This window comes from Phyllobates terribilis, unplaced genomic scaffold (genome assembly GCF_046119375.1).
Source record: "Phyllobates terribilis strain yellow unplaced genomic scaffold, ASM4611937v1 Scaffold_2__4_contigs__length_985480577, whole genome shotgun sequence".
Taxonomy (NCBI): domain Eukaryota; kingdom Metazoa; phylum Chordata; class Amphibia; order Anura; family Dendrobatidae; genus Phyllobates; species Phyllobates terribilis.
Genome location: NW_027362762.1, coordinates 193,357,996 through 193,502,174, shown reverse-complemented (window position 1 = coordinate 193,502,174; position 144,179 = coordinate 193,357,996). Strand labels below are relative to the sequence as shown.

The following is a 144,179-nucleotide window of genomic DNA, read 5'->3' as shown; positions in this document are numbered from 1 at the left end:
TGTTCTGCTACCAGAGCTAAGGAAAGAGAGGAGATCTGTCCCTACGATAGAACTCAGCTGAATCCCTACGATGTAACAGGGAACCTGATCCTGCGATCAGACCTGCTAAAGTCCTAAGCTAGTCTGTACGGAGACCTATAGATGTGGGGAAGGAATCCCTACAAGTACTAAGGACTGGGAGGAAAATGGGACACCTCCTAACAGAAATAGTAGCAGACAGACGAACAAACAAAATATATAGAACAAAGAGGTCCGTAGACCAAGCAAACTAACAGAGTTAGATACAGAGCACAGGCTAGCTAGAAAGTAGTTATACAATGAAGTCCAGCAAAGCCAGAAGGGCGGAGCAGGATTAAATAGGCCAACAAGGTCATGTGACCAGCAAAGGAAAAAACCTAAGAGCAAGGTTCTAACAGTACCCCCCCTTCTAAGAGGATCCTCCGGATCCCCTAGGACCAGGCTTATCAGGAAATCTCCTGTGAAACGCTCTGATAAGTCTGGACGCGGAAACATCATCTGACCTCACCCAAGAGTTATCCTCGGGTCCGAAACCTTTCCAGGCCACAAGATACTGCAAACTACCTCTATACCGTCTAGAGTTAAGGATGCGAGAAATTTCATATTCCCCGTCCTCCACCACCGGAGGAACAGAGGCAGAGGCGTCACCATCCGACACAACAGCTTTTTTTAACAGAGAGACATGAAATACCGGATTAATTCTCCAGGAGGTAGGAACCTCCAACCTAACAGCAGATTGGTTGACAACCTGAAGCACCTTAAAGGGCCCTACAAACTTGGGACCCAATTTCTTAGAAGGAATCCTCAACCGCAGATTCCTAGAGGACAACCAAACCATGTCACCAACAGCGAACAAAACCTCCTGTCGTTTCCTATCAAAGTAGTCTTTAGATTTTCTGTTGGCCTCCTGAAGATTACCACGCACATCCGTCCAAACTCTCTCCAAATCACCGGAAAAATTCTCCTCCTCAGGCACGGCAGATCCCAACTTGGAGAACGACCCAAACGACGGATGTCTCCCAGAACAACAAAAAAAAGGCGAACAACCAGCAGAAGAAGATGTATGATTGTTCAGAGCAAATTCAGCAAGTGGCAGAAACTCAGACCACCCCTCTTGATTGTCTGCCACAAAACAACGCAAGAACTGCTCAACATCCTGGTTTTTCCTTTCTGTCTGGCCATTAGATTCAGGATGATATCCGGACGAGAACGACAAATGAACTCCCAACCTGTCACAAAAGGCACGCCAAAAATGAGCCACGAACTGAGGACCCCTATCAGAAACAATGTCAGTAGGAACGCCATGAAGTCTGACAATTTCCTTGACAAAGGCCTTAGCGAGAGTTTTAGCGCAGGGCAGTTTGACGAAGGGAACCAAGTGACACATCTTGCTAAAACGGTCCACGACCACCCAGATGACAGTAAAACCCTCAGAGGGGGGAAGGTCAGTTATAAAGTCCATAGCCAAATGTGTCCAAGGAGCACTGGGAACCTCCAAAGGACAAAGCAACCCCGCAGCAGGAGTATGTGAGGACTTAGATCTAGCACATGTAGTACATTGACGCACCCACTTAATGACTTCCTTCTGCCATCCAGGCCACCAAAAACTGCGACCCACCAGTCTCTTGGTCTCAGAGATTCCGGGATGACCTGCCAACCGAGATTCGTGACACTCAACAAACAAATCTCTCCTAAAGGTCCCAGGCACAAACAACCTCCCATGAGGAGTGTTAGATGGGGCATTCTCCTGTGCTTTAAGAATCTCATCTTCCAAAACGGAGTCCAAAGCAGCTATCACAACACCTTCTTTTAAAATGTTCTCCTCTTTCTCAGCACCGACTATGGGAGAAAAACTGCGAGACAAGGCATCCGCCTTAACATTCTTAGTACCAGGGATGTAAGTAACGGAGAAATTAAACCGCGAGAAAAACAGTGCCCACCTAGCCTGACGGGCATTCAGGCGCTTGGCAGCATCAAGATATATCAGATTTTTATGATCCGTAAGAACCTGAACGGGAAATTCCGCACCTTCCAAGAAGTGGCGCCAGTGTTCAAATGCGAGTTTAATAGCCAATAATTCCCGATTACCAATATCGTAATTCAGTTCAGTCTCCGAAAATTTTTTTGAAAAAAAGGCACAGGGATGTAATCCATCCCCGTTATCCTGAGACAATACTGCGCCAACCCCCACAGAGGAAGCATCAACCTCAACCAAAAACGGCTTAGTCACATCAGGCTGCATAAGGATGGGAGCAGAGGTGAACCTCTCCTTGAGATACACAAAAGCTTCAATGGCCTCAGAAGGCCACTGAACCGCATCAGCACCTTTCCTGGTGAGATCGGTCAGAGGTTTGACAATACTAGAAAAATTTTTTATGAATTTTCTGTAATAATTGGCGAAACCTAAAAACCTCTGTATCGATTTCAAACCAATAGGCCTAGGCCATTCCTGTACAGCTTGAACTTTAACCGGGTCCATCTCAAAACCTTCGCTGGAGATAATGTAACCCAAAAAACTAATTCTCTGTACAGCGAACTCACATTTCTCCAGCTTAGCAAAAAGCGAATTGTCCATTAATAACTGTAATACCTCACGTACGCTCCGCCAATGAGACTCCAGATCCGGCGAATAAATCAAAATGTCATCCAAATAAACCACCACATTTTTGCCGATCAAAGGTCTAAGGATGTCATTAATAAGATTCTGAAAAAATGCAGGAGCATTAGTAAGACCAAAAGGCATAACCAGATTCTCAAAATGACCCACAGGAGTGTTAAAAGCAGTCTTCCATTCGTCACCCTCCTTCATGCGCAACAGATTGTATGCCCCCTTAAGGTCAATTTTAGAGAACCACTTGGCCCCCATTAACTGGTTAAACAGATCAGGAATCAATGGCAGTGGGTAAGGATTGCGTACAGTAATTTTGTTAATCTCACGAAAATCCAGACAAGGACGTAAACCGCCGTCCTTTTTTTTTACAAAAAAAAATCCAACCGCCACAGGAGACTTTGAGGGCCTAATGTGACCGGCGGCCAAACTTGTCTGTATGTATTCCTCCAAAGCCTTCCTCTCAGGAATAGTAAGGTTAAATAAACGACTTTTAGGAAGAGTCGCTCCAGGGACAAATTCAATAGAACAATCATAGTCTCTATGGGGAGGCAAAACCTGCGATTCCTTCTCAGAAAAAACTCTCCAAAAATCCTGAATAGGAACAGGCAATTCTCCCCTATCCAAAGCTGCAATATGCCCGTTACAACACTTGTCATAACATTTATGGCTCCAGGATTTAATTTCACTGGTAGACCAATCCAGTACAGGATTGTGAAATTTTAACCAGGGCAATCCCAATATTACTGGAGAAGGCAAGTTATTCAAAACTACCAAATCCAATTTCTCATGGTGAACACTATTAATAGTGAGAGGAAATTCACAGACCTTGAGAGTAATATTCTTCAAAGGGGAACCATCCACAGAAACCACAGCAATGGGGGATGATAAAGGTTCGGGTTTTAAATTGAGTCTTTCCAAGAATCCCCCATCAATTACATTCAGAGTAGACCCACAATCAACAAACACCCGAAATTCCATTAATTTTTCCTGAGCAATCGTGGAAGCAGCTAAAAATACACCCTTGGAATTTAAACAGGCAATACGGGCATGACTGACCATTTTTTTTTCTTTCTTCATACGAAGCTCACAGCCTTTAATCAAATGACCAGATTTTCCGCAATAGAAACACAAGCCTTCAGAAAATCTACGGTCTTTTTCTTGAGAGCGAGGTGCCACCGATCCAATCTCCATCGGTTCACCACTGTTAGTACACACATTCTCATAACCAGAAACTGACATAGCAGAGGATTTGCTCTCATTAACCCTTGCACGCAGTCTCCTATCCACCCGTATAGCTAATTGCATAGCCTGTTGCAAATCTTCAGGTGTAGGATAAGCAATTAGCAGGTCTTTAACCCTTTCATTGAGCCCAGCAAGAAATAGACTTTTCAGAGCAGAATCGTTCCACCCTGTTTGAGTAGACCAACGACGGAAATGAGTACAATATTTTTCCACATTACCTGATCCCTGTTTCAAGCGTCTCAACTCAGTCTCAGATGATGCGACACGGTCAGGATCATCATATAATAGTCCCAAAGCAGAAAAAAAAACTATCCACTGATCTGAAGCATGTATCACTAGGTTGCAAAGAAAAGGCCCACTCCTGAGGCTCTTTGCGCAAAAGTGACATTATGAACCCTATGCGCTGGGATTCATCCCCAGAGGACTTGGGTCTCAAATGAAAATACAATAAGCAAGCATTTTTAAATGAAAAAAATTCTCGGTGTTCACCAAAAAATAAATCCGGCAAACATACCTTAGGCTCCAAGAAATGTGCTCCAGGACAGTTACTCACGTGCTGACGGAGCTCGGCCACCTCCAGAGAGAGTCCCTGCAGGCGATGAGCCAAATCCTGAACCGACACCATGATGGAACAGAAAAATCTTTCCTTAGAGAATTTGCAGGCTGGACTTACTGTTATGTTCTGCTACCAGAGCTAAGGAAAGAGAGGAGATCTGTCCCTACGATAGAACTCAGCTGAATCCCTACGATGTAACAGGGAACCTGATCCTGCGATCAGACCTGCTAAAGTCCTAAGCTAGTCTGTACGGAGACCTATAGATGTGGGGAAGGAATCCCTACAAGTACTAAGGACTGGGAGGAAAATGGGACACCTCCTAACAGAAATAGTAGCAGACAGACGAACAAACAAAATATATAGAACAAAGAGGTCCGTAGACCAAGCAAACTAACAGAGTTAGATACAGAGCACAGGCTAGCTAGAAAGTAGTTATACAATGAAGTCCAGCAAAGCCAGAAGGGCGGAGCAGGATTAAATAGGCCAACAAGGTCATGTGACCAGCAAAGGAAAAAAACTAAGAGCAAGGTTCTAACACTCCTCCTGTTCCTCCTTGCACAAAGGCGGAGGTTGCGGTCCTGCTGCTGGGTTGTTGCCCTCCTACGGCCCCCTCCACGTCTCCTGGTGTTCTGGCCTGTCTCCTGGTAGCGCCTCCAGCCTCTGGACGCTACGCTGACAGACACAGCAAACCTTCTTGCCACAGCTCGCATTGATGTGCCATCCTGGATGAGCTGCACTACCTGAGGAACTTCTGTGGGTTGTAGAGTCCGTCTCATGCTACCACGAGTGTGAAACCACAACCAACATTCAAAAGTGACCAAAACATCAGCCAGAAAGCATTGGTACTGAGATGTGGTCTGTGGTCCCCACCTGCAGAACCACTCCTTTATTGAGGGTGTCTTGATAATTGCCAATAATTTCCATCTATTGTCTATTCCATTTGCACAACAGCATGTGAAATTGATTGTCAATCAGTGTTGCTTCCTAAGTGGACAGTTTGATTTCACAGAAGTTTGATTTACTTGGAGTTATATTCTGTTGTTTAAGTGTTCCCTTTATTTTTTTGAGCAGTGTTTATTAATATATATGTCCTCATGTACCTGACCATTTTTTTGTTGGTCCACTCCTGAATACAAGCTAAAGTTGCAAGCCCACGATCAGGAATAGTAGCATTTTGGACGCAGTGTATTTTTGTTGCGTTCAAAACGATGCATTATGCAGTACGAGCACAGTGGATGGGATTAATAGATATCCCATGCCCACTGTGCTTCTTTTTTACGCTGTGTAAACCTGTGCAGGTTTCTGAGCCGCAGCATGTCCATTTCTCTTGCAGAAACGCTTAGTCTTCTGTGCAGAATTTCCCCATAGACTTGTTAGATGTGGTAAATCCGCAGGTAAAAAAGGACATGCGTTGTAAAGTGTGTTTACGCAGTGCAAACTCACCCCAAAAAACACATCTACACACGTGGTCAGAATTGTTGGTACCCCTCGTTTAATGAAAGAAAACCCCACAATGGTCACAGAAATAACTTGAATCTGACAAAAGTAATAATAAATTAAAATTCTATGAAAGTGAACAAATGAAACTCAGACATTGCTTTTCAACCCTGCTTCCACATAATTTTAAAAAAATTAAACTCATGAAATAGGCCTGGACAGAAATGATGGTACCCCTGAAAATAATGTGACAAAATGGACATGTTAAATCAAGTTGTGTCCACTAATTAGCATCACAGGTGTCTACAATCTTGTAATCTGTCAGTGGGCCTGTATTTAGGGTTACAGATACTCACTGTGCTGTTTGGTGACATTTTGTGTACCACACTCCACATGGACCAGAGGAAGCAAAGGAAAGAGTTGTCTCAGGAGATTAGAAAGAAAATTATAGACAAGCATGTTAAAGGTAAAGGTTATAAGACCATCTCCAAGCAGCTTGATGTTCCTGTGACTACAGTTGCTCATATTATTCAGAAATTTAAGATCCATGGGACTGTAGCCAACCTCCCTGGATGTGGCCGCAGGAGGCAAATTGATGACAAATCAAAGAGACAGATAATACGAATGGTAACAAAAGAGCCCAGGAAAACTTCTAAAGAGATAAAAGGTGAACTTCAAGCTCAAGGAACATCAGTGTCAGATCGCACCATCCTTCGTTGTTTAATCCAAAGTGGACTTGATGGGAGACGACCAAGGAGAACACCATTGTTGAAAAAAAATCCTAAAAAAGCCAGACTGGAATTTGCCAAACTACATGTTAACAAGCCACAAAGAATGTCCTATGGACAGATGAGACAAAAATGGAAGTTTTTGGCAAGGCACATCAGCTCTATGTTCACAGACGGAAAAATGAAGCATATCAAGAAAAGAACACTGTCCCTACTGTGAAACATGGAGGAGGATCTGTTATGTTCTGGGGCTTCTTTGCTGCATCCGGCACAGGGTGTCTTGAATCTGTGCAGGGTACAATGAAATCTCAAGACTATCAAGGGATTCTAGAGAGAAATGTACTGCCCAGTGTCAGAAAGCTTGGGGGTATTACTAACCCAGTAATAAACTTTTTTTCCTGTGTTTTTTTTTTATTTTTATTTTTAAAATCACTCCCCCCCCACACCTTATTCACAAATTTATTAAAAAGCAAAAAAAAAAACAACAACATGAAGATCCGACATAATCCAGCGAATCAGAAGTAGTCCAAAAATTGGGAACCTGAAAAGCATAAAAATAGAGTTAAACACAAGGAACACTCTCTCATTCACCAAGTTATTAAAATCCCCGCAGCTCCGACATAAGCCATTTGGGTTCCCTTGACGTCCAGTGATTCTGTACAGCAGGGCTTCCCAACCTATAGCTTGAGAGCCACATGTGGCTCACGGGCCCGTGATGTGTGGCAAGCGGCTTTCTGCCAGCTTGGTGCATTAGCACCAGGTGTAGGAAACAGCTATTAAGAGTAGATCTCTAGATGGTGACTTTTGTGAAGCCCTGCAGAGAAGAGCAGATCCGAATGGGGGTAAGATAGGAAACCCTGGAGCTTGGCATGCTGCCTTGATGTGATTTCAGTGGAAAAGCTTTGGCTGTCATTATACCGGTAATAGGGGGCTCTGGGTGTCACTACTGTGAGTAGGGCAGGAGCTAATTGTGGCTGACCACCCTCTTTCATAGCTGAATGTGATTCTCAAGGTCAGAAAGGTTGGAGACCTCTGCTGTACAGCAACCCATGGAGCGTCATTCTAAGAACGAGGCTTCATAAGTCACTCTCGGTTATGTCTCACGCTCAATGACGTCAGTTACTGCCTTCATCGAGCCTGAGACATGACCAGGAGTCCAGTAATTCTGCTGTACAGAATCGCTGGATGTCGTGGGAGCCCCAATGGATTACGTCCGAGCTGCAGGGATTTTTATTTAAAAATAAATTTGTGAATGAGAGACTCTCTTGTTTTTATTTAACTCTCTTATGGCTTTCAGATTCCCATTTTTTGACTACTTCTGATTCGTTGGATTACGTTGGATCTTCATGGTTCTTTTTTTGCTTTTTAATAAATTGGTGAACAAGGTGTGAGGGAATGTTTTTTAAAATAAATTCTCTTTTTCTGTGTTTTTTTTTTTTTTTTGACTACTGGGTTAGTAATTGGGGTGTCTGATAGACTCCTCTCCATTACTCCTGGGCTTGATGCCAGCTGCATTACAAAGTGGTTATCAATCCCATAAACTATTACGCTGATTGCAATCACACTGAGAAGGTTGCATTACACTCTGACGGGACGGCATTATACTCTATGGAGGCGGCATTATACTCTATGGGGTGGCTGAATTATACAACCCCTGGCAAAAACTACGGAATAACCGGGCTCGGAGGATGTTCATTCAGTTGTTTAATGTTGTTGAAAAAAAGCAGATCACAGACATGGCACAAAACTAAAGTGATTTCAAATGGCAACTTTAGGGCTTTAAGAAACACTAAAAGAATTCAAGATTAAAAATGTGGTAATCAGTAAGGGTAATTTTTTTCAGACCAAGTAGAGGGAAAAAATTATGGAATCACTCAATTCTGGGGACAGATTGATCTACTATTGATAGTTATGTCCTCATTCTTCCTCATCCGGTGTAAAGAGGCCGGGAAACAAGCGTCGAACGACTTCAGTATTGTCGATCACTCTGGTTTAGTGGCCTAAACTCAGCTCGTGTAAATACAACCAAAATGTTTCTGTGTGATGGTGCAGTATGTCCGCATTTCGGGCCCCACTTTAAACTTTTTCCCAGGGCCTCACTTTGCCTAAAACCGATCCTGCCTTGAGAAATGGGCAAAAATCCCAGTGGCAAGATATGGAAATCTCAGAGACTTAGCCAAAGCGAATTGCAGCTGTAATTGCCACAAAATGAAGCTCTACAAAGTACTGACTTTAGGGGGGTGAATAGTTATGCACACTGAAGTTTTTAGCTATTTTGTCCTATTTGTTGTTTACTTCACAATAAAAAAATAACCAAATGTTCACTGTTGTCGACATGTTCTTTACATGAACTGATCCAAACCCTCAAAAAAAAAAGTGTAATTCCAGATTGTGAGGTAGCAAAACACAAAAAATGTCAAGAGGGGTGAATACTGTAAAAAGCCACTGTATCTATCTCATATCTATCTATAAACAAATGCGTCAACAACTCATGTGGTTTTCCCGCATACAAGAACATATTAAAAACGCATTAAGAAATGCAAGTGAGCTCAGGTGTGGAATGTATCCGGAAATTCACCTGCGTCAAGGCCTGAATAAACACTGATCATGTGCACATACCCTAATACTTGTCAGTGGGTCTTCACATGCAACACATGCTACAATATTTTACATCTAGAAGGCATGAAATCATGAGCGATCTCCATCTTCTTCTTTATTTTTATTTATTTTACTCGCTTATGTAGTGCCACAAATTCTGCAGTTCTTTACAGACACCATCATCACTGTCCCCATAGGGGCTCACAATCTAAATTCCCTATCAGTATGTTCTGGAGTTCAGGAGGAAATCCACACAAACACGGGGAGAACATACAAACTCTTTGCAGATGTCCTCGGTGGGATGTGAACCCAGGACCCCAGCTAACCACTGATATATATATGCTACATATTTATAGCTAGAATTTTGACTGTTCAATGGAAAAATGACTAAAGGAACACTGGAACAACAGGGAGATGAACAAATCAATACAAGCACAGTATGAAGGTATAATATTATACTTGAGTAATACACAACAATGGGAACTGATCAGGTGATATACAACCCCAGTTCCAAAAAAGTTGCGACGCTGTAAGACGTAAAGAAAACAGGAATGCAATAATTTGGAAATATCTTATAACCATATCTTTTTTGCAGCAGAACACAGATCAGAAGGTGAATGTTGGACAATTTTCCATTTCCGTTGAAAAAATTAAGTCACATCTCAAAAACGTTGGTGCAGTTGCCAAGAACCTTCTGTTCTACTCTAATTAATAGTACTCCCTATTCTGACTCCTTTTGGTGGTATAGATCGTAGATAATTGAGGAGGCAGTATATGGTGAATAGTCAGCTTCAAGTGATAGGCTCTTGTTATTGATGTTAAAGCAACCCTGTTATGTCGGGAAATGCTATATACCTGCAGGTATAGGGTTAATATAAAGGTAAATAGCATTAAAATTCTGCCCATCTGCCCTACCGGAAGCATGGCAACAGGGAGAAAATAAACTTATATCCTCCCTGTAGCCGCTCGCTTCCAGTCAACGGGATGCGCAGGGAGCTGTTAGTCACCACCCACTATACATTGAGCACGCTGTAATCATTCCCCGGCACTTTGATTCACCGTCTTTTCTGCACGCACACACATACTGCAGAGCATGCTGTCAATCATTGTGCCTGAGATTGATTACAGCGCGCTCAATGTATAGTGAGTGGTATCTGTAACCGCTCCCTGTACTCCCCAATCGATGACTACAGGGAGGCTATAACTTTATTCTCTCCCGAAAGCCATTTCAGATAGGCAGGATTTTAATGCGATTTTCCTGAAGATTAACCCTATATCTGCAGGTAAATAGCATTTCCCAAAGTGACAGGTTCCCTTTAAATGCATGACATTTGCAGAATTCATCTCATATGATATATTATTTTTGTAATGCAAAACTCTGTCTTGACCTCGGTTTGATTATTGTGTATAAAAAAAAAAGTAATCTGCCAGGGTTGATAACCATCACTCTTAATTGCTCGTTCTGTAATCCTTTGCTGACACCTATTGTTCTTTCTATTGCTACACCCTGGGATTGACAGTCCTATTTTCTGGACACCTGCTGATCTATAAGGAGCTTCCTTCATACAATAAAAAATAAACAGTTCCTGTACTGCCGGGTATGAATACATAAGAGGATGTTATTCAAAATATAATCTCTGCAACAATCTCTGTATCATGAGTGAAAGACACAGCAAATAGCTTTCCTTCAGCATGAGTAGAGCCTGTTGGGGGCTCTGTTTTTTGCTGGCATTCAGCTGTTGTCTGACACAAACCTGTTCCCTTATCAGGGGCTAGACTGCAGCCCTCTATCAAATTTCTACACTGCAGATCAGTGTGCTCAGGTTGGCTGCTGTGTCTAAACACAAGCCCACCAGGAAACCAGTACAAGGAAAGCTCTTCTATAGGCTCCCTCATTGCAGAAACACTTATGCATTTTAGGGAAAAATACTTTAAAAAGTAGCTGAGAATGAATAGACTACACTGTGTTCCAAATTACTATTACAAATGCTATTTTTTCTCAGATTTTTAAATGAGTCAGTATAATGTTCAAATTATCAACTGTTAGAGAATAGATCAAATTTTATTGGATAAACCTCAGAATGATAACAGTATTATGTTCAAAACTAAAAAAACTAAAAATCCATTGTTCCAAATTATTATTCACAACAGAGTTTCCAAACATTTTATAGGCTGGAACAGGGCTGTGGAGTCGGAGTTATGGAGTTGGAGTCTGTGTCCATTTTGGTGGAGTCAAAGTCGGTATAAAATGGACCGACTCTGACTCCTAAAATATATAATAATCTGTGTACAGTACCGATAGAAGAAGATTGTGAAACCTCCAGCACTTTGTTTTTTTGCACACAAGAAAAATTTATGAAACGGATGGTGATAAACAGGGCTGTGGAGTTGGAATAAAATGGACCAACTCCTGACTCCTAAAATATATAATAAACTGGGCACAGTAGTTCAATGCAGTTTGTGGGGAATATTTTTTCATAAGAATTTGGGAAAGTTATGAAATGTCCTATAAATGTCTATCGTATTCCTGATCTAAGGGTCTAGACTTTTAGCTGAGATGAATCTGTGCTGCAGTTTATGTAAATGATAAGTAGTGAAGCTCCTCCTTTACAGATAAGGGGAAAAAAAACAAACACACAGGGAAGGAATGCCTGCACTCATCTCAGAACTGCTGGAGTGAGCAGGAAAGCAGGATTAAGGTAAGTACTTATAAGCATATCTAAACTTTCAATAAACTGCGTAAATCAATAGTCAAGTATATATTGTCTCTGTATGCTTGATGTTTTAGATTGTTTTTCCTCTTAGCTCATAAATTTATTTTATGTTCTATCTAAATGGTTTGATTATTGTATCATAATAATGATTAAAAGCCTGATGTTACCATTTTACTACAGTAAATTTATCACTTAAACATGAGCCATGTATGAGGGAGTCATGGAGTCGGAGTCGTGGAGTCGGTGTCATGGAAATTGAGGTGTTGGAGTCGGGGGTTTGGCTTAACCGACTCCACAGCCCTGGGCTGGAAAGAACTGAAAATTGTCATTGGTTGAATTTGCAACATTAAGAGGTTACATTTACTGAAATCAAAAGCTTTTTCAATCAAAAATGTCTTAACAGGTCAAGTTACATGTTAACATAGAACCCTTCATTGATCTCACCTTCACAATTCTTGCATCCATTAAATTTGTGAGTTTTGGATAGTTTCTGCTTGAATTTCTTTGAAGGATGTCAGAATAGCCTCTCCCAGTGCTGCTGGTTTGACGTGAACTGCCTCCCACCCTCATAGATCTTTTGCTTAAGGATACTCCAAAGGTTCTCATTAAGGTTGAGGTAAGAGGAGGATGGTGGCCACTCCATGAGTTTTTTTCCTTTTATGCCCGTAGCAGCCAATAACTTGGAAGTACTCTGCAGCATGAGATGGTGCATTGTCATGCATGAAGATGATTTTGTTTTGGATTGTACAGTTCTTTTTGTACCATGAAGAAAGTGGTCAGTCAGAAACTTTATATTTGCAGAGGTAATTTTCACACCGATTCACCTTCAACCAATTCTACTTGTGAGCACTATTTAAGGGTGGCCAAATAGTAGATTTATGCACAACTGCATGCCTACACCTTGATGTTCGCGGTACTCCAGAGGCACCAGCAGCTTCAAATACCTGTTTGCTGCTTTGTATTTTAGCAGTTGCTCTATTATTCCGATAAATTTGTCTGGCAGAGACCTTCCTCATTATACCATTATCTGCATGAACCCATCTGTGCTCTGTATCAGCCACAAATCTCTTCATAGTATGATAATCACGCTTATGTTTTTGTGAAATATCTAATATTTTCATACCTTATATACTATATTTGATTCTTTTTGGCAGCAGAGAGATCCTTTTTCTTTTCCATATTGCTGGAAACCTGTGGCTGCTTAATAATGTTGAATGTTCTTCTTAAAAGGAACCTGTTAGCTGATACAAGCTGCCCAAACCGTGGGCAGTCTGTATCAACCACTGATTGTACGATCACAGTCATGTATGTCAGTCTCTAAAACGCTGCGTCCTTTCAGAGAAAAACATACTTTTATTAGCCGCCAAGGACCGAGCTGCTCTATTGACTAGGCTTACATGCAGGTCTCCAGTGGCTTCTGAATGCAATGAGGGAGTCTTTCACAGTGTTCTGTACGTGAAAAATAAAAAAATATTTGGAAATTCAAAAAATTACCGTGCGGTATGCGTAAATATTTCTAATGTACTAAAATTTCAATTTTTTTCCATTTTATTTACATATTTGTGATAATTACTACTTATCATTTGTGTATTCAGTGGAGCACATTCATACAAAGTACTGTATAATAAAGTTTTCAGTATTGTGCAACTGTGTTGCACAAAGTTTCTGAGCTTGGTGCAAATCCTGAGCTTCAGAAAACCGTTCTATGACTGGTGTGACCTGGTGTATCAAAATGAAAATTGACTTTTTGAGGCTTTGTAAGGCTGCACTCAAAGGCTGTGTGCACACAATGAGTTTTTGACGCTGCATATTTTAGCTAATGTCTTACAGTTCCAAAAAAGTGGATGGGATTTATAGGAATCTCATGCCCACTGTGTTTTTTTGTAACTCAACGTAAACTGACCTGCGGTGCATGTTTCCAATCTGCAACATGTCAATTTCTCTTGCAGGTACATTGAGTTTTATGTGCAGATTTTTACCATTAGATGCAGAAAATCCACAGGGAAAAAATACACATGCATCTTTACTGTGGTTCTGCGGTGGAAACACAAAAAAAACCCATGTAATCTGCACATGACTGTATCAATGAAGTTTTGTCAAATCCAATTACCAGGAAGTAACAAAAAAAAAACAGCTTTGTTTAACCCCTTAGTGACGGAGCCAATTTTGACCGTAATCACCCATCCAATTTTTAACAATTCTGACCACTGTCACTTTATAAGGTAAGAACTCTGGAACGCTTCAATGGATTCCCCTGATTCTGACATTTTTTGTGACATATTGTACTTCATGATAGTGGTAAAATTTGTTTGATATGACTTGCATTTATTTGCGAAAAAAAATGGAAATTTGGCAAACATTTCACAATTTTCAAACTTTTAATTTTTATGCCTTTAAATCAGAGCGATATGTCACACAAAATAGTTAATAGATAACATTTCCCACATGTCTATTTTACATCAGCACAAAGTATGAAACATAATTTTTTTTGTTAGAAAGGTTTAAAGTTGACCAGCGATTTCTCATTTTTCCAACAAAATTTACAAAACCATTTGTTTAGACTCCACATCACATTTGAAGTGACTTTGAGGGGCCTTTATGATAGAAAATACCCAAAAATTACACCATTCTAAAAACTGCACCCCTCAAGGTGCTCAAAACCACATTCAAGAAGTTTATTAACCCTTCAGGGGCTTCACATGAACTGAAGCAATGTGTAAGAAAAGAAATTAACATTTAACTTTTTTTTCACAAAAATGTTACTTTAGAGTTTAGACCCTTTTTTTTTTTTCTTCACAAGAGTAACAGAAGAAAATGGACCAAAAAATTAGTTGTGCAATGTTGATACCCCATATGTGGGGGAAATCTATGTTTGTGTGCACGACAGGGCTCTGAAGAGTAGGAGCATTGTTTTTGAATGCAAAATTGGCTGGAAAAAAGAGCGGACGCCATGTCACGTTTGGAGAGCCCCTGATGTGCCTAAACAGTGGAAACCCCTCACAATTGACCCCAGTTTGGAAACTATACCCCTCAAGGATTTTATCCAGGGGTATAGTCAGCATTTTAAAGCCACAGGTACGACACAGAATTTGATAACATTAGGACGTCATATTGAAAAAGTTCCTTTTTTTAAAAAAAAAAATCTTGCTTTAGCCACAAATTTCTCACATTTGCAAGAGGCAACTCCGCAAAGTGGACCCTACAGTTTGTTACCCACTTTCTTATGAACGCTGCGATACTCCACATGTAGTCAAAAAGTTCTGTTTGGACAAATAACAGGGCTCGGAGCGAAAGGAGCAATATTTGAATTTCGGAACACAAATTTGGCTGAAAGAGATGGTGGGCACCATATTGCATTAGGTCATCATATTGAAAAAGTTATTTTTTTCACAAAACTCATGCTTCAGCCATAAATTTTTCACTTTTTCAAGTGGAAACTCCAAAAAGTGGACCCCACAATTTGTTAACGACTTTCTTACAAGCACAGCGATACCCCACATGTAGTTAAAAAGTTCTGTTTGGACAAATGGCAGGGCTCGTAACGGAAGGATCAATATTTGAATTTTGGAACACAAATTGGCTGAAATAGATTGATAGTGACATGTCGCATTTGCAGAGCCCCTAAGGTAACTAAACAACAGGAACCCCCTACAAATGACCCCATTTTGGAAACTACACCCCTCAAGTATTTTATCTATGGGTATAGTGAGGATTTTCAACCTAAAACGGTACTGCACAGAATTTGATAAGATTAGGTCGTCATATTGAATACGTCATCATTAGTGTTGAGAGAAAGTGTTTGCTACTTGAGTTTGCATCGGGTGCTCGGGTATTCACCATATATTGCGGGTCCTTGAGTGACATGCTCAAGTACTCAGTGCATACCCACGCACCCGATGCAAACTTGGGTAGCAAGTAGAGATGAGCGGTGTTTGACTCGAACTGTTCGCCAATCTCAAATTCGAGCTGTTTTGGGCGGTGTTCGAGTCGTTCGACGAACTCGAACGATTTGCAAAAAATTCGGCTGTTCGAGGTTATGTTCGATAACTGTTCATGCACCAAAATCATAACTGGATTTTTTCACAGTAATACTGTTAATCAATGTTAATAGACAGTTTCAGTGTAGAGTGGGCGGGGGGAGGGGCAGGGGATGGATCTCTGCAGAAATAATGCCGATCTCCATTTTTTTTTCTTTCCCGCATTTACAGTGGGGAGGTGCAATCTGTCAGCCTATCAGCAGCGCACACACGCAGCGAAGTGCTTTTTTTTCACACAAGCAAGGGCATGTGTCATTGGCTGTGTATGTCACATGTCCTTGCCCTATAAGACCCAGCCATTTTCCCCGTCGCCACCATTTTCTCACTGCTGCAGCTGAGTGTTAGACAGCACCACTGCTGCTGTGGGCGCTATACAGTATAACTGTGTGAATTGCGAGCGAATTTCCAGTTACATAGAGAGATAGGTTTAGGGAGTAGGGACTAATTCTAATTGCAGCCCTTTTGAGGGCTAGGTTACAGCAGTTCATAGCACTTTTTGCCAGGCAGGTCTGTGCCAATGCTGTGCAAGTGTTTTTCACAGCATTTGGCGAAATGTAGCTCAGCCAATCCTTTTGTAGCAGTGTCTGTTAGTCATTGGAGTAGCCTATCTGTGTTGCAAGCTACACCACCTGTGTATCTAATACCAATTTTTTACTGCATCTAAGCCACCCAATCCTTTTGGGCCTGTAGCAGTGTCTGGTAGTCAGTGGAGTAGCCTATCTGAAGCAAGCTACACCACCTGTGTATCTAATAACAATTTTTTACTGCATCTAACCCAGTAAATCCTTTTAGGCATAGTAGCAGTGTCTCGTAGTCAGCGGAGTAGCCCACCTGTGAAGGAAGCTACACCACCTGTGTATCTAATTCTAATTTTTTACTGCATCTAACCCAGGAAATCTTTTTGTGCCTAGTAGCAGTGTCTGGTAGTCAGCGGAGTAGCCCACCTGTGAAGGAAGCTACACCGCCTGTGTATCTAATTCTAATTTTTTACTGCATCTAACCCAGGAAATCTTTTTGGGCCTAGTAGCAGTGTCTCGTAGTCAGCGGAGTAGCCCACCTGTGAAGGAAGCTACACCACCTGTGTATCTAATTCTAATTTTTTACTGCATCTAACCCAGGAAATCCTTTTGGGCCCAGTAGCAGGGTCTGGTAGTCAGCGGAGTAGCCCACTTGTGAAGTAAGGTACACCGCCTGTGTATGTAATTCTAATTTTTTACTGCATCTAACCCAGTAAATCCTTTTGGGCCTAGTAGCAGTGTTTCTTAGTCATTGGAGTAGCCCAGCTGTGAAGCAAGCTACTCCGCCTGTGTATCTAATAAAATTGTTTTATTTCATCTAACCCAGCCAATCCTTTTGGGATAGTACCACAGTTTGGACACTCAGCTCTGCTCGGTTTCCATCCATCGTTTTTTGTGCAAACAACTGCAGAGTTGCCAATTAGTTAATCACCAAAATGAGTGTTTAAAGGCCTGCTGCTGGTGTAAAGGGGAATAGGCGTGTTGGAAAGGGAAAAAAAGGTTGCGTCCGTGGGGTAGGTGGTAAAGCAACAGTAACATCTGCAGAAGAAAGACCATCTTCCAGCCAAACTAAGATGTCTACTTCTTTTCGTGGACAATGTGATATGATCCCTTTCTTACGGACACGCCCATCGCTACAAATTCCAGATGAGGCACAAAAACAGCAGGTGCTTCAACGGATATCAAGTGCTCCTTCAAGTGGGCTCTCCTCCACCTCAACTTCAACATCACAAATACTCCAGTCCTCAGAGGTGTCACCCCAATCGCACTTGCTTCCTCACAGCTCCCAAGTCTCCAGCTGCCCGTCTGAGTATGGGGTAACACAGATGGTTGAATCTGCAGAGCTGTTTACTCATACTATAGCCTGGGAATCAGAGGTCTGCTCCAGCGCTTCTGTGAATCCAGACGAGGAAATGATCTGCACTGATGCCCAGAATGTTTATGAGTCGGATCCAGGCCCAGATCAAGAAGGTTCTAAGCATAATGTAGACCCTCGTTCCCAAACTGTAACTCCTGTTGGTGGAGACAATGAGGAAGACGATGATGAAACTCAGATACCTGATTGGAGCGACAACTTGACTTTTCGGTCAGGGCAGGAAGAGGTTGGCTCTGAGGATGACGGGTGTGAGAACACACAGGGTGATGATGACGAGGTTAGATATCCCACTTACTGTCAACCCACAGTTAGCCAGTCGATGAGGTCAGCTGAGGAGGTGGAGGAGGATGCCAGTGATGACTAGGTTAGGTTGCGCCTCCCTGGACAGAGACGGAGTACTGGAAGCACATCAACAACTGCATCCTCAACCACAACTCTGCCTCTGACCACAAGTCGTGGTGGCTCTTCAGGTGGCATGGGCTCTAAGCCTTACATAGCCTGGGCATTTTTTGAGATCGCAAGGGATGACCCAACTCATGTTATCTGTAACATTTGTCACCAAAAGCTAAGTAGAGGCCAAAAAATCCATAGTTTGAGTACTTCATGCATGAACCGTCACATGGATATGAAGCATAAGTTGCAGTGGGAAGCTCACTGTGCTACAATGCGGCCTAGCAGGCCGGGCCAACCACCGTCTGCCCCATCTTGTGCATCCTCGGCCCCTTCATCCTCTGTGACTGGGGGGACAGCAGTCACACATGTTTTTGGACGCAGACCTGCCACCTCTTTACCCGCAACAGCCAGTGTGATTGGCAGGTCGTTCGTTCATTTGAAAGTGGAAACACCTGCTGGTGTTGAGCGCTCTCCGACATCGAGAGCACCACCTTTGGATCAAGGCAACATAACATGTCCGCCTGCATCTTCCTCACAGACCGGCAGTTTTCCGGGGACACCCTATTCAACCCCGTCTAAGCACAACAGCCAGCCCTCGGTCCCTCGGATGTGGACAAGTAAAAGACCATTTCCTCTTAGCCATGACAAAGCTAAGAGGTTGAATTTCACCATCTGCAAGCTGTTGGCTACAGAAATGCTGCCTTTCCGCCTGGTGGACACAGAGGATTTTTGAGTCCTTATGTCCGTCGCAGTGCCCCAGTACCAGATGCCCAGTCACCACTACTTCTTAAAGAAAGCTGTGCCTGCGCTACACCAGCATGTCGCACACAACATCACTGCTTCCTTGAGAAACTCTGTGTGTGACAGGGTGCATTTCACCACAGACACTTGGACGAGTAGGCATGGACAGGGGCGTTACATGTCGCTGACTGGGCACTGGGTAACTATGGTGACAGCAGGACAAGGGGCTGCTGTCCAAGTCTTGCCGTCCCCACGAGTTGTGCGTCAATCCTCTTTATCTAGAAGTTCCTCCACTGCTTCTGCCTCCTCAACCTCCTCTCGGTCCTCCACCTGCACCCAAAGCCTGTCTGGTCATGCCACAAGCTTTCTAACTGCGCAGAAGGAATCCTGCACACCTCCTTACTATGCTGGCAGCAGGGCTCAACGGCATCAGGCGGTGTTTACTTTGAAATGTCTGGGAAATGTGAGTCACACAGCTGAGGAGTTGTGGTCAGCTCTGGAGACCGAGTTTCATGAATGGTTGTCTCCACTGAACCTGCAGCCAGGGAAGGCCGTGTGCGACAATGCTGCAAACCTTGGTGCGGCCCTTCGCCGGGGCAATGTCACACACGTGCCTTGTATGGCTCACGTGTTGAACCTGGTTGTCCAGCAATTTTTAGCCCACTATCCCGGACTAGATGGCCTTCTGCAGAGGGCACGGTCGCTGTGTGCTCACTTCCGCCGTTCGCATCCCGCAGCTCAACGACTTACATCTCTACAGAAGTCGTTGGGTCTGCCAGTTCACCGGCTGAAATGCTATGTGCCGACACGATGGAATTCAACTCTGCACATGTTGCAGCAACTGTGGCAGCACCGACGAGCCCTGGTGCAATACGTTATGACGTATAGCCTGGGCCAACGAGATCTAGAGGTGGGGCAAATCACGCTGCAGGAGTGGTCTCAGATCAGGGACCTATGCACCCTTCTGCACAGTTTTGTAATGGCGACGAAGATGTTTAGTGCTGACGATGCCATTATCAGCATGACTATTCTGGTCATTTACATGCTGGAGCACACTTTAAACAGTATTCGGAGTCAGGTGGTGGGACAAGAGGAGGGGGAGGAAGTACAGGAGGAGTCGTATGCGGAAGGGATAACATCTCCAAGGTCCAGACGGTCGGCAGCACCAAACTGGTGAGGAAGGTGCAGGAGCTGAGGAAGAAGTGGAGGACGAACTAGCGATGGGCATGGAAGACTCATCAGATGAGGGAGACCTTGATCACATTTCTGTTGTGCGAGGTTGGGGGAAGAGGGCAGAGGAAGGAAGCATGATTCTTACCTCGCCCACCAACACAACAAGGACTTGGTCCTCCTGGATGCGCAAGACACATGAGTGCCTTCTTGCTGCACTACCTGCAACATGACCCTCGGATTGTCAGAATTCGAAGTAATCCCGACTACTGAGTTGCCACACTCTTAGATCCCCGGTACAAAAGTAAATTTGCCGAAATAATTCCTGCCATAGAAAGGGATTCACGCATGCAGGAGTATCAGCAGAGGCTGTTACAGAATCTTACATCTGTTTTTCCACAAAACACCAGTGGTGCACGTAGTGAATCTCACAGTTCTAACTTGCCAACCGTGGGACTGTCGAGTCTTCATCACTCAAACCGTAATAGTAACACCGTATCTGCTGGTAACAGCAATTTTGTGGAATCGTTTCACCAATTTTTTAGACCATCCTTTGCAAGGCCACAGGAGACAAGAAGTCTGACACATAGTCAACGCCTAGAGAGGATGGTACAGGAGTATCTCCAAGTGAACATCGAAGCCATGATTGTGTCACTGGACCCTTGCTCATTTTGGGCTTCCAATCTGGAAAAATGGCCTGAGCTCGCCACTCATGCCTTGGAGATCTTGTCGTGCCCCGCAGTCATCGTTCTCTCTGAACATGTGTTCAGCGCTGCTGGTTGTGTGCTGACAGATAAGCGCACTATGAATGTAGACAGACTCACGTTCATAAAGATGAATAAATCATGGATCCACAAGGCGTTTTCTACCCCTGTGTCATCCTGGGGAGACTAAAAGCTTGAGGATTTTGGAAAATCACCTCACCAACCATTTTAAGCAACTCTGGGGCAATTGATGCCACTTAAGTGGTGTCTGTGCCACAATTTTTGGAAAAAATGGAGACTCTTTTTGGAGTCCCCTTGCTGTGTTTTACATGACGTTGGCATCGTCAATTCCAGGTGGGTCGGGTCGCTACCCCCCTTTTAACCGTAAGAAACTACATACACTATGGCTTGGGGTAACACACATGGTTGAGTCTGCAGAGCTGTTTACTCATACTATAGCCTGGGAATCAGAGGTCTGCTCGAAAGCTTAAGTGTCTGCTAGTCAGCGTAGTAGCCCAGCTGTGAAGCAAGCTACACCGCCTGTTTATCTAAAAACAATTTTTTACTGCATCTAACCCAGCCGATCATTTTGGGCTAGTAGCAGTGTCTCGTAGTCAGCGGAGTAGCCCATCTGAAGCAAGCTACACCACCTGTGTATCTAATAATAATTTTTTACTTCAGCTAACCCAGGAAATCCTTTTGGGCTAGTAGCAGTGTCTCGTAGTCAGCGGAGTAGCCCATCTGAAGCAAGCTACACTGCCTTTGTATCTAATAACAATTTTTAACTGCATCTAGCCCAGGCAATACTTTGGGCCTAGTAGCAGTGTCTGCTAGTCAGCGGAGTAGCCCAGCTGTTAAGCAAGCTACACCGCCTGTAGATCTAATTACAAATTTTTAACTGCATCTAGCCCAGGCAATACTTTGGGCCTAGTAGCAGTGTCTGCTAGTCAGCTGAGTAGCCCAGCTGTTAAGCAAGCTACACCACCTGTGCTTTGAACACTTAATTTTTTCAAAGGAAACGCTTCGGGCCCCCGGGACACTCAGTCAAGAGCATCGGTGAGGCGCCCCAAGGCAAAGGGGCTGGGACTGGCGGTAGCACGCCTTGCGGCGGACCGCCAAGCTTAATCCTTATAAAAGCTTTTTAACTGCAGCAGCTTTAGTGGACGCTACAGGAGCTGGAATTACCGCGGCTGCTGGCACCAGACTTGGCCTCCAATAGATCCTTGTAAAAGGATTTAAAGTGTACTCATTCAAATTACAGAGCCAATTTAAATTACAGAGCTTAGACCTGCCTCCACCGTGGGGGGTCTCGACCCACCAGCGGACAGGCACCAGTATTGGGAGAGGGGGGCTGGCCGTCAGGGTCCACCACGGCTCTGGCACAAACCCGGCGACACGGAGGCCGCACGGGCAGGAACGGCCTGGCCGTGTCGGCTTCGCACTCCAACGTAGTCCCTCTGCCCGCTCGCTCCCGTAACCTCAAAGGGATGCGCAAGCGGATTTTCTCCCCAGGGCTGTTCCCCGCCCAGCAGGAACGTGGGGGAGCTCAGGTCAGCCTTCCACTGTACTACCTTACCTCCCTCGTCCTCTTTCCTTCTTTCGTTCTCCATCTAACCCCTCGGCTCTGTGGTGTCCGCTCTCCCTCCAGCTCTCTCCTTCTCACAGGTGGACTACCGCGTGTATTCACACTGTGGCGAATCTTTTGGGCCCAGGCATAAGAAGTCATCGAGGTAATGGATAATATGTGCCCCCTTAGAAACGTCCATGACAACCCAATCGAGGAAGCAACTAAACGCCTCAAATAGTGAGCAGGATATGGAGCACCCCATGGGCAAACAGCGATCTATATAGTATGCTCCTTCCCAGAAGCAGCCCAGTAGGTGGACACTATTCGAAGGCACAGGTAGTAAGTAACTGGAACGCCCCCTCAATGTCTGTTTTGGCCATTAGGGTGCCCCTTCCCAGCTTCTTGACCCGCCTGATTTCCTTGTCAAAGGAGGTACAGTATATACTACTGTACTTGGATGTTGTCATTTACTGACCTGCCCCTTGGATATGACAAATGGTGGATTAGTCCGAATGTATTGGGTTCTGTTTTTGGCATGACTCCCAACGGGGATACTACTACATCTTGTAAGGAAAGTGTTCTGAATGGAACCGCCATTCTACCTAAAGATATTTATTTTTTTAATTTTCTTGTCACGACGTCTGGGTGTTGGTAGGCTGATTTTAGATTTTTACTCCAGCCTTTCTAGATTTTAGAAGGGCATGACATGCCTATATCCATGTCTCCTCCTCCTTTTACTCCTCCACCTCTTTTCTTTTCGCATGACTATATGTACTTGTTACTTTTCCATGTGTTAGTGTTGTCTTCTGAGCAGTTTGTCAGCTTTTGGACACCTTTGAAGGTGTTTTCTGTGTGTTTTCTATGTGTTTCTATGTGTTTTTGTTTGCCTGCCATTGGTTTTAACCATGTTCGACGGTGTTCGACGAACCTTTCGGCGAACATGCCGGTGTTCGACGAACCGAACCCGAACACTACGGGGGTGGCTCAACACTAGTAGCAAGCGCTTGCACTCATCACTAGTCGTCATATTGTTATCATTTTTTTCTTTCTACTTTTGAAAAAACTCCAATCATAACCCCAACCCTAATACAACCCTAACCCCAACACAACCCCAACACAACTCCAACTCTAACACAACTCCAACTCTAACACAACCCCAACCCTAACGGCAAGAATGGAAAAATATATATATTTTATAATTTTTATCGAACTAAGAGGATGACAAAGCAGGATTTGATTTACTAATTGTTGGCTTTTGATCACTGTGATGGGGTCTATAGGGTCCGCATTGTTGGCGGGTACCGGCTGGCAGATCTCAGCGGGCGCATTGTGCCTGCGGCCGTAGTTTTTTCCAGAGATGAAGCAGGGGACCGGGGGACAGAGCAGGAGGGACTGGGGAATGGCAGAGGTACGGGGTGGGGGGGGTAGGTAAAAAACACAATAAAAAACGCAAGTAACCTAATTTACTTAAAGGGGTTGTCCTCTACTAGGACAACCTCTTCTTGAACTAATTGTTTGTCCCCAATGAAATGAAAAAAAACTATACTCACCTCCCGTGGTGTCAGCACTCGCAGTCCCAGGGCTCTTGCTTGTTGTGACACATGGTGCCCGGCGCCCAATTAGTTCTGGCGTTACTGTCTCCGCCTTTGGACAAATCGAACATGAAGAGGAAGCCAGGGCTGTGTAACATACCTGGCGGCGTCCTTGCATAGTGGTCCATCTCCCACTGTGCAAGAGCGCGCACTTGATCTGCAGTCCAGGGTGTCTCTCTGGCTTCCCTCCATGCTGTCTGTTTGCTTCTGTGTCTACTGCTTATGGGCGGCGCCCGATCACTTCCTGCTTTTTGTACCTGCTGCAGGCACACCCTTTGTGCGTCCTCAGCCTATTGCTGTCTGTCACCTGGTATTTAAACCAGCTGCCCCATTAACCCATGCCTGAGCATCTTGCCCTGTCAGTTGGCTTTTGTCTCTGACATGCCAGGTCCTGTCTATGTTACCTGTCTTGCAGTATCTGTTCCCATGTCTGTACTGTGTCCTATCTGTGTACCTTAACCTGCAGTCTGTACTCGTTCCTTGCCTGTTCGTTCCGCCTTCCTGGAGGCTGTATTTCCAGGCCAGTCTGAACACGCTCCTTGCCTGTTCGTCCCGCCTCTCTGGGGGCCGTATTCCCAGACCCGCTCCTGTATTCCGCTGCAGTGTCGGTCTCCTCCGTACACTCAGTTCCAGTCTGAACTCTCTCCTATCTTTTACCTGTTTTTTCTCTATGTCCGTTCCTTTCCTTTTTCTGCAGAGTCTGAACTCGTACCTACTCCTGCTCGTTGTCACTGTACTTCCGTTTGTGGTCCACTTGCTACTTCTCTGCAAGTACCCTGTGGGTATCTGGTTCTGCCTTTCCCTTCTAGTCTGTTCCGTGTGAACAGAGCCCTGTTCCTTCCGCGTCTGCGGTTTTTGCTTTGCTCAGCTCTGTCCGCCGCGTCTGCGGTTTTCGCTTTGCTCAGCTCTGTCCGCCGCGTCTGCGGTTTTCGCTTTGCTCAGCTCTGTCCGCCTCGTCTGCGGTTTTTGCTTTGCTCAGCTCTGTCCGCCGCGTCTGCGGTTTTCGCCTTGCTCAGCTCTGTCCGCCGCGTCTGCGGTTTTCGCCTTGCTCAGCTCTGTCCGCCGCGTCTGCGGTTTTCGCTTTGCTCAGCTCTGTCCACCGCGTCTGCGGTTTTCGCTTTGCTCAGCTCTGTCCACCGCGTCTGCGGTTTTCGCTTTGCTCAGCTCTGTCCACCGCGTCTGCGGTTTTCGCTTTGCTCAGCTCTGTCCACCGCGTCTGCGGTTTTCGCTTTGCTCAGCTTTGTCCACCGCGTCTGCGGTTTTCGCTTTGCTCAGCTCTGTCCACCGCGTCTGCGGTTTTCGCTTTGCTCAGCTCTGTCCACCGCGTCTGCGGTTTTCGCTTTGCTCAGCTCTGTCCACCGCGTCTGCGGTTTTCGCTTTGCTCAGCTCTGTCCACCGCGTCTGCGGTTTTCGCTTTGCTCAGCTCTGTCCACCGCGTCTGCGGTTTTCGCTTTGCTCAGCTCTGTCCACCGCGTCTGCGGTTTTCGCTTTGCTCAGCTCTGTCCACCGCGTCTGCGGTTTTCGCTTTGCTCAGCTCTGTCTACCGCGTCTGCGGTTTCGAATTTGTCTCCCAGTCTGTACTAGACCCTACCCAGCTTGTGCTCTAGTCTGCCTGTTCCTGTATTCCCCGGTGTGGGTCAACAGCCGTGTCCGGAGTCTGACCTGGAGAAGACCCTGGTTCCTCTGCTCGGTTCCTCCCTGGTGCACTGGCGTCGTATGCCGTCGTGCGACCTTGGTCGGATCGGGCAGATACTTAGTTACGCCCCTCCAGGCACTCTTCGGTTCATGGCACAGTGGAATCACTACATAAACACGCACACGCCAGTCAGTCCGGGCGTGTGCATTACAGCATGCTCAGGCCATGGTTCCCGTTGAGCCCCACGGCCTTCGCTCTCTGAGAAGTTTTCCAGCGAATACATGCATTAAAATAAATAAATAATTTTTTTTTTTTCCCTTTAGCTGAGTTCCAGGCGAATTACGCACCCGTCCAGATGGATCTATCTCCTCTCGTTCCTGCGGATCCGCTACGTTATTATGGGGATCCAAGACAAAGTCGTGCATTTGTGGAGCAATGCATGCTACACTTCAAGTTCTACCCTCTATGTTTTCCCACCGATCGGGTTAAGGTGGCATTCATTATGTCTTACCTGGCGGGTGATGCCTTGGAATGGATCAACCCCCTATATGAAACACAGGATCCGATCCTCCTGGACCTAATGGCCTTCCTGGTGGCCTTTCTAATGGTCTTTGATGATCCTAACCCGGAGGCTCCTGCTGAAGCTTCACTTCCCAATATCCCGGAGCAGCCCCAATGGGTAATGTGTGTGGGTAGCGCAATAGTCCTCCAGCCCAATGAGACTACTGCCCACCCAGAATCCTCACAGGGTGACTACGCTTTCCGGAATACTTCTCCCAACCTCAAGAGGCAGTCCAGACGTGCTAGGCGTAGAGGCAAGCCGTCACGCCAGGGTCTGTCCTCCCTGAGACCTCCTGACCCCAACCTTGAAGTCCCTACTGAAGCTTCATCTCCCTGTATCCCGGAGAAGCCCCAACGGGTAATGTGCGTGGGTAGTGCACCAGTTCTCCTGCCCGAAGAGACTTCTGCCCATCCAGACTCCACACAGGAGAACTTCCTGCACCCGGCATCAGATGCTTCACCCACTTTAACCGGTGTGCATGTCCAAGGATGCTCCAAAGCTGTGGTTACCTCAGAGTCTGTGCACCTCTACTACCTGGCGGAGGACCCCCTGTTGCCTCCTGAATCCTCCGGGATACCACTCGATGACAAATGGAGAGAGACTTCTCTACACCCAGTACTCGATACTTTGTCCGCTTCGTCCTGTGAGCCTGACAATGGGTACCCCAAAGTGGTAGTTACCTCCGAGTCTCTACACCCCTCCGACCAGGCGGAGGACCTCCAGTTGTCTCCAGAACCCTTCGGGGTGCTACCTGGTAGCGAAAGGACAGAGACTCTCCTATACTCTGTACCTGATACCTCGCTCGCTTCGTCCAGTGAGTCCAACCTAGTGTACTCCGAAGCAGAGGTTACTCCCGAGTCTCTACACCCCTCCGACCAGGCGGAGGACCTCCAGTTGTCTCCAGAACCCTTCGGGGTGCCACCTGGTGGTGAATGGATAGAGACTTTCCTATATCCTGGATCTGATACCTCGCTTGCTTCGTCCAGTGAGTCCGACCTAGTGTACTGTGAAGCAGAGGTTACCCATGAGTCTCTACACCACTCTGACCAGGCGGAGGACCTCCAGTTGTCTCCAGAACCCTTCGGGGTGCCACCTGGTGGTGAATGGACAGAGACTTTCCAATACTCGGTACCCGATACCTCACCTGCTTCGTCCAGTGAGTCCGACCTAGTGTACTCTGAAGCAGATGTTTTCCCCGAGCCTCTGCACTCTTCTGACCCGGCAGAGGACCTCCAGTTGTTTCCTGACTCCTCCGGGGTACCACCAGATAACAAAGAGACAGTGACTTTTTTTCACCCTGTACCTGATAACGTGTCTATTTCTTCCTGTGAATTTGACAAGATGTACCTCGAAGCTGAGGTTATCCCCGAGTCTCTGCACTATTCCGACCCGGCGGAGGACTCCCAGTTGTTTTCTGAATCCTCCTGGGTACCACCAGATAACAAGGTAACAGGGACTTTTCTACACCTTGTACCTGATACCTCGCCCATTTCATCCTGTGAGTTTGACAAGATGTACCCCGAAGCAGAGGTTACCCCCGAGTCTCTGCACTCCTTCAACCCGGCGGAGGACTTCCAGTTGTCTCCTGAACCCTCTGGGGTGCTACCTGATAATAAGTGGAGAGAGACTTCCCTGTGTGCTGTTCCTGGTACTCCACCTGTTTCGTCTGTTGCTGAGGATGGCTGGATAGGAGGTAGCATCCTAGCTACCCAGATGAGACCAGTTTCTCCAGTGGACAGTGGAAGTGATCTACTTGAAGTAAAGGACTGGCCCTCGAATTCCCTGCGGAACATTCTGGCAGGCCTGAAGAAGAGGGGGCGTAAGGGGGGGGGTACTGTAACATACCTGGCGGAGTCCTTGCATAGTGGTCCATCTCCCACTGTGCAAGAGTGCGCACTTGATCTCCAGTCCAGGGTGTCTCTCTGGCTTCCCTCCATGCTGTCTGTTTGCTTCTGTGTCTGCTGCTTATGGGCGGCGCCCGATCACTTCCTGCTTTTTGTACCTGCTGCAGGCACACCCTTTGTGCGTCCTCAGCCTATTGCTGTCTGTCACCTGGTATTTAAACCAGCTGCCCCATTAACCCATGCCTGAGCATCTTGCCCTGTCAGTTGGCTTTTGTCTCTGACATGCCAGGTCCTGTCTATGTTACCTGTCTTGCAGTATCTGTTCCCATGTCTGTACTGTGTCCTATCTGTGTACCTTAACCTGCAGTCTGTACTCGTTCCTTGCCTGTTTGTTCCGCCTTCCTGGAGGCTGTATTTCCAGGCCAGTCTGAACACGCTCCTTGCCTGTTCGTCCCGCCTCTCTGGGGGCCGTATTCCCAGACCCGCTCCTGTATCCCGCTGCAGTGTCGGTCTCCTCCGTACACTCAGTTCCAGTCTGAACTCTCTCCTATCTTTTACCTGTTTTTTCTCTATGTCCGTTCCTTTCCTTTTTCTGCAGAGTCTGAACTCGTACCTACTCCTGCTCGTTGTCACTGTACTTCCGTTTGTGGTCCACTCGCTACTTCTCTGCAAGTACCCTGTGGGTATCTGGTTCTGCCTTTCCCTTCTAGTCTGTTCCGTGTGAACAGAGCCCTGTTCCTTCCGCGTCTGCGCTTTTTGCTTTGCTCAGCTCTGTCCGCCGCGTCTGCGGTTTTCGCTTTGCTCAGCTCTGTCCGCCGCGTCTGCGGTTTTCGCTTTGCTCAGCTCTGTCCGCCGCATCTGCGGTTTTCGCTTTGCTCAGCTCTGTCCGCCGCGTCTGCGGTTTTCGCCTTGCTCAGCTCTGTCCGCCGCGTCTGCGGTTTTCGCCTTGCTCAGCTCTGTCCGCCGCGTCTGCGGTTTTCGCTTTGCTCAGCTCTGTCCACTGCGTCTGCGGTTTTCGCTTTGCTCAGCTCTGTCCACCGCGTCTGCGGTTTTCGCTTTGCTCAGCTCTGTCCACCGCGTCTGCGGTTTTCGCTTTGCTCAGCTCTGTCCACCGCGTCTGCGGTTTTCGCTTTGCTCAGCTCTGTCCACCGCGTCTGCGGTTTTCGCTTTGCTCAGCTCTGTCCACCGCGTCTGCGGTTTTCGCTTTGCCCAGCTCTGTCCACCGCGTCTGCGGTTTTCGCTTTGCTCAGCTCTGTCCACCGCGTCTGCGGTTTTCGCTTTGCTCAGCTCTGTCCACCGCGTCTGCGGTTTTCGCTTTGCTCAGCTCTGTCCACCGCGTCTGTGGTTTTCGCTTTGCTCAGCTCTGCCCACCGCGTCTGCGGTTTTCGCTTTGCTCAGCTCTGTCCACCGCGTCTGCGGTTTTCGCTTTGCTCAGCTCTGTCTACCGCGTCTGCGGTTTCGAATTTGTCTCCCAGTCTGTACTGGCCCTACCCAGCTTGTGCTCTAGTCTGCCTGTTCCTGTATTCCCCGGTGTGGGTCAACAGCCGTGTCCGGAGTCTGACCTGGAGTAGACCCTGGTTCCTCTGCTCGGTTCCTCCCTGGTGCACTGGCGTCGTATGCCGTCGTGCGACCTTGGTCGGATCGGGCAGATACTTAGTTACGCCCCTCCAGGCACTCTCCGGTTCATGGCACAGTGGAATCACTACATAAACACGCACACGCCAGTCAGTCCGGGCGTGTGCATTACAGGCTGCAGCTGATCTTGGACTTCCTCTTCATGTTCAATTCGACAGAAGGCGGGGACAGTGACGCCAGCGCTGATTGGGCCCCGGGCACCACATGTCATTCCCCCACATCAAAGCCCCAGGACTGCGAGTGCTGACAACGCTGGAATGGAGCCAGCACCGGAAGTGAGCTTAGGTTTTTTATTTTATTGAGGCCAAACATTTAGTTCAAGAAGGGGTTGTACAAATAGTGGACAACCCCTTTAATAGTTGCAGAAAATTTGCAACATTATGGGAACATAGTTTATGGGTTTACTTACACAAGCAAATCCCTGGAGAACTATTTTGTACATATTTTTTGTTGAGTTTGATTTTTCTGCTGATTTAGACTAAAATAACATAGTAACATAGGTTGAATAAAGACCTAGGTTCATCAAGTTCAACCTTCCTCCCAAAATTGTACTTCCTACAATAACACTACACTGACTTACTAACTGGGACTAGGCCTCACAAATGTATTATTATTATTATTACCATTTTTATTATTGCTGCACTATTACAATTAAAAATGTACCTGTTTAGAATTTAATTTTTTAAATTATTTTTACATTTTGTATTACTCTTGTGATTCTAATAATGGTATTACTAAAATCCCTATGCCTAAATCTGTTGATCCAGAAGAAGGCAAAAACCCCAGGACACCTTCAGACAATTTGTGTCATGGGGGAAAAATTCCTTCTTGACCCCGAGAAAAGGCGATCAGTCCTAGAACCCTGGATCAAACCTAATTATGATACTATTTATGTAACGTATTTTTCGGACCATAAGACGCACTTTTTTCCCCACAAATTTGGAAGGAAATGGGGGGTACGCGTCTTATGGTCCGAACCTAAGCTTACCAGATATTTGCGCTGGAGTGGGATCGCAGGGCTCTCGGTTCCCTCCCTCCCCTAAGGAACCCAGTGGCGGCAGCAGAAGAGGTGAGATGCTGTGGGGCCGGTGTCTGGCTGTCGGCAGTGAGGCAGAGCGGCGAGTGCTGCTTTCTGGAGGCCGTGGCTATCTTCCTGAAGACATGATGTACAGGAAAATGACCGCTCGAGCCAGCGCATGCGCAGACTGGGATCTTGGCAGCCATTTTCCTGTAGATCACGGCTTCAGGAAGATGGCTGCGGCCACCGGAAAGCAGCGCTCTCCCTCTTTGCCTTGCTGCGACTACGGCCAGACTCTCTGCCACCACAGCCAGACAGCCAGCGCAGCACCTCACCTCTTCTGCTGCCGCTGCTGGGTTCCTGAGGGAAGGAGGGAACGGAGGGCCCTGCAATCCTGCTCCTTCACCACCTGCTGGAGCACCGGCTTCTTGCTTCCATGGTCCGCAGCATTCCTCCACTTCCGCTGTCTTCCTGAAGGACCTGGACCCTGCCTACTGTGACCCCCGTTCCACCGCTCCCCATGTAACATACCGTACCTATTCAGACTATAAGACGAACCCCTATATTCTAAAAAAAAAAATTTCTCCTATTTTCCACACCAAAATTTGGGGTGCGTCTTATAGTCTGAAAAATACGGTAATTACTATTACCATACTAAATGTACTACTATAGTTGTAACATTTTGTCTAATTTAACTGTAACCCACAATGTTATGTGTATCGAGGAAATCAACCAGCCCTTTTTTGTAAGCGGTTATCGTGTCTGCCATTACTAAGCTAATCAAGCTCATCTTTTTCAACCTCTCATCATATGAGAGGCCTTCCTTCCCTTCAATAATTTAGTTGCCCGCCTTTGAACTGACTCTAACTTCTGAATATCCTTTTTAAAATGTGGAGCCCAAAACTGGATCCCATATTCTAGATGTGGCCTCACGGGTGATTTATAAAGGGGTAACAGTACATTGGGATCGCGGAATTTTATTTCTCTTTTTATATCCTAAAATCTTGTTTGCTTTTGCGGCTGCTCAGCTTACTTGTAACCAGAAAACCCAAGTCCTTCTCCTGTTCTGTAGTCCCGAGTATACTCCCATTTAATGTATATGCAGCAATAGGATTACTCTGTCCTAGGTGCATTACTCTGCATTTATCTACATTAAACCTCATCTGCCAAGTGTTTGTCCATTCAGTCATCGTATCCAGATCGTTCTGCAAAATCGTAATGTCAAGATCAGATTTTAATATCCTACATAGTTTGGTGTTGTCAGCAAAGACTGACACTTTACTCTCAATCCCATTGCCAAGGTCATTAATAAAGAGGTTAAAAAGAATCGGTCCTAGCACAGATCCCTGCTTTACCCCACTGCTGACTGCATCCCATTTAGAGAACGTACCATTTATGACGACTCTTTGTTTCCTATTGTAACATACCTGGCGGCGCCCTTGCATGGTGGTCCATCTCCCACTGTGCAAGAGCGCGCACTTGATCTCCAGTCCAGAATGTCTCTCTGGCTTCCCTCCATGCTGTCTGTTTGTGTCTGTTTCTGCTGCTTAAGGGCGGCGCCCGATCACTTCCTGCTTTGTGTACCTGCTGTGGGTCACACCCCTTGTGCGTCCTCAGCCTATTGCTGTCTGTCACCTGGTATATAACCCAGCTGCTCCAATCAATCCCTGCCTGAGCATTGTGTTTCATTCAGTGTGTGCTTGCACTCTGAAGGTGCCAGGTCCCGTTCTGTGTTCTCTTGTCTGCCTATCCTGGAGGCTGTGTTTCCAGGCCTGTCTGAACACGCTTCTAGCCTGTTCCTCCCGCCTTCTAGGGGCCGATTACCTAGACCCGCTCCTGTATCTTGTCTGTCCTGTCTGAACACGCTCCTTGCCTGTTCGTCCCGCCTCTCTGGGGGCCGTATTCCCAGACCCGCTCCTGTATCCCGCTGCAGTGTCGGTCTCTTCCGTACACTCAGTTCCAATCTGAACTCTCTCCTATCCTTTACCTGTTTTGCCTCTATGTCCGTTCCTTTCCTTTTTCTGCAGAGTCTGAACTCGTACCTAACTCCTGCTTGTTGTCTCTGTACTCCCGTTTGTGTGTTTGTGGTCCACTCGCTACTTCACTGCAAGTTCCTTGTGGGTATCTGGCTCTGCCTTTCCCTTCCTGTCTGTTCCGTGTGTACAGAGCCCTGTTCCCCCTGCTCAGTCTCGCTCCGCTCTGACTCCTTTGCTCACTGCTCCGGCAGTCTCGTCCTGCTCTGCTCTTGCTCACCGCTCCTGGCGGTCTCGTCCTGCTCTGCTCTTGCTCACCGCTCCAGGCGGTCTCGTCCTGCTCTGCTCTTGCTCACCGCTCCAGGCGGTCTCGTCCTGCTCTGCTCTTGCTCACCGCTCCAGGCGGTCTCGTCCTGCTCTGCTCTTGCTCACCGCTCCAGGCGGTCTCGTCCTGCTCTGCTCTTGCTCACCGCTCCAGGCGGTCTCGTCCTGCTCTGCTCTTGCTCACCGCTCCAGGCGGTCTCGTCCTGCTCTGCTCTTTCTCACCGCTCCAGGCGGTCTCGTCCTGCTCTGCTCTTGCTCACCGCTCCAGGCAGTCTCGTCCTGCTCTGCTCTTGCTTACCGCTCCAGGCGGCCTCGTCCTGCTCTGCTCTGCTCTTGCTCACCGCTCCAGACGGCCTCATCCTGCTCTGCTCTTGCTCACCGCTCCAGGCGGCCTCGTCCTGCTCTGTTCTTGCTCACCGCTCCAGGCGGTCTCGTCCTGCTCTGCTCTTGCTCACCGCTCCAGGCGGTCTCGTCCTGCTCTGCTCTTGCTCACCGCTCCAGGCGGTCTCGTCCTGCTCTGCTCTTGCTCACCGCTCCAGGCGGCCTCGTCCTGCTCTGCTCTTGCTCACCGCTCCAGGCGGCCTCGTCCTGCTCTGCTCTTGCTCACCGCTCCAGGCGGTCTCGTCCTGCTCTGTTCTTGCTCACCGCTCCAGGCGGTCTCGTCCTGCTCTGCTCTTGCTCACCGCTCCAGGCGGTCTCGTCCTACTCTGCTCTTGCTCACCGCTCCAGGCGGCCTCGTCCTGCTCTGCTCTTGCTCACCGCTCCAGGCGGTCTCGTCCTGCTCTGTTCTTGCTCACCGCTCCAGGCGGTCTTGTCCTGCTCTGCTCTTGCTCACCGCTCCAGGCGGTCTCGTCCTGCTCTGCTCTTGCTCACTGCTCCAGGCGGTCTCGTCCTGCTCTGCTCTTGCTCACCGCTCCAGGCGGTCTCGTCCTGCTCTGCTCTTGCTCACCGCTCCAGGCGGTCTCGTCCTGCTCTGCTCTTGCTCACCGCTCCAGGCGGTCTCGTCCTGCTCTGCTCTTGCTCACCGTTCCAGGCGGTCTCGTCCTGCCCTGCTCTCGCTCACCTCTCTGGGCGGCCTCACTCTGCTGTGTTTGTCTGCCACATCTGTGGTTCTGTTCCAGTCCCAGTGTGTACTGGGTCCGATCCCGCCTGTGTTCCTACCTGCTAGTGCCTTCCTGTCTGCACTCTAGTCGTGCTTGCCTGTACCCCCCTGCCTGCATACCCGCCTGCCCGCATACCAGTCGTGCCTGCCTATTCCCACCAGTCTGTGTGCCAGCCTAACCAGTCTGTTCCTGTATTCCTCTGTGTGGGTCAACAGCCGTGTCCGGGGTCTGTCCTGGAGTAGCACCTGGTCCCTCTGCTCGGTTCCTCCTGGGTGCACTGGCGTCGTATGCCGTCGTGCGACCCTGGTCGGATCGGGTGAATACCTAGTTACGCCCCTCCAGGCATTCACTCTCCGGCACGGTCCAGTGGAATCACACGCACACGCCGCTCAGCCCGGGCATGTGCATTACAGCATGCTCAGGCCATGGTTCCCGTTGAGCCCCACGGCCTTCGCTCTCTGAGACGTTCTCCAGCGAATACATGCATTAAAAATAAATAAATACAATTTTTTTTTCTCTAGCTGAGTTCCTGGCTAATTACGCACCCGTCCAGATGGATCTATCTGCTCTCGTTCCTGCGGATCCGCCACGTTACTATGGGGATCCAAGACAAAGTCGTGCATTTGTGGAGCAATGCATGCTACACTTCAAGTTCTACCCTCTATGTTTTCCCACCGATCGGGTTAAGGTGGCATTCATTATGTCAAACCTAGCGGGTGATGCCTTGGAATGGATCAACCCCCTATGGGAAACACAGGATCCTATCGTCCTGGACATAATGGCCTTCCTGGTGGCCTTTCTAATGGTCTTCGATGATCCTAACCCGGAGGCTCCTGCTGAAGCTTCACTTTCCAATATCCCAGAGCAGCCCCGATGGGTAATGAGTGTGGGTAGCGCAATAGTCCTCCAGCCCAATGAGACTACTGCCCACCCAGAATCCTCACAGGGTGACTACGCTCTCCGGAATACTTCTCCCAACCTCAAGAGTCAGTCCAGACGTGCTAGACGTAGAGGCAAGCCGTCACGCCAGGGTCTGTCCTCCCTGAGACCTCCTGACCCCAACCTTGAAGTCCCTACTGAAGCTTCATCTCCCTGTATCCCGGAGAAGCCCCAACGGGTAATGTGCGTGGGTAGTGCACCAGTTCTCCTGCCCGAAGAGACTACTGCCCATCCAGACTCCACACAGGAGAACTTCCTGCACCCGGCATCAGATGCTTCACCCACTTTAACCGGTGTGCATGTCCAAGGATGCTCCGAAGCTGTGATTACCTCAGAGTCTGTGCACCTCTACTACCTGGCGGAGGACCCCCAGTTGCCTCCTGAATCCTCCGGGATACCACTCGATGACAAATGGAGAGAGACTTCTCTACACCTGGTACTCGATACTTTGTCCGCTCCGTCCTGTGAGCCTGACAATGGGTACCCCAAAGTGGTAATTACCCCCGAGTCTCTACACCCCTCCGACCAGGCGGAGGACCTCCAGTTGTCTCCAGAACCCTTCGGGGTGCTACCTGGTAGCGAAAGGACAGAGACTCTCCTATACTCTGTACCTGATACCTCGCTCGCTTCGTCCAGTGAGTCCAACCTAGTGTACTCTGAAGCAGAGGTTACCCATGAGTCTCTAAACCCCTCCGACCAGGCGGAGGACCTCCAGTTGTCTCCAGAACCCTTCGGGGTGCTACCTGGTAGCGAAAGGACAGAGACTCTCCTATACTCTGTACCTGATACCTCGCTCGCTTCGTCCAGTGAGTCCAACCTAGTGTACTCTGAAGCAGGGGTTACCCATGAGTCTCTACACCCCTCCGACCAGGCGGAGGACCTCCAGTTGTCTCCGGAACCCTTCGGGGTGCTACCTGGTAGCGAAAGGACAGAGACTCTCCTATACTCTGTACCTGATACCTCGCTCGCTTCGTCCAGTGAGTCCAACCTAGGGTACTCTGAAGCAGAGGTTACCCATGAGTCTCTACACCCCTCTGACCAGGCGGAGGACCTCCAGTTGTCTCCAGAACCCTTCGGGGTGCTACCTGGTAGCGAAAGGACAGAGACTCTCCTATACTCTGTACCTGATACCTCGCTCGCTTCGTCCAGTAAGTCCGACCTAGTGTACTCTGAAGCAGATGTTTTCTCCGAGCCTCTGCACTCTTCTGACCCGGCGGAGGACCTCCAGTTGTTTCCTGAATCCTCCGGGGTACCACCAGATAACAAAGAGACAGTGATTTTTCCTCATCCTGTACCTGATAACCCGTCTATTTCTTCCTGTGAGCTTGACAAGATGTACCTCGAAGCAGAGTTTACCCCCAAGTCTCTGCTCCCCTCCAACCTGGTGGAGGACTTCCAGTTGTCTCCTGTACCCTCTGGGGTGCCACCTGAAAATATGTGGAGAGAGACTTCCTTGTGTGCTGTTCCTGGTACTCCATCCGTTTCGTCTGTTGCTGAGGATGGCTGGATAGGAGGTAGCATCCTAGCTAACCAGATGAGACCAGTTTTTCCTGTGGACAGTGGGAGTGATCTCCTTAAAGTGAAGGATTGGCCCTCGAATTCCCTGCGGAAGATTCTGGCAGGCCTGAAGAAGAGGGGGCGTAAGGGGGGGGTACTGTAACATACCTGGCGGCTCCCTTGCATGGTGGTCCATCTCCCACTGTGCAAGAGCGCGCACTTGATCTCCAGTCCAGAATGTCTCTCTGGCTTCCCTCCATGCTGTCTGTTTGTGTCTGTTTCTGCTGCTTAAGGGCGGCGCCCGATCACTTCCTGCTTTTTGTACCTGCTGTGGGTCACACCCCTTGTGCGTCCTCAGCCTATTGCTGTCTGTCACCTGGTATATAACCCAGCTGCTCCAATCAATCCCTGCCTGAGCATTGTGTTTCATTCAGTGTGTGCTTGCACTCTGAAGGTGCCAGGTCCCGTTCTGTGTTCTCTTGTCTGCCTATCCTGGAGGCTGTATTTCCAGGCCTGTCTGAACACGCTTCTAGCCTGTTCCTCCCGCCTTCTAGGGGCCGATTACCTAGACCCGCTCCTGTATCTTGTCTGTCCTGTCTGAACACGCTCCTTGCCTGTTCGTCCCGCCTCTCTGGGGGCCGTATTCCCAGACCCGCTCCTGTATCCCGCTGCAGTGTCGGTCTCTTCCGTACACTCAGTTCCAGTCTGAACTCTCTCCTATCCTTTACCTGTTTTGCCTCTATGTCCGTTCCTCTCCTTTTTCTGCAGAGTCTGAACTCGTACCTAACTCCTGCTTGTTGTCTCTGTACTCCCGTTTGTGTGTTTGTGGTCCACTCGCTACTTCACTGCAAGTTCCTTGTGGGTATCTGGCTCTGCCTTTCCCTTCCTGTCTGTTCCGTGTGTACAGAGCCCTGTTCCCCCTGCTCAGTCTCGCTCCGCTCTGACTCCTTTGCTCACTGCTCCGGCAGTCTCGCTCCGCTCTGACTCCTTTGCTCACTGCTCCGACAGTCTCGTCCTGCTCTGCTCTTGCTCACTGCTCCTGGCGGTCTCGTCCTGCTCTGCTCTTGCTCACCGCTCCAGGCGGTCTCGTCCTGCTCTGCTCTTGCTCACCGCTCCAGGCGGTCTCGTCCTGCTCTGCTCTTGCTCACCGCTCCAGGCGGTCTCGTCCTGCTCTGCTCTTGCTCACCGCTCCAGGCGGTCTCGTCCTGCTCTGCTCTTGCTCACCGCTCCAGGCGGTCTCGTCCTGCTCTGCTCTTGCTCACCGCTCCAGGCAGTCTCGTCCTGCTCTGCTCTTGCTCACCGCTCCAGGCGGTCTCGTCCTGCTCTGCTCTTGCTCACCGCTCCAGGCGGCCTCGTCCTGCTCTGCTCTTGCTCACCGCTCCAGGCGGTCTCGTCCTGCTCTGCTCTTGCTCACCACTCCAGGCGGTCTCGTCCTGCCCTGCTCTCGCTCACCTCTCTGGGCGGCATCACTCTGCTGTGTTTGTCTGCCACATCTGTGGTTCTGTTCCAGAGTCCTAGTGTGTACTGGGTCCGATCCCGCCTGTGTTCCTACCTGCTAGTGCCTTCCTGTCTGCACTCTAGCCGTGCTTGCCTGTACCCCCCTGCCTGCATACCCGCCTGCCCGCATACCAGTCGTGCCTGCCTATTCCCACCAGTCTGTGTGCCAGCCTAACCAGTCTGTTCCTGTATTCCCCTGTGTGGGTCAACAGCCGTGTCCGGGGTCTGTCCTGGAGTAGCACCTGGTCCCTCTGCTCGGTTCCTCCTTGGTGCACTGGCATCGTATGCCGTCGTGCGACCCTGGTCGGATCGGGTGAATACCTAGTTACGCCCCTCCAGGCATTCACTCTCCGGCACGGTCCAGTGGAATCACACGCACACGCTGCTCAGCCCGGGCGTGTGCATTACACCTATCAATTAGCCACTTCCTTACCCATCTGCATATAGTCCTCTCAACTATAAAATATGCATCTTAATGCAATTACCTTAGGCTGGATCGAGGGTAGCACTAGTGCTCTGCTATTGGCCGAGAGCAAACTGCCATCGAGTGAGAAGGTGTGGAGGACAACCTTGGCGACCAGCAACAGGTTGTTATTTGTCTACGGTTATTCAGTTACACGTAAGACAGTGTGCTGAGAGGTTGTGTGCCGCTCTATATAGTGAAATTTATTCCGAAAGTCTGTATACAAGGGGTTAGCAGAATTTATTTTTTATATATGCACTTATTTCCTTTCTTTCAGATCCTCCTTCTCTGCTATTTCTCGTTGTAAGTCCTTAAACAGCCCTGATCCATTTTGGTATGTCTGTGGCAGTTTCACCATTCCCAGTCAAAGGACGAACATCAGCACATTCGTCAAGCAAGCCTATTTTACATATTTCAAACTAAAACTTGGTGATTAAGATAAGTCTTGCACCCCATACAAGGTCTGCAAGCAGTGTGTCAAAAGTTTACAGATGTGGAAGCAGGGAACACCTGATAAGATGACATTTTGTATAGCTATGTGTCATAGAGAAAAATTAAAATCTGTAAGACATCTCCAGAAGGGAGAAGAGCTGACACTCCAACCTCCTTGAAGCAGGACTACACATTGAAGATGTGCAACTAATTAGGGATAGGGAGAGAGAAACTAATTAAAACGGGAAATAGAGAGATGATGCTTCAACCTCCTTTGAAACAGAGACCTACTGACGTGACCAAGTAATTGCAGCAGGGAGATTTGCTAGGTAAGAACAGTAAGCCTGAGATTTGTTTATGCAGAGACAGGGAAATACCCTTTCCCAAGGATAGTGCTTCCTGATCAAAGACTCTCTTTAATTTTTTGTCTCTGGTTTCAATTTGAATATTGGGGTTTGCATGGATTTAATATTTATGGGACATAGATTTTTGGCATCATAGCGAAGGGACGAACAGAACACATTTACTCACATCACCATAAGCCCAGCAAAACCCCTCCAACCTACTAACGAACCAACAGATAATGCTATACATGTCATATGTCATATCTATGGAAAGGAAAAACGCAATAGGAAACACGATGACGATGTCTACCACCTGTAACTTCCTGGGGCGAAGATATCCAGTAAGTTGGGGATCTCATAAAATTCTGAAGGGCCGACAAATGGCCCCCACATGAGCTCATATATGGGGAGGTATGTGGGCGTAACTTTCTGAGTCCAGTGGATATTTCTCACTCACTAAAGGCCACTCTGTGCAGGCTCAAAATGACCCCCCACAAGGTCCAAAGCTGCATCAAAATCCAAGAAAATCCGAGGCATCAGAAATTTCTTATAGGGATAAAATATAACTTTTATTCTATCTTTAAAAACATATGGCAGAGGTTACAAATGAGTTAGGCCTAAATCTTGCTTATTTTATCTAACTCATTTGTAATCACTGCCATATGCTTTTAAAGATATGGATAAAATATAACTTTTATTCTATGAGAAGTTTCTGGTGCCTTGGACTTTGTGGGCATAACTTTTATCTAATAAAAATCCGAAATTGGGTTTGGGTCCTTTGTCAGTCTTTGGAAGGTATAGCTTGCTGTGGTTCTGTCCATTTTTTCCTATGGAGTTCCTCCCTCTGCTAAGCACTGAGCCATTTCCGTGACATCAGGTTTAGTAATTTTCTTTTGTTATTCCTTTTTATGTCATGTAATTGTATATAACGTTTTGTTTTGTTCTCATGTTGTATCATTTTTGTATATTTTTTATAAACACTGCCTACTATTTTGGATAAAATATATAAAATGTAATAGCCCTGTTTCCCTTGCTCTATAAACCGCACCCCTGAAGCCATACGTTACCTGTAACAAGTGTTCAATCGGCTTTTAGAAATGATTGGTGGTGGCAGCTTGTAGTTCTTTTGTTATTGTTGAGTTGGCAATTAAAATAACGGGGTATATATTGTGGCTTGCGAAAGTTTTCACCCCCTTTGGCATTTTCCATGTTTTGCTACCTCACAACCTTGAATTTCACAGCTTTATTTTGAGGATTTGTATCAGTTCATGTAAAGAACATTTGGTGAACATTGAACATTTAGTTTTCTTTTTTTTGTGAAGCAAACAACAAATAGGACAAAATAAATTAAAATTTCAGTGTGCTTAACTATTCACCCCCCTAAAGTCAGTACTTTGTGGCAATTACAGCTGCAAGTTGCTTTGGATAAGTCTCTATGAGCTTTCACATCTTGCCACTGGGATTTTTGCCCATTGTTCAAGGCAAAACTGCTCCAGCTCCTTCAAGTTAGATGGTTTATTGTGGCACAAAAGTCCAATTTTGGTCTCGTCTGACCACAGTGATACGTAAGAAAACTTGGCACTCAGAGTAGATGAAATTAACTGAATGATGTAATATGCAATCCAACAATAAAGGATCACAAACGTTTCGGTCTACATTAGACCTTCCTCAGTGTGCCTATTGTCCAATTGAAAAGGTATTCGATTGCGATTTATCCCCTGGGTCACTAGGAAGCGCTGAATGTGGTGTCCATCGCTGGTTCAAACAGAGCGTCTTCGGCAGTTCATCAAAGATAAACATTTCATCGGGACAATGTCAGAACTCGAAAAGAATGCTTGGTTATTATTCAAGGACCTAATCAAGGACTTAATGGAAATACACATGCAAACAATTACACCAAAATTGTCCAGAAAGTCTTGGAGAGCTACAAAATGCTTGATTGCAACATGAGCATTGTCACTTACACACTGCATTGTGGGCACATACCCTAAAGTGAACATATATCACACCCACCCCGACACAGTTCACACACCCTGGCTACACAATACATTGCCACCACTCATCGAACACACAGGGTGATGAGTCCCTGGAATATGATACTGTCTGACAATCAAAAGAGGTCACACACTCTCTGAAAGACTATGGATTCTTTAGAGCATACAAGGATCAAACTTATTAAAGGTTTAAGCTTTAATATAAAAAATACAGTGCTTACAAGAAAAGATATAAAAAGATAAAAATTGAATTACACAGAAATATGCAAAATAGTTGTAAAATAAAAAGGGAAAAATAACAGAAAATACCGGTGGTCACAGCAAGTGACGGCAGAGCCTCCAGGTAGGCTAGCAGGCAGGTAGCAGAGGAGCGCTCCCAGGTGAGCGGACAAGAGTCTCTGGACAGGCAGGTGGTCACGGCACGTGACGGCAGAGCCTCCAGGTAGGCTAGCAGGCAGGTAGCAGGTGAGCGCTCCCAGGTGAGCGGGCAAGAGTCTCTGGACAGGCAGATGGTCACGGCAGGTGACGGCAGAGCCTCCAGGTAGGCTAACAGGCAGGTAGCAGGTGAGCACTCCCAGGTGAGCGGGCAAGAGTCTCTGGACGGGCAGGTGGTCACAGCACGTGACGGCGGAGCCTCCAGGTAGGCTAACAGGCAGGTAGCAGGTGAGCGCTCCCAGGTTATTGGGCAAGAGTCTCTGGACAGGCAGGTGGTCACAGCACGTGACGGCGGAGCCTCCAGGTAGGCTAGCAGACAGGTACTAGGCGAGCGCTCCCAGGTGAGCGGGCAGACTGATCCATAGACAGACTAGCAGGGCTGGTAGGCAGACTGTCGGACCGCAGATAGATAAGTAACAGGCAGGAATCTGGCAGGTGACTGGCAGGTAACTGGTAACGGGACCTGAGGGCTGAAGCTGAGTTGAAAGGCTTTGCAGCAACATTGCTCGGGCACCTCCATTTTGGAGGAGGTGCCTTATATATGGTGAGGTCCTCCGGCCATTGGCCGGGGACTCCTTAGGACGGCGCGCGCGGCCCCTTTAAGAGAGGGGGAGCGCGCGCACCCTAAGCACAGAGGCCGGGAAGCAGCGCGCGCTGCCAGCAGAGCGGGAGGAAGCCGCCGGGCACGGAGCGGAGAGGTGAGGGGAACGGCGTTCCTGCCTAGCAGGAGGCAGGGACGCCGACGCTACAAATAGTTTGTGTCTCCAACCACCCACCTCAACATAGTAACTGTAATGCTATTGCCGGCACCCCTGCATGGTTCCCCTTCCCCTTCCATGCAGGGATGCTGGCATACTCACCACCCGGCCGTGCGGCGTGATTCCCAAAATGCTCCCTGCCTCCTGGTGTTGTGCACGTCGCAGTTTCCAGCGGCGCCTCTAATGTGCGAGCGCTCCCCTGCTGTTAAAGGGGCAGCGCGCACATAGTTAAATGCCCCCAGCTAATAGCTGGGAGTCCTTTAGTATAAGAGTACAACTGCCAGATGGCTCCCAGCCAATAGCTGGGAGGCATCTTGTTTAAAAGGCATCCTCCCCAATAGGGAGGTGCCAAGCACCCAAGTATTGTTAAGTAGTGTGGTAGTCTACTAACGAGTTGTGAGGTCCCCTGTCCTGGTGTGGCCAGTGTCCTGAACCCGTAGTCCCTGGTCCTTGTGCGGCCAGTCCTGAACCCAAAGTCCCTGGTCCTTGTGCGGCCAGTCCTGAACCCAAAGTCCCTGGTTCTTGTGTGGCCAGTCCTGAACCCGAAGACCCCGTTCCTTGTGCGGCCAGTCCTGAACTCGAAGTCCATGGTCCTTGTGCAGCCAGTCCTGAACCTAATTTCTTATCAGGTGCAAGATTCAATCAATACGATAATACTTGAATTTGTTCATCTGAAAGAATGTGTTTAGAAAGATTAAGGACATTACACTTGGACTGTGAATAATGCGCTACTTCCTGTAACGGGTGGACATTCTTGGTGTGCTTTCGTCCACCTCGTTTATTGCGTTTCTTCTGCGTCTTTTTGTTTTTTGATGAAGGGAAAAATCCTCATGCAAATGACTGGAATCTGAATCATTCGTATTACTGTCAGACATATCGGGATCTGATGAACTGAAGCTCACATGTAAATTAAGAGGAGTTTTTTTTATGTGTTGATGCACGTTTCAGTATAGATCTGGGTGTAAGGACTTTCTCCCATCTTCCCACCTCATATACTTGATCCAGCTGATAATCATTACTATCCCTGATGAATTTGGTTTTCTTTCTGGTAGTAATGACTGCCTCTAATTTGGAAACAGTTGTATATATGTGCAGCATTGTATTATCATAAGTACTTTTATCAAATTGTTCCTTTAGTGAGGTTTTTAAAGATTCAATTTCTTTATTCACTTTGACAAGCTTAGTTTCTTCTTCTGAAATTATACATTTTATTAACATCATGGAACAATCTGAAAGTGCTTGATTCCATTTGTTAACAAAATTAGGGGAATAAATTGTGGTGGGTATTTTCTTTAGTCGAAGTCCCCTGGGTATCATATTCTTAGTGACATAATTTTCAAGAGTTTTGTGATCCCACCATATTTTAGTCTCACTTAGGCTGTGTGCCCACTATGCGTTTTTCAAGCGTTTTTGATGTGGAATTTCCGCAGCAGAAACGCTTTGAAAATGCTTGGTAATCCGTGCCCCATGATCCCCAATGAAAATCTGCATGTTCTGTGCCCATGCTGCGGAATTTTCCGCAGCGGATTTTCCTTGCGGAAAAATCCGCAGCATGTCCATTATTTGTACATTTCTGCATGCAGATTTGAGGTCCCAATGCACTTGAAAAACAAGTCAAATCCGCATGTAAAAACGCTGCAAAAACGCGTCTAACATCCAAAAGCGTTTTTGACTGCCAAGAACATTCAGAAACGCTGCAGAAATTTTCTGCTTCATTTCTGCATCGTGGGCTCATAGCCTTATGATTAATTTCTCTAGGACATTAAATTCACCTAGAGATTTAATAGCGTAAGTGACGCACCCCTGGGCCTGTGTCGCGCAGCGTTGCGCACGCGGGAGCTTACCCGGAGCCGGATCTGTTGAGGGTTGTAGTCTCGTGGCGGTGACCCGGTCCGTGCCCAGGGAGTCAGACTAAGTGGCGCTGTATTAGCGGTAGATGTTGGACGACTACGCCACCCGTTGAATGCAGCGAAGGAGCTGCCGCTGCAGGGCAGACCGCTGAGGCCGGTGGTAGGATTGTGCAGCGTGATAGTATCACCCCCAACGGGAGGGGTATGGCCTCAGGGCAGCCGACGTGGATGATGGGGTAGCAGGAATCACTCAGAGACGATGCGGTGTAATTCAGGGTCTTTACTGGTGATAAAGATAGACCCTCCCGGAGTACTGGCTAGCGATCGGGGCCTGGTCAGTCCTTGAGCAGATGGGATCTCCCCTGGCCAGGCGGAGTTGTAGGCCTCCCAAACTGACTGTACTCTTCTGGCTACCTTGCTAGAGGCGGGTATAAGTAGCCCACGTCCCTGAGTGTACCGTGTGGTGCTCACCCGTATGGCCGGTGACTCGGGGCCTTCTAGTGGCGTCCGCTCCACGACGGCGGTGCTGGTCCCACGCGTGTGACCGTGCCTTCGGGTTTCTTGGCCAGAGGACCTGAAATCCCCTGCCGGGCGGTTTCTGCTGCTGGGTAAAGATTAGTCCCCACAGCCTCGGACTCCGGGTCCGGTGATAGCTTCTCAGTCAGGGCGAGCTCTGCAGCTGCCAGCCCCTGACTCCTTATAGCACTGCTCCCACAGAGCTCCTGATGTTCTTTTCCTATATCTGCTTCTCTTCTCTGTCTCTACTTCTTCTCTACTCACTAACCCTGCCTCAGCCCTAGGTTTATATAGGGGAAGTCCTTCCCCTCCCAGGACTGGGCAGGAGGTGGGGCATGCATAGGATTCCTGACCAAGAGACCTCCCACCTGCTCTCAGACATAACATTGCTGTTACTGTGGAAACCAGACCCCTGGGGTGCCACATTCCCCCCTAGTGAAATTTAGTACTCCGGGACTAAACATATTTTTAAACATAACAAGGTATAAACAATAATAGTACAATAAGAAAAACATATAAAGATGGTCACGGCGTGTCCGCAACCGGGTGCAGTTTTTGAAGAAAAGCAAGGTGTCCATTTCACCAAAACAGGGAGACGTAACCAGGTAGGGGTCTGTCCTGCCCCGAGTCCTTAACAGTCTTTAGTCCATTCCTAGATTACGCTCCAACCATGTACAAGGATTCCCGGTAAATCCACCAAGGACTCCTATAAATAACTAGAAACACATAATTATACACAAGCAACAAGAAAAACAGGTAACCACAAATAAAACAGTTTATACACTTCAAATCCTCCAACGTGCGGGTAACTGGCCTCTAGTGGCCCTAGTGGACCTACGGAGCTGACTGTCTAGCCCTGAACTACAGGGTGTAGGAGCTGTCAAGGGTAAACTGGGCAGCTGTCTACCGGCTCTTTGGCTCACTAGGGGTACGGCAGGCTCACTATAAGCAGAGGGTTGATCCTCCTGTTCTGCTTGTGTGGAGTCTTCTGCCTCCTGGACCGGCTGCTCTTCCAGCTCTACCTGTTGCTCCGTAGGCACTTGGGATGCTGGTTGGAGGAACGTGAGGACGGGTACCACAACTGCACCATTGACTTGAGTCCAGGACCGAGGGAAGTCTCCGAGCACAGTACTAACCATATCTTCCCTTTCCTCTACGGGTCGATGGTCTTCTTGTTCCTCTTCAGGGTTCCGTAGCTGTTCAGGACACTTCTTCAGGTGATCCCGGGATACAATGGCTATGGTCTCCCCTCCGTCTTTACTGATGGTACAGACTTTCGGGTTCTCGTGGCTTAAGGGCAGTACGGTGTACGGGTCCTTCTCCCACTGGTCGTCCAACTTGTGGAGCCATCTTTTCCTCTTCAAGACCTGCTCTCCGGGTACCAGGGGAACAGCGGGAGCATACTGGTTGTAAGTTTTCTCTTGTCTTTCCCTAGCCTGACAGAGACTTCGCTCCACGCTCTCCTGTACTTTCCGGTACTGCTGCTGCCTCTCTGTGTCCCAGTCTGCCTCTGGTGAAGTGTCCTCGGGTGTCAGGACTCCCATTTCCAGGTCAACAGGTAACTTACCAGGTCTCGCCCTCATTAGGTAAGCCGGGGTACAGTTGGTGGAACCTACCGGGATGTGGTTGTATAGGTCCACCAGATCGGGCAGCTTCTCAGGCCACAGACTGCGTTCTTCCAGGGGCAACGTTTTCAGGAGATCCATTACCACCTGGTTCATTTTCTCACAAAGTCCATTAGTTTGCAGATGATAGGGTGTCGTCCTTATCTTCCGGCAGCCATACAGATTGCAGAATTCCTGGAAGACCTCCGCTTCAAAAGCAGGTCCCTGGTCCGTCAGCACTTGGTCCGGGTACCCGTGTGGGCGGCAGAAGTGCTGCTGGAAGGCTCTAGCTGCTGTTTGAGCCGTTAAGTCCTTAACGGGGACGACAACCAAGAACCGGGAGTAATGATCCACAATGGTTAACGCGTAGACGTAGCCACTTCTGCTTGGGGTCAGTTTTACATGATCCAAGGCTACCAGTTCCAACGGCTGCCGGGTGACGATGGACTGCAGGGGAGTCTTCTGGCTGGCACGGTCCTTCCTTCTTAGGTTGCACGGGCCACCAGGATGCTCACTTTTTGCTCCTCTGTGAGGGGATACACCTGGAAGAGGCTATCCAGCTTTTCTCTAAAGTCATGCAGGGTATGTGACTCCCCTGAGTACTGGGGTAGCCAGGCTGCCCCCGGGATATAGGGCATGGTGAAAGGCATGACCGCAACAGCGGTGGCGCTGGCGGGGGTTGAAGCGGTGAAGCTCTCCTCCGTATCCGACATCCTTCTCCCCCCTAGTGGACCGTGGCCTACCTTGCGATGATCCTCTTCCGTAGGCCGCGGCTCCGCAGTGGATCGTCATGGTTGAGGACCTTCCGTCGCGCTCCTGTGACGTCGGCGTCTGCTGGGCTCCTTCCAGGACCTTACGCAACGTCCGGACGTGAGGCGGGGCTTCAGTTCTCGCGCGCTTTCGGAGTCCACGCCCCTCTTCTTCCCGCGCGGCGTTTTCAAGATGGCGTCCAACGGCGGGAAAACTCCACGGATGGCGGGAAGAAGGCAGAAGATGGCGCCGGATGGCGGGAAAACTTCGCGGATGGCGGGAAGAAGACAGAAGATGGCGCCGGATGGCGGGAATCTTCACCACTGGTAAGTTTGAACAGTCTTTTTCAGGCACGCAGTACCCGGTGGTTGCGGGCACGAGATCCTGCCGACTACGCCAAAAGTTGACGCACCCCTGGGCCTGTGTCGCGCAGCGTTGCGCACGCGGGAGCTTACCCGGAGCCGGATCTGTTGAGGGTTGTAGTCTCGTGGCGGTGACCCGGTCCGTGCCCAGGGAGTCAGACTAAGTGGCGCTGTATTAGCGGTAGATGTTGGACGACTACGCCACCCGTTGAATGCAGCGAAGAAGGTGCCGCTGCAGGGCAGACCGCTGAGGCCGGTGGTAGGATTGTGCAGCGTGATAGTATCACCCCCCAACGGGAGGGGTATGGCCTCAGGGCAGCCGACGTGGATGATGGGGTAGCAGGAATCACTCAGAGACGATGCGGTGTAATTCAGGGTCTTTACTGGTGATAAAGATAGACCCTCCCGGAGTACTGGCTAGCGATCGGGGCCTGGTCAGTCCTTGAGCAGATGGGATCTCCCCTGGCCAGGCGGAGTTGTAGGCCTCCCAAACTGACTGTACTCTTCTGGCTACCTTGCTAGAGGCGGGTATAAGTAGCCCACGTCCCTGAGTGTACCGTGTGGTGCTCACCCGTATGGCCGGTGACTCGGGGCCTTCTAGTGGCGTCCGCTCCACGATGGCGGTGCTGGTCCCACGCGTGTGACCGTGCCTTCGGGTTTCTTGGCCAGAGGACCTGAAATCCCCTGCCGGGCGGTTTCTGCTGCTGGGTAAAGATTAGTCCCCACAGCCTCGGACTCCGGGTCCGGTGATAGCTTCTCAGTCAGGGCGAGCTCTGCAGCTGCCAGCCCCTGACTCCTTATAGCACTGCTCCCACAGAGCTCCTGATGTTCTTTTCCTATATCTGCTTCTCTTCTCTGTCTCTACTTCTTCTCTACTCACTAACCCTGCCTCAGCCCTAGGTTTATATAGGGGAAGTCCTTCCCCTCCCAGGACTGGGCAGGAGGTGGGGCATGCATAGGATTCCTGACCAAGAGACCTCCCACCTGCTTTCAGACATAACATTGCTGTTACTGTGGAAACCAGACCCCTGGGGTGCCACATTCCCCCCTAGTGAAATTTAGTACTCCGGGACTAAACATATTTTTAAACATAACAAGGTATAAACAATAATAGTACAATAAGAAAAACATATAAAGATGGTCACGGCGTGTCCGCAACCGGGTGCAGTTTTTGAAGAAAAGCAAGGTGTCCATTTCACCAAAACAGGGAGACGTAACCAGGTAGGGGTCTGTCCTGCCCCGAGTCCTTAACAGTCTTTAGTCCATTCCTAGGTTACGCTCCAACCATGTACAAGGATTCCCGGTAAATCCACCAAGGACTCCTATAAATAACTAGAAACACATAATTATACACAAGCAACAAGAAAAACAGGTAACCACAAATAAAACAGTTTATACACTTCAAATCCTCCAACGTGCGGGTAACTGGCCTCTAGTGGCCCTAGTGGACCTACGGAGCTGACTGTCTAGCCCTGAACTACAGGGTGTAGGAGCTGTCAAGGGTAAACTGGGCAGCTGTCTACCGGCTCTTTGGCTCACTAGGGGTACGGCAGGCTCACTATAAGCAGAGGGTTGATCCTCCTGTTCTGCTTGTGTGGAGTCTTCTGCCTCCTGGACCGGCTGCTCTTCCAGCTCTACCTGTTGCTCCGTAGGCACTTGGGATGCTGGTTGGAGGAACGTGAGGACGGGTACCACAACTGCACCATTGACTTGAGTCCAGGACCGAGGGAAGTCTCCGAGCACAGTACTAACCATATCTTCCCTTTCCTCTACGGGTCGATGGTCTTCTTGTTCCTCTTCAGGGTTCCGTAGCTGTTCAGGACACTTCTTCAGGTGATCCCGGGATACAATGGCTATGGTCTCCCCTCCGTCTTTACTGATGGTACAGACTTTCGGGTTCTCGTGGCTTGAGGGCAGTACGGTGTACGGGTCCTTCTCCCACTGGTCGTCCAACTTGTGGAGCCGTCTTTTCCTCTTCAAGACCTGCTCTCCGGGTACCAGGGGAACAGCGGGAGCATACTGGTTGTAAGTTTTCTCTTGTCTTTCCCTAGCCTGACAGAGACTTCGCTCCACGCTCTCCTGTACTTTCCGGTACTGCTGCTGCCTCTCTGTGTCCCAGTCTGCCTCTGGTGAAGTGTCCTCGGGTGTCAGGACTCCCATTTCCAGGTCAACAGGTAACTTACCAGGTCTCGCCCTCATTAGGTAAGCCGGGGTACAGTTGGTGGAACCTACCGGGATGTGGTTGTATAGGTCCACCAGATCGGGCAGCTTCTCAGGCCACAGACTGCGTTCTTCCAGGGGCAACGTTTTCAGGAGATCCATTACCACCTGGTTCATTTTCTCACAAAGTCCATTAGTTTGCGGATGATAGGGTGTCGTCCTTATCTTCCGGCAGCCATACAGATTGCAGAATTCCTGGAAGACCTCCGCTTCAAAGGCAGGTCCCTGGTCCGTCAGCACTTGGTCCGGGTACCCGTGTGGGCGGCAGAAGTGCTGCTGGAAGGCTCTAGCTGCTGTTTGAGCCGTTAAGTCCTTAACGGGGACGACAACCAAGAACCGGGAGTAATGATCCACAATGGTTAACGCGTAGACGTAGCCACTTCTGCTTGGGGTCAGTTTTACATGATCCAAGGCTACCAGTTCCAACGGCTGCCGGGTGACGATGGACTGCAGGGGAGTCTTCTGGCTGGCACGGTCCTTCCTTCTTAGGTTGCACGGGCCACCAGGATGCTCACTTTTTGCTCCTCTGTGAGGGGATACACCTGGAAGAGGCTATCCAGCTTTTCTCTAAAGTCATGCAGGGTATGTGACTCCCCTGAGTACTGGGGTAGCCAGGCTGCCCCCGGGATATAGGGCATGGTGAAAGGCATGACCGCAACAGCGGTGGCGCTGGCGGGGGTTGAAGCGGTGAAGCTCTCCTCCGTATCCGACATCCTTCTCCCCCCTAGTGGACCGTGGCCTACCTTGCGATGATCCTCTTCCGTAGGCCGCGGCTCCGCAGTGGATCGTCATGGTTGAGGACCTTCCGTCGCGCTCCTGTGACGTCGGCGTCTGCTGGGCTCCTTCCAGGACCTTACGCAACGTCCGGACGTGAGGCGGGGCTTCAGTTCTCGCGCGCTTTCGGAGTCCACGCCCCTCTTCTTCCCGCGCGGCGTTTTCAAGATGGCGTCCAACGGCGGGAAAACTCCACGGATGGTGGGAAGAAGGCAGAAGATGGCGCCGGATGGCGGGAAAACTTCGCGGATGGCGGGAAGAAGACAGAAGATGGCGCCGGATGGCGGGAATCTTCACCACTGGTAAGTTTGAACAGTCTTTTTCAGGCACGCAGTACCCGGTGGTTGCGGGCACGAGATCCTTCCGACTACGCCAAAAGTTGACGCACCCCTGGGCCTGTGTCGCGCAGCGTTGCGCACGCGGGAGCTTACCCGGAGCCGGATCTGTTGAGGGTTGTAGTCTCGTGGCGGTGACCCGGTCCGTGCCCAGGGAGTCAGACTAAGTGGCGCTGTATTAGCGGTAGATGTTGGACGACTACGCCACCCGTTGAATGCAGCGAAGAAGCTGCCGCTGCAGGGCAGACCGCTGAGGCCGGTGGTAGGATTGTGCAGCGTGATAGTATCACCCCCCAACGGGAGGGGTATGGCCTCAGGGCAGCCGACGTGGATGATGGGGTAGCAGGAATCACTCAGAGACGATGCGGTGTAATTCAGGGTCTTTACTGGTGATAAAGATAGACCCTCCCGGAGTACTGGCTAGCGATCGGGGCCTGGTCAGTCCTTGAGCAGATGGGATCTCCCCTGGCCAGGCGGAGTTGTAGGCCTCCCAAACTGACTGTACTCTTCTGGCTACCTTGCTAGAGGCGGGTATAAGTAGCCCACGTCCCTGAGTGTACCGTGTGGTGCTCACCCGTATGGCCGGTGACTCGGGGCCTTCTAGTGGCGTCCGCTCCACGACGGCGGTGCTGGTCCCACGCGTGTGACCGTGCCTTCGGGTTTCTTGGCCAGAGGACCTGAAATCCCCTGCCGGGCGGTTTCTGCTGCTGGGTAAAGATTAGTCCCCACAGCCTCGGACTCCGGGTCCGGTGATAGCTTCTCAGTCAGGGCGAGCTCTGCAGCTGCCAGCCCCTGACTCCTTATAGCACTGCTCCCACAGAGCTCCTGATGTTCTTTTCCTATATCTGCTTCTCTTCTCTGTCTCTACTTCTTCTCTACTCACTAACCCTGCCTCAGCCCTAGGTTTATATAGGGGAAGTCCTTCCCCTCCCAGGTCTGGGCAGGAGGTGGGGCATGCATAGGATTCCTGACCAAGAGACCTCCCACCTGCTCTCAGACATAACATTGCTGTTACTGTGGAAACCAGACCCCTGGGGTGCCACATAAGCAGAGCTGGAAATGTTTTCTAAGGAAAAAACTTCTGCGGCTTTGCGCGTTCTATATTCAATCAGATCCGTCATGCTGGAACTATATAGATCGCCTTACTAGAGCAAACAGCGGAATTACTCTTTCATTATACCGAGTAAATGATTCTCAGTATTTGTGCGTTTCTTTTGTCAAGCTATTTGTATGTGTTTTTATCTTTTTCTTGTCATTTCATTTTATTATGCGCACACATGTGTAACCGTTTGTCATATAACATTTTTATGTGTTCCTATTGGCGGATATCCATATACTGTATATACCATGTGTGTACCATTTGAGAGCCAGTCTTGACAAAGAACGCAAGTCCCGCGTTCGAAACGCGTTGCTTTGGCTATGAAATATGACTTTGGAATCTGTTTTTAACTACTGCTGTCAATACATTTTTGGACTATTTAATGAAGCTGGGATCTTTCCTTCTTACCTCTTGGACACATTACGAGCGGTTCCTCATTTCCGTGCTTCAAGACGCCTGAACTCAGGTGAGCTGGTGAATCTTTCCATATATGCATTATACTACGGACTGCCTATGGGGTGCATTATACTACGGACTGCCTATGGGGTGCATTATACTACAGACTGCCTATGGGGTACATTATACTACAGACAGCCTATGGGAAACCTACAAAAGACAAAAAATATCTCATACCCTACCATCATTATATAAAATGTAAAGCAAAGTTGCATATGAAATATAGGGTACTTAGTGAACTATTTTTGATCAAAAAAAGTATACAAGCCGTCCCACCAGCGACAAGGTGACCCTAAATTGGGACGGTCCTACACTGTCTATATTAAAAACCTTACTGTATATCAAAGTTGAAGTAATGCATATAAAAGGGTAGACAAATAGAACCGGGTCCCAATATCAGACCACCTAAGCCCGTGGTAAGCTACATCTATACTAACCAGCTCAATAAGGGGGATGCCACACCCCTAATTTGCACAGAATGCAAACAAGACAAAAAAACAAGCAATGTGAACTGAGGTCTAAGATGGTACACATGCAAGAAATAGGAGCATGTTCACACTAGCAAAAAGATGCAAAACCTACAAAAGACAAAAAATATCTCATACCCTACCATCATTATATAAAATGTAAAGCAAAGTTGCATATGAAATATAGGGTACTTAGTGAACTATTTTTGATCAAAAAAAGTATACAAGCCATCCCACCAGCTTTGAGAGCCAGTCTTGACAAAGAACGTAAGTCCCGCGTTCGACACGCGTTGCTTTGGCTATGAAATATGACTTTGGAATCTGTTTTTAACTACTGCTGTCAATACATTTTTGGACTATTTAATGAAGCTGGGATCTTTCCTTCTTACCTCTTGGACACATTACGAGCGGTTCCTCGTTTCCGTGCTTCAAGACGTCTGAACTCAGGTGAGCTGGTGAATCTTTCCATATATGCATTATACTACAGAATTCCTATGGGGTGCATTATACTACAGACTGCCTATGGGGTGCATTATACTACAGACTGCCTATGGGGTGCATTATACTACAGACTGCCTATGGGGTGCATTATACTACAGACTGCCTATGGGGTACATTATACTACAGACTGCCTATGGGGTGGATTATACTACAGACTGCCTATGGGGTGCATTATACTACAGACTGCCTATGGAGTACATTATACTACAGACTGCCTATGGGGTGGATTATACTACAGACTGCCTATGGGGTGCATTATACTACAGACTGCCTATGGGGTGCATTATACTACAGACTGCCTATGGAGTACATTATACTACAGACTGCCTATGGAGTACATTATACTACAGACTGTCTATGGGGTGCATTATGCTACAGACTGCCTATGGGGTGCATTATACTACAGACTGCCTAAGGGGGTGCGTTAAACTACAGTCTGCCTATGGGGGTGCGTTATACTAAAGTCTGCCTATGGGGTGCATTATGCTACAGACTGCCTATGGGGTGCATTATACTACAGACTGCCTATGGGGTACATTATACTACAGACTGCCTATGGGGTACATTATACTACAGACTGCCTATGGGGTACATTATACTACAGACTGTCTATGGGGTGCATTATACTACAGACTGCGTATGGGGAGCATTATACTACAGACTGCGTATGGGGAGCATTATACTACAGACTGCCTATGGGGGTGCGTTATACTACAGTCTGCCTATGGGGTGCATTATACTATAGAGGACTATGGGGTTCATTATACTATATGGAGGCCTATGGGGAGTGCATTATACTATATTGAGGACTATCTGGTGCATTATACTATATGTAGGCTATTTATACAGTGTGGGGATTACAGTTAGGGTCATACAGTGTGGGAAATAATGTGGGGTCTTTGCACAGTGTGGGGGTCATCATACAGTGTGGTAGATAATGTGGGGTCTTTGCACAGTGTGGGGGCCATCATACAATGTGGGAAATTGCACAGTGTGGGGGCCATCATACAGTGTAGGAGATAATGTGGGGTCTTTGCACAGTGTGGGGGCCATCATAAAGTGTGGGAGATAATGTGGGGTCTTTGCACAGTGTGGGGGCCATCATACAGTGTGTAGGAGATAATGTGGGGTCTTTGCACAGTGTGGGGGCCATCATACAGTGTGTAGGAGATAATGTGGGGTCTTTGTATAGTGTGGGGTCCATCATACAGTGAGGGAGATAATGCTGTGTCTTTGCACAGTGTGGGGGCCATCATACAGTGTGGGAGATAATGTGGGGTCTTTGCACAGTGTGGGGGCCATCATACAATGTGGAAGATAATGTGGAGTCTTTGCATGCTGTGGGGGCCATCATACAGTGTGGGAGAAAATGCGGGGTCTTTGTACAGTGTGGTGGCCATCATACAGTGTGGGAGATAATGTGGGGTCTTTGCACAGTGTGGAGGTCATAATACAGTGTGGGTGATAATGTGGGGTATTTGCACAGTGTGGGGGTCATCATACAGTGTGGGTGATAATGTGGGGTCTTGGCACAGTGTGGGGGCCATCATACAGTGTTGGAGCCATCAGTTTGGAGGCTACTAAGGGATCAGTATACTGTGTGTTGGGTACTATACAGTGAGGGGGCATTATACTGTGTATAGGAGAGCATCATACTGTGTATAGAGGAGCTGTACATGGGGGGAGACTCAGGACATTATTAAATGCTAAGTGGGCACTTATCGTTATAGGGGAACTCAGGTTATTATGATTGTCAGAGGGGTACACAGAGGGCACTATTACTTTTTTGGGGGGCAAAATGTGGTCACTGTTTTCTAGGGCACTTGCACACGGCATTACTATATTCTAGAGGGTTGTTTTACCATCTTGAGAGCACACAGAAGGTGCAGTACTAGGGACACATACAGCAACAGAGGCTCAGTATTGGGGTATCAGCAGGAAGAGGTGTTTGCGCAGGTTGGGAATAGATGGGGACGGGGCCTGAAATGTAAGGAGTCAAATGTGTCTTTGTTGTGATCTCTGCAAACCTGAGACTCTGATTCCTGGCTGGAGAAGTTGTCGTGACGGTCTGGGACAGATGGAAAAGACATGAAAAGTGAACAATTTAATCAGAAAGAACGTCAGCTGTAAGGTACTATATATAAAACTGTGCTGTGATCTCTTATATGTTCTGCAGGACTGGTATCTATCAATATATGTCACCATATGACGGTAGTATCAGTGCTGGTCTTTGAATAGAGATTATTTTCAGTAACAGCGCTGTCATCTGCTGAGGTTCTCCTACATCCACTATTAGGGTGCACCACCATAGTTGTAATCAGGGTTACCTGGTTAGGGGCCCACTCAGAAGTTTAGCCCCCCTGAACCAAAATCCTAGCTACGCCTCTGACACAGACTCAAAAACATGCAGATCATGAATGCTGAGTCTGTTGGTTTTCTTAGAATCTACTGCACCAACTGGTAAATAGTTTGACATGTGGTAATAGAATTTATAACAAAAACAATGATTAATCTGGTTAGTCATAGTGGACAGCTATTATTTTGAACACTACTGTACGTCATATGTTGTGAAGGCGTTAAAGAGAATCTGTCACCATCTTTTTGCTACCCTATTTGAGAGCATCATGATGTAGGGGGCAGAGACCCTGATTCCAGTGATATATCATTTACTGGGCTGCTTGATGTAATTTTGATAAAATCACTGTTTTCTCTGCTACATATCTACCAGTTGTCTGCATACAGAGTCACTTCAAAGCTTTTGAATTCCGAAAAATACATCATGTGTACATACCCAAAAAAGAGGTTTTACAGTGGAAATGAATAGGAAGAATGTTTCAAGATTTTTTAAGTGGACCTGTTACAAAAAATCTCTTCAAAAATCTCTGTGTGCACATAGCATTTAGGATATGTTCACACTGTATATTTTTCCAGTGTTCCTTTTGAGCAGCTCTGCTATTAAAAATACAGGAAAAAGTGCTCACAAAACGCTCAAGAATCTGCCTATTACGGTAATTTCTATGGGAAAACGGCATGCTGTTCATATATTCAGGCTTAGAGCATATTTTAAACACTTCAGACTTTCAGAAATGGCAAGTTGGAGAAAAGAATGTGGAGGTCACATCTTTGAAGTAGCTGGAGATGGAAAACACTACTATTTAGGCTCTGTACAATCAGAAGGTTACAAAAAAATACCTAAGGAAAGAAACTGCTAAATGGCTTGAAGAACTTTTAAGGACTGCTGCAGAAAATGCAAAACTATTCCGTAAACTCCCAAAAAAGGAGGGTTTCCTGAAGCAATTTCCACTAGAAAATTAGTTTTTGATTTCCGGAATAAACTTTGTGTGAACATACCCCAAGGCTATCTGCACACTAAACTAAGTTATTTTGCTACATTTTTGGAGTGGAAACTGAGTGTAAGCAGTGCGTACCGCCAATGGTGGCAGGCCACGCCACTGCTATGGGGCCTGTGAGCCGGGGAGCCCGGTGTCCCCTCTCCACCCATCAGCACTCGCACTGCCCTCCCGGAACAATGGGGGTGATGGTGTCTGCTAACTCTCCCTCTTGCATCATCATTGCTCGCACTGACAGCTCCATCCCCATCATTCTTCCTCAGCATCTGACGTGTCAGAGCAGCGGGCGCGATTACGTCATTACAGGGCGCCCGCTACTCTGACATGTGCGGCGCTTCACACCACAGGCTCAGCCGACTGGAGCATTGGGTGGAACCAGGAGAGGTGAGTATTGTATTGATTTAAAGCAGTGATTGTTGGCCATAATGGCATATGGAGGACCATGGCGGGTGGGGGAGAGGGGTGCATTTTATTGTATGTGTAGCGTCGGCGTCCCTGCCTCCTGCTAGGCAGGGACGCTGTTCCCCTCACCTCTCCGCTCCGTGCCCGGCGTCTTCCTCCCGCTCTGCTGCTTCCCGGCCACTGTGCTTAGGGCACGCGCGCTCCCCCTCTCTTAAAGGGGCCGCGCGCGCCGTCCTAAGGAGTCCCCGGCCAATGACCGGAGGACCTCACCATATATAAGGCACCTCCTCCAAAATGGAGGTGCCCGAGCAATGTTGTTGCATAGCCTATCACTCTGCTTCAGCCCTCTGGTCCCGTTACCAGATACCTGCCAGTTACCTGCCAGATTCCTGCTTGATACCTGAATGATACTTGTCTATCTGCTTACATTCCTGCGGTCCGACAGTCTGCCTACCAGCCCTGCCAGTCTGTCTATGGATCTGATTGCCCGCTCACCTGGGAGCTTTCATCTGCTACCTGCCTGCTAGCCTACATGGAGGCTCTGCCGTCACGTGCTGTGACCACCTGCCTGTCCAGAGACTCTTACCCGCTCACCAGGGAGCGTCCGCCTGCTACCTGCCTGCTAGCCTACGTGGAGGCTCTGCCGTCACGTGCTGTGACCACCTGCCTGTCCAGAGACTCTTACCCGCTCACCTGGGAACCTGGGAGCGTCTGCCTGCTACCTGCCTGCTAGCCTACCTGGAGGCTCTGCCGTCACCTGCTGTGACCACCTGCCTGTCCAGAGACTCTTGCCCGCTCACCTGGGAGCGTCCACCTGCTACCTGCCTGCTAGTCTACCTGGAGGCTCAGCCGTCACTTGCTGTGACCACCTGCCTGTCCAGAGACTCTTGCCCGCTAACCTGGGAGCGTCCACCTGCTACCTGCCTGCTAGCCTATCTGGAGGCTTAGCCGTCACTTGCTGTGACCACCTGCCTGTCCAGAGACTCTTGCCCGCTCACCTGGGAGCGTCCACCTGCTACCCGCCTGCTAGCCTATCAGGAGGCTTAGCCGTCACTTGCCGTGACCATCCGCCTGTCTAGAGACTGTCCCCGTCACTTGCCGTGACCTCCTGCCCTTCTACCCAGAGACTGTCCCCGTCACTTGCCGTGACCTCCTGCCCTTCTACCCAGAGACTGTCCCCGTCACTTGCCGTGACCTCCTGCCCTTCTACCCAGAGACTGTCCCCGTCACTTGCCATGACTACCTGCCCGCCTACCCTGGGAGCCACCCGCTTCCTTACAAGGACTGCCCCTTTGTATCGTTGCTCAGAGGTTCCACCTCCCAGACCCGTTACAGTTTGCTCTGGCCATGGAACCCGGTGGCACCCAAGCTCCCTCGCTCTCGGACTTGTGTCATGAACTTTCCCGTCAGAGGTCCCAACAGGAGTCCATCCTGAGTCATCTGCGTAGTGTTAACTCCCGCCTGGACACATTGTCTACCTCTTCGGGAGCTGCCTCCACACGCACACTTACTACCCCGGCACCGCCGCAGCCCATCAACACCATGGCATCTCTTTCTGGTCCCCGCCTCTCCGCTCCTCCTCGTTTTGGCGGAGATCCCAGCCAGGCACGGGGCTTCATTAACCAGTGCACTCTGCACTTCGAACTGTTGGCACACCAGTTTTCCACCGACCGAGCCAAAGTAGCCTTCATCGTGTCCCATCTCTCGGGAGAGGCACTGGCCTGGCTAAATCCTCTATGTGAGAGAGGAGACCCCCTGGTGTCCAACCTGCCAGCCTTTCTCACGGCTTTCCGGAAAGTCTTCGACAAACCAGGACGGAAGACCTCATCCGCATCATCTCTGCTACGCCTCCGTCAAGGAAATCTCACCGTGGGCCAATATGCCATACGGTTCCGTACCCTTGCTTCGGAGATGGCCTGGGATAACGACGCCCTGGTGTCTGTCTTTTGGGAGGGTCTGTCCGGCCGTATGAACTTGCCGGTCGGGACATTCCTACCACTCTCGACGACTTAATAACTCTTGCCACCCGGATTGACATCCGGTTCCAGGAGCGCGCCAAAGAGGTCACCCGTGAGAGGAGGTTTCCACATCTAGCCCCTACCTTCCATAAACCCGTCACTTCTCCCGTTACTCCCCAGGCGCACTCACCCGAGCCTATGCAGGTCGACCAGACCAAGATGGTCAAGACCCGTCAAGAGTTACGCCGAGCCGAGGGGAGCTGCTTCTACTGTGGCAGTAAGGAGCACCGGATCCGTTCCTGCCCGGAGAGGTCGGGAAACGCCTGTGTCTAGGATCGCTCAGAGAGGTCGTCCTAGATAAGAGTAAACCCTCTCCATCTCTGTTGCTGTCGGTCTCTATCATCTGCGGGGAGAACTGTTATTTTGAACTAGCCCAACTTGACTCTGGAGCTGCCAGAAATCTCATTTCTCAGTCCCTGGTAGAGAAATACCGCATTCCCACCAAACCTCTAGCTGTACCCTTATCTGTCGCTGCCGTAGATGGGGGCCTCTTACCACATCCCATCCAACTCACCACCGAATCCATAACCCTGCAGGTGGGAATGCTGCACTCAGAGAGCATCTTCTTTCATGTTCTGCCTGGACTCTCTCACGCCCTCTTGCTAGGCCTACCTTGGCTTCAGAGACATGCACCCGTGCTTGATTGGCAGACCGGAGAAGTCCTTCGCTGGGGACAGGACTGCCATAAGACTTGTTTAGTTCCCGTCCATCCTGTCCGTCCTTCTCCTACCCCAGCCAATCTACCTGGTCTTCCGGTTCCCTATTGGTCTTATGCGGACGTCTTTAATAAAAAGGAGGCAGAGACATTACCCCCTCATAGACCATACGACTGCCCAATCGACCTGATATCCGGCGCTACTCCTCCCCGTGGTCTTATTTACCCTTTGTCCGCTGCTGAGACCCGGTCCATGTCTGAATATATTGAGGAGAATCTGGCCCGGGGATTTATCCGGAAATCGTCCTTCCCGGCGGGAGCAGGCTTCTTCTTCGTCAAAAAGAAGGACGGCTCACTCCGTCCCTGTATAGTCTATAGAGGCCTTAACCAGATCACGGTGAAGAATAAATACCCCCTTCCGCTCATTCCGGAATTATTTGACCGTCTGAGGGGGGCTAGAATCTTCACCAAGCTGGACCTCCGTGGGGCGTATAACCTGGTCCGTATCCGTCAGGGGGATGAATGGAAGACGGCATTCAACACCCGGGACGGCCACTATGAATACCTGGTAATGCCTTCGGTCTCTGTAACGCTCCCGCCGTCTTTCAAGAGTTGGTCAATGACATCTTCCGGGACCTTCTCTACTCCTGCGTAGTGATGTACCTGGACGACATCTTGGTCTTCTCTCCGGATCTTCTCACTCACCGGAGGGATGTTCGTCAGGTCCTGCTCAGGCAGAACCACCTCTACGCTAAATATGAGAAGTGCCTCTTTGCGCAGACCTCGCTTCCGTTTTTGGGCTACATAATCTCTCAGACCGGCCTACGAATGGATCCTGAGAAACTGTCTGCCATCCAGAAGTGGCCCCGACCAGAGGGGTTGAAGGCTATTCAGCGGTTCCTGGGCTTCGCCAACTACTACCGCCTCTTCATACCGCACTTCTCTTCCCGGACTGCCCCAATCTCTGCGCTCACCCGTAAGGGCACTAATCCCAGAGAATGGCCGCCCGAAGCAGAGGAAGCCTTTCTTTCCTTAAAACAGGCTTTCTCTTCCGCCCCGGTGCTGCATCGTCCAGACGGCAACAAACAATTCTTCATGGAAGTGGACGCCTCCTCCTCTGGAGCCGGAGCGGTACTTACCCGAAAGTCGTCTTCCGGAAGAATGGTAACTTGCGGCTTCTTCTCCAAACTCTTCTCCCCTTCTGAGCGCAATTATTCTATAGGAGACCGAGAGTTATTGGCCATTAAGCTGGCACTGGAGGAGTGGCGTTACCTGCTCGAGGGGGCTCTTCACCCGGTAATTATTTACACGGACCACAAGAACTTGGCTTACCTCCAGAGCGACCAGAGACTTAACCTGCGCCAAGCCCGGTGGTCCTTGTTTTTTGCCCGCTTTGATTTCGTTCTTCATTTTCGCCCGGCAGACAAAAACATCAAAGCTGACGCCTTGTCCCGATCCTTCCTGGTGTCTGATCTAGAGGAGGAGCCTAAGCACATCATTGATCCCGCCAGAGTAATGCAGGTGGCCCCCGTGAATCTAAATCGTCTCCCTCCCGGTAAGACGTTCGTAACAGTACCTGATCGGAAGAAGGTCCTACACTGGGGTCACTCGTCTAAGCTAGCTGGCCACGCCGGTCAGAAAAAGACCCTCCAGCTTATTACCCGGCATTACTGGTGGCCTACCCTGCACAAGGATGTAATAGACTTTGTTTCAGCCTGTGTGTCCTGCGCCCGCAACAAGGTTCCGACACATCTGCCAGCCGGTCGCCTCCTTCCTCTTCCAGTACCTGCTGCCCCGTGGCAGCATATAGCTATGGACTTTATAACGGATCTCCCTGTCTCTGCCGGTTGTACGGTCATTTGAGTGGTCGCTGACCGCTTTTCCAAGATGGCTCACTTCATTCCCCTGCCGGGCCTCCCGTCTGCACCCGAGCTGGCTAAAGACTTTATCCGCCACATCTTCCGTCTCCATGGCCTGCCCCTCCACATTGTGTCGGATCGTGGGGTTCAGTTCACCTCACGCTTCTGGAGAGCCACATGTAAGCTGCTTGGCGTCACCCTGGACTTCTCCTCCGCTTACCACCCACAGTCCAATGGTCAAGTGGAGCAGATCAATCAGATCCTGACCAGTTACCTCCGGCACTTCGTTAATGCCCACCATTCGGACTGGGTGGATCTCCTACCATGGGCCGAGTTCTCTTACAATAATCACGAGAGCGAATCTTCCTCCAAATCTCCGTTTTTTGTTGTCTTCGGTCAGCATCCTCGGATCCCTTTTCCCGTCTCCACCTCGGTGGACAATCCGACTGCGGAATCTCTCGTTAGCGAATTCTCCTCCATTTGGGAGAGTACCCGATCCGCACTCCTTCAGTCGTCCGAGCGGATGACAAAACACGCTGACAAAAAATGCCTGGATCCTCCACAATTCCGTCCTGGAGATAAAGTCTGGCTCTCGTCCAAGTATGTCCGGCTCAAGATTCCTTCCTACAAGTTAGGGCCTCGGTTTATTGGCCCACTGGAAGTTATCAAACAAATCAACCCGGTGGCCTATAAATTGAAACTCCCGGCCAACTTGCGGATCCCTAGCTCCTTCCATGTATCTCTCCTCAAACCTGTGGTACTTAACTCTTTTTCCAAGTCTACAGGTACGCCTCCTGCTCCGGTTTCCGCTGAAAACGAGTTTGAGGTAGAGAACATTCTGGCCACCAAAAGGGTAAGAGGAAAGACCTTTTTTCTAGTGGATTGGAAGGGGTTTGGTCCTGAGGAGAGAACGTGAGAGCCCCGGGAGAACATCCATGCCCCTCTCATACTTGATAAATTTCTGTCTGGCCTAAAAAAGGGGGGGCCTAAAGGGGGGGGGGTACTGTAGCGTCGGCGTCCCTGCCTCCTACTAGGCAGGGACGCTGTTCCCCTCACCTCTCCGCTCCGTGCCCGGCGTCTTCCTCCCGCTCTGCTGGCAGCACGCGCTGCTTCCCGGCCACTGTGCTTAGGGCGCGCGCGCGCTCCCCCTCTCTTAAAGGGGCCGCGCGCGCCGTCCTAAGGAGTCCCCGGCCAATGGCCGGAGGACCTCACCATATATAAGGCACCTCCTCCAAAATGGAGGTGCCCGAGCAATGTTGTTGCATAGCCTATCACTCTGCTTCAGCCCTCAGGTCCCGTTACCAGATACCTGCCAGTTACCTGCCAGTTACCTGCCAGATTCCTGCTTGATACCTGCCTGACACTTGTCTATCTGCTTACATTCCTGCGGTCCGACAGTCTGCCTACCAGCCCTGCCAGTCTGTCTATGGATCTGATTGCCCGCTCACCTGGGAGCGCTCATCTGCTACCTGCCTGGTAGCCTACATGGAGGCTCTGCCGTCACGTGCTGTGACCACCTGCCTGTCCAGAGACTCTTACCCGCTCACCTGGGAGCGTCCGCCTGCTACCTGCCTGCTAGCCTACCTGGAGGCTCTGCCGTCACGTGCTGTGACCACCTGCCTGTCCAGAGACTCTTACCCGCTCACCTGGGAGCGTCCGCCTGCTACGTGCCTGCTAGCCTACCTGGAGGCTCAGCCGTCACTTGCTGTGACCACCTGCCTGTCCAGAGACTCTTGCCCGCTCACCTGGGAGCGTCCACCTGCTACCTGCCTGCTAGCCTATCTGGAGGCTTAGTCGTCACTTGCTGTGACCACCTGCCTGTCCAGAGACTCTTGCCCACTCACCTGGGAGCGTCCACCTGCTACCCTATCTGGAGGCTTAGCCGTCACTTGCCATGACCACCCGCCTGTCTAGAGACTGTCCCCGTCACTTGCCGTGACCTCCTGCCCTTCTACCCAGAGACTGACCCCATCACTTGCCGTGACCTCCTGCCCTTCTACCCAGAGACTGTCCCCGTCACTTGCCGTGACCTTCTGCCCTTCTACCCAGAGACTGTCCCCGTCACTTGCCGTGACTACCTGCCCGCCTACCCTGGGAGCCACCCGCTTCCTTACAAGGACTGCCCCTTTGTATCGTTGCTCAGAGGTTCCACCTCCCAGACCCGTTACAGTATGGAGGACCATGGGAGGTACATTGTACTGTATGGAGGACCATGGAGGGTTCATTATACCATATAGATGACCATAGGGGTGCATTTTATTGTATGTAGGACCATGGGGTGTGCTTGTACTGTATGGAGGACTATGGGGAGTGCAGGGGGTGCATTTTAATCTATGGAGGACTATGACGAGTGCATTTTTAATTATATGGAGGACCATGGCGAGAGCATTTTATTGTATGGAGAACCATGGCAAGTGCATTATATTGTATGGAGGAGAGCATTATACTGTATGGAGGACCATTGGGAGTGCATAATACAGTATGGAGGATCTTGGTGAGAGCATTATACTGTATGGAGGACCATGGGGGGTGCATAATACTATATAGAGGATTATGAGGGACGAATTATACTATGTGGAAGGTTATGTGGGGCCATTATTATATTTGGAGGGCTATGTGGGGGTCATTATACTGTATGCAAGCAATTATACATTGTGAAGGTTTGTGTGGAGGGCTGTGTGGGGGCCATTATACTGTTTGAAGGGCTAGTGCTGGCCATTATACAGTGTGAACCCATTATATTGTATGGAGGGCTGTGTTGGGGTCACAGTTGGGGGATCATACTGTGTTGGGGTCACCATACTTTGCCTTGGGAGTTGAGGTGGGGTACAGTAGGGTCATTATACTGTGCATCTGGAGGCTAATGTGGAGGAATTCACCATGGGGGTATCATACTGTGTTTGGGGGGCACTTTTGTTGGCATCACACTTTTTATGGGGGCAATAAAAGAGGAATGTAGGACTTCAGCTGGAGGAAAATTACTATGTAAAGGCTGGAAAGTTGCGAGATCTGCTCTTCTGTGACCCTGACAATTATTTTCATTTTTTTGGGGGGGGGGGGGAGCAATCAGAACTTCTGCTATGGGGCCCCTTAATTTCTATGTGCTCCTCTGAGTGTAAGGTTATGCTCTCACAATGAATATTTGGTGCCTTTTCGACTTTGTTTCTTTTCGTTGCACAAAAAACTCAGCGTCCTACAGTTCCAGCAATATGGATGAGATGTGAGGCCTGAGGTATGTGCGGCCGGCATCTTTTTCAGGCACGTCCATTCCAACACCCGCCTGACAAAGCGCTTTAAAAATGCTAATAAAAATGAACATATATGTAACAACGACCTGCGGTGCAGAAGTTCACAGTCTTTTCAGTTTGTTTTAATCACTTCAGGCTTCAAATGCCACTTGGAAGCCGACACTATTTTATATATAGAATGTAGGAGAAAATAAAAAAATACCGCAGAAGACGTCACGAAAGACGATTTTGGAAAAAAAACCACCACAGGCGTTTTTCTGAAACGTCTTCGCCTTGTTAATCTCAGCGGGTATGCCGATGTCTAAGAGATGTTGTATGCACTTACCCTCAGGGTATCTTTACACTGAGTTTTTTATTTCAACTTTATGTTTATTAAACAATTTTCATAACAAAAATGACATTGTCGTTCAGTTTGCATACAAATGAAGTAGAGTCAAGGTGGGGAGACAATGATATAAAAATAAACATTAACGGTAAAAAAAAAAGGTAAATATAGAGCTCTAGAGTTCTCTCTTTGATTCTGGAGTAAAGCGTAGGGTGTAGATAAAGTTTCATATGACATGGTGAACAATCCTCATAAGAATACAATAACTACCATTGTTACAGGTTAATGAGAGTCATAGCAATAAACTGCTAAGCTTGAGAAGGTTATAAACGGAAGCGTTCCCTAAACAGGTCCCATAATCTCCAGATTTTTTCGAAACCATCCCTAGTGTTGTGTAGGTTTGCAGTCATTTTTTCCATAATGTGGATGTCGCTTATTCTAGTGTAAAGATCAGATATCGTGGGAGTGGTGGGCTCTCGCCAGAATAACGGGATCAAACATTTAGCAGCTGTCAGCAAGTGTAATAGTAGTTTACTTTTTGTTTTTTCTAGTCCTCTGGGGGGAGGCTCAGCATGTATATATGTGGGTCTAGGGGAACAAAAACCCCAAGTACATCACTAAGCAACTGCTCCACTTTTTCCCAATAGTCCAGTATCCCGGGACATGACCAGAATATGTGGAAAAGGTAAGCCCCATTGACACCACATCTCCAGCAATTATCTGGGATGGTATAATTCATTTTGTGAAGTAGTTCTGGGGTATGGTACCAGTGCATCAGGATCTTTATCTGGTCTTCTTTATAAAGGGTGTTAACAGAGGACTTGTAGGCCCGGGACCAAATCGTCTGCCATTGTTGGGTAGATAGCGTATGGCCTAGCCAGCTTTCCCATCTGGACATGTAGGAGTGTTGCACAATAGGGAATGGGGTCGGAGTTTGCAAGATAGTATATATATCTGAAATTAGTCCTTTGGTTGAAGGGACGCTGGTGCACAGCTGCTCAAATGTAGATAGAGTGTGGGATTCAGGAGGGCCCAAATTTGATCTGAAATAATGAATTGTCTGTTGGTATGAGTAAAATAAGGTACGTGGTAGATTATATTTATCAGTCAGATCAGTAAAGAGTTTAAATTTCTTGGTCAAAGGGTCCACCAGGTCCCTAAAGCAGAAAAGACCTGCATTTGCCCAAATGGTAACTATTCCTGCTGAGAAAAGATGTGATAGATGCGGATTATACAGGAATGGGGTCAGGAAGGATGTATAGGGCGCTAACTGGAATTTCATCCTCGAGGATCTCCAAATCTCCCTGGTGAATGCCATAGGACCTAAGAGTGCTTTTGTAGGTATGTCGTTAGGTGGACCCCATATCAGGGATGCCGGGTGGAAAGGGGCTAACCACAGTTTCTCAGTTTCCGTCCATTTATTGTACGCGAGAAGTTTTGAACAGGAGGGAATATGGCGCAAGTGGGCTGCGTAGTAGTATCTAACAATATCAGGGCAATTTAGTCCTCCTTGTGTTTTAGGGGCACATAATACCGATCTAGGAATACGGTGGCGGCCAGAGTGCCAAATGAATTTTAATAGCATAGATTGGATTGATTTAAGCGTATTCATCGGTATTTTAACTGGGATAGTTTCAAATAGGTATAAGAATCTGGGCAATATAGACATTTTAATTGAGTTTATCTTTCCCAAGAATGAAATCGGTAAAGAGGACCATTGTTTCAGGCGTCTCTCGGTATCTCTAATTAATGGGGGGAAGTTTGCCTTAAACATTTCTCCGTATTTAGGGGTAATGTGTTACACTGAGTTTTTTAAGTATAAGATTTCCAATGAAATCTCGCGAGTTTTGAAGAGTTCCTGCTCCGGCAGCTCAGCAGAAAGACTCAGTCTGAACATAGCTCTTCTCTCCATTCCGTAAACATACTTCATAGCCACCAGGTGGCGCTGTGCCCCACTGCTCTGCAGATATTTATGCACTCTCCTTACCAGTCGCTAGAGGGCGTCCAGTATGAGCGGAAGGTGTTTGGTGCGGGCACTGCAGCAGCAGAGGGCGCTGTGAGCGCCATCAGTAGGCGGGCCCTGGCTTCCTGCAGCAATAAGAAAAAGAATCGAGGAGAAGGCGCAGATCGGGCGCCCGCAGCCGCATTCTGTCGTCCGTTGTGCGGGAGATAGCGCCGCCACATGACGGGACTTCATGCTGACTGACCGCAGGACATGGGAGTCCTCGACATCACTGACCAGGTGAGGCGCAGTCGCGGGCATTGCGGTGCGCTGTAGGCCGGGCTGTGCTGTGCGGCCTAGCTGCGCTGCAGGCCTCGGTGTGTGCGGTGCGGCCTGCGCTGCTCGGCAGTGGCGGGAGCGGAGGGATACACGGCGGCTGCACGCTCTGCTCCGGGTGTACGCGGTGCTGGTGCCGCCGTCATGGCGCCGTGCACCGACCCCGGCGCTGTGCTGAAGTCATCAGGCGCCGCTAGCACGGCATTAACCCTTTCTCCGGGTGTGATGACGTCACCCATGTGACAATGCCCTTCATCCGCAGCGCTGTGCCCCGTGTCACCCGCGGGGCCGGTGTAAACAAGTCCTGGCGGAGGAGGGGGCTTCATCTGTCTGCGGCAGCACGGTGTCACCCAGCTGTCAGTGTCCTGCTGATCGCCGCTGACAACCCCTGTGATGGTGGTCAGCCAGTGATGAGCGTGGCGACTGACTGATGTGTTACAGTGGGGTGTGATGGCTTCTGTTGTCAGAAAAACATGGCTGCTTTCTTTCATAAACAGCGCCACCCCTGACCATAGGCTGTGTCTGGTATTACGGCTCAACCTTCTTGAAGTTGTTGTAGTTGAGCTGCAATACCGCACACAACCTGTGGTCAGTGGTGGTGCTGTTTCCAAAGGAAATTGCCCATGTCATTTTAATCTTTGTCCACTTTTTTGAAAAGGGTTATCCAGTAGTATAAAGTTGATGGCTGTGAACACTGGAATCGGAGGTTCTGACTCTTAGTGGAAGGGGCCACTTTAATGGGACAACACTGCAGTGCTGAGCACAGACAAGGACAGGCCACCCGTCCGCACCTCTGGGTAACACCCCCCCATTGGCGTTGTGTTGACTCTTGGAGCTCTAGGCACAGATGAAGCACGGTCTGTGCTTATCAGTGGTCTAAAGGCTGCTGTACAGGAGGATGCCCACAGTAGCCTGTAATAGGCGCCCCCTCCCGTCTGACCATTTGCTAGTAGATCAAAGCCGGACGCCAGGTAATTAGGAAGGCAAAGTGCCCCATAGTTTATTAGACCAGATGACTGGGCTGTTCGCTCACTGCGGAGCCTTTATTTTACCTTTAGTTATGGCTCTCGCTGTGTCCCGTATCCATATCTGTGGCCATCAGACTCCTCACCTGCCTGCACCTGCAACCTAGGCTACTCTACTGGGAAAGCAAATGCCTTCTGATGGCTCCTGGCGGATGCTGGGATGGCAGCGCAAGCAAGATGACCACTCTGTGTCGTAGAATACTTGGGCCCTCTGACTCCATAGGTAGAGGAAAGGTTTACAAGGGGCCATTCTTCATTGCGAGGCTTAGGAGTGATATACAGGATCGTAGTGGACTTGAAGTATTACACGTCTGTGTTATCTTTTTATGTACTCGGTGAGAGAGTACTAGCAGTCTGACATCTTTGGTGGCATACCTTCTGCCGGTGGTCACGTGATGCCTGTGAGCGACCAGTGATAGCACCGCTCACAGGCATCACATGATCCCCGGCGGTAGCCGGCTCTGACATCCGCTGATGTCACGTCATGGTTCCCTTATGGGCACCAGCTGAATACATTGGAGGGATAATAAAAAGTTGTGGACAACTTCTTCTTTTGTGGCCACCATTAAGATCTTTTTCAATTGGCATTAGGAAGATACGTGGTTTCATCAGGCTTGATTGTAAGAACAGTGCAGCGTGCAGATATGTTGCTATTATCAGTTGTGCTAGGTGGACACAGCGTGAGTGGCTGCTGCAGGGACGATGCTGAAGTCAGTTTCTTATTCTGCATTTTTTTTTCTGTTTTACCAACAAAAGTAAAAAATCACAATAATAAAATACAATTCAGCAAGGTGCTCTAATGTGAATACACGTTAAACAGCTACAAAAATGATAAAACTCGCATGGAAGGGCATTATTGAATTACTTTGGGCCACTGATCTCACACAACCATTACATTCATAGTGATTCCCCACATCAAATTCCGTTACTCCAGCCTGCCCCAAATGGGTTCTGGGCATAAGAATTGGCATCAAAGTGGGCAGACAGCCAATTTTCACAGATTTTAATAATTGACTATTTGTTCACTTTCATGCCCAGAACCCATTTGGGCCAGGCTGAAGTGATGCGGGCCATCACTATGAATGTAATGGTGGTGTGAGATCAGTGGCCCAAAGTCATTTAACCCTTTCATTAACTCCCTTGCTTGCTGATTTTGTGTGCCAGTTTTATCATTTTTGTAGCTGTTTTTAAGTGTATTCACATCAGGGCTCCTCGCTGCATAAGATTTTATTATTGTGATTTTTTTTTTTTTTTTTTTTTTTACTTTTGTTAAACCTGTAAAAAAAATAAATAAATAATAAATTGCCAAATAAGAAACCAGCTTCAGCCTCATATAAGAAACTGGACGAATAAGAAACCAACTTCAGCATCATGCTATCGGGTGCATCCATATGTAGTTTCAGGAAAACGTGTATTCATGAATTGATGGAAAATCAATGTATTCCGTGCGATTGGTAAAATCTCTTCTGTTTTTGAGGTGTGCTGCGCTTATTGCTGCAGAGCACAGTCCTCCCTCCTCTGCTGTTTTATGGCACTTTTTTTTCCCCAGCAATGTTTTTCTTGTAGTGCAGGTGTTCCTCGCAAGAATCAATCACAAAATGGGCCAAAAAAACTTGAAATCCTGATTATTAACTAATGTCCTTTTGTTTTAGTCTGTTTTTTTTTTTGTTTCTATTGTGTATGCTCTTCTGAATTTTGTCTGAAGGCTTGGAGATATTGTTCCCTTTTAGAAAACTTTTTCCTATATGCGTAGTTTGCTATAGAAAAAAAATATAAAACTGTGATCCTTACCCCCCTTTTCTCTGCTGTCGCCCCAGTTTCCGTTGTTTGGCTGCACGGTGCGGTACGGATAGCTGTTGAGCTCAGTGATTAGCTGCAGCCACACAGCAGAGACTCGGTACTGGACAGAGAGCAAATAAGTAAAGTGCAGGGTTGTTTTTTTTTTTGTTTTTTTTTTTGCAGTTCACTGTGCATATAGGGAACATTTTTCTGAAATAAGAGAAGCGATTTATAGGTATAGCAGGTAAAGTCACTAGTGCTACTACACTGACCGTGCGTTTCTGCCTCTTCACTCCTCTGCTTTATATTCATTTGTGTTTATTTTTTTTCTATTGATGTGATGCTATCGGATATTTACAAAACAATTGTCCTTAAACCATGGTTGCTGTGGGCAACGGCCAGGCCGCTCAGAGCCTGACAGGTGCAGAGCCTTCCCAGCCAGGGGTTCAGCTACACACAGGCCTGCTGAGCTTTCCTGCTATGCTCCTAGCAGGTTCCAACATAGAACAACACTAACCCTTAGTGCAGGGTTTTTAAAGGACCTGTGGCAAGAGCCACTGGAAAACCCCGGGTTGGAGGGAGGAGGCCGCCCCACTGCCTCCTGTGACCTCCTCCAAGAGATGAAGGCCCTGCCGGGTTTTACTTAATCTGCCTTAGCCAGGTAGTCTGACCAGGTCAATGCTCACCTTCATTCCTGCATTGCAGCTGTGTCTGTGACTGCAATGCACTCCCAACGGGTTTAATAGGTCTCTCTACACATTTGATTTCACAGAAGTTTGATAAACTTGGAGTTATATTCTGTTGTTTGAGTGTTCCCTTTATTTTTTTGAGCAGTGTATAACAGCGGTTGTGTGTTTTTTTTGTTTTTTTTTGTTTTTTTTTTGTTGTTGTTCTTATTTGTATTCCAACCACAATCCCTGGCTTGATCAGGCGTCTTGACCTGAACTGACAGCATCACAGGCACATACATGCATGATGCTGTAAATACAGGGAACGCTCAATATGGCTGCTGCGCAATATGAAGAAGTAGATGTTGGTAGTAGCATTAATAGCCATAAGGCTTAGTGCCCACGATGCAGAAATGAAGCAGAAATTTTCCTGAGCATTTCTGCATCTTTGGCAGAAAAACGCAAAATTTTTTGACGCGTATTTGCCGTGCGTTTTTCCAATGCATTGTATAGGCAAATACGCATGCAGAATTGGTCATGTCCGTATTTTTTCTGCGAGTAAAATCTGCGCAGAAAAAATCCTGACCATGTGCACAGAACTTGCAGAATGTCATAGGAAGTCGTGGGATAAGGTATGCAATGCCTTTTACAGTAACAGCAAAGTGAATGAAATTTCTGAAATCTCATGCACACGCTGCTTATTTTTTCTTTGCAGATTTATACCATCAAAGCATTTCTTTTCAAATCTGCAGCATGTTCATTCTTTCGGCATTTTTAGAATGTTTTTTTTCCCCATTCAAATTAATGAGAAAAAAGCGTGCATTTCACTCTGCGTTTTTCCTGCCTAAACTCTGGATTTTGCTGCAGAAAAATCTGCAAATATTCAGCATGTGAACAAACCCTTATGTTTATTATGGTCAGGGGTTTCTCCAGGCACAAATCTCTGAATCTAATTTCCTGGGAAAATCTGGAAGAACAAGCAAATTAAAATTTTGCCTGATTCCCTAACAGTAGCTGAAGGCCAAATGATGCTTCTATCTACTGCCTATGGGGGAGGGGGGTTAATTGTCCTTTTTACTTTTAAAGAGAACCTGTCAGCAGTATTTTGCTAAGTGAAGTACAGGCATGGTCATATTTGTGCTGTAATACTGATGATATCTGTGGTGAAGAAATCCGTTTTGTGTAATCGTTGTGTTTGAAGTTTATTCGGTCGTCCATGACAGCACCACGTGAGAGAGAGGATCCGCCCATCAAGGACAGGAAACCTACAGGTTAAAAAGGGCGGCCCTCTCTTTCCGCCTCAGTTTAGGTTTCCTGTCCATGATGGGGGACCTTGCAGGCTTACCTGCAGAAGATGGACTCCTGTCCCAGAGAGGGCCACAGCAGGTGGTTGGAGCCGGTCCGTCCCGGTCCTCTGGAGACGCCACGGCAGGGCTCATGGGGGCGCCTCCGTGAGCGTTGCGGCAGGCGCGACTTCGCCTCACGGGAGGTAGATGTCCGCTAGGTGTGGGGCCGCTAGCGGCCTCTCTCTCCCCCCCCCCCCCCTCGCTACCGCTTGCAGGAGATCCAGGTCGTGCCGGCGGCGCCCGTGACGGGCGCGACCTTCTGACGCGACTTCCGGTGCGCCGGGCAGGAAGCCCTGTGACGTCACCGGAAGGGGCGGGGCTCGTTTGAATTTTTTGGCGGTTTCGGAAGTACAAACCCTAATAAGAAAGCACGTCCTGATTGAGGTTCCGGAAGCTGAAAAGGGTCTTGGTTTCTACTCCCCGCTCTTCTTGATTCCGAAACCGGATGGAAGTTTCAGGACAATTATAAATCTGAAATCCCTGAATAATTTCCTTAAAATACACACCTTTAAAATGGAGTCTTTAAAATCCGTAATAAAGTTACTTTTTCCCCACTGCTATATGGTAGTGCTCGATCTCAAAGATGCGTATTACCATATCCCAATTCATAGTGATTACCAGAAATACTTGAGGCTGGCCATTGAAATAGACGGGGTGGTTAAACACTTCCAATACACTGCACTCCCCTTCGGTTTAGCTATAGCCCCACGGGTTTTTACTAAAGTAATGGCGGAAGTTATGGCCCATATAAGAGAAAGGGACATTCTAATTATCCCTTACCTGGATGATCTCCTGATAGTGGGGAATTCGTTGGTTCAATGCGAGACCCACCTGCAGGAGACCATGTCGGTCTTAAAGAGTTTGGGGTGGTGTCTAAATTTAGGAAAATCTAGACTATCTCCACTCAAGGTACAACAATATATGGGGGTCATATTAGATTCCAGGAAACAGCTATGTTGTCTTCCAGAAGAGAAAATTGATAGAATCCGGGAGTTGGTAGAACAATGTATACGTAAACCTTCTATGTCACTCCGTAAGGCCATGTCACTATTGGGAACCTTCACCTCCACTTTTCCTGCGGTTCGTTGGTCACAATTGCATTCAAGAGCCTTTCAGTGGGATGTGTTGTACAATAACGCAGCTTTAGAGGGGCATCTAGACCGTAAGTTTACGCTAGGTCCTCGTGCCATATGGTCCCTTCGTTGGTGGTTACGACAAGACAATCTTGCTAAAGGGGTTCCCTGGGAATGTAGTCCAACTGCAGTCTTGTCCACTGATGCAAGTGCTACAGGTTGGGGAGCTCACTTTGAAGGGAAATTAGTGCAGGGAACCTGGTCAAGCAGTGAGCAACAGTTGTCATCAAATGTTAAGGAGCTTCTGGCGGTGCAGCATGCGTTCAACGAGTTCCTTATATATTTTCAGGACCAGCATGTCCGTGTACTCTCGGACAATCAAGTCACGGCAGCTTACATAAACCACCAAGGGGGAACCCGCTCAAGAAACTTGATGAGGGTAGCGAACGCACTTCTGCTGAAAGCCGAAGATCACGGTCTCTCTCTTTCGGCTACTCATCTAAAAGGCAAGGAAAACATCACAGCGGATTTCCTCAGCCGTACTTCTGTAAAAGGAGAGTGGTCCCTAAATATACACATATTCTCCAGAATCGTAGAAATGTGGGGCCTTCCGTCTGTGGACTTATTCGCAACAAGAGCCAATCGGAAAGTGGAAAATTTTTGTTCCTTAGACCCCAGAGAAGGACCCCTGGCAGTGGACGCCTTTATGGTTCCCTGGAGGTTTCTTCTGGCATATGCCTTCCCTCCCATGATCCTGCTCCCAGCGGTGATAAAAAAGATCAGGGCAGACCGGGCCAGAGTGATACTCGTATGTCCCTTTTGGCCCAAAAGACCGTGGTTCCCTTGTCTCCGGAAGATGTCCATATCAGATCCCTGGGTTCTTCCGCAGATTCCGGACCTCCTCACTCAAGGGCCACTTTCCCATCCTCCAACCCCGAGTCTACATTTGACGGCGTGGAATTTGAGAGGGTGTTATTGACCAACAAAGGATTCCCCGCAAATGTAGTGAATACTCTCCTGGCTAGCAGAAAACCTGTTACCACCCGTATTTATGCCAGGACCTGGAGGAAGTTTCTGTCCTTTGCAGAAGTTAAGGTGGAGGAGGGGCCCCCTATTGGGAAAATTCTGGAATTTCTGCAGCGAGGCTTAGAATTAGGTCTCACTACCAGTACCTTGAAAGTACAGGTGTCGGCGTTGGGAGCTTTATTTTCTTCCAATATTGCAGATAACTATTGGATAGGCCGTTTTATAAAAGCTTCCTTTAGGTGTAGACCCATTACCAAAGCAAAGATGTCTCCCTGGGATTTGAATTATGTCTTAGATGCCTTGACCAGTCCTCCTTTTGAGCCACTAGATTTAGTCTCCCCCAAAATTATTTTCCTAAAGACGGTCCTGTTAGTAGCCCTAACTTCAGCCAGGAGAGTCAGTGACCTACAGGCCCTTTCAATATGCCCTCCATTCACGCAAATTCTGGACGATAGGATTATATTAAAACCTGATCCAGCCTTTCTTCCTAAAGTGGCCACTCGATTCCATAGAACCCAGGAAATAGTTCTCCCAACTTTTTGCTTTCTGCCCAAAAATCAAAAAGAGGAGAGACTTCACACTTTAGACCTTAGGAGGTGCGTACTAAGGTACTTAGAAGTATCACATGGCTTTAGAAAGGATAAGTCCCTATTTATTTGCTATCAGGGGGCTAGGAAGGGTTGTAAGGCCTCAAAGGCTACAATCGCTAGATGGATCAAGGAGGCCATTTCCCTCGCATACTCCTCAGGGGATAAAGAGATACCGGAGGGATTGAGGGCGCATTCTACCAGAGCGGTGTCAACCTCCTGGGCGGAGAAGACAGGGCTTTCCATTGAGGAGATTTGTAAGGCTGCCACTTGGTCTTCTCCCTCTACTTTCTATAGGCCCTATAGATTGGATCTGGGTGGCTCTGCAGATCTCACTTTCGGGAGAAGGGTGCTTCAAGCTGTGGTCCCTCCCTAATTTCCTTCGTCTCTGTAATTCTCTCACGTGGTGCTGTCATGGACGACCGAATAAAGCCTTAGTTACTTACCGGTAACGGGATTTTTCGGATCCCATGACAGCACCACGTGAGAGAGAGGATCCGCCCATCAAGGACAGGAAACCTGACAGGGCATTGATCCATCATTGACCTGCCTCCTATTTTAAATATTGCAGCGTCTACATTAGCTCCCAATAAAATTGCACCGTCACATCCGCAAATTGATTTGAGTTCTCAATCTACGCATGATTTATGGATACAACCACGCATGCACCATTTTATTGGAGACCTAATGCAAGCGCGATATTGGTGAAATAAAGGAATATATTGATAATTCACTGCTTAGTTTGTCTTTGGTTCCATTACATGCTGCAAGCACGTTTTCTCCATCGCTGCTCCAGGTGCACCAAACTGTGGAGAAAATCCAATCTAGCCAAAGATTTCATCCATTATAAGGTTATGCTTAAAGTATACAACTCCACCCTTCACCTCTCCAAACAAGCCTACCTCTACACCCTCATAAACTCACTATCCAATAATCCTAAACAACTGACATTTTTAACTCTTCAATCAAAGAATGCAGACCCTCACCACAAACCTCAGCCCTGATTATCTGGCCAATTATTTCAAAGAAAAAATTGACCATGTCCGAAACAAAATTTTCTCATAAGTCCCTAATATCATTGATGCTCTTCCCTCCTACACTTCTTCTTGCTCATTTCCTGTCTTTTAACCGGTCACGGAAGAAGTTGTTAGCAGGCTCCCTGCATTTTCTTGCCTTACTACCGGCATCTGTGACCCTATTCCCTCACATCATCTTCAATCCTTTTCCTCAGCTGTCAACACTCGACTATCAAAAATATTTAACCCCTTAAGCCCCGGAGCATTTTCCTTTTTTGCATTTTCGTTTTTGCTCCCCTTGTTCCCAGAGCCATAGCGTTTTTATTTTTTGGTCAATATGGCCATGTGAGGGCTTATTTTTTGCGGGACGAGTTGTACTTTTCAACGCCATTACTAGTTTTACCATATCCTGTACGGGAAAACGGGAAAAAAATTCCAAGTGCGGTAAAATTGCAAAAAAAGTGCAATACCACAGTTGTTTTTTATTTATTTTTTTTACCACGTTCACTGAATGCTAAAACTGACCTGCCCTTCTTATTCTACAGGTCATTACGAGTTCATAGACACCAAACATGTATAGGTTCTTTTATATTTAAGTGGTGAAAAAAAATTCCAAAATTTGGTAAAAAAAAAAATAAATAGCGCCATTTTCTAAGACCCGTAGCATCTCCATTTTTTGTGATCTGGGGCTGGTTGATGGCTTATTTTTTGCGCACCGGGCTGACGTTTTTATTGATAACATTTGGGGTAGATCCGATGTTTTGATCGCCCGTTATTGCATTTTATTGCAATTTTGCAGCGACCAAAAAACGTAATTCTGGCGTTTAGAATTTATTTCTCGTTACGCCGTTTACCGATCGGATTAATTTTTTTATATTGATAGATCGGACGATTCTGAATGCGGCGATACCAAATGTGTATGTAGGGTTTTTTTTTTATATATATATATTTTATTTTGAATGGGGCGAAAGGTGGGTGATTTTAAACTTTTATATTTTTTTATTTTTTTTTTTATATTTTTAAAAACTTTTTTTTTTTTACTTTTTGCATGCTTCAATAGTCTCCATAGGAGACTAGAAGCAGCAACTGTCCGATCGCCTCTGCTACATACAGTGGACGAGCAGGTCCCCTGCATGCAGCAGAAATGGTCCTGTGCTATGAGCGCTGCCCACTAGGTGGCGCTCATAGCGACAAGATCATGACAACCACAGGCGCGCGTTAAATGCCGCTGTCGGAGATTGACAGCGGCATTCAACATGTTAACAGCCGCGGGTGGATCGCGATTCCACCCGGGGCTGTTGCGGGCACATGTCAGCTGTAATAATCAGCTGACGTGTGCTCGGTTCAGTGAGGGCTCAGCACGCAAATATGCGTACTAATACGGCACCGGTAGTTAAGGGGTTAACCTCTCTCTCAACTGGTTTCTTTCCCTCCTCCTTCAAGCATGCAAGCATACACCCATTACTTAAAAAAACGATCCCAGAACAGGGCTGCTCACTACAAACCTGTCCCTAATCTTCCTTTTATCTCCTAACTCCTGGAGCACTTGGTCCACTTCTGTCTAATCCGCTATCTCTCAGATAACTGTCTTCTTTACCCTCTACAATCTGGTTTCCGCTCTTTACCTTCTACTGAAACTGCCCTCACTAAAGTCTCTAATGATCTGCTAACAGCTAAATCTAATGGTCGCTGCTCCCTGCTGATTCTCCTGGATCTCTCTGCAGCATTTGACACTGTGGATCACCAGCTCCTCTTCACTATGCTCCGCTCTATAGGCCTCAAGGACACTGTTCTCTCCTGGTTCTCCTCCTACCTCTCTGACCACTCCTGTGTATTTTTTGCTGGCTCCTCCTCCCCTTAGGCTATGTTCACACACGTGTTTTTTTTTCTGCTGCTAACTTATCTTTGGCAAGAAAACAGCTGCGTAAAAAAACTTGTATTTGCTGCGTATTTTGTTGCGTATTTTTGACCACCCATTACATCCTCTGGGTGAAAAAAAGCTAAATATGCAGCAAATACTCTGAAAGAAGTGACATGCTCTATTTTCCAAATACGCAAGGAAGGCAGAAAATACGCAGCGAACAAAAAGCGACATGTGTGAACAGAGAATACCGGTTTCTCATAGACTTTACTGGTACTTGTAGACGCTGCTGAAAATTTGCAGGAAAATATGCAGCAAAATACACAGCAAAACACAGTGTGTGAACATGACCTTGCTGTCAGGGTTCCTCTAGGCCCCCTCCTCTTCTTATGCACTGCCCCTATTGGGCAAACCATCCGTAGATTTGGTTTTCAGTACCATCTTTATGCTGATGACACCCACTTATACATATAGTCTCCTAACATCACCCCTGCATTACTACAAAATGTCAATGATTGCCCGCTGTCTAACGTTATGTCCTCTAGCTAAAACTTAATCTGTCAAAAACTGAACTTGTGTTTCCTCCCTCCACTAACCTACCTATGCCTGATATTGCCATTTCTGTGTGTGGTTCTACCATTACTCCCCAGTAGCACGCCCGCTGTCTTGGGGTGATATTTAACTCAGATCTTTCCTTCACTCTTCTCGCTCATGTCATCTACACCTCGAAAACATACGATACTGTAATTTCCCTCGGGATCAATAAAGTGTTTCACAGCAGCAGAACATAGACATCAATTTCGACATAACAGTAGAATTTTGCGGGTGTAATCTCATACATTCCTATTCACGACCGGTCAGTACAATATACAATTAGAACGCCAATAATACACCAGTCACTTGGAGAATTTCACACTTGGGTCGTAGTTGTACATTCCTATAGCAGTCGGCACAAGCTTTTTTCTTCTTGAACCTTAGTAGGATAATACGGTTGCTGAAGGTGCTCCTCTGCCTCATGAACAGCTCATATAATGGGTGTGCGTTATTGTTCATTATCGCCAAACACTTATGAATTCTTTCCTCCACTACCCCCTCAAGTGTCAAGATGGTGGCCAACAGCAGAGCTTGCCTTCTTGATAAGCTTATTAGCATCAGACACCCGCATGCTACTTCCCCAGCATATGATTGCGAAAAAGATGGCACTTGCCACTACGGACTGGTAGAACATTTCTAACATTTTGCTGCAAACATTGGACAACCTTAGTTTTTGTAGGAAGTACAGTTTGCTTATCCCCATCTTGTAAAATCTCTAGAATTCGTCTTTTTCTTACCTTTTGACTCTGCAAAAACGTACTATTGCTCTTATTTTTGTCTGGACTATTGCAACAGTCTACTAATGTCTCCCTCTTTCTAAACTCTCTCCAATCCATCCTGAATGCGACAGTAAAGATAATTTTCTCTAATAACCCCCCACGACAGCACACAAGAGGATGTAACCCCACCCTAGTAGGGACAAAGAGGTTTAAATAGCCCCTCCAGTGTTATTTCCTGTCCCTATCAGGGATGAAGAGGTCATCCCCGGTGTACTAGGCCGGCGACAGGCACTGGGGGAAAACTACTAGCCGGGCAGTGGAGGATCGAGCGGTCTTTACCTCTCCTCAGGGCGCTGCTCCCGTCTCCTCCGGACTCGGGACTCCCTCCTGCAGTCCACGCTCTCGGGCAAGGTCTGCAGGATCCTCTGACCGAAGGCCTCTCTGAGCTCTCCGGTCCATCTCCTCCTCCTGTCCCCCGCTGGATGCGCGGGCTATGCCGGCTCCAGGATGTGGAGCGCACGCCACGGCGCCGGAAGTGACCTCGGACGCCCGGCGGGGGATAATGTCACTTCCAGCAGTTTGCGTTCCACTGTGGACCGCATCAAAAAGCTATGGGGGAAAAAAAGTTCACCTGGACACCGGGGGAGGAGCTCTCTAAACAGAGGGAGGCGCTGGTCCGGTCGCCCATAAAAGGAGCCCTGAACAGGAAGACATCTACAGGTAGGACAAAACCATGTCTGTTGAATCCATAAAGGTGGATACCAGCGAAAAGGGATGGGGAGCCATGGTCTCCCAAGATCTATTCCAGTGTATATGGACCAAAGAGGTGAGCCAACGCTCATCAAATTTCAGAGAACTAAAAGCCGTAGAGGAAGTCCTCAGAGCAGCAGAGCCTCTGGTCCAGAAATCTCACATTCTGATATTTTCAGACAATATCACCACAGTAGCCCACCTTCGTCATTAAGGGGGCACAAGATCCGAAAGCTTAAAAGCAATCTCAACAAGAATATTCTCCTGGGCCGAAGAACATCTTCTATCCTTGTCGGCCCTTCATATCAAAGGTTCAGTCAATATCCTGTCCGACTTCTTAAGCAGAACAAAGATTCATCCAGGAGAGTGGAGCCTAAACCCAGAATTCTTCCAGATGTTAGTCGAGAGATGGGGCTATCCAGAGGTAGATCTCTTGGCGGGACAACAGAACTCGAAAGTACCTCAATATTTCTCCCTGGATCCAAACTGCCCTTGCCTGAGCGTAGACTCATTCGCTTACTAATGGGAATTCAAACTAGCGTATGCCTTTCCCCCACTACCTATCCTTTCAAAAACCTTACAGAAGATAAGGACCGAAGTGACCAGAGTAATACTAGTGGCCCCTCGCTGGCCAAAAAGAAGTTGGTTCGGAACGTTAACCAGTCTGATTGTGGAGAGCCCTCTAATCCTTCCTCCCATCAAGGATCTCCTTCTCCAGGGACCGATTCACCATCCGGATCCCGAGAGACTACACCTAACTGCCTGGCTTCTGAATTCCTGATATTAAAAACAAGAGGCCTCTCAGAGAAAGTCATCAAAACTCTTCAGAAGCGCATGAAACCTGTAACGAACACCATTTACCATAAGATCTGGAAAACCTTCTTAAGGTGGTGTGCACCCACTCGCCCAGACCCTCATAGGGCTGATGTGGCTCCGATTCTAGACTTTTTACAAGAAGGTCTGGACAAAGGTCTCAGACCTAGTACTCTTAAGGTCCAGGTAGTGACGTTAAGTTCATACTTCGATCAAAGACTAGCTGAACATCAGTGGGTGAGAAGATTTATGACAGCAGCCACCCGCATCCACCCTAGAGTAACAGACCTGGTCCCCCCCTGGGACCGTAACATTGTTCTGAAAGGGTTAACACTTCCACCCTTTGAGCCCTTATCAACCATAAGACTGGACAGGCTAACCTGGAAAACGGATTTTCTGGTGGCAATAACTACAGCCAGAAGAGTTTGTGAACTACAGGCCCTTTCGGTCAACGAACCCTACCTGAGAATCCTGGAAGATCGTCTAATTTTCCAACTTGACCCTTCATTTCTACCTAAGGTGGTCTCAAATTTCCACAGATCTCGGGAGATAATCCTTCCATCTTTTTGTGACAACCCAAAAGACAAAAAAGAGATGGAATTCCACACTCTGGACGTTCGGAGAATACTGCACTATCTTCAGGAAACAGAAGAAGGAAGGAAGGAAAGACCAGAACCTATTTGTCCATACACAAGGTCCAAACAGAGGAAAGAAAGCAAAATCCACAATAGCCAACTGGATTAAGAGGGCGATTACAGAGGCTTACCAGATCCAGGATCTACCTTCTTCAGCAAAGCTCAAGGCCCATTCTACAAGGGCGATTTCTGTCTCCTGGGCTGAAAAAGCCAGCGCATCCTTCGAACAGATTTGCAGAGTTGCCACATGGTCCTCAATTCATACTTTCTCCAAACACTACAGACTAAACCTAATGTCTGTTGGAGATTTAAGGCCCCGTCACACATAACGAGATCGCTAGCGAGATCGTTAGTGCGTCACGGTTTTGGGATCGCTGGAGAGTCGTTTCGTGATCGCTGGGGAGCTGACAAACATGCAGAACTTCCCAACGATTTCGGCCGCCCCAGCGATCTAACTAACGATCTCGGCGGTCGTTGGGACGCTTTCACACAGCAGTTATTTCAACGATCCAACGATCCACACCTTGATAGGGACTGTACTGTGTCACAAAGGCGTGCATAAAATCACTTTTCTGCGCCCCCTCATCTCCGATTGGTGGACGCTACTGCGTTCTGTTTGGGCGGCCTTGGTTTAACATCGCTACTGCGTATCCGGCCAGATGGGATCTCTACTGCGTCTCCGGTCTGAATCTGTTTACATACGAGTACACGAATGTATATGTGTGTATGTATGTGTCTATGTATCTGTATACATGTGTGTGTGTATATGTATATGTGTGTGTGTGTATATATATATATATATATATATATATATATATATATATATAGTGACTACTGCTACTACTGAAAGAATGAGAAACAAAGCTTTTGCATAGTAGAACACAGTTTATTAGACACATCAGTACAGAAATGTCAGTTGTGTAGAAACATGAGTAGTTGCCCACTATAGGTTCTGATGCTGCCAAGGAACAGCACCAGGACCGTTAAAATACTGGCAGTAGTTGGCGCGGCAGGTCTTCGCATCATGGGTGTTTCTGCCATGTCCCACTGGTTGAAGGCCTGCAATTGCAGGATCGTTTGCACGCCATTCACCGAGCTCCACTTCCCCGTTGGCTAGGTCCACAGAGTCCACGAAGCCAGGCGGACAGTACGTAATTGCATCACGTCGACGAAGAAAGTTGTGAAGCGTGCAACAGGCCAAAACAACAGAGTCTATTGATGTAAGTTTCATGTTAATTGGCGTGTGAAAAACTCTGAAGCGGTTGGCCAGGACAGCATGTCAGAAAACGTGCTGTGTGGGTGTGTGTGCGCACGAGACCTCTAAAATATCTGCCCATGCAAAAGCATATATATACACAGATAGAAGCCAAGCCCTCCCTCCCTGTAGAGCAATGATAGCAGATAATTGGTAGATATCCTATAAATGAATTAAAAATGGAAACTCATTTGAGACCCCAAACAATACCTACCTCACTAAAGATGCATGATTTCTTCAAAGTGGAGTCACAGCCGGAGAACGCTGGTGGGATCCGAAAAACAAGGACGCTGTAGCGTCCACCAATCGGGGACGAGGGGCACGGAAAAGTCCAATTTATGCACGCCTACGTGTCTCAGTTCTGAATCGCTAACGAGGTCGTTGATAAGGTGTCAAATACAGCGATGCACACTGCCCAGCAGGAGCGCAACGACCCAGGAATGGTCCAGGAAGCTTTGTAACGATCAGCGATCTCACAGCAGGGGCCTGATCGTTGCTACCTGTCAGACATAACGAGATCACTAGCGAGATCGCTATTGCGTCACGAAAAACGTGACGCATCAACGATCTCGCTAGCGATCTCGTTATGTGTGACGGGGCCTTTAGCCTCCGAAAGGAAGGTCCTTCAGGCTATTGTCCCTCCCTAGTATATCTTTGGTATACCTCCTGTGTGCTGTCGTGGGGGTGGTTATTAGAGAAAATAGAATTACAGTTACCGGTAATTCGGTTTCTAATAACCCACCACGACAGCACGGGTAATTCCCTCCCCCTCGCTTATTATTTCTACGACAGCTTGATCAGTAGAAATAAAAATTAATTTGAAGCATCTATACTCTTGTGGTCCTTTGTAATGACACTGGAGGGAGGATGTGGGAGGGGCTATTTAAACCTCTTCGTATGGGTGGGTTATTAGAAACCGAATTACCGGTAAGTCTAATTCTATTTTTATTATTTATATAGCTCCATTGATTCCATGGTGCTGTACATAAGAAGGGGGTTACATACCAAATACAGATATCACTTACAGTAAACAAACTAACAATGATAGACCGGTACAGAGGGAAGAGGACCCTGCCCTTGCGGGTTTACATTCTACAGGAATGGGGAAGGAAACAGTAGGTTGGGGGGTTGCAGTAGCTCCGGTGTTGTTGAGGTGGCAGCAGGCAAGGTCATGGCAGGCTGTAAGCTTGTTTGAAGAGATGGGTTTTCAGGTTTTGTCTGAAGGATCCAAATGTGGAGGCTAATCGGACATGTTGAGGCGCAGAATTCCATAGGATGTGGGATATTCGGGAGAAATCTTGGAGGCGATTGGGTGCAATAAGTGTGGAGGAGAGAAGAAGGTCCAGACATTGCGTAAGGGAATGTATCGGTAGATTAGTTCAGAGATGTATGGAGGAGAAAGGTTATGGATGGCTTTGTAGGTCAGTGTTAGCAGTTTGAACTGGATACGCTGGGCAATTGGGAACCAGTGAAGGGATTTGCAAAGGGGAGTAGCAAATCAAGAGATGAACCAGTCACGCAGCAGAGTTAAGGAAGGACTGGAGGGGAGATCTTATTCTTCTCCAACCGCTAAACCGATGCCTCTACCCTGTGCCAGTCGTTGCACTGGTTGCCCATCTGATAGAGTGCAATATCAACATCACTCTCACCCACAAAGCGCTACATGGTTCAGCACCACACTCACTCATCTCCCCCCATCATCACAGTCTACCATCTCTACCCGTGACCTCCATTGTTCCAATGACCTAAGACTAACCTCCTCCATAATCCAAACCTCCCACTCACGACTTCAAGACTTCTTGCATGCTGCGCCATTTCTCTGGAATGCACTACCCAAGACACTTTGATTAATTCCCAATACCCAGTTTTAAGTGTGACTTAGGCCAGTCTAAAGAAATGTGTTTTATCACCTCACCTCATTTATGCAACTATTCCCATTTTGCCCTTGCTAAATTTTCATCCAAATCTGGTCCCTTGTAGCATTGGTTTACACGACCTTCATGCGCTTAAAGGGACTCTCTCAGCACAGAATGACTGTTCAAACGAAGTCCCAACACTCAGTGCTTCACAGTGGGGCCAATCCTTTTTATACTCCTTCCCATCTGCTTGTTTTCCCTCAATCCTCCCCCACCCCACTCCTTTGACAGCTCTGGCTTCATAGGACCAGAAAAGGACAGAGATAGATGAAAACCAAGCAGGTGTGAAGGTGTATATAAAGGCTTGGCCGCGCCATGAAGCACCGAGCGCCTGTACTTGCTTTGAACAGTCATTCTGTGCTGACAGTCCCTTTAATAGCTCTCTGTGTCGGCACTTGTACACACACTGGCTGGTGACCGGTTCCTGCAGCATTATGTGCATAAACTATTTATTATATTGAGGCTGGACCGTGCAATACAAGCACTTTTCAGCAGTTACCTTTCATGTCCCCCTTACATCTGTTGAATCATGTGTTACTCTGTTTTGTCTTTTTATTGTCTGTACAAGTCCCCTCTGTAATGTAAAGTGCTGCGGAATATGTTGGTGCTATAGAAATATAAAATATTATAATACTAATATCTGTATATAAATCCTTAGTCTGAAGATCACTAATGTTGGTGGGCTGCTTAATTACTTTTCTAGTACCTGTTTTGTTTGTCACCTAAAAGCAGATTGGAAAGAAGGTGTCACAGGGCGAAAGATTTGTTTTTTCTCCTTTTGTAATGTCTCTAAGACACACGATTGCACTGGTAATTGTATTTATTGCACACTGTATTCCTGTATTATCTGCTCTGTTTTGCCGAAACAGCATGTTCATTGCATTGTAGACCTGCGTGTCAGTCCCTTTGCATCCGTTTGACACTTGATGAATCTCATAGAAATGCACAGAGCTTGTGGTCCACAAATAAGAGCCTGTTTAATTCAGAGTTAAAGTGCTGCTCTGGGGCGTGGCCTAGCTCTTGATGTGAGAGGTCGGGTGGCAGTGCCTCTCCACCACCATTAGCTTCAATTATCCTGCACAGAGCCCGAACCAGCCAAATCCCTTATCAGGAACTGCTGTCTGAGGGTCCCGGGAGTCAGAGGCGAGCTTCTGCCAGACTCAGAGAGTCCAACATGGGCCGCAAAAGGCAGAAGGATGCCGGGGCCTGCAGCAGTGCCTCAGCCCAAGATGGCACCGAGACAGAGGAAGAGGCGGGAAGGAGGAACACAGCCTATGCACGGAGGCTGGAGGCTTCAGCACGGCTGCACAGGTATGCGAGGGGCATGAAGGCAGATGAAGAAGGAAGTGAAGGCAGTGAGAAGCATGGAGATGAGGAGGAAGATGGTGAGGAGATGCCTGTGCCTGTGCTACATAATGAACAGCAGGAGGAGGGGGATGGTGACACTGTGCTGGCAGCTGAAAGTTCAGATGAGGCAGAGCAGACTCTGCGAGATGTATTCCAGGCTGTCTTATACTGCAAGACTGCTTTAACTGCTCTGACAAAGCAGGTGAATGGTCTGAAAGCCGACTTGGGAGGCATTGAGGCTTCTATGCAGAAAGTTACAGCCAGATGGGCAGAGTTGGTGTAACAGAAGATCATTTAACCTCAGTGCAAAAGACGCAGCAACAGCACACTCAGAGGATCACAGTAGTGGCTAACAAAAACGATGACCTGGAAAACCGGTCACGCAGGAACAATTTGCGTATTGTGGGCATCCCTGAAAGAGCTGAGGGTGCTGACCCCACGACCTTTGTTGAAACCTGGCTGCTGGGAAAGTTTGGGTCTAATATCCTGTCGAGGGTGTTTGCTGTGGAGCGTGCCCATCGAGTGCCCATGAGACCCCCAGTGCCTGGAGAGGGCCCTCGTACGATGTTAGCCAGAATCCTGAACTGCAGAGACCGGGACACTATCTTACGTAAGGCCAGAAAATTGACAGATCTTACCTTGGAGGGCAAACGCATTGAAATATACCCGGATTACTCGGCTGAGGTGCAAAAGCTGCGGCTACGGTATGGTTAAGTGAAGAAACAGCTCCGCTCTTTGAATGTGAAATACTCTACAATTTATCCTGCCAAATTAAGAGTGGAAGCCTTTGGAAAGGTCAATTTTTTCCCGTCACCGGTAGAGGCCGCCTCGTGGTTGGAGCGGAACCGGAGCAAATTGAGAGAAGCTGAGGACTCGGCACGGTGAATGCACGACCCTGCTATCCTGACCACTGGACAGGGTTGTGGCTCTGCATTGCTCTGCGAAACCGCAGAGGAGGGGGAGAAACCCCCGCTGGGATCTACGTTTTATAGTTAATTTGTTTGATTAATGGTTCGGGACTATGCATACTATTGATTATGTGGTGGAGAGACTGCCAATGCTGGAGGAGGACACGGCGCATGTTGATATGCGGTATACTACGATGTTGCTCAGGTTCTTTGAGCTCCCACTCTCACGTTGGGAAGAGAGTGACAAGAGAAGGGTGGAGGGAGGGGGGGAGTTGGATGGGTTGGATTTGCGGGAAAATGGGGTTGCTTATGCTGTTTGACCTGGTATGCTTGGGAACAAAATGGAAAGATGTTACTTGATGATGGTGGATTGTTTTTTCTAATGCACAATGAGTAACCGTACGGTTCGGATTTTAAGTTGGAATGTACGTGGTATATCTGACAGGATTAAGAGGGCAGCAGTTCTGAATCACATCAGATCTTGTGATCCTATGATTGCGTGCTTACAGGAGACCCATCTCACTAGAGATACTAGGCACTGGCTATCGAGAGGGTGGATGTTAAAGACATATCATTCCACTTATTCCTCGTACTCCAGGGGGGTGTCAGTCTTAATACACAAAAACGCACATTATGAAGAGCTGGCAGTGCAAGTAGACAGTGAAGGGCAGTATGTATGGATTGCGTGCAGATTGTATGGACACAAAATGATTTTAGTGGCTTTATATATCCCTCCACCTTATTCTAAAAAGGAACTTCAAGCAGTAATGGACTTGACGGCCAGATGGGGGGAGGCTCCGATGTTGATTATGGGAGATGTTAACAACACCATGAATGATTACTGGGATAAAGTACGTCCGGCAGGTATGGAAGCTGGACGGGACGGAATGACTGCATTTGGCACCTACGTGGGGGAGCTGGGGCTGGTGGATCTGTGGAGAGTACGAAATGAGGGTAAGAGGACCTTCTCGTGTCATTCGGCTACACACGCAACACTGTCAAGGATAGACCTGGCTTTTGGGGATACTGCTATGGATGGGATGGTTGGGGAGGTGGAATACCTACAGAGGACTCTATCGGATCATAGTCCTATGGTTGTCACGCTTCTAGTGGGATCTGCTCAGGGTCAGAGGGGAGGTTGGCGTCTTCACCCGACGTGGCTTAAAGTGGTGGATATGGGTGGCATAACCAAAGAACTAGAGCACTTCTTCCAAGTGAATGAAGGGAGTGCTGAGGCCACAGTGGTGTGGGAGGCTATGAAGGCATTTACGAGGGGACTCTTTATAAGTGAGATCTCACGGTGTAAGACCAAAACTAAATTGGCAGATCAACAAATAAAGGATGACTTGACAAGGGCAGAGGCAGACATGATTTTGGCGCCAACGAGTGTAGCTCACAATAGACTAAAATTGGCACAGGAGGCAGTTAAAAGCATTTGATAGCGTGGAATGGAAATATTTATGGAAAATCATGGAAATAATGGGATTTGGCCCCGCATTCATGGCCTGGGTGAAGTTATTGTACTCATCCCCAAGGGCGGTAGTTAAGGTGAATGGTGAACGTTCCAGGATGTTTGACTTACATAGGGGCACAAGGCAGGGGTGCCCTCTGTCCCCGCTATTGTTTGCGGTGGCAGTGGAGCCCCTGGCGGCCAAAATAAGTGCTGAGAGGAGTGGTCGGATTTAAATTTGGGAGGCTGGAAGAAAAAATATCACTGTATGCCGATGACATCCTGTTATTTCTGGAAAATGCAGGAGAGACATTGGGGTGCACGATGGATGTAATTAAACACTTTGGGAGCATTTCGGGACTGGAGATAAACTGGCACAAGTCTTATGTCATGGCTGTAGATAGACCAATAAAAGCGGAGGAGATAGATGAGAGGGGGAAGCAGCTCCAGCTGGTTTCACAATTTAAATACCTTGGGATATGGGTGGCGCTTCCATTGACACGATTCACGGATCTGAATTTAGTTCCTCTGCTAGAGAAATTTAAAAAGAAAATAGGCGCATGGTGCCAATTGGCTTTGACGGTGACGGGTAGAACTAACCTGATTAAGATGGTCCTTATGCCACAACTAATGTACGTTTTGCACAACTCGCCGATATGGCTACCAAAAAAACGGTTTCAGGGTATTGATTCTATCTTCAGATCCTTGATATGGGGCAAGAGGCAGGCAAGGATTAAATTGGGAACGCTGCAAAATGGGAAGGAGGAGGGAGGATTGGCCGCACCCAATCCCTGGGTCTATTTCTTGGCAGTACAGGGCCAGCATGTCAGGGGATGGAGAGAACCCGATTGTGGAGGGGCAGCTTGCCGGGTGCTGGTACATGTGTCGGGGAGACGCCCACTGGTCCAGGCGTTAGAGGATGGTACCTTTAAGAAATTGGGAGCAATATATCCTACCTTAGGCTTGACTCAGAAGGTATGGGACACTATTAAAAAGATCAGGGGGGTGGACGGGCTGACTAAGTACTCACCGGTGTTGGGCAATGAACATCTGCCGGAACTTAATAAGCTGTGTCAAATGGGCAATTGGAAGGCGCAAGGAGTGAGATATGTGTGCCAGCTGCAGAGTGGAACGGACCTGAAGACCTTTGAGAAATTGAGAGAAGAATTTGATTTGCCTTTGGTATGGGGATTTCAATACTATAGGCTTCGACATGCTTGGAGGGCACAGTGTGGATTGGGAGCCATGACGGTTCAGGGTGACATTGTACTAGACTCTGTATGTATGAAGGGAGGGACGAGGGGAGTCATATCGAGCCTATATCATGACCTACTGCACTCCTATCTGGGGGGAAATCACTTCATTGCAAAGAGTAAATGGGAAAGGGAGGTGGGTACCCTCACAACAGAACAATGGGAGGCAATTCTAGAATATGTCCCGAAGATCTCTCTAAGCGAGCAGGCACGGATCTCCCAATTATACATAATACATAGGACATACAAAACACCGCTGCGCCTGTACAAGGCGGGCTTGAGGGGAGATTCCAGTTGCCCTAGATGTGGCACGGACCAGGCCGGACTGCTACACATGCTATGGTCATGCCCACGGCTAGTGGCTTATTGGTTGGTCGTTGTTAACAAAATTGAGAGGGCTTATACATGTACAATTGACAGAAACCCGGTGCTGTGTGTTTTGGGGGAGGTGGATGGAATACCTGTCTCAGAACATTACAAAGTGGCGATAGCGCGATTGCTATATGTGGCACGCAAACTAATAGCACGAAAATGGACAGATTCGGAACCCCCCACTAGGAGGGAATTTATTGCTCAGACACGTACGGCAATGCATTTAGAGGAAAGCATTTACAGGCGGAGGCATGGAGAGAGAACTTTTGGGAAAATATGGTCCGCATGCATGGCGGTAATATGATTGTCAATGTTCCCAGGTATGCCCGGCATAAGGAGTATTGGCGGGAGGGGGGAGGGGGGAGAGGGTTTTAACTGTATTACTACACGTTATGTGAATTGTTATATGTATATTGATAACTGTTTGCTGTAAATTTTTGAAACCTAAATAAAAATAATTGGTTTAAAAAAAAAAAAGAAGTGCTGCTCTTGCGGTACAGTTTGGTAAAGGAACTGACCATTCAGAAATTCATTGGTCTGTAAGAGAATTAAAGGGAATCTTGTCGGTACAATCAGCCCCTTTACCTTCTCCCCCTACAAACTGCACATATGGGCATGCAGATCTTTGAAAGCTAAATTCCTAGACACCTTTTATATCTTCTATTTGTTGCTGCATTCCCAAGAAATCAGCGTCTTAATACTTGTGCTAATGAGACATGAAATTCCCTAGGACTTCTGCCTTCTGAGGTTGTTTCCCTTCCCTGAGCAGCCTCTGTAGCTTGATTGTCAGCTACCAATCTGTCTGACCTCAGACAAGGATATCAGGCAGAGGCTAGTTAAGTGCTCTGTCATGCCTAGAGCACTTAACGCCTCAAATATAAAACATTTTTCTGGAGAGATGCCTAAACTTGTATAAAAGTCATTATGGTGTTATTGCCGAAGAAAAATGCCAAGAATATAGGTCAGCCCATTTGCTGTAAACATTTCTGTCCGTTTTTCTTTATTGGTTGTGACTTTTCTTTCTTTCCACTATATTGACCAAAGGTCTTTCACTGTAAACTAGAAAGGGCAAAGGTTCCGGTGTAGATAATGGGGTTATGGCCATGTTACTAGTGGGTTTCTACAACTGTACAATTTATCCTGTAATGTATTTCCTTTTTCATTTTAGCATCCACTGGTCCAAGCAATATTCAATCGCAACCTAGACGAAGTACGATTACTATTGAGCCAAAAGGAAAATGTCAACGTTTTGGTAAGTGGTGATCCTCATTTTGTCAAAGCAGCACCTTTTTATTTGTGCATCACTTTTTTTTTTTCAGTATAAAAAGAAATCCTCCCAATTTTTTAAAGTTTAATCTGTGTAATGTGGTTTTAGTATTTTCTCCTTGCTAATTGTCGTCTTCACTGGTGTCCAGCGCTTCTCGTGTCCCGTCCCCTTCTCACACACGTGATTTCTGTTCTGACTTTGCCAAATCACACTGCGGTTTGTGTGTTAGCCGGAAGTAAGTATAAGCACCCATAGGCTTACCTTGCAAAAGTGACTTTTGCCTCTCGCATAGCAGTGTGAGATGGCAAATTGGAATAGAAGTTACGTGAGTGCAAAGGCGTCGGGAGACGAGCAGCGCTGGAAATCGGGCATATGGCGTGCGGTGGATATATTAAAAGGAATGTGTTAGCAGGTTTTTTTGCTATGTAATCTGACAGCAGCAAAAGGCAGGTATAGAAACCCTGAGTCCTGTGATGTATCACTTAGTTTACTGGGTGCAGCAGTTATGATGGTCACCGTTTTCTCTGCTGCAGAGCTCAGATGTTGATCTGTATAGAACTCTGCACACCATAGCTGTGTGTACATTGTGTCGTGACAGAAAGCTGCTAATCAGGGGCTGGATAGTTGTCCTGTAATGATAATCTCCCGCTGATAAAACACTGATTGTATTGAAAAAGCAAAACACTTAGTGACACATCGCTAGAATCAGGGTCTCTACTCCTACAGTATGGTGCTCTCAGATTACATAGCAAAAATCTGCCTATGGATTCCCTTTCACACACTACTTACACACACAATTACATAGGTTTCTTTATTATTAAAAAATAAGTGGAAGTTCTTCTTTAATATCCAAAAATGAAACTGAACTCTAAAATTTAAAACATAATAAAAATATATTATACCCTTGATACCTAATATATTTTCTGAAATAATAGGCTCCTGCCATATTGTGAAAATACCACCCAGTACTTTACACTCATGCATGTCTTTATGCAATTTTTGCCTAGGTGAACATGCACTTATCTTCACAGATTCATTACCACTGAAGAGACCTATACTTCTGTAATGTAGGTTAGGTTAGGTAATGTTAGTTTGGGAGGTGGTGGTGAGGATGCGACTTCAGCTCTCACTTCTTTAGACCTCATTCAAACATCAGTGATTTTTCTCATACGCAAAAAAAGATCAGATTTGTTATCAGTGGTTTGGATCTGATTTTCATCATTATTTGGTCAGTGTTTGTTTTTTTTTTTTTGTTTTTTTATATATCTTAATTTATAATTTTTTTTCCTATTTAAAAAAATTAATAAATATGAATTGCCGAGATAAGAACATAGATGGCAGTGTGTGCTGTCAGTTATTTTTCATGGACCTATATACTTGTATGAGTCTTTTTGATCCAAGGCTAGGGTCCAAAAAAGACATCTTTCACTGACTTTTTTTTATTTATTTTTTTGCGGATGCGGTTTTTAAGAAAAGAAGTTACCTTTTTTAAGTACTGGAAACAACAATTTGATGATGTAGATATCCCCGAGAAGATTAGAACGGGTTGGAGGTTATTCAGGAAACATATTATAAATGAGTCGTGGAGAGAAACTCAATTCAAAATCATGCATGGTGCGATATACGCCTTTAACCCCTTAACAACATTAGACGTACTAATACGCGTCTGTGCCCTGGGACTTAAGAGCCAGACCCGTATTAGTACGTCATTTCGATCGCCGCCGGGTGTCAGCTGATTGTCACAGCTGACACCCGGTACTATGTGCAGGGAGCAGTCCCGCACCGCTCCCCGCACATTAACCCCCGCAATGCTGCGATTAAAGTCGATAGCAGCATTGCGGTGGCAAGGGGAGGTGATCGCAGATACTCACCTCCTCTTCCGGCCTCTAGCGCTGTCTGCCGCGGCTTCCAGGATGTTGCCATGACGACCCGATGTCTTCATGACAACATCCGGGTCACCAGACAGCAGGAAGATTGTTTGGACATGCGCAGTGCATCTCCAAACTATCTTCTCCCTGTCCAGCGCTGACAGCCTGCATGGCACAGGGATGGTGCTGCATTCCTGTGCCATGCAGGCGATCAGAGAAAAAAAAGTGAAAGTCCCAGAGTGGGATAAAGTAAAAAAGTATAAAAACTGTTGAACTGAAAAATAAAAAAATTGTAAAAATATAAAAAAAAAAAATTTAAAAAAATAATCCACCAAAAATAAAAATATAATGTACCCATCAATAAATATTATTATAATAAAAAATAAAAGTACACATATTTGGTATCGCCGCGTCCGGAACAACCTGACCTATAAAACTGTCCCACTAGTTAACCCCTTCAGTGAACACGGTAAAAAAAAAAAAAACGAAGCAAAAAACAATGCTTTATCATACCGCCAAACAAAAAATGGAATAACACGCGATCAAAAAGACGAATATAAATAAAAATGGTACCGCTGAAAACGTCATCTCGTCCCGCAAAAAACAAGCTGCCATACAGCTCCATCAGCCGAAAAATAACAAAGTTATAGCTCTCAGAATAAAGCTATGATAAAAAATAATTTTTTCTATAAAATTGCTTTTATATAAAAGTGCAAAACATAGAAAAACTATATAAATGTGGTACCGCTGTAAACGTACTGACCCGAAGAATAAAGCTGCCTTATCAATTTTACCACACGCGGAACAGACCCGAAGAATAAGGTCGTCTAATCACTTATACCGCACGAGGAACGGCGTAAAAAATAAACTCTCGGGTTAGGGTTGGGCTACGGTTAGGGCTGGGTTTGCGGTTAGGGTTGTGATGGGGTTGTGATTTTTTTCAAAAGTAAGAAAAAAAGATGACGATATGGCGACTAGTGTTGAGCGCAAGTGCTCGCTACTTGAGTTTGCATCGGGTGCATGGGTATTTGAGTGACATGCTCGAGTCTCCGCCCCATATGCTTCGCGGCCAAAAAAACTTTGCAGGGATTGCCTGCCATGCACGAGCGATCCCCACATGTTTTTTTTTTGGGTGTCTAATAACCGTGAAACATGCGTGGCAGGGACTCGAGCATGTCACTCGAGCACACGCAGTACATGGTGCATACCTGAGTACCCTATGCAAACTCAAGTAGCGAGCACTTGCACTCAAGACTAATGACAACGTATTCAATATGATGACCTAATGTTATCAAATTCTGTATCGTACCTCTGGGTTCAAAATGTTCACTATACTCCTTAATAAAATCCTTGAGGGGTATAGTTTCCAAAATGGGGTCACTTGTGGGGGAGATCCAATGTTTAGACACACAGGGGCACTCCAAACGCAACATGGTGTCCGCTAACAATTTGAGCCGATTTTCCATTCAGTTTGTTAGCGGACACCATGTTGCATTTGGAGAGTCCCTGTGTGCCTAAACATTGGAGCTCCCCCACAAGTGACCCCATTTTGGAAACTAGACCTCCCAAGGCACCTATCTAGATGCATAGTGAGCACTTGGAACCCCCAGGTGCTTCACAAATTGATTCGTAAAAATGAAAAAGTGGGAAAAAAAAATACTATTTCATTTTTACGAATCAATTTGTGAAGCACCTGGGGGTTCCAAGTGCTCACTATGCATCTAGATAGGTGCCTTGGAGGGTCTAGTTTCCAAAATGGGGTCACTTGTGGGGGAGCTCCAATGTTTAGGCACATCAGGGGCTCTCCAAACGCAACATGGCGTCCGCTAATTATTCAAGCAAATTTTGCAATCAAAAAGTTAAATGGCGCTCCTTCCCTTCCGAGCCCTGCCGTGCGCCCAAACAGTGTTTTTTTCCCCACATATGGGGTATCTGCGTGCCCAGGGGAAATTGCAGAACAAATTTTGGGGTCCATTTTTTCTTGTTACCCCTGTGAAAATAAAAAAAGTTCTTGAATGTGGTTTTGAGCACCTTGAGGGGTGCAGTTTTTAGAATGGTGTCACTTTTGGGTATTTTCTGTCATAAAGACCTCTCAAAGTGACTTCAAATGTGATGTGGTCCCTAAAAAAATGGTTTTGTAAATTTTGTTGGAAAAATGAGAAATCGCTGGTCAACTTTTAACCCTTATAGATCCCTAATAAAAAAAAAAATTTTGGTTCCAAAATTGTGCTGATGTAAAGTAGACATGTGGGAAATGTTATTTATTAACTATTTTGTGTGACATATCTCTCTGATTTAAGGGCATAAAAATTCAAATTTTGGAAATTGCAAAATTTTCGCCAAATTTCCGTTTTTTTCACAAACGCAAGTGATAACGAAGAAATTTTACCAAAATCATGAAGTACAATATGTCACGAGAAAACAGTCTCAGAATCAGGGGGATCTGTTGAAGCGTTCCAGAGTAATTACCTCATAAAGTGACACTGGTCAGAATTGTAAAAATTGGCCCGGTCATTAACGTGCAAACCACCCTCGGGGGTTAAGGGGTTAATCTACCCCAAAAAAGACCCACTTTCTAATAGACTAATTGTATGTCCCAAGTGCCAATATCCACACTCTGACCTCCTACACGGCCTTTGGTCCTGTCCTGCATCGGTTTCCTATTGGGACCGGGTAGCTGACATGATTAACACCACATGGGGACCAGGATATGTCCTTTCTCCTTGTCTAGCCTTGTTACATTTTTGGACTAACATAAATAACCATAACAAATTAATAGGGAGTCCCCCCAAGTTACTACATATCTGGCTTATATTGGCAAAAAAAAGGCTCCTAGAACATTGGCTAGATCCCAATACCCCCCCCCCCCCATTACGGAACTAAGAGTACAAATGAAGCATTATATGGAGGTAGAACAACAAGATGCCCTATGTAATAAAGAGAAGCAAGCAGGCAAACTCCTTTTAAAATGGAAACAGTTTATTACAAATTGCTGTTCAATAGAGGACAAAAGAAAAATGGTAGAACCCTTTACATCTACAGCATGGTATATACTAGAAGATCTTAAAAATAACTTGGGTCCACTTCTTTTAACTGAAAATGGAGAAGAGAATGGTGAGGAGAACAATCAATTGGTCAGGACTTCTGGCATGGATATAAATGCATTAATTTTCCATGATGGCTTCAATGAGATATGAGACATACTGTCAACTAATTCATTTTGTTGGTGTGTTTTTTTTATTTTTTATTTCAATTATTAGAATAATAATTCCAAGCTTTGATTTTGATCTGTGAATAAAAATATATCTGTTATACCAATTAAATATGTGAATAGAGGCGTTATAGGCCCAGTCTGTGTACGGGCACCTTTACCTCTCTATGTACCAGATTTGATGGATTTTGTCATGAACTCAAATAAAAATGATGTTAAGGAAAGAAAAAAGAGAAATTGATAAAAAAAGAGGATTGCTCTATAGATGAAAGCAGGTATATTTTCTATCCGTGAAAAATGGACCTCTGAATGAGGCCTTAAGATTCTTGCTGCCTCGTGGAAAAACTGCTTTTTCGTACAGTGAAACGTGGTGAGACCATGCTGATCACCTAAAAGCTGTGCAACCACAATAGATGTATTACATGCTTCTATGATTTGTGTTGCTCCTTTATTTATCTTGTCTCTATCCCCATCACCACCTCCTTTTCTACTTGTTGGGTTATGCAAGCTAGTCAATCAAACACCAGTCCCTTTTAACAGAGGTCAAGTATGACATTTTAGTGAAAGGAGATTTTTTGTTCTCAAGTATTCACTAATATTATATTCTCCATTTTCACAGGACCAAGAGAGACGCACCCCGCTGCATGCTGCTGCCTACTTAGGAGACATCCCGGTTATGGAACTATTAATACAGTCAGGTAAGATGCATTAAATAAACTAATATATATATGTGTATGTGTAGTGTGAGTGTATTAATATACTCACCAACAGTTATCTTCTCAGCGATCTAGCGCCATTCTGCTCCGCTTCTCAGTGACGTCACCTCTCTGCCGACTTTCGATTACCCTGCGCTACTGGGAAGTGACTTTTTACAAGGTAAGCCTAAGGAAAGTCAGACCGAGGCTCCATAGGCTTACATTGTGCAATAGCTTTCCGGCTTACACGCAGAGCATAGAGTGAGCCGGCTAGTCGAAGTTGCGGTGACGTCACTGAGAAGCGGAACAGAAAGGCGTTGGATTGTGAAGAAAGTGACGGTAGGTGAATATATTAATACTCACTTTAAAAAAAAAAAAGTATATATGGATGGGAGTGCCTCTTTAAAAATGCACCTTTTTAATGTCTTTTGGCTACTTGTTTTCTTCTAAAGTGGAGGAGGAGGATGATGATATTTCATTGACTCTTGATGACTATCAGAATTGTATGTACATTCTTGTGACAGTTTAGACCAGAGCTTCTAACATACAACGGCATCCATCTATGTAATTTTTCGCTTCCGGCCTCTACATTTGATGGAGAACTTTTTTTTTTTTTCCCAACTGACTTTAGGTGCTAATGTTAATGCAAAAGATTCAATCTGGCTTACTCCCTTGCACCGAGCTGCAGCTGCACGAAATGAGGTACATTATCTTGTCATAAACCCCTTTTATACTTGTACTTCTGGACGTTTACATGCACAGTGTGAAATTCTCTCACTCTTTGGTACTTGGCTTAAAGGGTTATTCCCATCTCCAAGATCCTATCCCAATATGTAGTAGGTGTAATAATATTAGCAAATACCTCCAATTAGAAATGTAGTATAGTTTTTCTGATTCGATGTGTCTTTCCTCATTTGCAGGCTTTGCCGGACCTTAGGTATCCATAGTTACGACCACTGATATAGTGACAGTTAGCTAGTTGGTAGTGGTCGTATCTAAGGTCCTGCAAAGCCTGCACATGAGGAAAGAGACATAGCGAATTCGGGAAACTATACTACATTTCTAATTGGAGGTATCTGCTAATATTATTATTACTACACCTACTACATATTGGGATAGGATCTTGGACAAGGGAATACCCCTTTATGGTAATGTATCTTGGGCATTATGGATGTCATTGAGGGGTAGAGGGTGTCAGTGCTAGGCTGCCCCCTTATTAGTCAGCTTGGAGGACAGCTACATATAGTGGTAGCAGATTAATTCCCATGCTTCGGATAGGCACCAGTGTTAAATGGACTTTCATGCATTTCATATGGTTAGTGGATTGCAAGGGGTTGCAGCACGTCTGTCAGCAAGCATTGCGTCCCCTCATTCGCCAGATAGTAGTGGCTGTGCCTAAAATTGCTGCTCAGAGCAGCTTCATCCTTTGCAGCTGGGTGGCGCTGTGCTACACAAAATGTATTGGACTTTGATAAACATAGAAGGTGATACAGCACTTAATTCCTTGTTCCCCTCGGGAGTGGAGGGAACGTCATTCCATGTACCCCTCTAATACTGATGGCCTGTTCTAAGATTAGGCCATTAATTGGGTAGTACTGAAAAACCTCTTTTAATTATTGTACATGGTGCAAGTATGCATTACATACTTTCTTAGAAAATTAATCTAGTTCCATGTTGCACTACATTTGCAGGCAAAATATGTAGGTTTTTAGCAGGTTCCACATATATTCGTTTTAACAGTTGTTAACTAATTTTGCCCTTGATGTGGCACACAATGCTTTTGTCTATTACAGAGGGCAGTCTCTCTGCTTATAAAGAACTCTGCTGATGTCAGCGCTCGGGACAAGAACTGGCAAACTCCACTACATGCTGCAGCTGCTAACAGAGCTACTAAATGTGCAGAAACCTTGATTGGATCGCTGAAAAATGTCAATATTGCAGATCGGACAGGACGAACTGTACTTCACCATGCTGTGCTCAGTGGCAGTGTTGAGGTATGTCTGTACTCAGTCTTCAGTGAACACGTAATAAAGTATTTGTCCAGGTCTATCATCAAAGTCTGCCATCAGTGTATATGAATGCAGACTTTTGAATTCTCAAAGTGCTGTGAGGATTCTCCGCTGCCGGCGGTGAGACCGAGTGGTAATGCGACCGCATACTCCCGACCACATCCCAACTAGACATGCGCGGCCTTGCTCAATTCGCATATATTGAGCGAGGTCCAGCACGTCTAGTCGGAATGTGGCTGGGAGGATGTATTTTGCATACTTGCGATCACTTGAGATCTTGCTGAGAGCACCAGAAAATACTCCCAGCATGTTGTGAGGACTCACAGGTCTGCAGTCACATAGAGTAACTGCCGACTTTCATGATAAACCTGGACACCCCTTTTAAATGTACACTTAAAAGACGACTTTCAGAAGGTTTATACCTATACAGCCAACAACACAGGGTTGGGGACTCAAAAGTTAAGTTCCCACAATGAGTTCTTGGTGAGTTTTTGACACTGCGTATTTTTGTCATGCAGAAAAAGCTGCTTCTTAGTTCCTGCAAAGTGAATGGGATTTATAGAAATCTTATGCCCACTGTGCGTGTTTGAAACGTGAAACATATCAATTTTTCTTGCGGATAGACTGAGTTTTAAATGTGGATATTCCCCGTAGAATTGAATTAGATCCTGAAAATATGCATGTAGTGCGTTTCCGGTGCAGAAACGCACTTTAACCGCATGTAATTCACACATGACTGTATCAATAACATTTTGTCAAAGCCGAGGAAGTATCAGAAACAAGCCAGCATTATTTAAAACATAACAAGGAGAGAGAATATTGCAGCAGCAAAGCTTCATGCAAAGAAAAAAAAACAAAGATCAAGAATGCAATGAAAAAAATGCAAGTAGCCTAATTTACACAACGGGTGCGGAAATGCTGCAGAAAATCTAAAACCCAAACTCGCCAAATACTCATCGTGCGAACGTAGACTCATAGGTAGACATACCTCTGTGGCCATAGATTGACTCTGCAATGTGAAGGAAATATATTTGTTTGCTTATGTAGATGAGCTGCCCAAAGGGTTGTCCCAGTCCTGGCCAGTGCTCCTGCTGTCTTCACGGTACCCAACGCTACCTCCTTGGTCTTCATTGACCGCATCACTATTCCAACAGACGCTGCAGTTTTGCACTTGTGCTTCACCTTCTCAGCCTAGTGCCTGTGTGATGCTCTCCCTGCTGTAGGCAATAAGTCTTGCTGATTGTACATGTTAGTGAGGCCATCACCCACAGCAGGGAGAGTATCTGCTGGGCCGGACACGCAATGTGAATGCTCACCAGAGTGGAGGCATGGGCTACTGAGAAGAATTGGAGCACCCACCAGATCTGGTACTGCCCTCTGGACACTGTTGGCTTATGCTCGCTAGGTCCCACAACTTTTAATTTTCCCTCTAATGTGAAGTCTGTGGCCACAATAGTATATTTGCACAAGACTTAAAGCCCTCCACTCCCACCTAGCTATCATTATTAGCTTATAAAGTATAAACCTTTTGACTCCCTTTCAAACTAGCCGATCTACTACACATTTCTATAGCATAAGCGTGGGGAGATCTTCAAACAGATGAAGTAATTGCCTCAGCTCACTTTAGTTAATACTGGATGGTTACTTTTAACATTTTGGTACGAGTTAAGCCTACAAAAAACCATCATTAGAATAATATCGTGGCACTCTTGTTGTAATTACGGTCTTATTCTATAAAATTTAATTTGTAATTTTTTTGCAGATTGTTGTAATGCTGTTAAACAGAAGGGCACACCACAGCATCTGTGATAAAATGGAGCGGCACCCCATTATGTATGCATCTTACCTTGGTACGTATGGCTGCTTCTAAGTTTTGCATGCCTGAAACTGATACAAGCACTAAGGAGGCCGCAGTGCTAACTTAAGAGTCAGAAGCCCATCAATCAACTGATCGGCGAGGGATTGGACCACTTATGATCCAATGTTAATAACCTATAAATAAAATAAGGTCATCACATTTAAAATACGAGATAACCCCTTTTAAAGCTTAGACCTACAAACTGTCATTACCAAGTTTAGAGATGGGAAGATATTTTATTGTCTTTTCTTTGCTTTTCATTTATCTCAATTGTCTAATGACTGCGGAAGATACAAACATCCATAAATTATCTAACGGTGGTCAAATAGCTGCCACATTTGATATAACCATTGTTTATGGGTGGCACCTTGAGGACTTGATAGACCTTTGTCAATATAATAATAATAATTTCTTACTGTCTGTTTAGGACACCTGGAGATTACAAAGCTGCTCATATCTTGGGGCGCTGATGCAATGTCAAAGGATAAGCACGGTTATACACCCCTTCATGCGGCTGCTTCTACTGGGAGGATAGACATTGTGAAGTATTTGTTAAAACTCGGTGTGGAGGTAAGAAATGGCTTTTTATTGACAGAGCCCAAATAATCATTTTATAATTGATGTTTATGTAATACAATAAAGGAAATTACTGCCTAAAATGTTAATTTGGCATTTCTTGTTGTCAGATTGATGAACCCAATTGCTTTGGAAACACTGCCCTGCATATTGCCTGTTACATGGGACAGGATGCCGTGGCCAATGAACTTGTCAACTATGGCTCCAATGTCAACCAGCCCAATGAGAAGGGCTTCACGCCTCTGCACTTTGCTGCCGTTTCTACAAATGGGGCATTGTGCCTGGAGCTGCTCGTCAACAACGGAGCTGATGTCAATTACCAGGTACCTGCTGGAGTTGGCTTTGGGAGGTCAGAATAGATGAAAAGGGTCAAAGGGTGGAGAAAGGAATTTAAACCCTTAGCGCAAATGGATATACCAGTTGTCCTCACTGGGGCCCACATGTATGGAGACAACTTGAAAGCTGAACCCACTCTGCGCTGCAGATGCTGGCTGTGGTGTACAGCCATCATTTCCTGGAAAAAGCCCAATTTAACTATGTAGACATCACTGTCAATCACTGACTGACAGTGACACTTAAATGGAGCAATCGCGACACTTAAATGGAGCAATCGCCTTTGTGCTCTCAATGACTCGCCTCAGTTCCCCTGCGACACTATTGAAAGTCCCCATGACTGTCATATTGGTACTCTTGTGAAGAGCAGGCCATCATTTACACTATTGAAGTGCATAGAACAAGCAATGCACCCAAAGTGAATTAAAAATGTTTTAAAAATAATACTTTTTTTTTCTCACTTGTACAGAGTAAAGAAGGGAAGAGCCCCTTACACATGGCTGCCATACATGGAAGATTTACACGTTCACAGATTTTAATTCAAAATGGTATGTTCCTCTTCATCCCTATCACCATCTGCCTATTTAATATTCAATTAGCTGACATTGCTTCTGCCATGTTCTCCCCAGGTGGTGAAATTGACTGTGCTGATAAATATGGCAATACTCCTCTGCATGTTGCTGCTAGATATGGACATGAGCTGCTAATAAGTACATTGATGACAAATGGTGCTGATACTGCAAGGTGAGGTCACATAAGACGTCCGTCAGGTCGACTAGCTGGAGAATAGGAATGTTTCCTTCTTAGTGCTGTGCTGAAAGCACAACAGGAATATTCAATGGCACAGTACTTTCCGTGACATGGATGAGAATTGATTAAATGCCAAACAGCGGCATTTATGTAAACTTCTCACATCTCCTGAAGAACTGAGCGTTAATCATTGTCTTTGTTACAGGCGTGGTGTTCATGGTATGTTTCCCCTGCACTTAGCTGTTCTGTTTGGGTTCTCAGACTGTTGTCGAAAGCTCCTTTCCTCAGGTAAGTGACCTCACTTGTACATTTAAAAAAAAATAAAAATCAATGAAAATGTGCATCCTTTTTACCCATATAATGCATTTCCCTCATCTAGGTCAGTTGTACAGCATAGTGGCCTCATTGAGCAATGAACATGTGCTATCTGCCGGCTTTGATATCAACACACCTGACAACCTCGGGAGGACCTGCCTCCACGCTGCTGCTTCAGGAGGGTGAGTCTTGGAGACCATTTAAGAACAGTGGGGGGTATTTTTCTCCAGGGTGACCAGATATTTTTACTTATGATATTTTGACGTAGATTGCTATTTTTGCACAGTTGTGGCAATCTAAAAATGCATTTCTGGCACTTCGTGTTTTGTTTTTTTTCACCCTACCCCCTATACAGTTTTTACCAATAGGGTAAATAATTTTAGATTTTGATTGGACTTTTATGGACAAAGCAACACCTCGTGTACTAATACTTTTTTTTTCAGATAATTATTTTTAATGGGGAGGGGGGGGGACCGGTCAATTCGAATTTTTATGGTGGGGTTTTGTTTTTTAAATATTTAAAAATTTGTCTATTAGTCCTCTTAGGGACAGCAATACCTGTGTAGCACAAATCATGGTTTCCTACAGGAGCACAGTTTTAATGGGCATGGGGATCTTCAGCAGGTCCTGAGTTGTCATGGCAATTCATCGGTCTCCCACGATTAATTCAAACGATTGTGTTATAACGGCGTTTACCCCGGGCTGCACACTGAGAATGACAGTGACATTCTTCAGGTTAACAGCTGTGGGCGGAGGATGGCTGAATAACACAGCCATCTTCTGCCAGGGATGGTGTGCACTTGACTTCTGAGCCCGCTCTATTCATCCACTTCTTACAAGCACTTTACATGTACGGTGATCATCTTTAAGGGTTTAAAGGAAACCTGTGATGTAAAATAACGGTATAATCTACAGATTAATAGTGGTCTGACACGAGCGCCAGCACTGAAAGCCCTTCTGCCAGGAGGAAATTAACTTTATTCCTACCTGCAGCATTCGACTCAGTCATAGGGTGGCGCTGGCACTATTTCAGTTACCATTGACTGACAGCCGGCCCTAATGCTGATCCTGCTGTCAGTCACTACCAGGGGTGGGTTTACAGCCCCTGCTCTCTATGCACTGAGCAGTGACTGAACCCATGCCAGCACCACCCCTACGAACGGTAGCCAAACGCTGCCGGGTGGTTTAAAGTTAATTTCCTCATGGCAGCGGAGCTCTCTGTGCCGCATGGCATCAGAATGCTATTAACCTGTAGATTAACCCCATATCTGCAGGTTAATAGCATTGTTTTACATGACCGTCTCCCTTTAAAGGGGTTGTCCACTACAAGGACAACCCCTTCTCAATCTAAATGTTTGCTCCCATTAAAATAAAAACACCTATACTTGCCTCCGGTGCTGTTCCAGCGGTGTTGCCACTCGTGTTTCCGCGGCTCACATGAGGTTATGTCACACAAGCTCTGCACCCAATCGGCGCCAGCTTCACTTTCCCCGTCTTCAGACGAGTAAGTAATCAAGAGGAAATGAGATCTGCGACGGACGGCTCACTTCCTCTTGATTCGTCTGAAGGCGGGAGCAGTGAAGCTGGCGCTGATTGGGTGCAGGGCTTGTGTGACATAACCTCACGTGAGGCCCGGGAACGCAAGTGCCGACACCAGATGTGAGTATAGGTGTTATGTTAACGAGGGCAAGCATTCAGATTGAGAAGGGGGTTGTCCTAGAAGTGGACAACTCCTTTAAAGCATCATCCAGCCACAATTTTTTGGGGGGAAAAAGAAACCTGTGGATTCAGACTAAATTCACTTTACAATACTTTTCTGGATTATTATTATTTTTGGTCTTCTGCGTATTGTAGACATGGACATGTAGCAGAAGTGTTAACGTTTTCTGTGTAATGGTGAATATTTTTTAGTCTTCTTTTTCTAACTTTTGCAGAAATGTTGAATGTCTTAATTTGCTGGCAAGCAGCGGCGCTGAGCTGATGAGACAAGATAAATTTGGAAGGTAAACTCAAATCTGGTGCATCCGCATCACTAGGAGAGCATCTGAAAGTTTTTTTTAAATACATGTGTGTGTATATGTATGTAAAATTTGTTGTTAATTTTTATTTTTTTTTTACAGAATTAGTTTTGTCATTAAATTTGTTTTCACCTTGTAGGACACCGCTGCATTATGCTGCTGCCAATGGCAGCTACCAGTGCACAGTGACTCTAGTCACCGCTGGAGCCAGTGTTAATGTGGCAGACTCCAAAGGCTGCACTCCCCTACACTATGCTGCTGCTTCAGATACCTATAGAAGGTGAGTGCTTATTGCATATATAAATTTGATGGCTGTTTTGCTTTGTGGTTTGCACAATGTGCTTTATATGTGTAATTCTAACTAGACGAATTGTATTCACAATTCATTGTTTTATGCAGTTTTCCATAAGTGCTCCAAGTCCTTAAAGGGATATTCCCATCTACAAGATCCTATCCCAATATGTAGTAGGTATAATAATATTAGCAAATACCTCCAATTACAAATGTAGTATAGTTTTTCTGATTCGCTATGTCTTTCCTCATGTGCTGGCATTGCAGGACCTTAGGTATCCATGGTTACGACCATTAGCAACTAGATAACTCACTATATCAGTGGTCGTAACCATGGATACCTAAGGTCCTGCAATGCCTGCACATGAGGAAAGGGACATGGCAAATCAGAAAAACTATACAACATTTCTAATTAGCGGTATTTGTTATTATTATTGTTATTGCACCTACTACATATTGGGATAGGAACTTGGAGATGGGACTACTCCTTTAAATCAGACAGGACAGTCTAGACAATGCTCATCTCCTGCCCATTTTAAGCTTTTTCTTTGCTCCCTTCCTTTATTTTCACAAACTAAATACAGCTACATTGATTTAGCCATACTGGTGTGTAATACAGATTTTTTTAAAATCTCATTTTAAGTTAAATATAGTACACTGTCAAAGGAGAAGTTGTCTTGCTTAACATATTGCCATTCCTTTATAGAAGGGGTTGTGGGGATTCCTTGATGTGATCTACATTTGCTTTCACATTTTAAAGGGTTTGTCCCCTTTCAAAGATTGTTCCAAAGGCTAAGGAAAGCAAAAATTAAACAAACAGAGCTCTGTTACCCACCCGCTGTCCGCCTCTGGCTCTCGCTGCAGTGATTCAGTTATTTCAACAGCACTGCAGTCAATGACTGAGCTCAGCAGCTTGTGTTATCTACATAGGTAGAACTGCTGAGTTCAGTGATTGTCTGCAGTGCTGTCAACATTACTTCACCGCTGCAGTCGATCAACATAGAATCAGGTGGAGACACAGAGCTGGACCCGGGAAGGTGACTCAAATATAAACAGTTGAGGTGATATTCTTTGAAAGGGACAACACCATTTTGAAAGGTGTTTTTTTTTTTTTGTTTTTTTTGTTTTTTTTTTATATAAAAGTTAGAATGATCATTTTGCTATCAATGCTGCTTGTTGCTGATTGGGAACTGATAGAGCAGCTCTGGTTCATTCCCTTTTGACACTGGTTGCTGGAGACCCATCTAGTTATCGATTTATTCATTAATTTGCATAATAACTGAGCATTTGAACAGTGCTAATAATTCTCTCCCATTTAAGGGCATAGATGAATGAAGAAGGTATAACCTTTTTTTGGGGGGTGGGGGGGACGTGCTAGATCCTCATCAATTGTAGTTAAAGGGAATCGGTCAGTAGGTTTTTGCTATATAATGTGAAGATGGGATGCTGTAGGGGTTAAACCACAGATTTCAGTGATGCCTTATCAAGCTCCAAGATTTTGTCTACTTGTAATGATTGTTTTAGCACCAGGAGTTTATCTGCCACGCCCCCTCCTGTGATGTGCACCTCACTAGCTAGTTACATTGTGTATACAGAGCCTAGTGGGGGCGGGGGAAGCTTTCTCAGCTCTGCTGTATTGCTAAATCTAAAAGCTCTGATTGGTATCACAACCTCTGCACCCAGTAATTGATACATCGTTGGATTCAGGGTCTCTTTTCCTACATCATGCTGTTCTCAGATGAGGTAGCAAACACCTTCTGACAGATTCCCTTTAATATACATACGTTAAACTGGTCATCTGTTTTATTTTGCCTCCTTAGAACGATGGACTGTAGTACTGGGAAAGGCCAAGAGTCTGAGGAAGAGGATGAGAAGGCATCGCTAGAAAAAGAGGCTTTCTTGTAAGAGTTTGATAAAGAAATAACCCCTTCATACATGTGTTGCTCTTATAAGTCTTAGGCTATGTGCCCACGATGCAGAAATGTTCAGGATTTTTTCCTGAGCGTTTCTGCATCTCCCTGGCAGAAAAAAACGCATGCGGATTGTACATGTGGATTGTACATGCGTTTTCCTGCCACGGACAAGCGGAAGTGAAGCGTTCTTCACATGCATTTCCGCATTTTAGCATCACTTGGAAAGTGCTTGTCAACTTGGTCACACTGTATAAATCCATGCAAACGGCATGGATTTATATAGTGTGACCTTAAAGAATGGTAAAAAATAAATCTATACTTACCCTCTGATGGCCCGCGCTGTCTTGCTTCACCGTCCCGGCTGCCGGCAGCGGTACACTGAAGGACCTGCCGACGTCAGCGGCGCGTGACCCGTCACATGACTATAACGTCAGCGCAGGTCCTTCAGTCCATCGCTAGCTGCCGGCATGAAAGGACGAGTGCAGCGGGGGCCGTCAGAAGGTAAATATAATCTTTATTTTTTATTTTATTATTTTTTTCACAGTTCCTATGGTACCCAGGTCCGGAGGAGAGTCTCCTCTCCTCTAGACCTGGGTACCATACGCACATTGGAACGCATGGATTACTCATGTGCTTATCTAGTAAAGCGGAATGCATGCGTTCTAATGAAAGTCAATGACGGCGAAAACGCAGCACTTCCGCAAAATAATTGGTAGTGCTGCGTTTTTTTCCGCAATGATAATCCGCAGTGGAAATTTCCGCAGCATGTGCACAGCACGTGCGGATTATCATTGGGGAACATGGCAGACCTTCTACCATGCGTTTTTTAAGCGTTTCTGCAGCGTTTTTGCTGCTGCGGAAACGCTTAAACGCATCGTGGGCACACAGTCTTATACACTGTCTGCTCCTATGTGTCTTGTATAGGAAACTTCAATTAAAACCTGAAAGAGAAATTACCATTGCCTGGATTTTGATTTAAACTAAAAAAAAAACCTCTAACTTCTTTGCTCTATTTGTTTTTAAGTAACATTATTTTTTTCGCACAGTGCCTTAGAATTTCTGCTGGACAACAATGCCGACCCTTCACTTCGAGATAAACAGGGTTATGCTGCTGTTCACTATGCAGCGGCTTTTGGCAACAGACAGAACTTGGAACTAGTAAGTGGAACTAGCGCCATGAAAAGGAATCTTCACTATGTGAATTGCTCATATAGACCCACTGAAAACATATTTCTTAGTTTCTATATGCTCAATTGAAAAATATATTGCCCACACTTTCTCATGGTAGTAATGCAAGCCCATTCTTTTGTGAATATTATGGCCACAGTGCTTGCCCTCCCACGGTTCTACTGATCACAACTTAAATTGCTAGAGAGTTCTGGGGGAGGAGTTTACATGGAGCTACATGGAGTCTTGGTTGGTTCAATGGTGGTCCGATACCTATAAAGCCCCTTTATAAATACTTATCTTTAAGCCCCAAGCACTTTTGTAATTAGCGTTATTATTAAATTCCCTACTTTTTTCCTTATCATTGTATTTTTTTTATATGTATTTTTTCTTACATCCTGTGACATTTTGTTTTGAGCGGAGTCTCAAATAGGACTTCACAGGAGGTTGGGGTTGCACTCACTTCTCTGCAGAGTCTATGACCCCTCCTGAAACATGGCGGCATCAGAGTGATGCAGCAGTCACTTGCCATATCCACTGTCACAGCTATTGGCTGATAGCCTCAACAGTTCCTATAAGTTTTATGGGAGTATGCAATAGTAAAGCCGAAGAACTACTCCCCCCCCCCCCCCCCCCCCATATAAAAAACTGTAATAAAATATATTTTATTGAACATACAGTACAGACCAAAAGTTTGGACACACCTTCTCATTTAAAGATTACTCTGTCGCCTCATTGGGGGACACAGGACCTTGGGTGTTATGCTGCTGTCCACTAGGAGGCGAAACTATGCATAATCTGAAAAAGATTAACTGTGGCTTCTCCCCTGCAGTATACACCCCTAGACGGCGTCAGCCATCTTCAGTTTTTTGCTTAGTGTCGCAAGCAGGCACATCTCAGATCTTCAATCGTCCCTCGCTTCAGCACGGGATTACAGATGAAGAAAAGAGGGTCTCTTAAGAGACCCCCGGCATGGCTCCTTCCTCTGCCCCCTACTATGGGGTGCACAGTTGAAGTTGAGATGGCGTAACCACCATGCTGCTCCTTCTCCGGCCCCTCGGGTCAGGCCCGAAGTTGAGAACCCCCCCTCCTTCCCCAATTCCCTCGGTCTTGGTCGAAGTTGAGGCGAGGACAAAGCCCCCTGACGGTGACAGTGGCACACTCCCTAATCCCCCCTGGGGGTATTAGGTTGAGACACCATCAGGTAGGGCCTGGACGGCAGCATCTGCAGCTCTCACCAGCCAGCACACCTCAGCCGAGGACCAGCAGCAATACAGGAGCCCCAGTCTGTCTGTGGGATCCTGTAGGAGCCGGGGGGAGTGCAGGCAGCCATGGCACACACAGGCACAGGCCTTCACAGGCTCTGCACCTGCGGCAGCTTTCTCCCTAAAAGCGCCTAAGGGGGACTCTCTTCAGAGCCCCCTACCATTTATTCCCCCCACCGCCATTCTGCCTTTCAATCCGGGGGGTTACGGTTCTGATCCGGCCCCCCCTCACCCCGGACTACCGCGCCGGCCTGGAGCCTTTTTGGGCATAGAAAATAAATGTAGACCGCGGCTTCGGCCTAGCCGAAGCTACCGCCCATTCTCGGCCCCCCGGATGACGATTTTGACACTCTGCGGTGTCACACAGGGGGCGGATCTAGGCTGCAGGGCGCGCATCTCCAAAGAAACTGCCGCCCTTGCAGCGCTCCGCACCCCTTCTCCTTCACCTCAGGATACAGGAGAAGAGTTACGGCGGCCATTACTGCTGCAGGACATTCCCAGGCCAGCCAGGTATCCGGGGAGGCACAGGACCAGGCTTTTTCAGCGCTGCTCACAGGGGCACATTGGTGGGGTAAGTTCTCAGCTTGAGTTACCCCTCAGCTGTGAATTTTTTAATACTCTGTATCCTCCTCTGCACAGTTAGCCCCCCTGCATAGCCACTCCAGGTGCACTATGCCGGGCTCAAAGTCTAAGAAAACCAGGCAGGGCTGCTTTTCCAGAGTGGTGAGAAGCCTGCAGTAATGTTCTTCCCAACGGCATATCCGCATTGCAAGGATTGTACGCAGACTACTGTGCCAGAGTCCCAAGCAGCCCCTACTACCCTTCAGTGGAATGGGCCACTCAAATGTCACAATCTATGACAGAGTCCATAGATAACATGACCGACAATTGATTCAGGTTCTGCAAAGCCATACCTCTGCTAGACTACCCAGCAAAGGGAAAGTCTGACTCAGCCACATACTGACCCAGGCACATCCAGGTCAGGACGCAAGCGCACCCATAGGTCACGCTCATCTGCGTCATCACACAGCACACGGTCATTCCTGTCTAGGGACAGATACCGTAGTCCCAGGTCATCTAGACAGTCCCCTACCAGGGACAGAGATTATATTTCTCCGCACCATTCCCCGTCCAGAGAAATACTCCATTCTGATTCACCTAGGAGACACCTTAGTGACACACAGGAGTCAGAAGATTCTGACTCAGACAAAGAAACTGATGGATCCCTAACTCTAAGCCCACCTAGCAATACAGCACTAGTTGAGGACATAATCTCGTCCATACATCGGGTGCTGGATATCTCTGATCTGACCCCGGACGCACCACAAGATAACATTTCATTTGAAGGAGCCCTGAAGCCGCCTAAGTTTTTCTTGAATCATTCAGAATTAAAGATCTATCCTCAAAGAATGGACAGACCCACCAGCTGTGGACCCCCCCAGTCTCCAGGCTGGCAGCACAGACACTTCTTTCACTGCCAGATAGCTCAACCCTCAGGGATGCAGCAGACCGGCAGGTAGAAAGTATGGCTCGTTCAATTTGCGAAATCACAGGAGCCTCCCTAGCTCCCGCGTTCGCTTCAGTCTGGGCAGCCAAGGCCATACTGGCTTGGGCAAAAAATTTACAAACTGGCCTTCAAGCTTCTGCCCCTGGACTGTTGGAACAAGCAGTTCAAATACCAGTTGTGGCAGACTACTTGCTTCATGCAGCTCTGGATTCTGCAAGAGGTGCAGCGGGGGCAGTATCACACGCCATCACTATTCTGCTTATCCTTTGGCTGCGTGAATGGAAAGCGGACGCAGCCTCTAAGAAGTCCCTCACGCAGCTTCCATACCTCAGCGGTCGGCTTTTCGGTGAAAGGTTGGACACAATGATATCCAACGCCACCGGGGGTAAGAGTACCTCTCTTCCCCAACTGAAACCCAAATCTATATATATATATATATATATAATTGTCTGTCTGTCTGTCCAGGAAATCGCGCGTAGCTCATTGGTCCGGCAGCGGCCAATCAGCGCCATGGGATTTCTGAAAAAAAAATGGCGGCCGTTAGCGGCTCATCTGCGGGACGGAGCTCAGCGGCGATGCAGCCGGGAGATGAGTGCCGCGAGGCGCTCATCTCCCGGCGGGTACCAGCAGAAGGACCTCGACCGCCAGACCCATCTGCGGGAAGGAGATGCAGCCGGGAGATGAGCGGCGCGAGGCGCTCATCTCCCGGCCGGTAGCAGCGGAAGGACCGCCGGCGTCGCTGACCTCCATGCGGAAGAGAGGACGGGGGAGCGGCGCTGCGGGTCGGGATACTTCTGCTGCGAGCGCCCGCTCATGTCCCGGGTTCTCGCAGCGGAAGTACCCGCGCAGGCAGCGCCACTCCCCGATGCTCACCAAGACGATTCGATGATTGGTCGCGGTCTTCGGACCCGACCAATCACTGATCTTACCGCAAAAGTTAAACACCGCTGTGCTGATTGGTCGTGGACGCTGCCCGCGACCAATCACCGATTTGGGCGCCCAATTTAAATATCGGCCGCGACCAATCACCGATCTTGGCTCCACATTTAAACACCGCTGTGCTGATTGGTCGCGGACGATATTTAAATGTGGCGCCCAAATCTGTGATTGGTCGCGGTCAGTGTCCGCGACCAAATCAGCACAGCGATGTTTAAATGTGGAGCCAAGATCAGTGATTGGTCGCGGCCGATATTTAAATTTGGCGCCCAAATCGGTGATTGGTCGCGGGCAGCGCCAGCGACCAATCAGCGATTTTTAACACAAATGTCTGGACCTTAGTAACACCATGCGGATACTGTGGGGACATCAGCGGCTAGGGTGTCAAGGGAGGACCGGGGAGCGGCGTTGCGGGTCGGGATACTTCTGCTGCGAGCAGTCGCTCATGTCCCGGCTTCTCGCAGCGGAAGTAGCGGTACAGGCAGCGGCGCTCCCGGTCCTCACTAATACGATTCCGCTCCTCACCAATACGATTTGCTGATTGGTCGCGTGCGGAGAGCGCGACCAATCAGTGATCTTGGCGCTAAAGTTAAACACCGCTCTGCTGATTGGTCGCGGCCGCTGCCCGCGACCAATCACCGATTTGGGTGCCACATTTAAACACTGCTGTGCTGATTGGTCGCGGCTGGCATCCGCGACCAATCAGCGAGATGGGCGGCAAATTTAAACGCCGCTCTGCTGATTGGTCGCGACCGCTACCAATCAGCGATTTTGGCGCCAAATTTAAACAACACTCTGCTGATTGGTCGATTTTTATCGCCAAATTTAAACAAGCTCTCCGGTCCTCACTAACACCGTTCGCTGATTGGTCGCGGCCACCACCCGTGACCAATCACCGATATTGCCGCCAAATTTAAACACCGTTTTGCTGATTGCGCCCGGTCGGCCGCATACATATTCTAGAATACCCATGCATTAGAATCGGGCCACCATCTAGTGCAATTATAACAAGCGTAACCAAGATAGATTCCGATCCTTTCGGAACTCTTCCGGCTGGTCCGTCTCTCGGCCAGGACAAAATAACAGCCGCTTCACACGCAGGGAAGACTCGAGATCGACACAAAAGTCAGACAAGACCTGGCAGTCAAATGCAGGCCAATCAAAATCAAAAAGAGGGAAATCCAAAAAATTTCTTCTCATCATGACTCACGGACTCAAAAAGACACTCCACCTGTAGGCAGCCGACTTTTACTCTTTCATCAACTCTGGCTACCTATTACAGAAGACAGGTGGGTCAGGGAACTAGTATCTTCAGGATACAAAATAAAATTTACTTCCAACCCACCAAACAGATTTTTTATATCTGTTCCCCTAAAACCACCAGAAAAGCTTTTCACCAAGCGGTCTCCTCGCTCCTTCAAGCACATGTCATAATACGTGTCCCAACAGCCGAGCGCTTCCATGGGTTCTACTCCAATCTATTCGTAGTCCCCAAGAAAGGAGGTGGGGCACGGCCCATACTAGATCTAAAACAGCTCAACAAATATGTAAGAGTACGTCACTTCCGTATGGAGTCTCTTAGTTCCATCATCGCATCCATGGAAAAAGGAGAATATAGACATACAAGATGCATACCTGCATATACCGATTGCACCTACCCATCAGAGATTTCTCAGGTTCGCTATCGACCAGGATCACTACCAGTTGTGGCTTTCCCGTTCGGACTCTCCACGACCCCCAGAGTGTTTACCACGTCATGACAGCCACCATGCACGTCCTACACTCCAGAGGCATAGTGGTCATTCCATACCTAGACGATGTCCTCGTCAAGGCTCCCACCTTCAAGGACTGCGAGCTCAGTGTCTCAATCACGATCGACACTCTGAGTCGCCTGGGCTGGTTAGTCAACCTACAAAAGTCGTCACCAGCCCCAAACCAGTCTCTGACATTCTTGGGAATGCTATTCAATACCTCCAGGGGTCTAATACTCCTTCCCAAGGACAAGGCACTGCCTCTCCGTTTAGGAGTTCGCACCCTTCTCAGCAAACCCCCTCGATCTCTCCGGTTTACCATGAGAGTCCTTGGCAGGATGGTGGCAATAGAAGCGGTTCCATTTGCCCAACTTCACCTCAGACCTCTCCAATTAGACATTCTCAAGTCATGGGACAGGAACCCTTCTTCTCTCGGCAGGAAGTTCCAGCTGATGTTGTCAACCAGGAAGTCCCTTCACTGGTAGATCAACCGGACCTCTCTAACAAAAGAGAAATCTTTTCTCCAGGTCAATGGAAGGTCCTGACCACCTACGCAAGCCTGACGGGTTGGGGTGCAGTACACCTACACCACAGAGCACAGGGCAAGTGGTCCCCAGCGGAAGCAACCTTGCCCATCAGCATTCTGGAAATTCGTGCCATCCTCCTGGCGTTAAGAGCCTTCCATCACTTACTGGCAGCATCCCACATCAGGGTACAGTCGGACAATGCGACGGCCGTGGCATATGTCAATCACCAAAGGGGGACCCGCAGTGTCCGGGCGATGCGAGAAGTGACACGCATTCTTCACTGGGCGGGGGGGGGGGGGGGGGGGAACAAAAAAAAAAAAAAAACGGACTCCATTATCTCTGCGGACCCCATTCCGGGTGTAGACAACTGGGAAGCAGACTTCCTCAGCCGGCAAGGAATAGGGAGAGTGGGCTCTCCATCCCGAAATCTTTCAACAGATCTGCCATCGTTGGGGTACTCTGGACGTGGACCTAATGGCGTCTCACCTCAATGCCAAAGTCTCCAACCTCATGGCCAGATCACGCGAGCGCTAGCGGAGGACACCCTGGTTCAGCACTGGACCCAGTTCCAGCTCTTGTACATTTTTCCACCTCTCCCCCTGATTTCCAGAGTGGTGAGAAAGATCAAACAGGAGGGAGTACCAACCATCCTAATTGCACCAGACTGGCCCAGGCGTACATGGTACGCCGACATCGTACGACTCACAGCAGACGTTCCCTGGCGTCTTCCCGACCGTCCGGATCTTCTATCACAAGGCCCGTTCTACCACCAGAACTTAGAGGCCCTCAATTTGACGGCGTAGCCATTGAGACCTGGATTCTAACCCAGGCAGGTTTTTCGCCAGATGTCATTGGAACCATGATCCGAGCACGAAAACCAACCTCGGCCAAGATTTACTACCGTACCTGGAAAGCCTTCTTTACCTGGTGCGAATCTCGTAACCAAACCCCACTACCCTATTCCCTACACAGGGTACTCGGTTTTCTCCAATCGGGCCTGGAAGCCAGACTATCCCTGGCCTCCCTTAAGAGCCAGATGTCAGCTCTTTCAGTGCTTTTTCAAAAGTGCATTGCTCACAAACCGCAAGTAAGAACATTCTTCAGGGGGTTTCCCGATTCGTTCCCCCCTACAGACGACCACTAGAAACGTGGGACCTCAACCTGGTGCTGACTGCATTGCAGGAATCACCCTTTGAATCCCTTAGGGAAGTCCCACTCCGTCTTCTATCACAGAAAGTGTTTTTTTCCTCGTGGCAATCACCTCGCTACGCAGGGTGTCTGAACTCGCAGCACTCTCCTGCACACGGCCCTTCCTGATTTTTTTCCAGGACAAGGTACTTCTCCGTACGGTTCCATCCTTCCTTCCGAAGGTTGTGTCCAACTTCCATCTCAATGAAGAAATTTCGCTACCATCCCTCTGTCCGGTTCCGGTTCATAGAGTGGAAAAGGCTTTCCATACGCTTGACCTTGTCAGGGCATTGCGTATATATTTGTCTAGCACTGCGCCCTTCCGGAAATCTGATTCTCTTTTCCTCCTTCTGGAAGGTGGCCTCAAGGGTCTGCCAGCTTCTAAAGCTACCCTTGCCAGGTGGATCAGATCCACCATACAAGAGGCCTACCGCCTCAAAAATTCTCCTCTTCCAGTAGATATTACGGCACATTCGGCACGAGGCTTCGGCACAGCAAGTGTGTAAGGCAACCACCTGGACCAGCCTACACAATTCTACCAATCACTATAGCGTTCATACCCAATCCTCAGTAGATGTGAGCCTGGGCAGACGTGTTCTGCAGGCGGCAGTACCCTAATTATAGGGACCCGTCTACACAATATTCGTCCATTGCTTCCCACCCAGGGACTGCTTTGGGATGTCCCAAGGTCCTGTGTCCCCCAATAAGGCGACAGAGTAAAGGAGATTTTTGTGTACTCATCGTAAAATCTTTCTCTTAGCCTCTAATTGCGGGACACAGCTTCCACCCTGTTGCCCTTCCGGGCCGTTAAGTTGAGTTCTCATATTGGTTTTCCTTTGAGTTCTTATATAGTTGCCTTTTCATAGGCATGACTATGTTATCTATGTTACGTTCCTCCTACTGCTTTTGCACAAAACTGAAGATGGCTGACGCCGTCTAGGGGTGTATACTGCAGGGGAGAAGCCACAGTTAATCTTTTTCAGATTATGCGTAGTGTCGCCTCCTAGTGGACAGCAGCATAACACCCAAGGTCCTGTGTCCCCCAATTAGAGGCTAAGAGAAAGAGATTTTACGGTGAGTACACAAAAATCTCCTTTTTTCTGTATTTTCATGACTATGAAAATTGTACATTTACACTAAAGGAATCAAAACTATGAATTAACACATGTGGAATTATATACTTAACAAAAAAGTGTGAAACAGAAAATATGTCTTATATTCTAGGTTCTTCAAAGTAGCCACCTTTTGCTTTGATGACTGCTTTGCACACTCTTGGCATTCTCTTGATGAGCTTCAAGAGGTAGTCACCGGAAATGGTCTTCCAACAATCTTGAAGGAGTTCCCAGAGATGCTTAGCACTTGTTGGCCCTTTTGCCTTCACTCTGCAGTCCAGCTCGCCCCAAACCATCTCGATTGGGTTCAGGTCTGGTGACTGTGGAGGCCAGGTCATCTGGCGTAGCACCCCATCACTCTCCTTCTTGGTCAAATAGCCCTTACACAGCCTGGAGGTGTTTGGGGTCATTGTCCTGTTGAAAAATAAATGATGGTCCAACTAAACGCAAACCGGATGGAATAGCATGCCGCTGCAAGATTTTGGTAGCCATGCTGGTTCAGTATGCCTTCAATTTTGCATAAATCCCCAACAGTGTCACCAGCACCCCAACACCATCACACCTCCTCCTCCATGCCTCACGGTGGGAATCAGGCATGTAGAGTCCATCCGTTCACCTTTTCTGCGTCGCACAAAGACACGGTGGTTGGAACCAAAGATCTCAAATTTGGACTCATCAGAACAAAGCACAGATTTTCACTGGTCTAATGTCCATTCCTTGTGTTCTTTAGCCCAAACAAGTCTCTTCTGCTTGTTGCCTGTCCTTAGCAGTGGTTTCCTAGCAACTATTTTACCATGAAGGCCTGCTGCACAAAGTCTCCTCTTAACAGTTGTTGTAGAGATGTGTCTGCTGCTAGAACTCTGTGTGGCATTGACCTGGTCTCTAATCTGAGCTGCTGTTAACCTGCGATTTCTGAGGCTGGTGACTCGGATAAACTTATCCTCAGAAGCAGAGGTGACTCTTGGTCTTCCTTTCCTGGGGTGGTCCTCATGTGAGCCAGTTTCTTTGTAGCGCTTGATGGTTTTTGCAACTGCACTTGGGGACACTTTCAAAGTTTGCCCAATTTTTTGCACGAACTGACCTTCATTTCTTAAAGTAATGATGGCCACTCGTTTTTCTTTACTTAGCTGCTTTTTTCTTGCCATAATACAAATTCTAACAGTCTATTCAGTAGGACTATCAGCTGTGTATCCACCTGACTTCTGCACAACACAACTGATGGTCCCAACCCCATTTATAAGGCAAGAAATCCCACTTATTAAACCTGACAGGGCACATCTGTGAAGTGAAAACCATTTCCGGTGACTACCTCTTGAAGCTCATCAAGAGTGTGCAAAGCAGTCATCAAAGCAAAAGGTGGTTACTTTGAAGAACCAAGAATATAAGACATTTTCAGTTGGTTCACACTTTTTTGTTAAGTATATAATTCCACATGTGTGTTCATAATTTTGATGCCTTCAGTGTGAATGTAAAATTTTCAAAGTCATGAAAATACAGAAAAATCTTTAAATGAGAAGGTGTGTCCAAACTTTTGGTCTGTACTGGATATTAAAAAGACAAAATTTAAAAACAAAATTGATTAAAAGGGAAACCTACTGCCAATGAACAAGTACCGGGAAAGTCGTACTTCTAATTTATGCCACATGTGAAGACCCAAGTGCATAGTGCATGTATGAGAACCAAACAGAAAGTACCACATATATGTTAATAGTCATTTTACTATTTGTCTCCCCCTAGTGGGACCATATGGAATCTTATGAGGACTCCAAAGATATAGAGATTATGACCATTCAAAAATCCACCACAACTAGTTGCAGAGGTTATGCTACACAAATGCAAAATACAACTAGTGCTCTGACAGGGTAACAAGAGGTACAAAACGTATTCAAGTATATTCGTAACCCCTACAGAGCCATCGATAAGTGTTTAGCACAGTGTACACCTAGTTAATCAGTCAGCTTGTCTAAGTTAGAGCACATCAAAACATTAAAGCATAGTGTAATTACCAGAACTTGTATCCCCCTAACGCGCGTTTCACACTGTCGCTTCTTCAGAGAGGATGACGTCCTGGTTCAGTAGAGGTGATCGAGAAGTGACCACATCTTCAGTTACCGCAGTCGTTCAGTGCTTCTAACACCGCAGTCTTTCTCTGAAATAAATCGTAATCAAGGGTGCGGTGTTAGAAGCAGTGTGAGTGACACCAGCGCTGCCACCTGACAATTGGTTTGAGGCTTCCCCACAGCTTCTAATACCGGCCTTAAATGAATCCTCATCAGGGGAGGTGCTGATGTCACTCACACTGCTTCAATCACCGCCATCAAACCAATCGTCATGGGTGATAGACTCTGCAGAGAAGTGAGTGCAGCCCCAGCCTTTTGTGACATCCAGTTTGAGACACCTTGCAAACGAAACCTCACAGGAAGTTAAAAAAAAAAAAAAAAATATATAGAAAATTGCAGGATAGTGAGAAGTGTAGAAAATTTATAATCTAATAATTTTATATAGCGCCAACATTCTGCAGCACTTCACAATTAAGCTGGGACATGTACAAACAATAAATCCCTCACAATTTAATAATAAAGCTAATTACAAAAGCCTGTGCAGTGGCACTCATTGAAAATTTTAGAAACAGAAGATCATGGTGTTTGAATGGAGCTACAAATTGCATGCTTGACCACTGCTCCGTACCAACATAATATTGCTTTCTAGTCCTATGTAGGGTATACGTAATTTAAATGTATTTGTAGGGAAAGTGACCTTTTAAAATTATTTTCTTATAGCAAGGGATCTGTATGGTGTGTCTTTCTGGTGTGCATTTAACATAGTTTGTTATCCACAGCTCCTAGAGATGTCCTTTAACTGCCTGGAGGATGTGGAAAGCACTGTACCGGTTAGCCCTTTGCACTTAGCAGTAAGTATCTTTGATTTGTGTAATGTAATATAGAAATCTCTCATTATAAGTAATTATACATTTTATATGCATGTGTTTATATATTTAATATATATATCTACACTGCTCAAAAAAATAAAGGGAACACTTAGTCTGTTTAACTCCCAAGTAAATCAAACTTCTGTGAAATCAAACTGTCCACTTAGGAAGCAACACTGATTGACAATCAATTTCACATGCTGTTGTGCAAATGGAATAGACAATAGATGGAAATTATTGGCAATTATCAAGACACCCTCAATAAAGGAGTGGTTCTGCAGGTGGGGACCACAGACCACATCTCAGTACCAATGCTTTCTGGCTGATGTTTTGGTCACTTTTGAATGTTGGTTGTGCTTTCACACTCGTGGTAGCATAAGACGAACTCTACAACCCACAGAAATTGCTCAGGTAGTGCAGCTCATCCAGGATGGCACATCAATGCGAGCTGTAGCAAGAAGGTTTGCTGTGTCTGTCAGCGTAGTGTCCAGAGGCTGGAGGCGCTACCAGGAGACAGGCCAGTACACCAGGTGACGTGGAGGGGGCCGTAGGAGGGCAACAACCCACAGAACTCCAGGATTGGCAAAGTCGCCACTGGCGCTCTGTGCTCTTCACAAATGAAAGCAGGTTCACACTGAGCACATGTGACAGACTTGACACAGTCTGGAGACGCCGTGGAGAGTGATCTGCTGCCTGCAACATCCTTCAGCATGACCGGTTTGGCAGTGGGTCAGTAATGGTGTGGGGTGGAATTTCTTTGGAGGGCCGCACAGCCCTCCATGTGCTCGCCAGAGGTAGCCTGACTGCCATTAGGTACAGAGATGAGATCCTCAGACCCCATGTGAGACCATATGCTGGTGCGGTTGGCCCTGGGTTCCTCCTAATGTAGGACAATGCCAAACCTCTTGTGGCTGGAGTGTGTCAGCAGTTCCTGCAAGATGAAGGCATTGAAGCTATGGACTGGCCCTCCCGTTCCCCATGGAGGACATCATGTCTCGCTCCATCCACCAACGTCACATTGCTCCACAGACTGTCCAGGAGTTGGCGGATGCTTTAGTCCAGGTCTGGGAGGAGATCCCACAGGAGTCCATCCGCAACCTCATCAGGAGCATGCCCAGGCGTTGTAGGGAGGTCATACAGGCACGTGGAGGCTACACACAATGCTGAGCCTCATTTTGACTTGTTTTAAGGACATTATATCATGGTTGATCAGCCTGTAGTGTGTTTTTCCACTTAAATTTTGGGGGTGACTCCAAATCCAGGCCTCCATTGGTTAATAAATTTGATTTCCTTTGGTTTTTGTGTGATTTTGTTGTCAGCACTTTCAGCTTGGTACAGAACAAAGTATTCAATGAGAATATTTCATTCTTTCAGATCTAGGATGTTATTTGAGTGTTCCCATTATTTTTTTGAGCAGTGTATTATCTTTTAATATATAGATAGATCTATATTCTCATACACACACAGCTAAAGTATAAAGATAACATTAATAAACATTGGCATTGTTTCCTTTGTTCAGGAGTTGTTTGACAGTTTTGTGTAGAGCTGGTGAGATCTTATCTTGATCTGTGTGACCTGCCATCTTTTATTTTGACATGTGTTTCCTTGTGGTTAACATTAGTAATTACATTGCCTAATCTAAAACTCAAGCACATAAAATGTACTGTTTACAGGCCTACAATGGTCACTGCGATGCCCTGAAAACTCTAGCGGAGACGCTGGTGAATCTGGATGTTCGTGATCACAAAGGTCGCACTGCGCTTTACCTCGCCACCGAAAGGGGTTTTACAGAGTGTGTGGAGGTTCTAATGAGCCATGGGGCCTCCCCTCTCATTAAGGACCGCAAGAAGAAATGGACACCATTGCATGTAGCCGGTAGGTAATCATGTATGTTTCCTGACCGCCAACTGCGCTGTCAATGGGTTCAGTTTAATGTTAAATGCTTTGTGGAAAATTTCATTAAATCCCCCTATTCAAAAGCTAATTTAACTGTGACAGAAACACTATCTGGGTATCCTCACCGATTTTAATCTTTCAAAACCTTATCTAAAGCTGCCTATACACATTGGTGTTGATTTGACTCATGCCGAAGAGCCATGCACCAAAACTGCGTACAGTTTTTATCTGAATTGTACGATTTGGCTGAATACAAGGGGTTGCAATACAGACAGCTATGATTCTGACTATAATGATAACTTTTGTTTTTCACAGCCGCCTCTGGAAACACTGATGTTCTTCACCTGCTGATCGATAGCAGTGAGAAGCCAGACATTACTGATGTAATGGATGCACATGGGCAGTGAGTTCTTTCATTATATAAAGTTGTTGAAATGTATTATTGTTTCTTGTAATTTATTACTATATTTTTGTTTTATTCACATTTGAAAGATGTTTTAAAAAAATATCTTTCTCACATTTTATTTGCGTTCTGCTAGCTTCATATTAGGCCTGATCTCACATCACCCAGCAGTCTGTTATCTATGCCTGCTTGCTGTGCGGTCATTATGCTTTATGCCAACTCTACCATTCCGCTGGTGGTGATGAATTCTAAGTTACAACCTGCAGAATTTGGAACGGTATTGCTACAATTTGTAAAGTCATGAAAGATTAAATAAAATAAGTACTCCATGTACATAGCAATGCATTGAAATTGTTTGTCTTTTGGTTCTTGCCAGGAACCCCCTTATGCTTGCTGTGATGAATGGACATGTTGACTGTGTTCACCTGCTGCTGGAGAAAGGAGCCACTGTAGATTCTGGAGATAAAAGAGGAAGAACCACACTACACAGAGCGGTGAGCAAAGCATTACTTTTTTTTTTTTTTTTCTAGAAAGCTACATTTGAAGTTGACTGATTTTATTGGGATTGCTTTTCTGTTACGGAGGCATGGTTTTCACTTTTGCGTTCTCAATATGTTTTTATGTATGCTCTGCAGTCAGTAACTGGTTGTGAAGATTGTGTGGGTGCTCTGCTGGACCATGATGCCTTTGTGCTGTGTCGGGATTACAAGGGACGCACACCTATTCACTTTGCTTCAGCTTGTGGCCATGCAACACTGGTGCATGTGTATTTGCAGGCTGCACTCTCTACGGACCCGCTGGATGCAGTGGTGGATTACAACGGATACACTCCCATGCACTGGGCTGCTTACAATGGTGGGTCATGTCTTCCTTGAATGTTAAAAAAGCAAATCCATTATGTTTGCTCTCCTGTTTTATTTCAAAGGTGTTTTTTTTTTTTTGTTTTAAATCTTAAATAACTTTTAGTCTTGCGCACAAATGATATTAAACAGTTTCGGCATTTTGTTTTCCAGGGCATGAAGATTGTTTGGAATTGTTACTTGAACACAACCCATTTGCTTACCTCGAAGGAAACCCTTTCACCCCTTTGCACTGTGCAGTGTAAGTACATTTCATGTTATGTGCACCCGGCTTGTATGAAAAATGCCTTCAGATTAGTTGAGTGTTTGATTATTCGCAGAATTAACAGCCAAGACGGTACGGCTGAGATGCTTATAACAGCATTGGGTGCCAAGATTGTGAATAGCAGAGATGCCAAAGGAAGGTCAGTATAAATATATATTGTTAGTTTGGAAGCAAACCTAAACCGGAATATGGTGCAAGATTTTTTTGATTTTTGCCTGTTACGGTCAGAGACAAGAGTTTGTAATAAAAAAAGTAATTAGGTTTGTGTATTTGAAATCACATTTGTAGTAAATTAATCTTACAACCCTGTTTTTTAACTTGTTTTATTAAAAAGGTAATATTACACAGAGTAACAACATAATGCTGTTTTAAATCGGTACTAAATATTCCAAAATGGAACAAAAACATGTTGAGGATGAATCAGGCTTCATACATTACATATTTCAAGAGTTATACTTAACGGAGTGAAATTTAGATAAATCATGCAAATGATGAAGACTTACTTGACTCGGGGCCTAGTTTCATATGCAAATTGCCTCTTCAGAGAAAAAGAGGACTTGTACTCTCTAGTGCCACCTATTGGAAGTAGCAATCCTACAAGTCACAGTCAACCCTTTAACGAGTCGTGCAATATGACTTAGGATAAAAGCCAAATCAGAATCTCAATTTGCAGACACGGTGTTTCGGACTGTTGGCCCTCGTCAGTGCAAAGTATGAGAGCTGATTTGGCTAAGCCTCCTTACCTTGACGTGCCAGAGCTGGTGTGTCACTCTCCATAAGGAGAAACGCTACCCCTTAGACCTCAGTCCAGAGCCTCTCACCTAGCCAAATCAGCTCTCATACTTTGCACTGACGAGGGCCAACAGTCCGAAACACCGTGTCTGCAAATTGAGATTCTGATTTGGCTTTTATCCTAAGTCATATTGCACGACTCGTTAAAGGGTTGATTGTGACTTGTAGGATTGCTACTTCCAATAGGTGGCACTATAGAGTACAAGTCCTCTTTTTCTCTGAAGAGGCAATTTGCATATTACATTTCCCAGAGGAGCATTGCATGGCGAATAAGCCTCCTTACCTTGACGTGCCAGAGCTGGTGTGTCACTGTCCATAAGGAGAAACGCTACCCCTTAGGCCTAGTTTCAGAAATTAATATATATTAAACCTCATTGTTATAACCCTAACCCACGATTTTCACCAGGTCTTAAACGTTAGCCATAGAGGCTGGAGGGGTTCCTCCTGTTTGCCCGTGAGCTTACCATTTTATCCACATGGAACAAATTGGAGGTTGTCTATCTATCCCTCACATAGGAAAACAATAGCTATCTTAAGAATAAAGAAGAAAGCTAAGAAATATACTAGAGCGATGGGGCCTCATTTTCACATGCAAACTACAAAAATAAACATAACAAAGGTTCTATGGAAATATTAATATTCAGAATTACAGATATAAAAAATCCTAGTATTTCTCAAAAGAAACCAAATAATTGGGCACTCCCATATCATGTGCTAAACATTTGCGTTTAGGGAACCATTCTTCAGGCACATGGCATCCCTAGATCTGCCGATCTTCAATCTAACCGGTGTGGAAAAACTGATATAAGATACCGTATATAGTTGTATTAACCTATTATTCATAGCCGGGGAGACACAAGTAGGATTCAAGTAAACCCACACCTAAGTCTTCATTTACTGATGGAATCTTGGATTCCCATGTATCCAATACTGCTAGTGGAGCACTCCGCATGTATGAGTGAGGAATATAGCCTAGAAATTAATCCACCTGGACTCTGAGACTTGTCAATCCCAGAAGAAAAAAAACATCTTTACCAGAAAACTGAATGAAATGCATCTTATGGTTAGATATCTTTAAAAATGGGAGTTATGTATTTGGAATCTAGATTATAATTGTGCAGAGCAGCAAAAGGCCTTATCTTGATGTAGGTCATTAAAGAGAATCTGTCACCCCCTGGGGGATATCAGACCTCTAATATGGGCATACAGGTGATAGAAATGTAAATCTATACCTACCTGTATGCCCCATATAAGAGGTTTGGTTGCTTTGAATTATCTTTTTAGAAAATCAATTTTTCTACGCTTGGCGTCCAGGGGACACTATGAAATCCCCGCCTACTTACTTAATACACATATACACATGTATACATATATACAATATGGTTCCTAACTATCAGGATGCCTGGAGGAAGTGGGGACCAATCCTTATTGTTGTACACGCTGGAGGTCACTGGAGCGGAAGTCACAGTGACTCCCTGGCGCCTGTGCACTAGAGCACAGCAGGGAGAAATATAGCTTGGAGAAAAGAGCGCGCTTTGCGCATACGCGAGATCTGCAAAACGAGACTGCACCTCACAGGGCACTGTGACATGCAGGGGATGGGGGAAACATTGAAATTAAGTAGGTAGCCGGGCATTTCTTTGCATCCCCTGGATGCCAAGCATAGGAAAACTGATTTTGTAAAAAGACGTTTCAAAGAAACCAAGCCTCTAATATGGAGCAAACAGGTAGGTATAGATTTACATTTCTATCACCTGTATGCCCATATTAGAGGTCTCCTAAGGCCCAGGGGGTGACAGATTCCCTTTAATTGTTATTCCCTTCTTCCCTCACAACTTAAAAATTCTGGCGTATTTCAAATTGGTGTAATCCAGAATTGTGCCACAGTGGAGTCTCCAAGGGGATATCCCTGTATTTATATACTTTTTTAGCTTCTTTCCATACTCGACTGTCAAATTTATGAATGGAAAGTAGCTTGTTGTTGCTTTTTCAGTTTCGATTTTCTAATATAGGCCATTGGAGTCTAGAATCCAGAAAGTTCCCCCTTTCCAACCCTATTGTTAATGGGAAAGAATTATTCCCCTGACGTCCAGTATGCTAAAAGCATCATTATTGGCTGTCAATTATCACCACCTTTTTAGCTATCTTGGAAAATGCAAACAGTGATGGCGATGTAATGGATTGGAAACAGTGCATTAAAAATTAATACATAGAATGTAAAATTATTAAGGTTTCATTTGTGCTTCTTATGTGTTTGGTTAGGACTCCGCTTCATGCTGCAGCCTTTGCTGACAACATGAATGGTTTACAACTACTGCTGCAGCACCAAGCAGAGGTTGATGCCACTGACCAGGCAGGTCGGACACCACTGATGATGGCAGCAGAAAATGGGAGAAGTGCAGCAGTTGGTAACGTGTAATTTTTTTAAAATCTATATAAAATGCTATATAACTGTTCTGCTTTTCTGACATAATCTCCTTTTCTAGAGTTCCTGCTGTTTCACATGAAAGCAGATTTAACTGTGATGGACGCAAACAAGAACACTGCTCTCCACCTAGCCTGCAGCAAGGTGCCTGCTTTTTTCTATCATTTCACTCTTGCTAGATGCTTAGGAGAATCTTCACTTGTTATTTATTTCATAAAGTTACAGAAGTTTTTTTTTTTTTCTTTTTAATAAACTTATTTATTGAACATTTCAAATTATGTAAGTAACCAATAGTGATAAGTGTAGTGTTACAAGCCAAGATAAAATTCAGATAAAACTTTTCAATATTGGTATTTGGGACTTATAGGCTCTGAAATTCTCCCTTGTATTAAAGAACTTTTCCACTCTGTATTCTTTTGAGGTTGGACACCTTTACTAAATCCATAGGATATTATTGCTAAAAAAAAAGATATTTCTGGGGGAGCATTGGGAGATATCGAAGTGTGAAGCTGAACTTCTCTTTGTTTTAATGCAGGGCGGCTATAAGTCTTCTAGGGCACTTTTGACATTATTTTTTTTGGGTCTAACCATTTGAATAGGCAACAAAACATGTGCAAAGGTGGTCAGATGTGTTAGAACAAGGGTATCACATGTGACTTGTGGGACCATGATGTATGGCTTGCTGCTGTCTGAAACTTGGTGCATTGGCACAAGATCTAGCAACCAGCCATAAAGCGAAGGTCTCCAGATGGTGACGCTTGGGAGTTGCCTGCACAGAAGAGCAGATCTGGATGTTTGTATACTGGGGTGATAACTATGGTAAGCTGGAGATGGGATGATACTATTAGAGGGGTGTAGAAGCTAGATACAATAGTGTAGTGGGAGTGCTTAATGCGAGAATTCAGAAATTCCAGAAGAATTGCAGTTCCCCTGGTTGTAAGTATACTCCTATAAGAAAGGGGGGCACGAGGTGCTTTCTGTGGGGAAGCTTTGGCTATGGTGGAGGAGGGTGCATGTGACCATCTCTCAACTAAATGTGGTTCTCAAAATGAGAACGGTTGGAGACCATTGTGTTAGAAGGAAACGTTTAATTCTTAGCCAAAATCTCTCAATCACCACAGGCTATGTAATGTCTGAGTGAGAGATGCGTATAAACCTTGTGTCTGTTGAAAAAAATTCCCAACTGTTAGCCCCTGATTGGAGAGGGTTTTTTTTGTTTGTTTTAAAAAAAAAAACTGACATTGCTTGTCTGGTAAAACTCATAAACCGTATGGTTTTCACTTCATTGTTCACATACAGGTACATATCACAAAATTAGAATGTCATCAAAAAGTTAATTTATTTCAGGTCTTCAAAACAAAAAGTGAAACTCATATATTATATAGAGTCATTACAAACAGAGTGATCTATTTCATGTGTTTATTTCTGTTAATGTTGATTATTACAGCCAATGAAAACTCAAAAGTCATTTATCTCAGTAAATTAGAATAATAGCTTGAAAAATGTTTTTAAAATCCAAAATGTTTGCCTACTGAAATGTATGTTCAGTGTCTGCACTCAATACTTGGTCGGGACTCCTTTTGCATCAATGTGGCGTGGCATGGAGGCGATCAGCCTGTGGCACTGCTGAGGTGTTATGGAAGCCCAGGTTGCTTTGATAGTAGCCTTCAGCTCGTCTACATTGTTGGGTCTGGTGTCTCTCATCTTCCTATTGAGATTCTCTATGGGGTTAAGGTCAGGCGAGTTTGCTGGCCAATCAAGCACAGTGATATTGTTTTTAAACCAGGTATTGGTACTTTTGGCAGTGTGGACAGGTGCCAAGTCCTGCTGGAGAATGAAATTTCCATCTCAAAAAAAGCTTGTCGGCAGAGGGAAGCATGAAGTGCTCTAAAATTTCCTGGTAGACGTCGGCGCTGACTTTGGTCTTGATAGTGGACCTACACCAGCAGATGACATGGCTCCCCAAACCATCACTGATTGTGGAAACTTCACACTAGACCTCAAGCAGCTTGGATTGTGGCCTCTCCACTTTTCCTCCAGACTCTGGGACCTTGATTTCCAAATGAAAATTAAAACTATGGGACCTTGTGGAATGTGTCAATGACTGCCTTCTGGACATCTGTCAAGTCAGCAGTCTTCCCCATGATTGTGGAGCCTACTGAAACTGACTGAGGGACCTTTTTAAACGCTTAGGAAGCCTTTGCAGGTGTTTTTTGTTAATTATTTTAAGTTACTGAGATAATGACTTTTGTGTTTCCATTGGCTGTAACCTATAATCATTAACATTAACAGAAATAAACACTTGAAATAGATCACTGTTTGTAATGACTCTATATAATGAGTTTCACTTTTTGTATTGAAGTAAATTACCTTTTTGATGATATTCTAATTTAGTGAGATGCACCTGTATGACTGGTTTTAAAGTAGAACTTGATATATTGCAGTGGTCAGGTTAGGAGCAGGAAATAATTTTTTTCCACTTAAGACCAAAAATGGCTTTTGGGTCTAGTCCGTTTTAAAACGTTTACACCGTGTATTATGGTCTGGTTCTTTATAAGCCATCCTAATGAAGTACATCCTATGCGTGTACAATGGTATACAATTCACAGCATGATTGCCCTTCCTTGGATTTTCTGCTGGTACTCCATCCTCATTACAATGTAATGTGGAATAAATGTTATCACCACATTTATCTTGGAGTGAATTAGGATTTTGTTATGCAATCATCTTAATATAGCTCAAATAAGCCACGTGTCGTCCAGAGAGGAAAGTGAAGTTTTTCGTGTTAATGCTAATTTTATTGTTACTCATTCTAGGGCCATGAAAAGTGCGCCTTGCTGCTTCTAGGGGAGACCCAGGACACTGGCCTTATCAATGCAACAAACAGTATGCTGCAAATGTAAGTCTATACCCTTCTGTGTTATTCATCTTGTGCCAAGTAACTCTTCTTCCATTACGCCGCAGTGCCCATTTATATGCATTTTTTACAAGATCAAACTAACAAAATGTAAATGGATAAGGTCTGGCTGTTCGCATCCAGCAGAGTGTAACAGAAGTGTGTGTAAAGTTATAAGGATATGCCGCATTGTATGTTACTGAGACATCTAGGAGTCTTGCTGTACTGTTGTCAGAGCTTTGGAGTCTTGAAGATGCAATAAAATGTAGAGTGACTTGCTAGCTTACTGCCTGATATAGCTGAACTCTGTATTCGGCTGTCCCCAGCAGTTCTATACACAAAGAATAGAGCGTTGGTTTTCATTCTGGACAACTTCACCATTCAGATGGTTTTTCTCGGATTAGTGGGCGTCCCAGCCATGGAACCCACCAGCAGTCAACAAGTTATCAATCATCCTGTGGATAGGTGATAACTTGCTACCGTTGTACAACCTCTTTACATATATATTTTTTAACTGCAGTAGTAGCCAAACATTGCAAGGAAATTGAATGTCCCTCCATCTATCTGCAGACTAAAGGTTATTTTCCTAAAGTCCAGAGTACTCAGCAGATATTTTCATGTGATCTACAGAAATTATAATTTGGGTCCTTCACTTTTATGTGTTTTATAGTGAAATCTGCAGACAATGTAACTTGCCATATACATTATTTCAGTAGGTCAGGACTTGATAGTTTAATTGTTAAGATTAGTGGCAAGTCAGTACACTTTACATATTACCTGTATATTTTGATATTATATGGAGTGATGTGTACAATGTTGTCTTCCATGTTGTTGTTTTGTTAGGCCGCTCCACATTGCTGCCCGAAATGGGCTTGCAACTGTTGTCCAAGCTTTGCTTACAAGAGGAGCTACTGTTTTGGCTGTGGATGAGGAAGGTGGTGAGACTTGTATTTCCTTATCCTGTGTGTTACCTTTGTTTTAAAGGGAACATGTCTGTATGATCAACCCTTTTAAGTCTCCTGTATGGGCATGCAGGTCATAGAAAGCTGAATAAAATGATATCTGCGAGCCGATATTTTATGCCAAAGAAGATTGTCCACAACTTTAACATTGATGACCTACCCTTAAGACAGGAATGTCACACTCAAACACACTGAGGGCCAAAATGAAAAACTTGGACAAAGTCACGGGCCAACCAGTATACAGTAAAATAATCGGCCCCACATAGTCCTCCGTGCAGAATAATGGGACCCACATAGTCCTCCGTGCAGAATAATGGGACCCACATAGTCCTCCGTGCAGAATAATGGGACCCACATAGTCCTCCGTGCAGAATAATGGGACCCACATAGTCCTCCGTGCAGAATAATGGGACCCACATAGTCCTCCGTGCAGAATAATGGGACCCACATAGTCCTCCGTGCAGAATAATGGGACCCACATAGTCCTCCGTGCAGAATAATGGGACCCACATAGTCCTCCGTGCAGAATAATGGGACCCACATAGTCCTCCGTGCAGAATAATGGGACCCACATAGTCCTCCGTGCAGAATAATGGGACCCACATAGTCCTCTGTGCAGAATAATGGGACCCACATAGTCCTCCGTGCAGAATAATGGGACCCACATAGTCCTCTGTGCAGAATAATGGGACCCACATAGTCCTCTGTGCAGAATAATGGGACCCACATAGTCCTCCGTGCAGAATAATGGGACCCACATAGTCCTCCGTGCAGAATAATGGGACCCACATAGTCCTCCGTGCAGAATAATGGGACCCACATAGTCCTCCGTGCAGAATAATGGGACCCACATAGTCCTCCGTGCAGAATAATGGGACCCACATAGTCCTCCGTGCAGAATAATGGGACCCACATAGTCCTCCGTGCAGAATAATGGGACCCACATAGTCCTCCGTGCAGAATAATGGGACCCACATAGTCCTCCGTGCAGAATAATGGGACCCACATAGTCCTCCGTGCAGAATAATGGGACCCACATAGTCCTCCGTGCAGAATAATGGGACCCACATAGTCCTCCGTGCAGAATAATGGGACCCACATAGTCCTCCGTGCAGAATAATGGGACCCACATAGTCCTCCGTGCAGAATAATGGGACCCACATAGTCCTCCGTGCAGAATAATGGGACCCACATAGTCCTCCGTGCAGAATAATGGGACCCACATAGTCCTCCGTGCAGAATAATGGGACCCACATAGTCCTCCGTGCAGAATAATGGGACCCACATAGTCCTCCGTGCAGAATAATGGGACCCACATAGTCCTCCGTGCAGAATAATGGGACCCACATAGTCCTCCGTGCAGAATAATGGGACCCACATAGTCCTCCGTGCAGAATAATGGGACCCACATAGTCCTCCGTGCAGAATAATGGGACCCACATAGTCCTCCGTGCAGAATAATGGGACCCACATAGTCCTCCGTGCAGAATAATGGGACCCACATAGTCCTCCGTGCAGAATAATGGGACCCACATAGTCCTCCGTGCAGAATAATGGGACCCACATAGTCCTCCGTGCAGAATAATGGGACCCACATAGTCCTCCGTGCAGAATAATGGGACCCACATAGTCCTCCGTGCAGAATAATGGGACCCACATAGTCCTCCGTGCAGAATAATGGGACCCACATAGTCCTCCGTGCAGAATAATGGGACCCACATAGTCCTCCGTGCAGAATAATGGGACCCACATAGTCCTCCGTGCAGAATAATGGGACCCACATAGTCCTCCGTGCAGAATAATGGGACCCACATAGTCCTCCGTGCAGAATAATGGGACCCACATAGTCCTCCGTGCAGAATAATGGGACCCACATGGTCCTCCGTGCAGAATAATGGGACCCACATGGTCCTCCGTGCAGAATAATGGGACCCACATGGTCCTCCGTGCAGAATAATGGGACCCACATGGTCCTCCGTGCAGAATAATGGGACCCACATGGTCCTCCGTGCAGAATAATGGGACCCACATGGTCCTCCGTGCAGAATAATGGGACCCACATGGTCCTCCGTGCAGAATAATGGGACCCACATGGTCCTCCGTGCAGAATAATGGGACCCACATGGTCCTCTGTGCAGAATAATGGGACCCACATAGTCCTCTGTGCAGAATAATGGGACCCACATAGTCCTCTGTGCAGAATAATGGGACCCACATAGTCCTCTGTGCAGAATAATGGGACCCACATAGTCCTCTGTGCAGAATAATGGGACCCACATAGTCCTCCGTGCAGAATAATGGGACACACATAGTCCTCCGTGCAGAATAATGGGACCCAAAAAGGGGTGGTGGTTCTTGTGTAGTGGGCCAAATATAATCACCCTGCGGGCCATAATTTAACGTGTGTGCCTTAGCATAAGGATATCTGAAGACAGCAGCTCCTCAATTGAGCATTTGTGGCCGCCGAGAAACGCTGATCGGCGGGGGTGCCAGGTGTTGGACCCTGACCTTTCAGACATTGATGATGGTCATCAATGTTATAGTGTACAACCTCTTCAAGAAAAGCATGCATTTCTCTGGAATAAAACATTGACTTTCAGATAGCAAGATATCATCATTTTACAGGGCTGTGGAGTCGGAGTCGTGAATTCGGGAGTCAGACTCTGTGTCCATTTTGGTGGAGTCTGAATCGAAGTCTGTATAAAATGGACCGACTCCTAAAATATATAATACATTGGGTACAGTAGTTCAATGCAGTTTGTGGGGAATATTTTTTTCATAAGAATTTGGGAAAGTTATGAAATGTCCTATTCCTGATCTAAGGGTCTAGACTTTTAGCTGAGATGAATCTGTGCTACAGTAAATTTATCACTTAAACATGAGCCATGTATGAGGGAGTCGGGGTCATACAGCCCTGTCATTTTATTCAACTTTTTATGACCTGCATACCCATATAAATGGCTTAGAAGGGTTGATCCTACTGACAGATTCCCTTTTAAAACCCAAATAATTTAAAAGGGAGCTGTAACTTCTGCCACTATAACACCCTGTGACTATGCCAATATATGACTTTTTAACCCTGTCATGTAGCCTGCGTAAGATGAAAGCTGGGATAGTTAGCTGCACTTGAGGTACTGGGCATGACCATGGTATTACTAGAGTGTAGATCTTTGATTGTTATCCTCAATGTTGCAATCACTAGGAGATTAACCTCATAATGAGGTTAGTGTTGCCTCAGGCAATATTCTCAACCTTACAATAATCTTTCCTGGATCATAATTGCAATTGGAAACAGCATTTGGTATACAATGCCACAGATGCTTCTGATATGTGATACATGAGATTGGCGGATTTGCCAATTATTGTGTGCATTTCGCTGGTGGAATACCCGTGTTACTGAAATGCATTCTCTGTACTGTATAGGCCAGTGCAGTTATATGTTCTGATCCGCTCTTCATCTGTGCCAGGATGAGCTGGTACACTGGGCGGCTGGTGGTCCACTGTCTGCTGCACAGTACCCCCGAAGAACCTCCTGTCCTCAGTAAAGTGATTTATAGCGATCTTCCATCTTGGATACTTTGCGCATATGATGTTGTAACACTTGCAGATGTTTAGATTTGTTTTCTTTGTGGGTTGGCTTTTCTGAACCAGAGGTGATTTATGTATAGTACATGACTGTTTGTATGACCGCATTCTCTTCTGTTTCCTTTTTTTCCTGACAGCAGGTCACACCCCAGCCTTGGCCTGTGCTCCTAACAAAGACGTAGCAGATTGCTTGGCACTTATCCTATCCACCATGAAGCCTTTCCCACCAAAAGACGCCATCCTTCCCTTCAGCTTCAATCTCCTGAACAACTGCGGTATTGCTGCCAAGACTGCCCTCCCCAACGGTGGCAGCTGTCCCTACACAAAGGATCGGCATGGTTCCATTGCCATGGATGGCTGCTACTCGGAGTAGCTCCTCCCGCCTTGCGGGTTACCCAAAACCTTACTATAATTTATTTAGGTTAATATATATAGGGCACTTTAAAGGAGAACAAGACGCATCTGTTGCAGAGGTACCAACTGTGCCTGGGCTTTCTTCCTATGCTCACTTGCTCTCTTGAGCTATCTTGGCTTGCACTGAAGCTTATGTAGTATTGTACCTTCTTTGTATTTAGGAAAGAGCCCAGGTCAGGTGGAATGGAGTTTGATCATGGGGTACAGTTTTTAATGTGTGGTTCTTTTAATCAGTTACCATTGCTTCTTCCCCGCCTTTGGGTATAAAGCTGAAAGGAGGCCCTCTGTATCCATATTTTTAAAGGTTCACCCTGTGCAATTCATGTCTTTGCTGCTGTAAGATCCTGAAAGCCATTATAAAGTTGAAGGGTCACCAGGCCTTAATATGTATTTCAAGGGCATCTTAAGATTTGTTTTATATGGGGTTACTGGTTTAAGTGGCTAAGTAGCACCTTGCGTTGTGAGCTCGAGTCACTAGGTCTGTAGCATTTTTCTTTCCATTACTTTTTAAAGCTGTTGCCAGATGATCTTCTTGCCTAATGCCTAGCAAATGTTGGGCTCTGCAAAATCGCTTGCTTTTCTCTTTATGCAAATGAGGTGCTACAATTAGCCAACTGACGGACCCCCAGGTGACATTCCCACTATGCACTGCTGCAAAGCCCCCCCCCCCCCCCCATCTCAATCCCCTCCAGCTAGGCACTTTAGTGATCCTCTGTTCTAGTGCTTTATTCTTTTTCTGGTCTTCCCATCATCTGACGCCCCTCACCGTTGTTGTATCTGCCATGTCATCAGTATTTCAATTATTTATAATCGTTATAGGGGTCTTTTTAATATTTATTTGCAGTTTGCAGACCTAGCTTGTTTAGACTGCAGATTTACGTTCCACCTATTCTTTCTGAGATGCCTATTCTTGCGGCTTCTTTTCAGATAATTTTTGCACTTGAGTGACTCTAACCGGAAGTGATGGTCTGTTCGGTGTGTCCATGTATGAGGTTATGTATTAGATGTTTACTTGAGCTTACTTAGTGTTTTGCATTGGTTGCATTATCAGAATGTAAGAACGGTGCTTTTTTTTTTTTTTTATTATCATATATGTATTTTAATCATGCAGTTTATTTTAGTTATCCATAGACCTCATCCAAACAACTGTCCTGTATAATGCAATAAGGCGAGGCAGATAAACAACAACTCTCTAACTTTGTCTGTTAGTTTCCATGACTGTTACCAAGTTTTTGGGAAACACAGCTTTAGCTAACACATCAAATTCTCACTTGCTGTATGTTTTTATCACATTTTTATCTACCAAAAATATCTTGCAATGACTCGTGTCAACTGGTCGCCAAAGTGGCAAAAGGGATCAATTTAATAGGAGAAAACAGGTGCTATAACTTTTTTTTTAAATCTCCTTTCCTTGCCCATTTCTACATTTTTTTTTTTTTTTTTTTTTGCTTCCCTCTCTAGAATTACTTTTAAAAGGCTTTTCCTTATTTTTGCATGTCCTACTGCATTTCACCAGCAAAAAAAAAAAAAAAACAATTCAGGGGAATACTGTAATTGGGCGTTTCACAGACCTGCCCAGGGTAAAGGACAGTGTTGCACAAAGTGTCTGACATGTTAATCCATGCTATCTAGAATATGTTGTCACAGTACGGGAGTCTGTTACATTTCATAGGTAATCAGCTTAAGCCTCTTGTATCCATTTACTACATGTATAATTCCACTTCATTTTAAATGTCCTTATTAGGCTTCTTTTATCTTATATGTGTTATTGTATATGACGATGGGCTCCAATTTCACATATCATCTCGCTTCCCTTTGGTGTAATAAAATGGTTTTCCCCCTTTGGTTCTGTAGTAGTTATAGGCTGTATTTAGTGGTGATTTACAGTTATGATCTCGCCTCATAGTTTACAGAAAGATTTTGGGTGCAGCCACATGCTTCAGCCGGCAGCACGGCCGCCGATGTGCTACAGATGGGGGAAAGCCCGTGCTTTACAGTTGGCCGCAGCATGTGGCTTCAACCTTTCTTTCAAACATCTATACAGGAGAAATAGTTGAACCAGTGGGCATGTTACTGCTCTTTGGATTTGGGGAATTATCGTGCAATTTACAAGTGTTTCCCTATATAGGCTACATTTACCTGTCCATGTCTTGGAAAGCACACAGACCCATAGTCTCAGTGATGTATACATTCTTCCGTTTTAAAACGGATCCATGTTACTGGTCTGTGAGACTCTGATAATGTCCTATTTGGAATTGGCCATTAAAGTTTTTATGTGGATCCATGTGAAACACTGAAGACATTTCAGTTTTTCATCTAAACTTCATCGTAAGAGTAACTGGATAAAAATGGTTCAGTATACCTGCTTCAGTGCAAAAAAACAAAACAAAACTGCAACTAGGATGACCCATAAGGAAAAAAATCAGTCTGTTTCTCTGATAGTAACTTGGATGTGTGAATGCAGGCCTACATTTGTAAGTGTTTATAGGTTGTGGCCCATGTCAGGGGTGCTTCTCCTAATTCTAATTGTAAAATATACCATCTGTACTTTTTAGAAAAAGCCATGGACCCTTTCTGGTGACACTGTTGAAAAAGTTAGGCTAACTTCACTAAGTCGTTATACATTATTTATCTCAGGCTCAATTAACTGATGTTTTGCATCTACAATGGAATTTCCAATATTCAGCTGTATTACATCTGGGTGAAATGGGCAGAAATTGTAAATGTGGTGCCCTGATACATTGTCAATCTGACATTATATCATTCATTCCTGTTCAATTGGTCTCTTTCTCATAAGGATCTGTAAGTCAAAGAAAGTAGCCTTACAGTCTCCTTACAATAATACTTTCATTGAACCAATTATAGAAGGTAAAGAAAACCTTTTGGGGTCCTCCCCTCTCCCCCAAGAATATATGACAGCGAGTTGTACTTGTTTAGAAAACAAGCAACTCATTTAACGCAATATGTTGTCTACGTACCTACAGCCGTAGTGCGGACTTTGTGCGGTTTGTTTCCCAGATTCCTCACCGCTGCAGGATCGCTGGCACCCCCACTCGGCACAAGAAGCGTTTTCAGTTTAAAAGATATTTCCAGCAGTCCCATAGACTGTAAATGGTGCATAAGCTTAAGCAGCACATCAGTCTAGCGATGGACATATCACCTTTCTCAATTCCAGCGAGGATCCCAGCAATCAGAAAATTATCACACATGGATGGGTGACTTCCAACTCATTCTGCCCAATTTCTTTTTTTTTTTTTTTTTTTGATCTGGCTTTTTTAAAAAAAATATATATATCAAAGTGTTAAAGGGTAATTCTGGTTTCTAGAGGTTATCGCTTAGGGATAGGTGATAATGTCTATATCTGACAAGGTCCAACCTCTGAAACCCCCATTGATTGCCAGAGTGGGGTCTTTTTGCCAGAGAAAGCAGAACATGGCTTTATATTGCTAGTTTGTATCACTGTTAGTCTAAGGTCACATGAGCATATAAGAAATTATCCACATTTCATCAAGAAAAATCAAGACTACTTTTTTTTTTTTTTTCAATTTTGTCATCTGTATGCAAAAATAATTTTTATGCAAAATTTTACAAGAACTAAAACGGTTTCCTATGTTAAAGAATTGCAATGTATCCATCAAAATCGGATGCTAGACTGTTGCTTTGTATGGAATTGGATTTTTTTTTTTAAGAAAATTAATCTGCGCTGCCCCCGCGGAATAACACTTTTGTACATTTTTGTCCTTTCTTAATAAAGCAGAACATGATAGAGTTCATAGGGCTCTGAGGCGCTTTCTTTATGCCCTTACGTGATTCGTTGCCTTACTGCTTTCAAATAGGTTTTACACTTTTTTTCCCCTCCCGCCTGCTGTTTACCATATTTCTAGATGGGTTCATGGCTTTTGAAGAGCACAGAATGGTATCTTTCATATATGTAAGGCCTCCTTCACATGTCCGTGTTTGCTGCTGTGCACATCATTGCTTTTACACGGACGGTGTGTCCATGTAAGCCACACGGAGACATGTCTTGTTTTTTACTGGCAGCTCGGAAGACAAAGGCCAGTACAAGTCCATGGGTCCGTGTAAACCATACAGCACACGGATGGCATCTGTGCGCTGTACGTGTTTAACATTGCAAAGTATAGGAGAACCTTTGTACTTTCTTTTTTCTTTTGACATACTGGAAAAACACTGATGGCACGTTGATCCAAAACACTGAAATGTTAATGACATTGAATGTCTCCAGTGGAATATGCCTCAGTTCACACAGAAAAATCAAATTGTACTCCTATGGCGATAATGGCTGGTTTTGAACACTTCAGTTGGAGGAACCACATCCGCCAAACTTACCTTATTGTTAAGAAAGTGAAATACCAACATGGAGATTGGTATTATCTTGGTCCCTATAAGGACTCGTTTAGACGTCCATTATTCTCCTACGTGTTCCTAGAACATACCCATTATAGTCTGAGTATGTCCACGTGTCTTTTTTGTGGGTTTTTGCTGACAGATTGGTGACTTGTACGTTTTTTATATGATTAGCAGATCACACTCGCGTATTCAGGTGAAGGGGTCTGTCAGAAAAAAACAGACCGTACATGGGTATCCTCTGTGTGTTGTCCAAGTTCTGTCTGTTTTTCACTGACCAGTTGCTAAGTGCTTTGAAAAGTCCATTCTCTTGGAGCATACGTAAATTGCAAAAACTGACAAGACCAACCGAAAATGGATCACAAACACTGAATGAGATACAGAAATGGTCCATTTTTCACACACAAGAAAAGAACAGACGTCTAAATGATGATGCCTTATCAGTTTTATTTTATTTATTTTTTATATATATATATATATATATATATATATATATATATATATCATTAGTATGCAACAAAGAAAAACTTTAAGCTTTTTTTTTTTTTTTGTTCCTTCTTTTGGCTGCCATTTATAATGTTTTAATTAGTCTTAATGACAAAAGAGAAATGACGTTCTTAAGTTTAAGCATGTGTTTCTTTACACATTGAAGCATGTGGTTGCGAGATGTAACATTTGTAGATCAGGTGAAAAGACCTTTGATGGGGTTAACACAGCTGTACACAAAATAAGTGTTTCTAATAATATACTTCTTACATAATTAGATCTCTGCAAAGAAGGAAATTTTTTGGGGGGAAAACAATATCCAACTTCCTCCTCCCCGGTTCTTACTTGCCCCAGTATTATGGCGCGTCCATTACATGAGCTAAATTCTAAGCCTTGTACACGTACTATGTGTGTAGGGTGGAAACTTTGCACTAAATGTATCAATCTTTCGTAGATAAAAAATAATCCTTTTACATGAATGGAGAAATAAAATGCATATTGTGATGTAATTGGACAGATGGCAGTACATCATTGATTCTGTGCTGATATTTTCTACTAGATGAAGTTTACGAAAAATTAAAACGCTGTAGTAAATCTACTTTCCACAGTTCCCCTTTTATTTATTAAAGTGTTACCTTCTTCAGTCAACACATTACCTCAGTTTACTGTTGGTGTTAAAACTTGAATGGCTTTCCCCTCTCGGTTTGCACCGAGTGGTACAGTCACACAGGCCAGTTTTCATTATACTTGTTTAGTTTTCTATACTTTTTTTTTTTTTTCTGTTTCTTTTTTTCCAGCATATAATTTCTATTGTGTGCCTTCTTAAAATGTAGCATATTCGGTAGACTTCATTTTCAGTAGAGAGAAAGGTCTAGAGGTGTCCATGTCTGTAAGAGAATTTCCTGTCCTTGGCTTTTTGCCTGCAGACTATAGGGAGGTGGTATTTTTGGGCTGCCTATAGCAATATCATGTGACATTAGACATTTCGAGCTTTCATCTCTGCTAAAACGTGGGTCCAAAGATTTTGAATGATGGTGTTAAGGGCTAAGAAGTGTAGGTGTGCAGAGTTTGTCTTCTCTTGAATTTGCTCTCTTCCTCCCATGTTCAGGCATTCATTTATTGAACGCTCGGTTGTTGAATATTTCATGTTTTGGGGTATTATTATTAATGGTTTTGCACAAGACGATGGGAGAAATCATATAATGTGTGGACTCTTGTCTCTTGCACTCTTAATGCTGCCTTTTGTAGGAACTCCTTTTCATTTCATGAGAGGAACGCACAGTAATAATTAAATCATTTTTGCAATTTTGTTTTGCTTTTCCTCGTTTGTTTTTATATTTGCATTTTCCATTTTTTGTGCAGTGTATGATGTGAGCGAGGGTTTATGTGTGGTTTCTTTTTATTTTTTGCTTTCTTGGGCCCCTCTTTCCGCATAAGAAATTTAGACAATCAGAGTTCTGTGAAAAGGGCTTTTAGTGGATTTTCTTCTTTGGCCTGGCTGTGCTACCCCTCTTTCTGCCCCGTCGCTCACTGGAGGGGGGCATGTTGCAGCAGTTTGGCCCCTCCATTCTTCCATCCTATTTAGCAGTTCTACCTGGTCTTGTTCTCCTTTAATGATGGTATAATGTGCATTGCACAGCTTGACAATTCTGAGTAATAATTTTTGAGTGTTTATTTTTTTTTTTTTTGGGTGGGGGTGGGATGGGTTGCCGGGCATGGGATAAGCAAAAGGAAGATGCATTATTTTGCTATCAAAGTTGTTGTCTGGTTACCTGAGTGCGTTGTTTACAGGGCTGTCCTGAAACTTCCATTCCTGTTCCCCCAATCCCACCCTACCTCCAGACTGTGCAGCCATTTTCCTTGGGTACTTTTGTCTTATGGGAATGGTTACCAAATTTCTCTAAACCCTTGGATTTTTGCTTTTTCACACAGCAATGTATTATGCCAAAGTACCCCCCTCTTTATTTCTGTCCCAGTGTATTCTGATTTATCATGATCTGTAACCTGAACACTGGAGGCTGGTAATATTTGTTGTAGACCTTGCAATGGGTCTTCTTTGTTTGTGCCACTCTTATAATGGAAGTTTCTTTCAGCTCCTAATGCAAAGCACTTGCTTCATTAATAAGCACTTTCTCATGACTCTGTCACTGTTGCTGGTACCTAGAAGTCATTGCCGATGCGATGACACGAGGGTCCGTACCGCAGTACAGGGTTGAGGTGTATAAGGGTTTGATTTCCCTTAAGAACACAAGTGAAGGGAGGTAATGAAGGAGTTGATCTGTCCTTCACTGCTGTGCTCACTCTCGAGCGGGAGAGACGACGATACATGTGGAGATGTTAATGTTTTAAAAGTGAATGGGAAAAATTAAAATAAAAGACAAAAAAAATCTAAACAGCACAAAAGCATTTCACAAACAGGTTTACTTGCACTGCCACTGTAAAAAACAAACTAGAAGGAGCTTCATCCATTTGGATAGCTGTCGTGAGCCATATTGCTGAATGTATCCTATGACATGATATACCAAGATATTAAAATGAAATTGAAATGCGGTTGCCACTTCTTGGTTAAGTAATGGTTTGCTGCCATTGGTTTGAATTATTCTTTCATACCAGTTGTAAGAATTTTTTTTTATTTATTTTTGTTTTTAATTTACCACTAACCGTTGCATTTTCTTAGTAGGCACAATTAATTGTATGTTCCAAACGCTGGGTACAGATGAGATCCAATTCTGGTTAAATGCAGTGTTCTGCTTTTCTTCTCATTTAGAGGCCTGTTAAGCTTTATATTGTACTGTACACCTCCATGAAGCCAAAATGTCATTCCCAGTTTCTGAAGGCAATGAAGCAACATTGATGCAATATGAAATGATATACTGTTCCCAAACTGGACCAAAGCAGGGAAACTATGTCTGTTTTCATACGTGAAATTGTGAAAATGACACTTTTAGTTTGGGCAAGGTTCAGAAGAAGCACACAACGTGTTGTCACTATATTCTATATGCACTTGAAGCGGTCTACCAGAAATGTTTGCATGGTTACTTATATATCAGCCTACAAAGCCATTCATGTGACGTAGCCAAGTTTCTGGCATAAATCCAGTCTGTTCTAGCAATATTTTTTTAGATGTTTTTAATTTTTATCCTAAAGTTTGCATCCAATTGCAATACAGCGTGTCCATACACAATTTTTAATGGAAAGAAACATGATGACTAACAGTTTTTGTCTTCGGTCACTTTTTTTTTCTATAAATCTCAGCCTGGAAACCAAAAATGGAGAGAAAAAAAAGCAAAGCCCAAACTTGAACTGGTAGCTCTTATGTTCTATATCCCAATGCTGAGGGTTTAATGAGGCGAGTGTGGTGTAGGCCCATCATTAGAGGAGTACTATCTAGATGTGAAAAATAGCTACTAATTATGTAGAATTAATCCATGATTAACAATATAGTGGGATTTGGGACTGAAGCATAAGTGTTGTGCTTCTTGTAAAAGCTAATTCTCTGTTCACCTTTTATCTAAAGCACAAATGGACTATAAAGTAAAAATACTGAGGGCCAAGACTGATGACATTGCTGGTTATTATTCACTGGTTTAGTTACATTGAGCAGCTTATTATAAAATGTTTTTTTTGTTTTTTTTTATGAATTTTGTCCAATTTCTGGGAAAGCCGATGGCAAGTAGAAGGCGGCACCGTGCGTTGCAGCTAGTTCCATCTCCTTACATTTGATTTAACCTGTACACAATTATAATATTTCACCACTGCTGGTGTTGCAGCATGGCTGACCCATGAGATAAGCAGGGATGCCTTTGCTTAAAAACCAAAGCAAAAATACTTAGCTGTTCTAGAGCATAGAATGTTTCCATTTATCCTTGCGGCTGCTGGAGTCACCAGTAGCTAGATTTTTTTTATTTTACAAGTTTGGTTTTTTTTAACTTGACATAAATTACATCCCTGAACTTTATTTAAATGTGGTGTTCATTGCAGTGGTTCTATGAATAAACTAAAACTAGAGGCCTCAATTAATAGATTTTGTGTAGTCCTGGGATTGGAAGCACAAACAACTTGGATGTGTGGCATGTGTCCAAAAAAATCAGTCTCTTGCAGTAAGAGGGTTTTCTGCTCCTCCTCACTACCTCCATCCCTTCCCCCATTGCCACTTCCGTTCTGTTTGCACACACTCTTTGGTGACATGTCCAGAGGTTTGGACCTACATGTGGCAATAAAGTAATGATAAATCTGTGTTGCACTCATGTAATCCTTTTTAATGGAGCCTGGTTGGGCTGATCCAGCGGGTTTTCATAGTTGTAAATATATCATTTCCCTGTCTGTAAATGCTGCACCCTTCATAAGTTGTAAATTTCAGCCTTGAGCACCCTTAGCCGGGACTCTGGTTAATGTAACGGACCTCGTTCTTAGATATCGGGTGAATAACACTGAACTCATAATACTGCTCTTGACTATACTTTTCGCCTGACATCTGGCAGCAAATGTGCGTAATGAAAACAACACTAACTGGAGTCGAGTGCTTCCAACCCCTTTGTATCGTGTATTGATTGTTCTATTTTCCCCAGTTAACCCAGTAATTTTAAATTTATTTTTTTTGCGCAAATGGCTTTTTAGCGTTTTTTTGAACTTGCTGCTTGTCTATTGTAAAAGTTTGTATGCTTGCGGATTCTCATTAACCTCTTCCAATACGCAAGGAATTAAAGCCTTATTTATACCAGTACTACTTCAGCTGTTTTGAGTGAACCAGTGTTGGGCAGAAATATATAGGGCCACGTGATTTAATTGCTGCTTTTGATACAATTTTTTTTTTCTGCAATGTTTTGCATAGCTAAACCTATATAACTTTATGTCCAATTTATTGTGTCCCACTACAATTGAGGACTTTAGAGAACAAGTCCCTACAGAAATGTTACTATAACATTCTACGTTCTTGAGTGCTTCCATTTGGTCAGATTTTACGTTTTCTGTGGGGATCAGCAGCTTGCACGCTAATGTTCTTGCTGTTGAGCATCATGTGCTTTTACTCACCTTCTGTTTACCCCCCCACTATGAATTGTGCCATAGAAGAACAACTCAGGGATGTGTAATGGCAAATGATCTCTCTAGAATCATATGTGGCTTAACCATTGGGGAGTTAGAAGCTATTGCAAGGATGGAAATGCCTCAAGGCGCTGGGACCACCCAGTAGTGATTTTTTTTTTTTTTTTGTCACAGAGAATGAGATTTTCCCTAAAGCATTCTGGCCCTGTATAATAACCTACCAGGTGCAACATATATTTCGGACTATGATGGTCAATCTTTCTTTTGTTATCCTCATTAGTTTATACTGCGAACAGCTCAAATGCATTTAGATCATTGTTAGAAACTTTGCATTTTGGATTAGTGTTGGGAGGCCCTTTTTATGTAGATGTAATGCACACAATA

General features: G+C 46.0%; 1 protein-coding gene across 6 annotated transcripts; it reads left to right on the top strand.

Moving 5' to 3' along the window:
- The first annotated feature begins 67,292 nt into the window (after positions 1-67,292).
- On the top strand, positions 67,293-143,237 carry ANKRD52 (ankyrin repeat domain 52). Of its 6 annotated transcripts, none has more exons than XM_073663746.1 (28): positions 67,293-67,488; positions 91,086-91,169; positions 96,883-96,961; positions 97,590-97,660; positions 98,752-98,952; positions 100,730-100,817; positions 101,253-101,395; positions 101,512-101,724; positions 102,204-102,282; positions 102,364-102,478; positions 102,690-102,772; positions 102,864-102,981; positions 104,734-104,802; positions 104,957-105,097; positions 106,929-107,009; positions 108,068-108,179; positions 119,314-119,385; positions 121,077-121,278; positions 121,615-121,702; positions 122,079-122,196; positions 122,338-122,557; positions 122,716-122,803; positions 122,883-122,966; positions 125,882-126,027; positions 126,106-126,188; positions 128,861-128,943; positions 129,784-129,875; positions 133,628-143,237. In XM_073663746.1, the coding sequence occupies exons 1-28, from the start codon at positions 67,462-67,464 to the stop codon at positions 133,858-133,860; spliced, it is 3,213 nt and encodes a 1,070-aa protein (XP_073519847.1). In that variant the 5' UTR covers positions 67,293-67,461; the 3' UTR covers positions 133,861-143,237. The 6 variants fall into 6 exon arrangements, with proteins under 6 accessions (XP_073519847.1, XP_073519846.1, XP_073519845.1 ...); XM_073663745.1 differs by having other exon boundaries at positions 133,625-143,237; XM_073663744.1 differs by having other exon boundaries at positions 102,204-102,478.
- The last annotated feature ends 942 nt before the right edge of the window (positions 143,238-144,179 follow it).

What these genes read in the sequence shown, in the direction of transcription:
- ANKRD52 (XM_073663743.1), top strand. Translation starts at nt 67,462, where the DNA reads ATGGGAGTCCTCGACATCACTGACCAG. An exon ending in TCGAAAGCTCCTTTCCTCAG is followed by an intron (nt 102,773 to 102,863) that starts GTAAGTGACCTC and finishes TCCCTCATCTAG; the next exon opens with GTCAGTTGTACAGCATAGTG. An exon ending in GCACTGGGCTGCTTACAATG is followed by an intron (nt 122,558 to 122,715) that starts GTGGGTCATGTC and finishes TTTGTTTTCCAG; the next exon opens with GGCATGAAGATTGTTTGGAA.